At 45.3% G+C, this 144,179-nt stretch overlaps 2 protein-coding genes across 5 annotated transcripts; both read right to left on the bottom strand.

The window, feature by feature from the left end:
- Positions 1–5,325: 5,325 nt before the first annotated feature.
- LOC149308513 (AT-rich interactive domain-containing protein 3A-like) lies at positions 5,326–82,442 on the bottom strand. 4 transcript variants are annotated; one of them, XR_016282162.1, is made up of 10 exons: positions 82,213–82,442; positions 65,906–66,818; positions 61,490–61,790; positions 27,685–27,757; positions 22,343–22,526; positions 16,225–16,472; positions 14,718–15,029; positions 14,150–14,239; positions 9,785–12,599; positions 5,326–9,100 (listed from the first exon to the last, which is right to left on the bottom strand). XR_016282162.1 is itself a non-coding variant. In XM_089535878.1 (9 exons), exons 2-9 carry the CDS (start codon positions 66,349–66,351, stop codon positions 12,412–12,414), a joined length of 1,842 nt encoding a protein of 613 aa, XP_089392004.1. In that variant the 5' UTR covers positions 66,352–66,818; positions 82,213–82,442; the 3' UTR covers positions 5,326–12,411. The 4 variants fall into 4 exon arrangements, 2 of the variants coding, with proteins under 2 accessions (XP_089392004.1, XP_089392005.1); XR_016282161.1 differs by having other exon boundaries at positions 5,326–7,950; positions 8,990–12,599; XM_089535878.1 differs by having other exon boundaries at positions 5,326–12,599.
- Positions 82,443–86,980: 4,538 nt separating this feature from the next.
- On the bottom strand, positions 86,981–88,988 carry LOC149308514 (G protein-coupled receptor 54-like). Its single transcript, XM_089536892.1, has 2 exons — positions 88,665–88,988; positions 86,981–87,432 (listed from the first exon to the last, which is right to left on the bottom strand). Exons 1-2 carry the CDS (start codon positions 88,986–88,988, stop codon positions 87,073–87,075), a joined length of 684 nt encoding a protein of 227 aa, XP_089393018.1. The 3' UTR covers positions 86,981–87,072.
- Positions 88,989–144,179: the final 55,191 nt, after the last annotated feature.

Here is a 144,179-nt window from a genome sequence, read left to right on the forward strand (position 1 = left end):
ACAAATCAGCACACGTGATGTTGCCTGATAAGGGATTATGGGCTTTGTAGTCCAAATCTCCTCCAACTCCATTAAAAATTAAATTGAGACTCTTGGCGTGTTTTTTTTAAAGGGAAACAACCATTCTGGAGAAATAATCCACTTTGACACCGCTTTAGCTGCCCTGGCTCCATGTGCTATGGAATTCTGGGATTTGCAGTTTGTTCTGCCACCAGAGTTCACTGACAGAGAAAGGGAAAGGCCTCATTTACGTCTTATTTCGTCTCTGAAATTCAGGGGGAAAAATTGAAAAAGAAAGATTGGAGTATAATGATAATTTCCTTGGAAAAACAATAGAAAGTGCCCTAGAAGGAAGTCATATTTCTATATATATATATGTGTGTGTGTGTGTATGTATACATGTGTGTGTATATATATATATATGTATACATAGATGTGTGTGTATACACACACACACATATATATACACACATATACTAAATAAAGCATAATAATACATACACATACACACACACACACGTACATATACAAATATGACTTCCTTCCTAAGAGATTTGTGTGTGTGTGTGTATACATACATAGACATACATGTGTGTGTATAGTATGTGTTTTTGTATATTTGCGTTGTTGACTGATGTCGACACCTGAAATGTGTTTTTATAAAACAATGTCTTAAACGTTTTTTAAAAACCACTAAAGTGTTGAATGTTGTCCAAATGAGAAATGTGTTTTTATAAAACGACGTGTTAAATGCTTTTCTTTAAAAATCACTCAAATGTTGAATGAGGCCAATGCATGATATCTGATTTTTTAAAAAATGAAACAATGTGTTAAATATTTTTTAAAAGTCAGTTTTTAAAATGAAACTCAGACTTTTGGCTTTTTATCAGAATAAAGACCAGGCAGCAGGTGGCGTCCGCTTTCTACCAGAGTTTCTGCGCTGCATCAGAAAAATAGGTCCAACAAAGCCTTTGGAGAAAACACACTGGATTTGGAAGGGGTTTTTTTTGGGGGGGGGGGAGCTTTATATGCCATAAGCCCACCCTCAAATATTCTGGGGCTTCAGTCGTTTTTGCACACCTTGCTGTACCAAAACACAGAATCAGAAGCGTCAGTTGGAAGGGACCCCTCCATCTAATCCAACCTGCTTCTGTGCAGAAATACACACTCCTGAACGATGCCCACCCAGCCTCTGTTTGTTGTTGCTCTAGGCTGCATCAATAGATGTATAGTGTCTAGATCAAGGGAAGTAATAGTGCTACTATTCTGCTTTGGTCGGGCCCCACCTGGAATAATATTGTGTCCAGTTCTGGGCCCCACAATTGAAAAAGGATGTGGAGAAACTGGAGCCGTGTGTCCAAAGGAGGGAGAATAAAATGGTGAAAGGTCTGGAAACCATGAAGCCCTATGAGGAAAGACTCAGGGAGCTGGGGGTGTTTAGCCTGGAGAAGAGAAGGTTAAGGGGTGATGTGATAGCCCTGTTTAAACATTTGAAGGGATGTCATATTGAGGAGGGAGCAAGCTTGTTTTCTGCTGCTCCAGAGAACATGATCCTGAGCAATGAATGCAAACTGCAGGAAAAGAGATTCCACCTAAAAACCAGAACTTCTTGACTGTGAAAGCTGATCAACAGTAGAATAGACTACCTCAGAAGGTAATGGATTCTCCCTCTTTGTAGGCCGTCAAGTATCATTATGTATGAATGTGAGAGTTGGGCAGCAAACGAAGCAGACAGAAGGAAGATCCATTCATTTGAGATGCGCTGAAGAAGAGCGGTGAGGATACCCTGAACATCCAAAAAGACAAACAGATGGATCTTGGAACAGACTGAGCCAGAGACCTCCTCAGAAGCCAAGATGACTAAACTGATGCTGATGTACTTTGGCCATACAATGAGAAGGCATGGAAAAGACAATAAGGCTAGGAAAGGTAGAGGGGGAAAGGGGAAGGCCACATCTCCAATGGATGGACCCAGTTGGGAGGACACAGGCATGGGCTTGCAGGAACTGAGCGGCAAAGGGGAGGATGGGGAGTCTTGGAGGTGTCTCATCCACAGCATTGCCATGAATTGAAATCGACTCAAAGGCACATACCCAGCTTCCTGAGTCTCTCTGCAGAAGACATGGTTCCCAGACCTTTCACCATTTTAGTTGCCTTCCTTTGGACGCACTCCAGCATCTCAATATCCTTTTTGAATGCTGGTGGGTGCCCAGATATTCTGACCAATGTGAAACAGAGTGGTACTTTTACATTCCTATTCATGCAACCTAGAATTGCATTGGTTTTTAGCTGCTGGATCACAATTGGACTAGGACCCTGGGAGGCCAGGGTTCGACTCTCCACATGGCTGTGGAAACCCATTAAGTGATCTTGGGCAAGTAGTATGTTCTCAGCCTCAAGGGAAGGCAATAGCAAACCTCCTCTGAACAAATCTTGCCAAAAATCCTTAATGATAGATTTGCCTTAGGGTTGCCATTGAAGGCATCATGGCATGGAGGTGACCCTGGGTTCTTGAAGGCAACCCCAGCAGAGCAGAAACTCAAGCAGGGTCTACCAAGCAGGGATGGCGTTGAGTCCCAGGGGAAGACTGAGGTCTCAGGATCCATCTAGCTAGGGATGGAGAGGTTAGTGACCCTGGCTTGAAGGCTGGCCACCGGGTGACAAGTTTCCTATAGTAACATGGTGGGAAATACTTAGGATCGACACGGATGGGATGAACTGCATCAATGAAATCATGGCTCTTCAGGTAGTCAAGGTGGGGTTTGTAAGAATCTGGAAAGCAGCAGTAAGGGAAGACAACGTGAAACGAGTGAATGTGCCACCAAGAAAGGCAGGTTCCACCCAGGTATCTAGAACAACAGGCGCACAAAGAACACAGTGAAAAGGGGTACTACTTAGGTACTACTCTAGATACTAAACCCGTATTGATACAGCCTAGGTGAAACCACCCCTGGAATCCAGGTTACTGACAAACTGGAGCGTGTCAAAGGAGGGCGGCCAAAATGGTGAAAGGTCTGGAAACCAAGCCTTACGAGGAAAGGCTTTGCATGCAAGGTGACATGATAGTTATCTTTAAATCTCTGGAGGGATGTCACATGGAGCGATGTGGTTTTAATAGAATCGCAGAATCGGCCGGTGGTGGGTTCCATAGCAGACCTCCCTTGAAACCCTAGGCCCACTTCTGGATGCCGCTGTCGACGGAAGATACTGAGAAGCTGGAAGGTGTCCAGAGAAAGGCGACCAAGATAGTTAAAGAATTCAAAGATATAGCCGTGTCCGTCTGTAGAATCAGCACGAAGAGAGATCTTGTAGTCTCACCTTTGAGACTAATGTGAAAGAAAGAAGTTGGCATATGAACTTTCATAGACTAAAGTCTTACTTCCTTGGTGGTTGGTTTGGTTTTGGTTTTGTTAGTGGGGCAGATGTATTTGTTATGTAATGTCTGTGATATTTGTTGTAATGGAATGTTAAAACTTATTTAATTTTTAAGTTTACTTCCTTTAGATGCAAGATAGTTGCTTCTCGGCCTTTTGGCTAAGATCAAGCATAGATGCAAGATAGTCAAAGGTCTGGAAGAATGACTTAAGGATCTGGGTATGTTTTACCTGGAGAAGACGGAGAGGTGACAATGGTAGAGCCATCCGCACATATTTGAAGGGATCTCGTGGTGGAGATGAAAGGAACTTCTTTTTCTGCTGAAGGTGATCAAGTGGATTCGGATGACAAGAAAGGAGATTCTACCTAAATGTTAGGAAGAACTTGACTAAAAGGTATGTCCATCAGGGGAATGGACTGCCTCAGAGGATGGGCCTTCTCTGTCACTTCTGGACATCTTTGAACAGAGTTTGGATGGGCCTCTCTCAGGAGTGCTTTTGTAGAACTAAGTCACAGTTAAGTCGAAGACTTTCATGGCCGGCATCCATCGTTTTTTGTGGGTTTTTTGGGCTATATGTGGCCATGTTCTAGAAGAGTTTATTCCTGATGCTGGTGAAATCTCAGGAAGAAACTCTTCTAGGACATGGCCACATTGCCCCCCAAACCCACAAAAAACTAAGTCACAGTTAGTCTCGAAGGTGCTACAAGATCCCTTTGTACACTGAGAACTTAATGTGTACAAATAATCCGAATTTTCAAGCTCAGTGGTGGCTGATGATAGACATGTTAAGCCTTTCCTATTCAATCTTTGGTGCCCAACCAAGATGTTGTGACACCTCCTAACATACATTTTGTCTTGCCATGCATAACTTATTACAGTGCGCCCTTGCATTATGCAGGGTTCTGTTCCAGACCCCTCCGCGGAAGGTAAATTGCGTGCATGCTCGAGCCCCATTGAAAATAATGGGGCTTGCGCATGGTGCGCGGAGCACCATTAATCTCCTGCGTCAAAGGCGCCCGCGTACAACTTATAACACACATAAACAGGCAACCGTCTTTTTTCTTCCATTTTTCTTTAATATTTCTTCAACTTTACACGGTTACAATCATCTTAAATATTTCTGAAGTTTAAATACAATCTGCAATAATAATGTTATAAAATGTAAACTTTTCAGTGTTTTCTTTTTTTAAATTTCTCTCTTAAGTCACAAAGGTTTAATACCTGAATGTTTTGCGAAAAAAGTGATTTATTTTTCACTGAAAAAAAAACAACAACCCCAAAACAAAAGCTAAACACAAAAAAAACACAGAGGCCCGGAGAGACAAAAAAACACCTGGCTGCCCGGCGCCCACTGTTTTCAGAGGTAGAATGTGGTTTCTTTTACGATTTTATTGTTTCTTATTTACCTGAGTCAAAAGAACTACATACGCTGTACAGATTTTGCATATCCTTTCTATAGTCTTTCCATCCAAAAACCCCAAAGAAGGGGTGGGGGGGAAACCCTGAAATTACATCTCAACTTAAAAGTCACTATGCAAACAGAGAGAGAAGGGGAGAGCAAGTCCACCCCAAAAGCAACCCCCCTAACACAGTGTTTGTACAAACGCAACAACAGAAACAACCGGCAACTACTAACTAAAGCTGTCCCCCTCCCTCTTTGCAAGAATAAAATTAAACCAACGACAAACACCACTCTCTCCCCCCCCCCCCCCCGAAAATCTGATTGTGGGTCAAGCCAGTAGGAATTTTAAAAGCCTGAGAATTTAAAATGCAATATAGTGCCGGGCGCAAACCTTCTGAACGAACTTCTAGCCGCCTCTGCATTGTGCATCGAGTCTGTCGCCTTTTGCCCCAAGACTTCACCTTGGAAAGGCTCCATCTTCAACGACAACAACAACAACAAAAAAAAGGGGGGGTGTCTTCCCTAGTCTGCAATCTCCCCCCCCCCCCAAAAAAAAAAAACCCATCTTCTATGCCATGTCATCTTCCCCTTTCTAAAAACGGTGAGGATCTGGAATGTCCCTCTAGATCGGTGGTTCCCAAACTTTGTTCTTCCGAATGATTTGGACTTCAGTCCCCATCATTCTTGACTCTTGGCCAAGTTGGTTGGGGCTTCTGGGAGTCCATTTGTAGGAACCAAAGGTTGGGACCATCCTTGATCTAGATTGGTGTTTCCCAAACTTTGGTCCTCCAGCTGTTTTCATCTTCGACTCCCAGAAGCCCTAGACTGCTTGGCCAACAATCAGGAAATCTGGGAGCTGAAGTCCAAAAATCTGTAGGACCAAAGTTTAGGGACCACTGATCCAGATCATCACTGGTTGCAATCCACCATCTCGCTTCTCTGTGCCCCATTGCCAACTGCCCCCCAAATGTGACCAAGCTGAGGATGCAAATGGGACCCCTTCTTAGCATGGGATTCATAGTCCCACTAAACGGATGCATCAACGGAGATGCTGAAAATGCAACAAAACCTCAACACTCCTTCTATTCTCCCCGACTCACTGGCACAGCAACCAATTCTGAATTATAGCCTTGCACCCCCTTGTTGCACCCAGACCACCCCCATCCTATCCTGCACCCCAAATACAATCACATCAATTTTCCCCCTGAGTTACAATCCAACCCTTGTTCAAAAGCTTGGACGAAGAAATCTATTTTATATCCTGTCCCTTAAAAGAGAAAGACACACACGTATCACACACTCAAGGAAACCCTCCACAAGCATACACACTTAATATATTTATATATATAAATTTTTGATATAGAATCTTTCCATATCCACCTGCACATCTAAAAACCTATTTCACGGATGAGGAGAGAAATCCCAAGAGAATGAGGATAGCTGGATGCGCTAAACCAGTCGGAAAAGTCCCTTAATCGAAGATGGTCGGGGGAAAATTTGGTGATTAATCCAAATGGTTTCGGGGGGAAACGCGGCGAAAATGAGTGAGAAAATGGCAGAGCTGCGGCTTTAAAAAGGGAATCAATGTGCCTCACATCTGGCATTGAAAGTCAGGATATGTTATATTGCAACCTACGAAGCCAAGATTGTCAGCTCCTTTGCCATGTGTGCAAATCCAACCAGGATTGTTAGCTGGATTATTGTTTTAGTAAGAACAGATAAAACCACAGTCAACTCCTTTGCCATGCATGTAACTCAAACTAATTAACCAGCTTCTTCTTTTAGCATGAACTTGTAAAATCATACTTACCAGGGTCTAGAACAAGCCACGTTTTACAATTGTGGATTAAAGTTGCTCTTATATCGTGGCTTGTTCTGAAGCTGGTAACGCTAAATTTTTACCAGCTTGGAGGAAAACCAAAGTTTTTGTTGTTTGATCACAGAAAGGGGGGGAAATACACAGCGACAAGATTTGTGAATATTATCCAAACAAGTGCCTTCATCCCAAAAGGGACCTTGGAATGGGGAGGTATTTTGTGCCTCAAATTTGGACAAAATTTGGACCCCACTAACCGAGAGGGGTGTCCCAATGTCTTTTTGGCAGAGAATCCCACAAATAAAAATTTTGCAGCAACAAGGTGGGAATGGCCCATAGCATGGGAAAAAGAGAGGCATTACTTCCATGGAGCGAAAGGGAGGCTGGAGGGGTACGTGCCCCAATAAGGGATCCCAATTGTTTTATAGGTGCCCAACGCCTCCTCAAATGTTTGCTCAAAAAGGCATTGTGAAGAAGAGAGTGGCAAGGATGGCAATGGGGCAACATTCGCCACTGGCCACACCGATTACGCTGTTATGGTGCTATTTCTCCCACTCCACCATGACTGGGCAGCATTTAGCCCGCTTTATGGCCATGACATTCAGGCACACAAACATGCACATGTGCACAGACAAACCCTTTTCACAAGTGTTCAACCTACCCATATCATGATAAGGGTTTGGGAGGTGGCTACATACTTGAAACATGGGAAGATGGTGGCACACCAGAACCGTGCACCAAAATGCTTTTGATTTGGAGAAGGGTTGGGACTGAAGCCTTGGTTCAGATTAAACGAACCGAGTTTTTAAGTAACAATCACAGCAACAGGGGAAAAAAAGACTTCAATTTCAAAAAACACATGCTAAAATTCACCTTTCCTAGGAGGACTTGTGGTTTTCATCTCGATCCTTTCAGGGAGGAGACCAAACATTACTCAGCAGCTGAAGAAGACTGATATTGCTTGAAGTAATTGGTATCGATATCTCAAGTCAGTTCCTTTCCATCCTTTTCTAGGAGAGAGGGGACTGCGACTCAACCACCGTCCAATTTGGGAAAACTATTTCATTTATTTCCAGGTTTTCTATCCTGCCTTTTTCCCGCTTCCTCGGATATGGGACCCACAATGTGGCTTCAATTTTAGTACAGCTGAATCAAGGAATGAAAGTTTAAGGGTTTTGGTCCTCTCTGTCTTATAGCAGAACCACGAGTTGCAAGAAGGACAAGCTGCAAGAAACGCCTTCTGAGTTGTAGCTGGTAAATTAGAGGGGTCCCATCACCCCCAACAAGGCTCTATTTGTGTTGAAGAGCCACCCGTGCCAAGCAAATGCCAGTCTCCAGATTGCCACGTCAAGCATCCTGAAACGCAAGACATATATTATTATGGGTAGAATAAATTAGAGACCTGGGTGTCTCAGTAGGGCTTGGGAAGAACTTTTTGGCTATTTTTTAAAAAAAGTCAAAGATGGGACACGTTTCCAAAAGAAAGTCTGTGGCAAGGAAGGCCAAAGGCTGGATATTTAGTCAGAGGACACAGTGGGATGCTGGTAGATGGACAAATCGATGGGGAAATAAGTGGAGGACAGGGTGACTCTGAGCGTTGTACTAAAAACCGTCACCCAGAATGTTGGAAAGCTCTGAACATCAAAACCAAGGTATTGTCAGAATAAAAAAACTACAATGATTCAAGCTTGGCTGGGACTCAGGGTGTCAAAACCCCTCAAAATGTCACATAAGGCATGGCTGGCAATGTAGGGAGATTTTCTCCTAGCGGGATGCATTTAAGATCGAATGCCATCTAGGTGCCATGTTGCTTTGCCAACAACAGGTGAAACCTGGCAATGATTCCCTCTCAATGTGGCATGCCTTGGATGCCATCCTAACAGCAATGGCAGAATTGGCCTTCTCTTCAACCAAGAGCCAGAATCTAAATATATGAGACTTCCTCGCGCGCATGTCTCAAAACAAGCCATTATCACAGTGACTGCGGAAAAGGAGGTTCGAGAAGAAACGGAGACAAAGAAAAGGCTCTTTTTTTTTGTACCCAAAGATTAGATGCAGCAATTCCTTCCTAGACTTTTTCTGGAGTTTGGAGACAAGAGGGAAGACAAAGAGCCGGAGCTTTTGTTATGGAGCAGTAGCCAGAGGTTGTTTTCAGACATCACCCTACTTGCAAGGTTATAGTCACAGCGTTTTTGACACACAGTCACAGTCATTCTTTCAAAAGCAACTTCCTAAGCCATGCCCGTCCCTCTGCTAAACTGGAGACAAAACTTTACAGAAGCTACGGCATCCCTTCAAGCTCATCTCAAGCCTCCTTCTGTTCTTAATGGAGAATTGACTCCCTCAACCGGTCTGGTGTCCTCCGATTCAACATCCGACATGAGGGATCCCTTACCGGACAACGCTTGGTCAACTCTTCTCCAAAGGATCCAGCCCGCTAACCTGCAGTTTCTCGGAGGCATCCAGCCACTTCATCCTTTTGCATTTCACTTCATTCACGCCTTGACTGGCAAGAAAAGTTTTGAGTAAAAACAAAAACCAGATCCAGGTTGATCATGTATATTGATGCATTAACAAATTACAGGGTTAGTACAAAGATCTTGGCAAATAGACCCCAAAAGCAGCTCCAGAGGGCTGGAAACCCTTCCAGAGCCACTTTTTAAAAATAATATGGGATCTGATGAAAATGCTATTCCTGCCATCAGGTTTGTTCAGGATTTGGGTCTACAGTGCACAAGTCCACAGGTTTCATGTTTGATGGATGTAGCCCTTTTTCCTGATGAGACATCATAGTTAGCTTTTGTCCAGAATGCCCCTTCTGACAGCAGAATCTCTCACTGATGGAATATGAGAAGTAAATGAATGACAAAATACATGTAGAGAGCAAGGGTTAACATTGTGGGGGGAAATGCCATTTCCCTTTAATTTCAGATGGGGATTGCAATGCTGAAAAAGTGAGTCAGTTCCAGGAAGGAGAAAAAAAAATACCATTTTCATTTAATTTCAGGTGGAAATTGTAATGCTAAAAATGGGTCCATTATAGGAAGGAACACAATTGGTTGGTGGGAAGTTTGGGGTGACTCGAATTCAAGGCCCATTAAAAATTGATTAATGGCCAAGTTACGGTTGGATTTGCCCATTCTAGCCATACTATAAAAACTCAAATGTAGATCCACATATCAGCAATTACCTCTGGCTCACATGTCTGTATACGCTTTTGGAGACAGCATGGAAACTATCTCTCTCCAGCCTAGCATGGGTGGGATTCCTGCTCCCATCTTCCACAGACAGCAAGGTTAACAGGCGTTGTAGTCCACTGCAAAGAGAAAATGACTTACATTGACCCCTGAGGACAACTTTGGCTCTTTCACTTCTGTCTGGAGTGCTTTTTCTCAATGAGTCAGCAAGAGTTTTAATGCAAGATGTGAGGCTGTGAAAAAGAAAGTCAAATTTGCATCAACCCGTGAAAGCGTCCAAAGGGAAAAGGTATCAATGTATTTGATGGTGCTCACAACGATTTGGCAACATTTGTCTAGTCCAACAAAAGAGGTAGCTGGAGGAGAGACGTCCTCCAAGCCCATAAAAATGCTTAAGGAAACCCACAGATGAAATTTTAACAGAAAGGCTTTGCCTCCAAGGCAGGTTTGTTCATCCCAGCTCTTGAGGACCATTCTCATCTTTAGCTCCCAAGCTCCATCGATCCCATAACCAAATGAATCTTTTTGCTAAAAACATCTGCCTCGCCTACCCGTGTCCTTTCCCAGAAGAACATTGACCTTCGAGATGTTTTGGGCTGCAAGTCCCAGCATGGTCAATGATGGGGAGTCTGGGAGTTGTAGTCCAAAACATCTAGTAGCTTTTAAGACAGTAAGCAAGCCTGATTGTCTTTGTCAGGTATCTCTAAACCGTTGCCAAAACAAAAAAGGTGGAGGAACAACTTCACCTTCTCTGAGTTTGCCTGCTTAATGAATGCAACCAAACACCAGAAATGAAGCCAGTTTAAAAATTAATTGCAGAAGAATGCCTTCCATCCTTCCTCATGCCTTCAAAAAATGTAATTTTGCAGTGGTCTTGACATTTTGTCTTGGCATGCTCCGATACCACCCAAGGATAGCAATGATGGTTAAAACTAGTTCCACTGTAAGTACAGTTTGGAAAGAAGCAAAAGATCTTCTCTCTCATTGCAGTCCCAAGTCCCAACCTCAAGCTGTGGGGCTGCTTTGATGAATTTCAAGCCACAGCCACAAAAGCAGTTGGTGGCTTTTGCTATCTGAATAGCAAAAGCACAGAATAGCATAGCAGAGAACAGAAGAGAAGATGTGAGATTCTGATGAGAAAAATAAAATCTTCAAGAGCTGGAGAACTTGGAAAAGTCAGTTTAGGGGGATGAAAACTTTGGATTCTACAGTTCACCAAACTAGGTTACCCAAGCCCTGGTCAAAGATCAAATGGATCAAACTCACATACACATGCACACACATTATCCAAACAGGAGGGCAGCTCTGTACAAAAATACCATCCTATGAAACGCTAAAATTGTCGTTTGAAGGTTGCCCGCTCCATATATAAAACCACCTGAGCTCCTTATCCAGGGATACATCACACCCCACATGCACATTTACCTTTGCCAAAAAACCCAACCACAAATTGGTGGAGGAAAGGCTGCCCCAAACATCACCCGCCAGAAGACAAAAAAGCACATTTCAGAGTACTTTTCTCCCTCCAGAAATGCAAATATATAACATTTGCGTCAGAGGTCTGATACTATTATTATTTTTTTCCTTTTGGTTGCCCTTTGAGAATGAAAAAAGGACGTGCATTTACAACCCAGTTCCTAAATATTCTTTATATGACTTTTGAATAAAGCTTTTGTGTCACCATCCCTTCCCGCAAGCAGTAAATTCATTGTTTGGTTTTTAAAAACTCTTATAATTTGTCTCCTCTCACCCAACGCAAGCAAGATCCCAGTTCTCCCCTATCCTGCCCTCCCCCAAATAATAGTTAAAAACACAACATTTTTAAAGACACACAGTGCAAAGTGTGGATTCGCATGAGGTAAGGAGTTAACAGGCCTGCAATGAATTGCATCCAAAAATAAAAGCTAAACCGCACAGTGTTTTTATCTGGCTCAGACTTGGAATGGCATCTTTCCCGACCCATCACCCCAGTTTTAAGAAAAAGCTTTTCTTTCAACGTTTCCCTTTAAAGAGGGAAAGAAAGAGGCGGAAGGAGGAGACCGAAGGGAGAGGTCTTGGCTCCAGCCCACCTTTTCTCACCAAAAAAAGTGAGCATCAAGTTTTGGTTTCATATTTGGTGTTGCGCTACAGTACCGGGGGAAATAAAAGGGTTTGCATCTCCCCGGCTCTTTTTAAAATTATTACTCTGGGTTTCTCAGCTTGGACTGACCCTCCCAGCAGGAATTGGAGTGGAAAAGCAAAACAGGCTGTTTGCTCCACTTCCAACAAACCTCAAAGTCCTGGGGGGAAAGAGGAGCCAGGAACATACTTGCAGCGATGCCCAAAAAAACCCCCCGTAAGGTTGTGGCACCCCAAATCCGTAACATCCCAGATTGTCGCTTAGGCATAGGGGTCCGAGGTGTCAAAAAGTGAGCAAGGCATGATATCACAACCACACGCATACAGGCAAACACACAAATACTCGCGCGTCTCCGTGGGGGGCAGAGAAACCAGGGAGGGAAAGTGGCATCCAGATTGTGCCTTCTGATTAACGTGGGCATCCAATCTGGGCCTTTTTGATTGACTTGGGTGGCGGAGGAAGGAGAGGAGGAGGAATCGGCGGAGGAGAAGGTGGCGGGGTTTAAGGCGACGAGGCGTTGGTTGAGGTAGATGTCGCGGCCGTGGGCAAACCCACGGTGCCACTGGTGGGGCCGGCGCCGCTGTTGTTGCTGGTGGTACCGGTGGTGCCACTGCTGGAATTCTGGCCACTGTTGGCGTTTCCTTTGTTGAGGGAAGACAACGTTTCTGGAGTTTGGGCAAACAACACACCTGTCGAAGGGAAGAAAAGAATGAGGGCGTTAAAAGATGTGTGGTGGCCATGCCCTATCCCAAAGGCATCACTATGGCAGTATGGGGGATGTGGGCACACTGGGTGGCAACCTAACAGGGCTGACACCACTGTTCCCCAAATGTCTGCCCTTTACAGAAATGGACTGTGAGGTTTGCCTGCATCCCTTTAAAATGCTGGATAATAAAATTTATTATTATTATTATTATTATTATTATTATTATTATTATTTTCCCGCCACCCCTCAAGGTGGGATACAACATATAGGCCCTTGGTATCCGCTGGGTTTGGTTCCAGGATCCCCCATGGATCCCATAATCTGTGGATGTTCAAGTCCCATTACATACAATGGGGTATTATTATTATTACAGTGGCTCCCTTGGTATCCGCTGGGATTTGGTTTCAGGACACAGACACAGACACAGACACACACACGCCATACCAAAATCCATGATGCTCAAGTCCCAATAAATACTGTGAGATAGTAAAATGGTATCCCTAATAACAACAACAACGTTTATTGATTAGCCCATAGGCTTTCTCAAAATACAACAAATGCAACAAAATTTGTATAACCACTGTAGAAGCACTCCATATAAAAAAGGTTAAATAAAAAGGATATAAAAAAATGAAGAAGTAAAAATATAAATACAATAGATAATAATCCATGTGTCCCAAATAGAAAATGGCAAAATCAAGGTTTGCGTTTTGGAATGTATATTTTTATGGAATATTTTCAAGCCATTCAACTGGAGGAAGAGGAGTCCATACTCTTCAACTGTCCTGATTTGACAGGGAAAATCCTCTGTCATCCCACCTTTTCAGCTGCTTTTAAAATGAGAATTTATACACCAATTTAAACAAATTTAGCCCTGCTTTATTTACATATTTATCATAGGATATCCTACTTGGTAGGTATGCAATATCCTCCATATTTAAGGCCAGCTTTAAGGTTGCTATCATATATTCATCACCTATCTTGCATTAAAACCTCCTATTACAATAATTGGGAAGAAAGGAAATTGTTGGTTTATTTCTTCCCACTGATACTCTAAGATCTCCCAAATATTAGAATCATAATATTTTGAGCCTCTTGGGGGAATGTACACATTAATGCAGCTCAACACTGTCAGGTTTGCTGTGAAAGCAGCTAAACTTAGATTAGACTTGGAGGATAAAGGCCTGCAGGGGAATCTGCAGTAAACAGTTTACATTAATTTGAATGGAGTATGGAAAATTGTGATATGTTTTTGTATGAAATACTTTTATAATTTTAGTGTAAACATATTGCTCTATCTGCTATAGAGCTAACTGACTGCAGACGTTTTAAACGGTTTTAATTATTTTTGTAATTTGATGGCTATAACCTGTATTTGGTTGTCATGAATAAACTGTTCAGCTTTTAAAATGACCCAGTTTTCTCCACTCCGCCTGGCTTTGTCCTCAGCTTACTTCAATTGCTGTAAAACCAGGACCTTGCTGGCATCCTCTCCATCCATTCATTCCCTTCCGGACTGGGCTTCCCTGTTACCTGTATAAACTATCCCATTGATCTCGACCGACATGCTGATGCTGTTGGTGCCGTTGGTGGCTGGGTTCATAGCAGAGTCTTGGCGGTTTTCTGCAAGAAAGCAAATGGGGGTTGAGAGAAGTCAGTGCTCTGTAGCCACAGATTTCTTTTATCCATGGATTGAAGCATCCACACCCTGAAAATATTTTAAAAAATAAATACAGTGGGGGGCCTTGGTATCCGCTGGGGTTTGGTTCCAGGACCCCCACATGGGTACCAAAATCCATGGATGCTCATCCCATGAGATGATGATTATTATTGGTTATATTATTATTATTGTTACTACTACATTGGGCCCTTGGTATCCACTGGGGTTTGGTTCCAGGACCTCCCATGGACACCAAAATCCATGGATGCTCAAGTCCCATTCAATACAATGGCATCCCAAAATGGTGTCCCCGATATATAACGGTAAAATCAAGGCTAGCTTTTTGGGATGTGTGTATTTTTTGCACTATCTGTAAGCCATGGATGAAGGATCTGTGGGCAAGGAGGGATGACTGCAAATGAGTAAGGTGACCATGCTGACCTGGCGAGCGCCTCCCTTGGCTGTTGATCCGGATGCTCATGGGCAGCTGGGTGGTCATGGCTAGCAGGTTCTGCTGGATGGCTCGCTGCATCAGGCGCTGCTGTTCCTCCGTCACCAGTGCCATCTTCTTCTCAGGGGGCTCCCCGGATTCCAGTTTTTCCCGCAGTTGCTCCAGCGCCACTGCCTGCGCAGCCACGGCAGCCTGAGCCGCTGCAGCTTGCACGGCCGCGGCCTGGGCAGCAACAGATGAGTGGCCGGCCAGCGAGACGGGCAGGCAGGTGGGCACAGCGATAGGGATCGCTGCGTCCTCCTCTATGTTTGTTGCAAAGGTGGAATTGGGCATGGGGAAAGACAAAAGGTACAAATGTTGTTGTTATTTTAAAAGAAAGGGCTTATTTTACACAGGAACGAGTTGCAATCTTTAAACCAGGGATGGGGATTGTCAAGATCGCCCAGCAAGACTATTTTTGCAGCCCCCAACCCTGCATTTGCCAACCTGAGGAAGAAAGGAGAAACGTTGCTCCTGGCAAACCTTCTTTAAAAAAAAAAAAAGAGTCTGCCAAGGGATCTTGCAGCATCTTTGTGATGAATGAGAAGAGAGACATTGGTCGCATGAGCTTTCAAGTAGATCCTTCTGCAGACTGATTTTACAGTTTAAAATTGGAAAATTGGAACTATCAAAACCAAAAGCACTCTGCACAGGCTCTGTTTCCCCCTGACCCTCTAAGGCAGGGATGAGAAAAATGCAATTTTTCTGAGACTACCAGGGGGTCAAACATATATCCCTATCTATCTATCTATCTATCTATCTATCTATCTATCTATCTACAGATGTCCCTCCCTTTCCGTGGGCTAGGAATCTGCAGTCTTACTCTTCGCAGGAGGGACAAACGTCCATTAATAAAATGGTGGTGTGCTCCCACGCGTACCCTATTATTTTCTATGGGACTTGAATTTGTGCAAGTCGCCCTTTTTCTAATGGATCACCCGTGAATTGGGAGGGGCTACTATATATAGGTAGATAGATATAGATATAGCCCCAAAATGCCCTTTAAGGGTGTATGGTAGGCATTTCCACCACATTTGGTGCCATGTTCGAACATTCCCCCTCCCAGAATATTATTTCCATCGCATCACGCTTGGCAGGAAATCGAGCCATGTGCAGAAACGATTCAGCCAGAGCCATGCTGTTCAATACACTTGAGTGTCTCCCACTTAATTCTTTAGGGGTGCATAGGTGGCATTTCCACCACATCCGGAGCCCCCCCCCCCCCCCAAGTCCTGCCACGTTCAAACATTTCCGCCTCCCCAGATTATTATTTCCACTGCATTGGCAGGGAATGGTGCCATGGACAGAAATCATTTAGCCAGAGCCATGCTGTCCAGTGCACCTGAGTGTCATCTAATTAACTCTACAAAGTTCCTGAGACACAAGGAAACCTTGCCAGGTACCCTTGGCACATCTTCTCCCATCATCCTGCTTAAGAGAAAAGGAGGCAGCCCTTACCTTTCTTGATTTTTGGAACTGGGGTGACAGGGTTTCCATTGGTAGCCATGGCCAGTCCCAATGTTGGTACTTGGATTTTTGGGGAGGACAACATGGAGTGGGTCCCGCTGGGGGAGTATGTGAAGATGGAGCTGCCGAATCCTTGCCGTCGACCCTCCCGCCGGTTGCTGTCGATGGCGGCCTGCAGCTCATTGGGGTTGCTCAGTCCTTGCTTCTCGCACTCGTACGGGTACAAGTACTTCATGTACCTTTTCCAGGGAAAGCAAAAAAGGAGAAGCACATGCACAGATCAAGTCACACTCTCTCAGCCTCATTGCAAACCTCCTCTGAACAAAACTGGCTAAGAAAACCCTGTGATAAGATCACCTTAAGGTCGGGAATGACTCGAATGCACACAACAATACAAACATACAGTGGGACCTTGATATCCACTGGGGTTTGGTTCTAGGACCAACACCACCTCCCATGGATCCCGAAATCCATGGATGCTCAAGTCCCATTTAATATAATGGCATAATAAAATGGTGTCTATATAATGAGACTGAAGCATCCACTGATTTTGCTATCCACAGGGGATCCTGGAACCAAACCCAGTGGATACCAAGGGCCCACTGTATACATTTTTAAAATATTTTCAAGCCATGCATGCTTGAATCCATGGATTAAAAAAAAATCTATGGATTTATACTGACTGTATAAAGATCACAAACAGAAATCATTTCAAATCCACCAAACCAAATCAATTCGGGGCACCACAATTCAGCAGCAGACACAAGAGGACAAGGCTGATGCCACCAAAGTCACCCACCACGAGAAACAAGATGTGTCCTAAGAAAGGTGACCAAGATGGCCAAAGGCCTGGAAAACCAAGCCTTAGGAGGAACGAATGAAGGATCTGGGGTTGCTTAGCCTGGAGAAGAGAAGATGGAGAGGGGCCATGATATGGCCGTCTTTAAACACATGAAAAGATGACGCCAGCTTGCTTTCTGCTGCTCCAAAGCCTAGGACGCAAATCAATGGATTCGGATGCAAGAAAAGAGATTCCATCTGATCGAGTCTCCCACAAACTCTGGTCCTCCAAATGTCTTGGACATCAGCTCCCAGAATTCCTGACTGTTGTCCAATCTGTCTGGGGCTTCTGGGAGCTGAAGTCCAAAACACCTGGATGACCAAAGTTTGGGAACCGCTGATCTAAACATTAAGAAGAACTCCTGGCAGCAAGATCTGTTTGCCTGTGGAACGGACTGCCTTGGAGAGTGGTGGACTCTCTCCATCTTTGGAAGTCTTTGAACTGAGGTTGGATGGGCATCTTTCAAGCTGCATTGCAGGGGATTGGAATAGATGGTCTTTGGGGTCCCTTCCAACTCTAGTATTCCATCCTTGGATTCTGTGAGCTGTTCAACCGTGGGATGGGCTGCCTTGGAGGGTGCTGGACTCTCCGTCTTTGGAGGACTTCAAGCAGAGGTTGGTAGAGCATCTTTCAGGGATGTTCTCCTTGTGTATTCTTGCAGGTGAGGATTGGACTGGATGACCTTTGGGGTCCCCTTCCAGTTCTATGAATCTAAGACAGTATAGATCTCAGCATCTTCCTCCAGCCACTGGCTGCCTTTCTGGCCCGTGAGTCTAGAACAGGGGTTGGCAACCCCCGGCCCATGGGCCAGATCCGGCCCGCCGAGGCCAGGGGACCAGGCCTCTCGCACGAGAGACCTTTGGGGGGCCGCTGGCCTCCATGGAGGCCGGGAAGGAGCCCCAGGGGCCAACCTCCTCCCTCCTTCCTGGCCTCCATGGAGGCCGGGAAGGAGCCCAGGGCTGCAAGGGCCGTGGCAGAGCCCAGAAGGCAGCCTGCCCAAGCCCTTCCCTTCGGCCGAAAGGGCCCCTTGGAGCCCTTTTGGCCGAAGGGAAGGGCCTGGGACGGGTGCCCAAGCCCTTCCCTTCGGCCTCCCTCCCCTTCGGCCGAAAGGGCCCCTTGGAGCCCTTTTGGCCGAAGGGAAGGGCCTGGGACGGGTGCCCAAGCCCTTCCTTTCGGCCGAAAGGACCCCTTGGAGCCCTTTTGGCCGAAGGGAAGGGCCTGGGACAGGTGCCCAAGCCCTTCCCTTCGGCCTCCCTCCCCTTTGGCCGAAAGGGCCCCTTGAAGCCTGTTCAGCCGAAGGAAGGGACCGAGGAGGAGAGGGCAGGCACACGCTTCCTCCTCCCCTCGGGGCTTCGGCAGACCTGAGGTGTCCTTCGGAGGACAACTCAGGCCTGGTAAAGCCCTGAGGCTCCGCCCCTGGAGGGTGGAAGCTCCACCTCCGGCACACGGCCCCACCCCTGGAGGGTGGAAGCTCCCCCCGCCTTCGGCCCCCCAGTTGTCTGAGGGACAGCAACCCCGCCCCTGGCTCAAAAAGGTTGCCTTCCCCTGTCCTGGAGGGTTTCAACCTTTGCTGAAATTGCTCATCCCTGGCTTGGTGCCTTTTAACTCTTTATCTTTGCTATCAGAAAGTCTTAACACCTTTCTCCTGGCTTCTGCTTTAAGCCATTAGACAGATCTCAGGCCTCTTTCTGTTGCCAAAAGAGAGGGGAGAAACCTGTAAAGAGAAACCTGAAAGCCTGTTTTATCCCCCCCTGAGACTCCACCGATGCTGCATCCGCACTGCAGAAATAATCTACTTTGACGCCGCTTTAACTTCCATGGCTCAGTGCTGTGGGATTCTGGAAACTGCAGTTTGTGTGGCACGATCCAGTAAGTTGAATCTCTTCTGGCAGGTCATTCCACAATTTGTGGGCGGCTGATGAAAAAGTCCTCCGGCTGATGGTTGCCAACCTAGTTCTGGCTGACTGTGAAAAATGTTCATGAGAGGACCTGAGTGTTCGAGGTGGATTATATAAGACAAGGTGATCCCATAGGTAACCTGGATCCAAACCATGTAGGGCTTGAAAGCAGTGGTTCCCAACCTCTTCTATGTCCCAAGACCCCTAGGAAATGTTTGGTTAATGTTTGCACCCTCTGTTGTTGTTGTTGTTGTGTGCCTTCAAGTTGTTTCCAACTTATGGCGACCATAAGGCAAACCTTTCCTGGGGTTTTCTTGGCAAGATTTCTTCAGAGGGGGTTTGCCATAGCCTTCCCCTGAAGCTGAGAGTGTGTGACTTGCCCAATGTCACCCAGGGGTTTTTATGGCTGAGCTGGGACTTGAACCCTAGTCTCTACAGTCGCAAGCTCAATGCTCAAACCACGACACTGTGCTGGCTCTTTTTGCACCCCCTATGAAACCTATGGAGAGGAAGAAGTCTAATTTCTAATTTTGGAACCGCATACGATACTCGCAGGTGAGCAAACTGAGCTTAAAAAGTTAGCTTTTAACTCAGTGCATAAAATGCAAACCTAAATTGGGCAATTTAGATTCTAATCTATTCTGGGAAAAACAAAGTAAATGGTAAAATTCCAATGGTGAGCAGAAAATGCAAGGACGTCTTTGCTCCTGCTTCTCGTTCCTGATTTTGTCAAGATGGGTTCCTGGGAACGCTCTTGCACACCAAGGCAAGCAAAGCAGACCTTGGCACTCTTCCTTCCTCCTTTCCCTCCTAGCCCTGCAGCAATTCAGGGGTTAAAGGTCTGCCTCCCCCACTTTCTAAATTCCATCCCCTCCAAACACACGCCCTCCAAATCCCCTTCAGCCACCTGGCCCTCTGCATTCCAGACTAATTAACTTGAGCCTTGATTAGGGAGGATGCAAACGAGGGAGGGAGGGAAGAACGGAGAGGTGGAAGGAGAAAGGAAGGCGGAGGGAGGGTGCCCAGTCTCCCACAGGCGCCCGAAGGAAAAAATGGTGGAATCTGTCTGCTTAGAATCACAGAATCCTAGAGTTGGAAGAGACCCCAAGGGCCCTGAGCCAGTCCAACCCCTTTCTGCCATGCAGGAACTCTCAATCAAAGCATCCCCATTGACAGATGGCCATCCAGCCTCTATTTAAAGACCTCCAAGGAAGGAGACTCCACCATAATCTCCGAGGAAGAGTGTGTTCCTCTGTCGAACAGCCCTTACTCCCAGGACGTTCCTCCTAATGTTGAGCTGGAATCTCTTTTGCTGTAGCTTGCATCCATTGCTCTGGGCCCTAGTCTCTGGAGCAGCAGAAAACAAGCTTGCTCCCTCCTCAATATGACCTCCCTTCAAATATTTAAACAGGACTATCATCATATTACCTCTTAACATTCTCTTCTCCAGGCTAAACATCCCCAGCTTCCTAAGTCTTTCCTCATAGGGCTTCATGGTTTCCAGATCCTTCACCATTTTAGTCATCCTTTCCTTGCTTCCTTTGTCCTTCCCTCCCTTCCTTCCTTCTTTGCTCTCTCTCTCTTTTTCCTTCCTTTCTTCCTCTCCCTCTTTCTTTTCTCCCTCTCCCTCTCTCACTCTTTCCTTTCCTTCTCTCTCTTCTTCCTTCTTTCCTTCCCTACTCTCCCTTCCCTTCTTTCTTTCTTTCCTCCCCCTCCTCCCTCCCTCTCCTCTCTCTATAAAATGAGAACAACTTCCTTCCTTCCTCTCTCTCTCCTGCCTTTTTCCTTCCTTGCTCACTTACCTTCTTCCTTTCCTTTCCCTTCCTCTTTCTTTTCTTTATTCTTCCCTCTTTCCCTCTTCCCTCTACTCCCCACCTCCCTTCCTCTCTTTCTATAAATTGAAACAACTACATTCTTTCCTTCCTTCCTTGCTCTCTCCTTTCTTTCTTCTCCCCTCTGTCTCCTTCCTGTCTTCCTTCCTTCCTTCCTTTCTCTCACTCCCTCCTTCCTTCCTCCTTCCCTTTCTTTCTTTCTCTTTCTTTTCTCCTTCCTCTCTCCTCCCTCCCTCCCTCCCTCCCTCTCACCTTTCCTTCACTCCTCCCTCTCTCTCTCTCACACACAGCATACTCTCAAAGTTGTTTCAGACTTATGGGGACTTAAAGGTAAAGCTATCATTGGCAAGGTTTGTTGAATGGTGGTTTGCCTTTGCTTTCCTCTGACACAGTCTCAGAGGAAAGCAAAGGCAAACCACCATTCAACAAACCTTGCTGAGCTGGGATTCAAACCCTAGTCTTCAGAGGAACCCTATCCCAACACCCAGACCCTTATCCCACACAACCACTATCCCATTAACAGTGCAGGATCTCCAGCTAGACTGCAGCAGTTCCCAACCTTTGACCTTCCATGTGTTTGGGACTTCAGATCCCAGAAGCCCCAGCCAACTTAGTTAGGAATTATGGGAGCTGAAGTACAAATCATCTGGAGGACCCAAGATTGGGAACCCTGAGCAAGAGCATCCCCAGCAAGGAGTTGTCCAGCCTCTTTTGGAAGACCTCCAGGGAAGGAGACCCGTCCACCTCCATAAGTCATGGGTTCCATGGTCCAACCACTCTGGTGGTCAAGACGTTCCTTCTAATGTCCCATCAAAACCTAACTTCCTATAACTTCAGAACTTTAGAGCTGGTCCTTCCTTCTGGGGCAGCAGAGAGCAAGCCATCACCTTCCTTTCTGTGAAAGCCCTTGAAATATTTCAACATGGACCACCATGTCATCCTGTCTTCTCTTCCAGGATAGCTGATATTTCAACAACATGGACCACCATATCTTCTCTTCCATGATATCTGAAGGAAGATCCTAGAGAAGATGGAGCCAGCTTGTTGTCGGCTGCTCCAGAGACTAGAACCCAAGCCAGTGGATCCAAAGTTCAAGAAAAAGAGCCCAAAATATTAGGAAGAACCTTGTGACTGGAAGAACTGATCAACAGTGGAATAGACTGCCTTGGAGGGTGGCAGCCTCTCCATCTTTGGTGGCCTTCAAACCAAGGTTAGATGGTCATCTCTGAGGAATGCTTTAGCTGTGGACAGCTGGGGGTTGAACTAAGTGGCCCTTGTGGCCCCTTCCAACACTATGAATCCACCCATTCCCCATGAGATCTACATTTGGTGGGGAGGAAAAGGCGGTGCCCCCACCTACATGTGGGGCTCCTTGGAGAAATGGAGAACCTCCTGCCTGATAGACAACAAGAGCTGAACGTTGGGTTAAACTGGGGATTCTCTCCACATTTTGTCCACCACCCAAAATGAATATCTCCAAAATGGAAGCCAGGTTTCAGAGGGAACCTCACAAACAAGTCCAGGGAGATGGGCCTTACTGAGTGCGCAAGGTGAAGGCGGCGCTGGTGATGGAGGTGGGGAGGTTCAGGCCCTTGGTGATCTCCCGCCACAGTTTCTTGTTGATGACTTCTACCAGGCCGCCCTTCTCGGTCACCAAGACGTAGAGCATGTAGAGGTCGAGCACTTGTTTGGCCATGATTGGGATTCGGTTCACAGGCGTCCCTGTGAAGCGGAGAGGAAGAGAGAGAAAAACAAGGTTGGGTCCTTGTACAGACTCCTAGAGTTGGAAGAGACCCCAAGGTTCTCTTATCTGCTGTTTCTTGCAAAGGGGGTGGGGTATTATAGAAGCCTTGAGTTGCAAGGGGTCCCCCAGATGCCATGCAATCCAACCCTCTTGCGGGAACGTCAACTAGAGCATCCCATGGAGGTGGCTGTCCAGGTTTTTGGAGGCTATCCAGAGAAGGTGACCCCATCAACCCTATAAGCCACTGGGTCCATTGCCCAACCACTCTTCCCACCAAGAAGCTCCTTCTCACAGTCAATTGAAATCCACCTTCCTGTAACTCCCTCACACTTTCCCCCCATGTTTTGTTCTCTATACCTCTTGTTGTTTGGAAACTGGCTCCAATGTGTCTCTATCCTTCTTAAAATGAGGTGCCCAGAACTGAACCCAGGGCTCCGGATGACTAGTGCAGAATGTAAGGGAACTGTGCTCAACTTGGAAACTATGGCCCCATACAGAGAGGCCAAAATAAAGCTGTTTTGGGTCACTTTGGAGGTATGCTGTTTAAAAGATGCATGCATCCTAAGAGTCCAGAAGCTGCGCCAAAGCTGTGCTCCAGTTCTTAGGACTGGATTGTGGCTTTGGCATGGCTTTCAGACTCTTAGGACGCATGCATCATTTAAACAACATACCTCCAAAGTGACAGCTTTATTTTGGCCTCTCTGTGAGAGTGTGACTTGCCCAAGGTCAGTGGGTTTCTACAGCCAAGCGGAGAGTTGAACCTTGGTTTCCGGAGTCATAGTCCAACGCTCAAGACTAATCTTCTGCCTTTCATAGGGTTTGCTTGGGAAGATCCATGTGCCTGTGTCCCTAATTCCAGACCCGAATTCCACCACCTTCATGCCAGCATCTTCCATGCAAAGAAAGGGTGTGTTGCTACTGTTCCCACTTTATAGATGGGGCCACTGAGGCTGGAAGGAAGGTCCCTCGGCTCATAAAACTCCAAATCCTCCCAGGTCCAGATGCGTTTTGATCCTGGAGCATGTGCAAAAAGTCTTTCCGGCAATAAAAGGGCAGTATCACAGTAGGGCGGCTTCCCTCCCTTCCTTTTGGTTAATAAGGAAGCAGTAAATCAATAAAAAGAAATCAATACAAGGGGGAAATGGGGAGGAGGGGGAGGCAAAAGAGATGCGGATCTGCTTTTTGCACTCTTTTCCTCCTTTACCATCCCAGTCCATGTTAGAGATGTAAACCATTATTCAAATTAATTTAATTTATTTAGGGGATTTCTATCCTGCCTTTCTCCCAAAACGGGACGCAAGGCTTTCAATAATTCTTCACTAAGTCTCTTCTCAAAGGGGCAGTTTTAACCCTCACCCTCCCTGTGAGAAAATACTTTGAATACTACACATTTTAGTAGTATTCAATGTGTATTTGCAATCTGGAATCTATTTTGTGCAAAAATAAAATTGCATGCGTTTGATTTGCATATATGCTGGGCAGGAAATTGGGAAGAAATTAAGGAAAGGAAATTCAATAGAGGCAAGTGCAACATTTAGAATTAGGAATGAAAGGAAAGTCATTAGAGAGAATTGTAAAATAATTTACATTTAGGAATGAAATGAAATTCAACAGAGGCAAGTGCGAAATTTGCATTTAACAATGAAATGAAAGTCGATAGAGAGAAATACAAAATTAACATTTAGGGCACAAAAAACCAAATGCACCACTTATATAACAGTGACTCCCAAACTTTGGTCCTCCAAATGTTTTGGACTTCAGCTCCCAGCATTCCTGACAGCTGGCCAAGCTGGATGGGGCTTTTGGGAGTTGACGTCCAAAACAGCTGGAAGGCCAAAGTGTAGGATTCTCTGACTTACAAAAGGGAGGGATACATGGCTCAGCAGCACTACATTCAAAAAAGACCTTGGGGTTATGGTTGATCAAACATGAGTCAGCAGTGTGATGCTGCAGCAAGCAAGACAAATCATGTTTTAGCCTCCACTGTTAGAAATGGCAACGCTGATGTATTTGCCACCCATAGAAGCTCACAGTGTATCATCATCATCATCATCATCATCATCATCATCATCATCATCATCATCCTGCCTTTCTTCCAGTATGGGAATTTTAAGGACAGCTACCAATGAATTTATAACAGTACAAATCTAGAGTTAGCATGGGATAGTGGTTTGAGAGTTGGACTATATCGCTGGAGACCAGGTTTTGAATCTCTACTTCGCCACAGAAATCCACTGGGTGCCCTGGGCAAGTCATAGTCTCTCAGCCTCAGAAGAAGACAACGGTGGCAAACCCCTCTCTGAAGAAACTTACCAAGAAAACCCCACGATACTATTATTATTATCATTATTATCCCTTTCTTTTCCCAAAACTGGGACTCAGGGTGGCTTACAATATTAAAGGCACAAGTACAAATAAGTGGGGGAAAATGCAAAGTAGGCGTACATTTGATATGTGTACATCTTATTTGTCCTTTTAAATCGATATGTGTTTGTAACCAATGTCTTTTTGACTGATGTTTGTCTGTTAACTGTTATTGTTCCCTGCCTCTAAGAAATCATTAATTATTATTATTATTAGCACTGAAAAATTTAAATACGAAGTTTAAAAAAGGCTTCAAAAAGTTAAAAATGTTTTGCTTTTGTTTCAGGAGCTGGGGGAGAAGGAAGGATCAGGGGTATTTGCAGCAGGCAGGGCTTGTTCCTGTCCTGCGTAACTCAGGAGGGGCAGCTGGTGAGGATTCAAATCCCCCAAGCTTTTACCTCTCTCTCCCACTCATTCCTTGGGGTTTAACTGCATCATCGCAGCCATAGATCCTCCAGGAATTCCTACAGCTTTGATATGGGGAGGGGAAGGATTGCATTGCACCTCGCTTTCCTGCCTTAAAAACATGGTGACAATTCTTGCAAAACCCCTTCCTCTCCCTAGGAAAAAAGAAAAAGCTGCAGACACCATTGTTCGTTCAAGTGGCCCTGGGTGCGAAATAATCCCCTCCCAGAGGATATTAAACCCTTTCCCCCAAAAAACATTCTGCCATTTCTCTCCCCAGGTCCACGCTCTTCCTTCCAACACCTCTCTCCTGTGGTTTCGTTCAAAAAGGCACCCAAAGTAGGTAAATAAAACGAAATAGAATCCCAACCCATTTCTGTCTTCACAAGGCCATCTGCTTCCTCTCCCCCCCCCCCCCATTCTTCAACCTACAATCAGATTCCTTGACTTAAAGCAAATCTCCCCCCACAGTGCCTCTGCAAACAGATGGAAGGCCTAGGGGGACCTTGGTTTGGCTGCAAAAACCAGTGGCCGCGGCAGAAAATTCAGGCCTAAGAGGTCTGCAAAGGAAATAAAGTCCTGCCAATGTGCAAAGCCCATCATCCCCATGCCATGCTGATTGGGATTGATGGGTCTGGCATCTCTCCAGGATACCATTCCTCTTGCAGTGCAGACCTCTTGCATGTTGGCAGGGCTTCATTACCTTTGCAGACCTTTTAGCGGTGAGAACCTGACTGGGGATGATGGGCTTTGCATATTGGCAGGACGCCATTCCTCTTGCAGACCTCCTGCATATTGGCAGGATTCCATTCCCTTTGCAGACCTCTTAGCCATGAGATACCATGAGAAAATTCAGGTCCAAGAGGTCTGCAAGGGGAATGGTGTCCTGCCAGTATGCAAGGCCCATCATCCCCAGTCAGCATGGCGATGCCACTGCCTTCCCCTGAGGTGGAGAGCATGAGACTTGCCCAAGCTCAACCAGTGGGTTTCCATGGCCAAGCTGGGAATCAGACCCTGGTCTCCAGTCCATCGCTCAAACCAACTACACCAGTGATTCCTAAACTTTGGTCCTCCAGGTGTTTTAGACTTCAGCTCCCAGAAGCCCCAGACAGCTTGGCCAACAGTCAGGAATTCCAGGAGCTGAAGTCCAAAACATCTGGAGGACCAAAGTTTGGGACCACTGCACCGCATCAATCTATCCACAGGTCTGAATTGTTAGCCCATAAAGGCTTGGGGTATCTACTCTAATAATGGAAGTGACTTTCTATTAAATCCTCCATCACCTGGTTGCGTTTTCAACTGTGAAGTCATAGGAACCTACAGTGGGAAGGGACCGAATGCTACCTAGTTTCACCCTCTGGGATGCAGGGATCTCCAACTGCAGCACTCCTGGGAGATACCCATCCAACCCGTTTCAAGACCTGCAAAGAGGTTCATTCACCACCCTCCGAGGCCGTCTGTTCCAATATGAAAGGCCCATCATTCCCAGTCAGGCACCACTCAGGTGTGTATGTATGTGTGTGTACATACATACATACATATATATATATATATATATATATACTGTATATATTCAGTGCTAAGAGGTCTGCAAGGGGAATGGAGTCCTGCCAAGATGCAAGAGGTCTAATTTATTTGATGACAAATGATGATTATGTTGAGGAAAACAAGTTGTATGTTAATAAAACAATATTAATGAAACAATATTTTAATGAAACAATATCTGAAGATGCTGGCGAAACGTCAGGAAGAAACTCTTCTAGAACATGGCCACAGAGCCTGAAAACCCCACAAAAAACTACGGATGCCGGCCATGAAAGCCTTCGACTTCACAATAGTAATAAAAATATATATTTGAAAAAAGATGCAAGAGGTCTGCAAGGGGAATGGAGTCCTGCCAAGATGCAAGGCCCATCATCCCCAGTCAGGTATATATATATTCAGGGCTAAGAAGTCTGCAAGGGGAATGGAGTCCTGCCAAGACGCAAAGCCCATCATCTCTTACAGTAAGAAAATATATGTTCTTCCTAGCGTTAAAGTAGAATTTATGTGCGTAGGATGTGAACTGAGCTATGGCCAAGTAAAACTCTAGCCCTCATGGTTCCAAAGATGGTTCTGGCTCTCTAGGCTTCAGCAAAGATGGGTCATAACCCCCTATATTTTGTACTAGTCTGGAGTCCTGGGTTCCATTCTCGGCATCTTTGTTTCAAGAAGGTTCGGAGAAGGGCAACCGGGGTGATAAAGAGGGATGGAGAACAAAATATATAAAGAAAGTCCAGGGGGTTGGGCACGTTCAGCCTGGGGAAGAGAAGATGGAGAGGAGACAAAAATTGAAATAATAAAATAATAATATTGGGACTTGCTCACCTCGTTTCTGCATAAAACTAAAAAGGTCATCCAGGAATTCCTTCCGTTTGGGGTCTCCGTCCAGTTCATACAGCTGAAAGAGACAGAAAGAAAAGAACAGATGAAGATGGCAATGATATTTATCCCATAAGTCAGGATATAAATCCAATCAATCAATCAATCAATAAAATTTATTGGCATCCCACCTTTGCCCCCAGTTTGGATGGGAGACCACCAATGCAAACCAGGTGCTGGAGGCTCTGTTTCAGAGGAAGGAACTGAGAAAACCACCTCTGAGGATTCCTTGCCTAAGAAAACCCTATAAAATCCATGAGGTCACCATCAGTCGACAGGCAGCCTGAACACATATAAACACAAGGCATGAAATCCCACCTGATCTTGGAAACTAAGCAGGCTCAGCCCTGGTTAGTCCTTGGATGGGAGATCACCAATGAAAACCAGGTGCTAGAGGCCCTATTTCAGAGGAAGGAACTGGGAAATCCACTTCTGAGGATTCCTTGCCTAAGAAAACCGTATAAAACATATGAGGTCGCCCTAGGTTGCCTTGAAAGCATGCATGCACACATACAAAGGGGCTGTTTCCAGATCAAGGTGAAATGAGAATTGATTCCTTCTCAGCAATTTAGGAAGATGGGACAAGGAACAGATTTGCTTCTAGCCAGAAGGTGGATGCAAAAGCAGAGCGGAGGATGAGTCCTAGCGTCAGAACAACCGGAAGGAAAGAAAGAAGCTAACCAAGCCAATCTATAGCCATCCATTGATCTCTGCAAACTGTGCCAAGCTGTTGGTCTCTTTTGTCACAGTGTGCCAAATAAGTCAACTCTTAAGATCTAAATATATTGCTCAGCTTCTGGAAGATTTGCAACCTTAAATAATGATGACATTATTAAATGGGTCAGGCTATTATGTTGCTTTCAGCGCTGTAACATTTATTAGGTCTGCTACAAAAGTGAGGCAGGAGAATCCTTGGCAAATTGCTGATCTTACTGAAAATTAGCCAGATGTTGTCTGGTTCCAGATTTGCACATTTATAATCTGCATTAATTGTTAAGTGTTTTTAACCTCACGGAGGAGTTAAGCTTCAAAGGCATTGCCTAGTGTAGCGGAGGGAGGTTTTTACCATTTTAGTATTTAATTTAAAGTGAAGGTGCGTTGCCATCGGTAAGACATTATCAGGGTGGTGCAGGAATGCAGATAAACACCTGAATTGCAGTTGCAAATAGGTTTCTCTTGCAAAAAAAACCAAGGGAAAAAATCCCCACGATATTTCCAAACTTTATTGTGCAACGGAGAAAGAGAAAGCAAGAAATTCTGGGCTCATCTCAGAGGGGGCAGCATTTTGGGACCAACAAAACTTTTGAAAGAATAAATGCACCAAGCTCAGCCCTCCCAAAGGAGATCGCTGCAGCTTCCGCAGCCTCAAGTCAACCTGGGATGATGGAAATAGCAATCCAACATGTCCAGGGAGAGGGGGCAATGTAAACTCCTTAAAGGGGGAGGAAACTATTTGAAACAGGGGCCAGAAACAATCCCTGCGAATCGGGTGCTGGAGACGTCCAGAAATTCCATGTTGCATGGAGCAGGTGGCCGAAGCGGGAAACATTCCTGCTATTAATAGCTGGGAAAAGAGAACACAAGTATCTCACAAATGCAGGGGACACATAGCCAATATATATTTTTTTGCATTTCTGAAATCCAAAAAAGGCAGCATCTGTGCTGGGGATCTGCAAGAAGTTGGCACCTTGAACGGCAAGGGTGGGAAGTGGGTACCCCCTTTGCAGAATCATAGAATCTGAGAGTTGGAAGAGACCGCAAGGGCCATCCAGTAAAATCCCCTTCTTCTGCCATGCAGGAACTCTCAGTCAAAGCATCCCCATTGACAGATGGCCATCCAGCCTCTGTTTAAAGACCTCTAAGGAAGGAGACTCCACCAAAATCTCCGAGGAAGGAGTGTGTTCCTCTGTTGAACAGCCCTTACTCTCAGGGAGTTCCTGCTAATGTTGAGCTGGAATCTCTTTCCCTGGAGCTTGCATCCATTGCTCCATTGGGTCCCATTCTCTGGACCAGCAGAAAACAAGCTTGCTTCCTCCTCAAAATTACATCCCTTCAAGTATTTAAACAGGGCTCTCATATCACCTCTTAACCTTCTCTTCTCCAGGCTAAACATCCCCACCTCCTTAAGTCCTTCCTCATAGGGCTTCATGGTTTCCAGACCCTTAACCATTTTAGACTCCCTCCTTTGGACACATGGCTCCAGTTTCTCAATGTCCTTTTTGAATTGTTTTGCCCAAAACTGGACACAATGTTCCAGGTGGGGCCTGACCAGAGCAGAATAGAGTGGCACTATTACTTCCCTTGATCTAGACGCTATACTTTTATTGATGCAGCCTAAAATCGCATTGGGCTTTTTAGCTGCCTCATAAAACTGTTGACTCATGTTCATCTTGCGATCTACTTGGACTCCCAGATCCCTTTCACACAGATAAATCTCTCGTTCAGCCAGGTGTCCCCTATGAGCCCTATATCTGTGCATTTCATTTTTCTGCCCTAAGTGCATTACCTTACATTTCTCCGTGTTGAAATTCATTTTGTCAGTTTTGGCCCAGCTTTCTAATCTATTAAGGACAAAAAAAAAAAAAAAAAAAAAGTGGCACGAAGTACAATTGTTTTCCCCTCCGGATATACAGGGGAACAATTTGATTTCCACAAATGGAAGGCCTTAATCTGGGGAGGAAAAATAACACGCGCAAATATGGAGAGGGCATTGCCTGGTTTGAAAGCTGTCCATGCAAAAAGGATCCAGGCGTTTGTAGTCTGAAAGCTGGATGTGAGCCAGCCTTGTGATGCCGTAGCCAAACAAGCCAATACGATCCTAGGCTGCATCAATAGCAGTGTCTAGATGGAAGGAAGTAATAGAGCCGCTTTATTCTGCTTTGGTCAGGCCTCAAATATGGAATATTGTGCTGTTCTGGGCACCACAATTCAAAAAACGATGTGGACAAGTTGGAGGCCGTCTATAGGAGGGCAACATAGAGAAATTGAAGTTAGATATCATTCATCTTCAGGAGATGCATATAAGAATTAAAGATGAAAAATATCTAAACAACAACAAATTAGTAGAGGAGGGCAACCAAAATAGTGGAAGGCCTGTCTTAAGAGAAGATGGAGTGAGCTGGTTTTCTGCTGTGCCAGAGATTCGAACACAAAACTGATGGATTTGAATTCCTAAACATTAAGAAGTGTTTCTTTGCTGTTAAGAGTGAAACAACAGAATGGACTGGACTCTTCATCTTTGGAGGGCTTTAAGCTGTTTGGATGGGCATCTTTCAGGAGTTACTTTAGTTGTGCATTCCCTGCGTGGCACGGGTTCGAGTACATGACACTTCCAAGTCTAACATTCGATTATTTTGTAAGTCCTACTCCTTGATTGTGTCTCTTGCAGTTGAGCCTGTCTATAGGATTTGAACATTTTCTTGGCAGGATTTGTTCAGACTTGGCTTTGTCAAAGCAAAATCACTCCCTTCTCATTCTGTTCATGTCTCTTTATTGTAAGGATGTCTTTGATTCACGGCTTTTCCAAAAGCAATGGGAAATAAATTGCATTTTGTTTTTGTTAAAGGCGCTCTTTTAGAAGACAGCGTTTTAAATGCAATTTTTTAAGAAGCTGCCAGGGCCAGGGAGGGAGAAAAGGAAATGCGTTGAATGGAGGAGGTTTTGGAACAGGAAAGGAAGCTGACACGAGGCCGACACGTGGCTGGTCACCAGCTTAGGCGGCATCGGCTGGAAAAAACCCAACTCACAGAGAGGTCCTTTGATATCCCCAAAGAAGGGCAGAGAAGGTCACGGAGAAGAAGAATGGAAGGACAGGACTCTGCGCCTCCTCCAAGCAAAAAGCTTGCTGAATGGGGTTTTGTTTCATCCCCCTCTGCAGCCATGTTCCTGTACAGCAGGGGGTTGGAGTAGATGACCTCCGGGGTCCCTTCCAATGCCATGATTCTATGGTTCTCCTCCTATGTTACTAAGGGAGAGTGCACCCCATCACAGCATGCAGTCCAACCCCATTCAGCTATGCAGGAATACACAGAATCCTAGAGTTGGAAGAGAGCCCTAAAGACTACCCAGTCCAACCTCCCTTCTGCCATGCAGGAATACACTGAATCCTAGAGTTGGAAGGGACTGCCCAAAGGCTATTCAATCTCTTTCTGCCATGCACAAATATGCTAGAATCCTAGAGTTGGAAGAGATCTCAAAGGCTATCCAGTCCAACCTCCTTTCTGCCACGCAGGAATACACTGAATCCTAGAGTTGGAAGGGACTGCCCAAAGGCTATTCAATCTCTTTCTGCCATGCACAAATATGCTAGAGTCCTAGAGTTGGAAGAGATCTCAAAGGCTATCCAGTCCAACCTCCTTTCTGCCACGCAGGAATACACAGAATCCTAGAGTTGGAAGGGAACTCCCAAGGGCTATCCAACCCAACCCACTTCGGCCATGCAGGAATACATAGAACCCTACAGTTGGAAGGGACCCCCCCCCCCCAAAAAAAAGCCATCCAGTTCAACCCGCTCAATGTATGGGGTCTCTTTCCACTGAAATCTACCTCACAGGGTTGTTGTGAAGATAAAACTGACCTGGGATGGGATACTGCCAAGAGTTCAGGGCTGAGCAACCTTCCTTTCTTCCTTTCGGAACAGTGGTTTCCCAAATTTTTGGTCCTCCAGATGTTTTGGACTTCCATCTCCCAGGATCCCTGACTGTTGGCCAAGCTGCTTGGGGCTTCTGGGAGCTGAAGTCCAAAACACCTGGAGGACCAAAGTTTGGGACCATGCTCACAAAAAACCTCCTCGTTTCGCTTCTCACGCAGACACAGCCAAGATGGCACCACACTTCCAGATTGACCCAGAGTTTTAAAATGGTCTCAAAACTTCTCCTTCCTCTATTTCTGACCATTAAACACAAACTCTTTTCAACCGGAAAAAAAACCCATAATCTGTAGTGTCTTGAGTGTTAGATTATACGACTCTATAGAGACCTGGGTTCGATTCCCGCATCTGCCATAACCCCCTTGGGGTGAGTGAGTCACATTCTCTCAGCCTCAGGGGGAGGCCATGGCAAACCTCCTTTGAGCAAATCTTGCCAAGAAAACCCCACAATAGGTTTGCTTTCGGGTTGCCATAATTTGGGAATGACTTGAAGGCGCACAGCCACAAACTTGTAGCGCATTGCCTGCGCAAAACCTGTAATGCCAGTTTTCCTTTCTTTCTTTCTTTCTTTCTCGTTCATTCGTTCTCCAGAGGGGGCTGACGGAAGGGCAGCAATAGAAGCCTCACTGCTCAAAAAGCCCCAGTATCGGAAGGGAAGAAGGGCGGAGAACATTAAAAAACGGAGGAACCGAAAAGGCTATTTGCATCCATCCAGCTAGTGAAACCAAGAAGCGTGTTCAAGAGTTGCTTCCTTGTCCAGACTGAAGCGAACAGGTGTTCTTGGCTGGGTTTTTCGTTTTGCAAAAAACGAAAGAAAAGAAAAAGAAAAAGAAAAAAAAGCTTCTGTCTTTCTCCTTCCCATCCCTTGCAAGAGCATTTTGTGCTCCTCAATTATGTGCATTTTAAACAACAACAACCCCCCAACAATCCAGATTTAAAAAGGCAGGCTTTCTGCTTGAAGAGAAATCAAAAGTCAGCCAGGAATGCGCAAGGGGCTAATGTACAATCTGAACTGCTGTGCATTTGCATTTAAATATCTTCACTTTCCTGCAGTTTTGTATCTGTTTTCCCTCCCTCTGCCAAAAATGCAATCTGGATCCATGCAGAGCAAACAACATAAGTTTGATAATGTGCATCCTTGCAAAATAGACGGCCATAAGTTTGATAATACAGATCCTGGCAAATGGACAGCTACCAGTTTGATAATGCGCATCCTTCCAAACAGCCGGCCACAAGTCTGATAATGCACATTCTTGCGAAATGGATGGCTACCAGTTTGACAACATACATCCTTGCAAATGGATGGCCACAGGTTTGATAACGTGCACCATTGCAAACAAATGTCTGTACATTTGATAATGCGCATCCTTGCACAACGGACAGCCACACACTTGCAAATGGGCGGCCTAAAGTTTGATAATGCGCGTTTTTGCAAACGGGCGGCGACAGGGCAGATAATGCGTACCCTTGCAAAATGGACCACGGCAAGTTTGATCATGCAAGTTGGATAATGAGCATCCTTGCAAACAGAGAGCGAGAAGCTTGGTAATATGAATCCTCGCAAAATGGGCAACCACAGGTTTGATAATGTGCATCCTTAATGTACATCCCCTGGTGAAAGGCAAGAGTATTATCTGTCTTGGAAGCACCAACCCTAACCCTGTTCTCTTATGCACCCAGCGATAAGAGCGAGAACAAACATCGCAGCTGGAATTTTGTAGGTTCATTCACTGTTTGGTTTGCTTCATCCTTTTTGACCCTGTGCTATACACCCCTAAGTTTTACCCTCGACTTATCCACGGGTCACAGCAAAATCCATAACTTTGGCCCCCAAAACTTGCCTTTGACTTAGACATGAGGCCGGCTTATAGTCGTGCATAAATGGCAACCCAGCACAAATTCATCATTAAGCCTCTTCCTATCAATTTCATGCAGGGAAAACACTCCATCCGAAAACTGTTGCAACCTTTGCTCCTTGACGGCTTGTGTCCACACCACAGATTAGCAAAACAGAGGTTTTCTCCTAAACCCAGAGAGTGGAATTTGCCCTATTTTCAATTGCTGCCACAAAGGCCTTTGGACACTCCAGTTCCCTGGGAAAAGGTGACAAGGTTTTGAGAATCTGCGCACCGCCATGCCCAATAATCTCCTGATATGGCACCCAACTGGCTGGGTTTTGACCTGAAAAAAGGCACAAAATACCAAATCTGTGGCAGTCTCACCTTGAGCTGTTTGATAAGGTTCCAAGGCACTGTGTTTGCTAAACTGGGATTTCCTTTTAGCAATGCAACGGGCCATGTTTTCTATGTGCCATTTTATTGCTACACTTTCTCAAGAATTTAGATGAGGATAAGTTTTAGGACTCCGTCGTAACGTTCCTCTCTTCATACATGAACAAAAAGTACAGTCCGCCCTTCCCTTACGCAGGGGATCCGTTCTGGACCCCCCCGCCCCCGCATAAGAGAAAAAACGTGGATGCTCTTTTTGAATGGGGCTCATGCCCATGATGGCGCAGCGGCAGCGCACACCACGAGAGCGCGCCCCATTCATGCGAATGGGACATGCCGCCCCTTGCGCCCCATATGCTCAAAGCCGCATATAACACGGGCACACTGTAATAAAAAGTAACATGCAGTGCAACTTTCAAAACAAGAAAAAGATCCAATGGACCCAATTGTTACCTATTGTTTTATACGTATTTTTTAGATTGTATGCCATTGGCAGGTTTTTTTTAATTGATTTGCTCAATAGATTTGCTCAAAGCTTTAGAAATAAACTATAATAATAATAATAATAATAATAATAATAATGGATTGCTTTTTTAAAAAAATGGTATGTTACTCCCGCAAAGGAAATTGAAGTTTTAAAGATCTTTGGATAAATGTTCCTTTGTGCAAGGGGATAAAGGAGATTTGTGTTAAACGTTTCAATTTTAAAAATGTTAAAAATAAAACAAACGATTACAAGCAACTGCTCAGGATGAGACTGCCATGGATCCTATTATTGTTGTTGTTGTTGTTATTACTGTTTATACGAAACTCAGTTGCCCAATATTTGGGCCTAAAATTGTCCTTTTTGCAGTCTGAAGCCTAAGGGTTTTAAGGTTTTTGTATCCGTGTTTTATTTGTTTGTGTATGGGCACATAGGAAATTTGTGTTAAACGTTTAATAAAAATATGTTAAAATGAATGATAACAAGCAATGGGAACATCATCGTCTATTATTATTATTATTATTATATTAAGTTCAGCTGCCCAACCCTGCTACAGATGATGGCTGGAGGCCCTATAGGGACCAATATTTGGGTCTAGAACTGTGCCCTCTTGCAATCTGAAGTCTAAGGATTTGCCGGCTCAAGGGACACCTAGCAGGAAAATGTTACTTTTGAGGACTACAGATCCCACAATCCCCAGCCAGCATGTCTATTCCCATTGCGGTAGTACAGGGTGAATCTCTCTTATCCGGAATTCCAAAATACTCCAAAATCCAAAATTGTTGGCTGAGAGAGAGGCTCCTTTACTTTCAGATGGTTCACTGCACAAAATTATTAAAATGCATTATGCATAACCTTCAGGCCATGCGTGTAAGATGTATATGAAACATACAGGAATTTTGTGTTTAGTCTTGAGTCCCATGTCCAAGATGTCTCATGATGCATAAGCAAATATTCCAAAATCCAAAACAGTCCAAACGCCAAAATATTCCAAAATCTGACAAACTTCTGGTCTGGAGCATTTTGGATAAGGGAGACGTGACCTTTACTAATAACTCCCCAAAAAACAAAGTAGAGCCCACAAGTAGAGCCTTTCCCCCTTCTGACCTCTTTGGTCAGGCAGAGAAAAGGGAAAGGAGGAATTGCCTGGTCGCACCCAGCAAGCTTCACAGCTCTTGCTGAGAGAGTGTGACTTGCCCAGGGTCACCAAGGGGGTTTCCATGGCCGGGATGGATGGGGTTTTCAAACCCAGGGGCTCCAGCCATCTTTAAACATCCGAAGGGATGCCAGGCAGAAGATGGAACCAGCTTCTTCTCTGCTGCTCCAGAGACTAGTCACTAGGGCCTCATTCTCACTACCTTTTAAATCGGGTTGTGAATCAGTGTGAACTGATTCAAATGACCCTGGTTCCCTCTTAATCCAAATCGCCGAAGCGATTCCGAGGGGGGGGGGCATGCACTAGACCCATGTAACCTGTGTCTTTTTTTACACTGATTTTTTTCCACTTCTTTCTCGATAAATCAATTCTGCGCACGTGTGACCCACAAGCAGATCGGAATCGATTCAAATTCCCCTTCGGCTGGCTGGAACCAAATCATTTTGAATCGATTCATGGGTGAATGGAAACCAGAAGTGGATTATTTTGGAGGAAAAATATGTGATTGGGGCAAATGTAGTGGGAACCATGCTCCACTGTCGAATCGATTCATCGATTCAGATCACACACCGATTTATCGGTAAATGGAAATGAGGCCTAGAATTCAGTAGTTGTGTCTTCCTGCATGGCTAAGAGTTGCATTAGATGACCTTTGGAGATCCCTTCCAGCTCTTACGATTCCACCATTGTAGGACAGTCTTGATCTCTGCAAAAGCAGATTCTATTTCCTTCTGGCTTTCTTTGTGGCCCCACTGTCCCCTATATTGTCCCCTTTCAAAGGTTTTTTGGCCCAGGTGCTGTAGCCTTCCCTCCCAAATAGGTTTCGCATCCAGGACAGCCCCTCTGGAGTTCATAGGAACCCCAAAAGTGAATCTTTGGAAGCCTCCTCCTCCATCTGCCCCTCCAGCCATTTGATTAACCATCCAGGGTTAATTCTGGCAGAGAAGCCAGATTGGTAATCTGCTAAATGCCAGAAGCGAGGAGCATCTTCTCAGCTCTAATCCCCTCTTTTGCCTCGGCTAAATAAGGTTCCAGGTGCAAGGGGAGGCAGGGAGGCAGCAAACCAGCCTCCACGCCAGTTTGTATTTTTGCCAGTGTTGCGGGGCTCTTGCTACTTGCCCTGAGACCCATTTTGGACCAGTTTAGTGTGACCCTAAATACCCCAAAGGCAACTGAATTTGGATGCTAAGCAGGGTCAGGCTCAGTTAGCCCTTGGAAGGGAGACCGCCAGGTGTCGTGGGCTCTATTTCAGAGGAAGGAACTGGCAAAACCACCTCTGAGAAATCCTTGCCTAAGAAAACCCTACTTAAGGCAATCCAAAATACAAAAAGGGCACCAGATTCAGTCTGATCTTGGAAGCTAAGCAGGGTCAGGCCTGGTTAGTCCTTTGATGGGAGACTGCCAATGAATCCCAGGCACTGTAGGCTCTATTTCAGAGGAAGGAACTGGCAAAAGAACACTACCAAGTCTTCCTTGGCTAATGAAACCCAACAGAATTAATGGGGTTGCCATAATTTGACAGGTGACTCGAAGGCACACAGACAAAGGAACCGGATCCATCTGACCTTGGATGCTAAGCAGAATCAGCCCTGGTTAGTCCTTGAATGGGAGACCGTCAACCAATACCAAGTGCTGGAGGCTCTATTTCAGAGGAAAGATCTGGAAAAATCACCTCTGAGTCTTTCTCGGCTAATAAAACACAATAAAATTAACAGGGTTGCCGTAAGTCGACAGGCAACTTGAAAGCATACCCCCTCCCCAAGGTAGATCAGTCTAACCTTGTACACTAAGCGGGATGAACCCTGGTTAGTACTTGGATGGGAGACAGCCGACGAAGAACAAGTGTACTAGGCGATATTTCAGAGGGAGGAACTGGCAAAAACCACTTCTGAGTCTTCCTGGCCCAATAAAATCTTATCAAATTCATTGGGTCGGCCATAAGTCAACAAACAACTTGAAGGCACATGGACACAAGGCATGAAATCTCATTTGATCCTGGATGCTAAGCAGGGTCAACCCTGCTTAGTCCTTGGATGGGAGACCTCCAATGAATCCCAGGTGAGGAGCCTCTATTTCAGAGGAAGGAACTGGTAAAACCACCTCGGAGGATTCCTTGCCTAAGAAAACCCCATGAAATTCATAAGCCGACAGGCAACTTGAAGGCGCATATGCACACACACACACACACACACACACACTTGCATGGAGGCATCAAATTGGAGGATGCATGTTTCCAACTAACACAGAATGCTTCTTCAGACAGGCATGGAAGACTGAAGTTGGACTTGCTGGCCCTTGGAGTTCTCTTCCAACTCTAGGATTCTAGGATAAGATTTAAACAAGATGGAGCAACCTCCTCCGCCCTGGGTTTTGATCTTTCCAGCTGCCAACATTTTTGGACCCGAGAGCTTCCTTCACCTTTTGGAAACTCCTCATTCCCCCCCCCCCTCCAAATGGTATATTTATTCTAAGAGCCATTGTGGTGCGGTGGTTTGGGTGTTGGACTAGGACTCTGGGAGACCAGGGTTCGATTCCCAGCTTGGCCATGAAAGCAAGTCACACTCTCTCAGCCTCAGGGGAAGGCAATGGCAAACCCCTCCTGAAGAAATCTGGCCAAGAAAATCCTGGGATGTCAGGGTAAGCCAGAGGCAACGGCAAACATCTTGTGAAGACATCTTCAATAACCAATGTGATAGAATGGCTTTAGTGAGAGTTAGACTATGCGGGACCAGAGTTCGAATCCATGCTTGGCCATGGAAACCCATTGGGGATTAAACATGGAGAAATGTAAGGTACTGCACTTAGGGCAGAAAAATGAAATGCACAGATATAGGATCATGGGGGACACCTAGCTGAACGAGAGACTTATACGTGTGAAAGGGATCTAGGAGTCCAAGTAGACCACAAGTTGAACACGAGTCAACAGTGCGATGCAGCAGCTAACAAGGCCAACGCGATTCTAGGCTGCATCAATAGAAGTATAGTGTCTAGATCAAGGGAAGTAATAGTGCCACTCTATTCTGCTCTGGTCAGGATCCATCTGGAATGATATTGTGTCCAGTTCTGGACATTCAAAAAGAATGTTGAGAAACTGGAGCCATGTGTCCAAAGGAGGGAGACTAAAATGGTGAAGGGTCTGGAAACCATGAAGCCCTAGGACTCAGGGAGCTGGGGATGTTTAACCTGGAGAAGAAAAGGTTAAGGGGTGATATGATAGCCCTGTTTAAATACTTGAAGGGAGGCCATATTGAGGAGGGAGCAAGCTTGTTTTCTGCTGCTCCAGAGACTGGGACCCAATGGAGCAATGGATGCAAGCTGCAGGAAAAGAGATTCCAGCTCAAGATTAGGAGGAACTTCCTGAGAGTAAGGACTGTTCGACAGAGGAAGACACTCCTTCCTCGGAGAGCAATAGTCTCCTTCTTTGGAAGTCTTTAAACACAGGCTGGATGGCCATCTGTTGGGGATGCTTTGACTGAGATTTCCTGCATGGCAGAATGGGGTTGGACTAGATGGCCCTTGGTGTCTTTTCAACTCTGGGATTCTATGATTCTAAACCTCCTGTGACGAAACCTTGCCAAGAAAACCTCTAAGGTCACCATCAGTTGGAAATGACTTGAAGGCATGCAACGACAATGATAACCGTGGTTTAGGCCTTGTGCAAGGAGAAAAACCTTCCCCTGCTTATAGAAAGCGAGCAGGGAGTCAAAACTCTCCCTTTCCAAAGATAGGATCCCTCCCCAAAGGAAAGAAAAACATGCCGCCTCTAACAGCTGCGAAGAAGAAGAAGAGGAGGAGATTATCTGCTCTGCCGGCTAATGCAGCGAAAGCCCTAATCAATATTTTAAAAGAAAGTAAATTGACCTGCCTGCTAGTCATTAAGCGAGGCACGCAATCCATCTCCTGCTCTGCCCAGGACAAAAGCGGACAGCTTGCATCTGACAGTGATGGACGTCAGAGTCCAAAGGGGGATGGACGAGTCTTAAGGATGCTCCGAGGAGATGCTGCAAATGCTGGGCCGATCCCGGCCCCAGGAAAACCTCCAGCTTGGAGAGCATCCAGCAAGAGTGGTCCAGGGTGGCTCCTCTCAGACGCAGACGCCTTTCTCAAAAGACACATATATTAAATAAGTTAGAAGAAAGGATGGGGGGGGGGGGGGGGAAACATGGAAGAATATTGTTTTATATGATATCGGCAGCTAGAATGGTATACGCCAGAATGTGGAAGCGAGAAATCATCCTAAATGCAGATGACTGGCTTATTAAACTATTAGACGTATTGGAGATGGATAAATTAACTAGACCTTTGGATAAAGAAGACTCAAAAATGTTTAGAAGACTGGAATAAAATAATATATAAAATAATATATATTATATAATAAATCTTATATGATAATATAAGATTTATTATATAATATAAAATAATATATATAATTGGTAAGGGAAAGTGATGACAGTCTCTGAAATGTTTAAGGAACTGTTAAATTAAAGAAAAGAGGAAACATCTATCTATCTGTCTGTCTAAGAAATACATATGGGAATAAGCAAATAGTGTACAGTGCTACCTCGGGTTACGAATTTAATTCGTTCCGCGGCGCCGTTCGTAACCCGATACATTTCGCAACCCGAAAAGCCGCTGGAAAGCCGCTAGCCGCGCTTTGAATTTCGCGCCGAAACGCGCCGAAAAGATTTTCGTAACCCGAAAAATCTTTCGTTACCCGGAACAGTTTTTTTAAATCTAACTTTTTCGTACCCCGGAAATTTCGTAACGCGGTCAATTCGTATCCCGGGGTACCACTGTACTTGGAAAACGTCTTAAAGGTTGTAAATTTGATTCTCAATTATTTAAGGAAAATCAGGAGAATAGGTTCGAGATTTTTAAAAGAAACCTATAAATCCAAACAGGGAAAATATGTTAAAATTACAATTTACGTCCAGGAAAATATGGGGAAACGTACACAAAAATGTGGAAAGTACAAATGATTTAATGAAATATAAAGAAATAGACTAAAGGAGAGATTATGGAAAACAGAATTGCACCAGAAGGTTATAGATGAGGAAGCAACGATTGGAATATGAATGGCATTATAGGTTTTGGGATTGTTTGAATAGATAGAAATATAAATAGCAATCTATGTTGTGAATGGACTGATTGGAATAATGTAATGAATGTTATGTTTGGAATTTTGTCTTTTAAATTTTTTGTTGGAACTACTAAAAAGACACAACTAAATAAATTGCAAAATGGAAACCCCTAAATATTGCTCAGGCACCTGAGAATTTAAAACAGTTGTTTTTTTAAAGTGGTTTTTAATTACTATGTTTAATACCCCGAAGGTACCAGATTCTGTCTGATCTTGTCTGTAAAATGAGACACAGCTATACCAGAAGAGCCCTTTTAATAAAAAACAAACGTAAACTTTTTGGTTTTAAAAGCAACCTTTCATTCAGGATTTCCTGGATGGCAGCAAAAAGCAAACTTTTAGCACCGAGAAGCGCAACATGTTTATTGTTGCACAGGTTTTCATGGACTAGGTGGGCACCTTTGGGGCATCCAACAACTGTAGTCCATAAAATGTTCCTTTTTGATAACAAATGTGTTTGTTTTTATAGGGTCACAACTTGGATAAATGTAAGGTGCTACCCAGGGTGACCAGAAGTCCTAACTTCAAAACAGGACACTGCACTGCAACATTCAAGAAACATGTAGGACGTTATGAAGAAAAGCTAAATACACTTGTAGAATTCAAAGATATAGTTGTGTCAGTCTGCAGAATCGGCATGTAGAGAGATCTTGTAGCACCTTTGAGACTAAGTGAAAGAAAGAAGTTGGAAGCAGGAGCTTCCCTATGCATCAGAAGTCTACGAAAGCTCATGCTGCCAACGTCTTTATTTCGACACTCGCAGAGATATAAAGGCATGCTTCTTAGCCAAAATGGAAGACATTTTGGAATTCCTCCCGGACACAAAGCTGAAATACAGGACATGCCCTAGAAAAGAAGGATGCCTGCAAACCCTGGTGATCCATTTGGGAGGGAAAAAATGAAATGCACAAAATGAAAAAAAAAAAAAAATGAAATGCACAAATTGAAATTCACAAAATGCACATTTTCCCTGTCTAGTAGTACCTTACATTTATCTGCAGATTGAGATACTAGGTGGGTAACACCTGGATTGAAAGTATACACTTGTCCCTCCATATTCACGAGGGTTAGGGGCACAAGACTCCCGTGAATGTGGAATCTCTAGGTCCTCCAGGGCAACTCTGTGGCCAACGTCCGACAGACACTGAGCACAGAACTGCTCTGGAGGAGCTACAAAGGCCTAGTACAGTGTCCTCTCTAGGAATCTCTAGGTCCTCCAGGGCAACTCTGTGGTCAATGTCCAACAGACACTGGCCATAGAACTGCGCTGGAGGAGCTACAAAGGCCTAGTAGAGTGTTCTCTCTAGGAATCTCCAGGTCTTTCAGTGCAACTTTTAGTTAAAAGTTGACCATAGAGTTGCACTGGAGGACCTAAATATTCCTAGAGAGAACATATTCATCAAATCCGTGAATAATCAAATCCACAAATATCAAAGCTGCAAATATGGAGGGAAGAGTGTATATGAAAAGCATTTGGGGGTTGTCATAAACCAGAGGCTCAACCGGAGTCAATGCCATGATGTGCAGCCAAAAGGGCCAATGCGATTGAGGGCTGCATCAACAGAAGTAGCGTCCTTCTCCTCCCAATAGAAATTGTGGAGAATCCACTCCATTCAAGTTCCAAATCTTTACTCAATCTCCTGGAAACCAAACCAAGAATCACGGGATATTAGAGTCGGGAGAGACCCCCCCCCAAGGCCATCTAGTACAACTCCCTGCCATGCAGGAATTCACAATCAAAGAATCCCTGAAAGAAAGCCACCCAGAGAGTCCTCTGCCTTGCAATGCATTGCACTTTTGAATAGGTTGTCCTTTTTTTATATGCAACAACAAAATAACAGGATGAATGCTCCTTCTTGGAAATTATTGCCCAGCAGTCGCAGCCAGTCATTTGGTGGATTGCCCACCATTAAAAAGGACCAACATAAATGCAGGAAGGTAGACCATCCTGGCAACTCCAGGCATGACAGTTGTTGTTGCTTCAGGTGGCAATTGGCAGTTGGTGATAAAAGGGTGTCTAGACAGCTCCATAAAACTGGGATAAAGTAACACTGGAAGGACGAGAGAACTGGGCAGGGAAAGCATGCCAAAGCCAAATCAAGATAATGATGTTGTTTTTAAACAGAAAGAAATGGGTAACCTGGTAATTAACTAGTAAAACCAGTTGGAATAGGGCTTTCCCATCCCAACTTGACAACCGTCACCATGCAGCGGGCAAAATAAATGACACAAAATGGGAAACACTTGGACTTCCGGGAAAGATGGCGGAGTGAAAGCTGCAACTTGCGGTAGCAGGCAAGAAGCAGTAACCGCTTATAGTGTCTTTGGTGGGGAAAATCGTTCCCCCCGGTAAAGGGGACTCGGGCGGGCCCGCGGGGTCCTCTAGGAACCACTAGATTTTGCAGAAGGAGCCACTAAAAGGGCTTCTTGTGGGGGATCGGTGGGGGAAAGGAGGACGAGGGCAAACCGCGACTATAAGCAGGGCGCAAGCAAAGCCCCGCCAGCCTGGTTTTTAGGGGGTGAAAGAAGAAAGAAGGAAGAATAAGAGTGAGAGGAAAGAAGCTGTTGCTGGAGATTGAGATCCTCATCAAATATACTTTATCGGAGGTAGAGAGGAGGAGGGTTGGAATGAGAGAAAATCAATTTAAGACTATAAAATAACAATAAGAAGAACGTGTGCTAGCAGAAGGAGAATTACAAACCGAGGAGTGAAGCAACCCGACCGCTAGCTCGGAGGAAGGGAGAGGAGGGAAGACGGCGGGTACAGACGAGAAGATAGACTAAAGGAGAAGCAGACACGGAGGAGAAGAAGACGACAGCGGACCAGGAGGAGAAAAAGACGATTTGGGACTGGGAAGAGAGGCAGTGGATAACAGGACTAAAAACCTACTGTTCAGCGTTTTCAAGGTCAGGCGCCACGTGTGGGGAAGGGAAGTGAAGGGACAGGAACAGGAAATGCGAGAGAAAGGAGAGGAGGCAAGAAGGTCCCGGTAAAGAGCTAATAGAAGGGAAAAAGGAAACGACATCTAGTGGCGAGGAGGTATAACTGCATCGGGAAATAGAAATAAGGAAACAGAAGAGAATTTAAAAGGAATAAGAAATAGAGCGACGCGTAGTGGCGAAGAGGTATAATAGCATCGACAACTGGAATTAGAGGAATCTAAAATGATGACCAGAGGACAAGAAAAAGAAAAAGAGAAAAAGATGATGCAAGGTGTAGAAGCAAGACAGATGATACCGAGAAGAGCTTCAGTGGAACTTAAAACAACAGACCCTAACTGGAAATTACTAGAGGCGATACAAAAAATAGAGACAAATATAAGACAAGAAATCAAAGACTCTAGAGACGAACTAAGGGTAGATTTCAAGAAAGATATGGCGGAATTGAAAAACACAATGGCAGAACTATCAGAAGACATGAAAGGAATTAAGAAGAAAGTGAACAAGCTGGAAATGAAAACTGAGGAATTAGAGAGAGTGACACAAGAACTATCTCAAGTACAAACACAAGAAAAAGAACAAAATAAAATAAAAGATATGAAAGAAAGAAGAAAATGCATTAAAATAAGAGGTCTGAAAGAAAGATACAATGAGAATCTATATGATAAAGTAGTTCCAGTGTTAGCAAACCTGATAGAATGTCAACTAGAACTTCTAGATCTGGACGTGGATAAGATCTTCCGGATAAATTCAGTTGCAGCCAAAAATAGAAACTTGCCACGGGACATTGTGGTTTATTTTACACGAGAAAGAGTGAAAGATAGAATAATTCAGGAAAGCTATAAAAAGAAAATTACTGTAGATGGGAATGAGGTTCAAATCTTTAAGGACATACCTGGTGACATTTTGAGGAGGAGAAGAGAATACTCAAACTTAACAAGAGCGCTACAAATAAAAAACATAAGATATAAATGGGAGCCATTGGAGGGAATTTCCTTGATGTGGAGGCAGAGACACTATAAAATAGATACAGTGGAAAAGGCGAAAATATTCTACAATAGATGATTTAAGGAAGAAGAAAAACTGGACAAAGACTTAGAAGCTGAAAGGAGAAGAGAAGAACAGGAGCAGAATCAAATGCAAAAGGAAGAAGAAGAGAAAGAAAAGAAAAAGAAAGAAGAAAAGGAAGACGAAGAGAAAGATGGAGTAGATGATGAGGATCTCCCTGCAGGAGCAACAGGGGGAGCAGATCTGGAATGGGAAGAGGAATTAAGGAATCTAGGAGACAATACAGAAATTACAATTGAAGAAAGGAAGGAGTGGGAAGAAGGGAAGGAGTAAGAAGGAACAAAAAGTCTCAAAGAAGGAGTAAGAAGAGAACAACAATAATAAGAGGAAAGTCAAACAATAACAAAAATGAAGTTCCTTTCATGGAACATAAAAGGAATGAACTCGAGTTACAAAAGGAAAAAAATATTTCATGAATTAGAAAAACAGAAATGGGATATTTGCAGCATCCAAGAGACGAGAATAAAGAAAAAAGATGAAAAATATTTAAGAAATCCAAAATTGGGGGAGGTGGTTATATCAGCAGGCACAAGGAAAAGAAATGGAGTAGCTATATATATCAAAAATAAAATCCCGATAAAAAAAGTGCTAAACGATGAGGAGGGTAGGTATGTCGGAATAGAAGCAATGGTTAATGGGAAACAGACATTGATAGTGGGAATATATGGCCCAAAGGAAAAAAAAGCAAAATTTTATAAAAATCTATTAAAGAAAATAACAAATTTGGAATATGAATACTATATATTTATGGGAGATTGGAACGGGGTAGTAAATCCAAAATTAGATAGAATGTCAAATAAAAAGATAGCAGAGAACCAAGGGAAACTTCCAGAGAACTGGAAGGGATATACTATCCCTATTGGACCCTTGGAGAACCAAAAACAAGGAACTTAAAGACCATACCTTTTTTTCAATTCCACATAGCTCTGCGTCTAGGATAGATATGTTTTTTATATCAGCAGAAATGATGAGAGAAGTAACAGAGGTTAAAATAAAAATAAACAAGAATTCAGATCACAATCAAATATGGTTAGAATTAGAACAAAAAGGAAAAGAATATAATTGGAGATTGGATAATACACTATTAAAAAACAAAGAACTTATAAAAGAATTAAAAGAGCAAATGAAATACTTTTTTTTAGAAAACATCGAAAAAGATACCAGTATGAAAACTATATGGGATACACATAAGGCTGTAATTAGAGGACTTTTAATAAAGAAAAAAAGTGAGAGAGACAGGAGAAATAAAGAGGAGGTCAAAAAAATTTCAGATGAGATACAAGATATAGAAAAAAGAATAATAGAGAAGCCAGGAAATGCGAAATTAGGGAAAAAATTAAAAATATTAAAGAAACAATTAGAGGTAAATATGGCAGATGAGGTAAGTAAAAATGAAATTTATAAAACAAAGGCAATTTGAACAAGGGAACAAAGTAGGCAAATTTTTAGCTTATAAAGTTAAAAAAATGAAAGAGGCTAGGCAAATTGTTGAAATATTAGGAGATCAAGGAATCACAACAGAACAAACAAAAATAAGAGATATATTTTATGAATACTATAAAGAACTGTACGGGGAAAGGGAATACGGCCAAGGGAAACTCAGGAAATTAGAGAAATATATAGAGAAAATAGAGAGAATATAAATAGAGGAAGGAATAAAGGAAAGTATAAATCAAGAGATTACGAAAAAGGAGATCAGGGAAGCGATAAAAAAAGGGAAAAAAGGGAAGGCACCCGGGCCTGACGGGTTCACTTTAGAATACTACAAGATATTTGAAGAGGAATTGTTAGAACCAATGGAAAGAGTTTTTAATAAAATATTGGTAGAGGGAATACCAAACACTTGGAAAGAGGCAAATGTAACTTTGATCCCTAAAGAAGGGAAAGATTTGAGATATCCTCAAAATTATAGGCCTATTTCGTTACTCAATGTTGATTATAAAATATTTACAATTATAATGGCAGAAAGAATTTAAAAAGTATTAAAGGATTGGATAAAGGAAGATCAATGTGGCTTTTTACCAAACAGATAGGCAAAGCAAAATATAAGAATAATATTAAATTTGATAGAATATTATGGAAAAAAAACCAGGAAAGGAAGCAGCTATGCTATTTTTGGATGCAGAAAAGGCCTTCGATAATTTGAACTGGGTTTTCTTGATAAAATTGTTAAAAAAATTGGATTTTGGGATCAACGTTCAGTCATGGATAGAGGAGATATACAAAGAACAAAAAGCAAAAGTTATAATAAATAATGTTAAAACAAAAGAATTTATAATCAATAAAGGTACAAGACAAGGTTGTCCTTTGTCACCCCTTTTATTTATAATGTGTCTAGAAATATTATGTAGCAGAATAAGGCAGGAAGAAAGGATACAAGGAGCCAGGATTAAAGGAGAGGAAATAAGGATTCGGGCATTCGCAGATGATGTAATGGTAATAGTAGAAAACCCAGTTGAAAACATTATCAGAATTTTGGAAATAATAAATGAATTTGGAAATCTAGCGGGATTAAAAATTAATAAAGAAAAGTCAGCAATAATTGCATTTAATATCAAGGAAAGCAAACAAAAAGAATTACAGGGAAAATCAGGAATACAAATACAGAAAAAGGTTAAATATTTGGGAATTCAGATTACGAAAAAAAATAGTGAATTATTTGACAACAATTATAAAACAAACTGGCAAGATATAAAAAAGAATCTGGAAAAATGGTCGAAGCTACAATTATCTTTATTAGGGAGAATAGCGATTGTGAAAATGAGTGTATTACCAAAAATATTATTTCTATTCCAAAATATACCAATAATAGTTAACAATAAAGTGTTCAGTGAATGGGAGAAAGATTTAAGAAAGTTCATTTGGGCAGGAAGGAAAGCGAGAATTAAATGGGAAACCTTGACAGATGCTAAGGAAAGAGGAGGACTAGGAATGCCAGATTTTAAATTGTATTTTGATGCATGTTGTATGGAGTGGATAAGGACGTGGATAGAGTTGAAAGATGAAAAAACATTAAAACTAGAAGGATTCAATTTGAGATACGGCTGGCATGCTTATATATGGTTAGATAGGGTGGAATTAAATAAAGAGTTCAAAGATCATATTATAAGAAGATCATTATGGAGGGTATGGAAAATATATAAAGGAAAAATTTATAGCCAACTACCAGATTGGACCTCCCCACACGAGGCACTTTTTCAAAGAGGGAAAACAGAGGGTAAGGCATGGCTAAAGTACAAAGATTTATTGAAATGGGAGGAAGGGAAAACAATTATGAAAACAAGGGAAAATCTATATGCGGAGGGTTATAATATATCATGGTTTCTGTATTATCAACTAAGGGAAAGATACCGAACAGATGTGAATCAATATGGCATAATGGACAAAAAAACAGAATTAGATATAATATTAGAAGATGGGAAAGGAAAAAAGATAGCAAAATTCTATAAAAAAAATTTAAAGTTGGAACTAGAACAAAATCATATAAAACAAGGAATGATAAAATGGGCACAAAACATAGGCCATAATATCCAATTAGAAAGCTGGGAAAAAGCATGGGGGAAAGATCTCAAGTTTACATTATGCATGGATATTAAAGAAAATTATTATAAAATGATACATAGATGGTATCTTACCCCGAGCAGAATAGCAAAAATATATAAAAAAGATAAAGCATTATGTTGGAAGTGTGAAAAAGGTATAGGTAGTTTCTACCATATGTGGTGGATATGCCCCGTAATAAAAAATTTTTGGATTAAAGTGCATAGGATTCTAATGAAAATAACTCAAATAGAATTTCCATTACTCCCAGAAATGTGCCTGCTGAATATAATCGAAAATAAAGAATTAAGAAAAGAAAAGAAGACCATACTATATTTGATTACGGTAGCAAGGATAGTATTAGCAAAGCAATGGAAAAGCAAAGAGGCGCCGGATATAGAGATCTGGCTAGAAAAAAGTCTAGGGGTATGGGAAATGGACAAATTAACAATGGCATTAAATGAGAAAGAGGAAGAAGAAGGGAACGATACTTGGACAAGGCTGCTGCAAATATACCAATCTGATAAGAGATAGAAAAATAACTAAGCAAAAATAGATAAGTATATAGTGAATATGTAAAAAATGTATTAAGTAAAAGTGAAGGGATAATACTTGGTTTGTTAAAACAAGAAAAAAGAGGACGTATGAAAAATATAGTCTTAGTAATTAAGCATAAGAGTAAGGATAAACAAGAGATAAAGAGTTAATATCTGATTTTATGAGGAATTAAAAATTGTAGCTAAGAGTTCAGCAACACAAAGAACAATAAAGGGGGGAGGGGGGAGGGGGAGAGAAGAGTAAAGTAACAATGTATGACTATATTGACTAGAAATGTGCTTGACTTTCTCTTTTTTATACATTAAAATTCAATAAAGATTATATATAAAAAAATAAAAAAATAAAAACGGGAAACACTTGGAAGTAAAAACTGAAATTCAGGGTTCTGAAATACCTTTACTTGGATTACAGACGAAAACGCAGAATTGTAGAGTTGGAAGGTACTCCAAGGGTCACCTAGTCCAACCCTCCTGCCATGCAGGGATACACAGCCCAAGCATTCCCGAAAGATGCCCATCTGACATCCATTTAAAGGTCTCCTTCCTTAGAGGTCTTTAAACAGAGGCTGGATGGCCATCTGTCAATGGGAATGCTTTGATTGAGAGTTCCTGCACGGCAGAATGGGGTTGGACTGGATGGCCCTTGCAGTCTCTTCGGACTCTATGATTCTATGTCTGCAAAGAAGGAGAGCCCCCCACTTCCGAGGCAGAACATCCCACTCTTGAAAAGCCATTGCAGTCAAGAGGTTCCTGCTAATGTCCCAAAGGCCACTTGTGCCCTGGTTTTTCATCTATGAAATGTGGGACAAAGATCTGACCTTCTGATCTTGGCAGTTAAGCAGGGTAAATCTTGGTTAGTACTTGGAGGGGAGACCACCAATGAATTCCAGGCACTGTAGGCTCTATTTCTGAGGAAGGAACTGGCAAAACCATCTCCAAGGATTCTTTACCTAAGAAAACCCTGTTTAAGGCAGGCCTAAATACAGTTAAGGGCACCAGATCCCATCTGATCGTGGAAGCAAAGTGGAGTCAGCCCCAGTTAGGACTTGGATGGGAGACCAGTATTGAGTCCCATGTGCTCGAGGCTCTATTTCAGAGGAAGAAACAGACAAAACCACCTCTGAGGATTCCTTGTCTAAGAAAATCCTATGAAACTCAAAGGGACCATATTTGAAGGCACACACACAATGCAATCTGATCTTAGAAGCTAAACAGTGTCAGCCCTGGTTAGTGCTTGGACGGGAGACCAGAAATGAATCCCATGCACCTCTGAGGATTTCTTCCGTAAGATAACCCTATGAAATGTATGGGGTTGCCATAAGTCGACAGGGAACTTGAAGGCATAGTTGTCACCTCTCAGTTTTCTCTTATTCCACAGAATGATAGCATCTTCAGCGTTGGAAGGGGACCCCAAGAGTCATCCAATCCAACCCCCTGCCATGCAGGAATCCATAACTAAAGCACTCTCGAAAGAGGCCCATCCAAGCTCTCTTTGAAGGCCTCCAAAGATGGAGAGCCCACCAAAGAAATCAATTCCACTCTCCAACAGCAATGACAGCGGAGGAAAAATCTTCCTGATGTTTAGGTGGAATCTCTTTTCTTATCACCTGAATCCACTAGTCCAGCTCCTAACCTCGCCTGCAATTCAAATGGGCTGGTTTTGGTCTTTCCTGCTCCGGTTCCCAGGGGAGAGGATGGCAAACTGCTGCACCTGCATATCGCAATGTTACTACATTTTGCGCTTTAAAAGGCACAAGCTCATGCTTCCAAGGCAAGACACAAAATCCAGGTGTTCTCCAGGCTAAAGAAGAGCTGGAGTCTTTGGATGCTTTGCCTAGCTTTGCCTTACCTGTCCTCCTCCTTCCTCAAAAACATGGACCAAAGAACCAGCTTGATGTAGTGGTTTGAGTGTTGGAAGTGTTCAGATCTCCATCTGGAAACACACTGGGTGACTTTGGCCAAGTCACACTCTCTCAGCCTCAGAGGAAAGTAACAGCAAGTGTCCTTTGAACAAATCTGGCCCGGAATAGTGTATTTTTACAGCCAGCATGGTGCAGCACTCTGAATGCTGGACTAGGACTTGGGGATACTGCGGGTATGAGTCCCTGATCAGTCATGAAAACCCATTGGGTGAACATGGGCAAGTCACACTCTCTCAGCCTCAGAGGAAGGCAATAACAAACCCCTTCTGAACCAAGCTTGCCAAGAAAACTCTATTTTTACAGCCAGCATGTGTAGTGTTCTGAGTGCTAGACACTCAGAGACTGGAGATATGAGATCCTGGTTGGTCATGGAAACCCACTGGGTGAACATGGGCAAGCCACACTATCTCAGCCTCAGAGGAAGGTAACAGCAACTCCTCTCTGGCCAAGAAAACCCATAGACCTTAGGGTCATCGAAAGTTGGAAAGGTCTTGAAGGCACCCAACGTCAACTGATGACCTTGGGAATATCAGCCCTATTGAGTCAAAGGGAATCCTCCCTCCTTTCCATGCCAAGTAAACCAACTTTTGCACTTTGAAGCAATGGAGGCTGAGGGCAAAGGAGGAGGAGGGACATTTTAAAAGCAGCTGAAAAAGTGGGACAGCAGAGGATTAAACTGGAACTTTCTCTGCCAAATCAGGATGGTTGGAAAGTACACAACAACCCTTTCACCTTGTTGGATGATGCACAATGCGAGAACTGTGCAAGCTAAGTTCTTTTGCAACATCCTTCCTTGTTTCGTGGATGTTTTCGCACTCTCCTTGCCCCTCCTCCGCTCCCAGAAAGTGCCACCCTCACTGCCAATGCCTTCAAATCAACTTTTTTCCTGTGCATCCAACAGTCTTAATCAAATATGAAAATATAAAAATATAAAAATGCAACAGGAACTTCCAAGGCAACGTCATTTCTTTATTTTCAGTAAGGGAGGAGGCAAAGGCATTGTGGAAGAAGCAGCAAGCATGGCTGCTCTTTGGCAGATTTACCGGCATATTAACCTTTTTGTGCAGTGTCTTGCCCAATCTTGTACTGTCCGGAAAGGAGGAAGAGGAAATGAAATACCAGCCGATTCCAGTCCCAGTCTGCACTGAATTGCAGCCATCTCCAAGCTTTCACATTTCTCAGCTGAAGCAGATATATTTCAAAATTCTGCAAAGTTTGGAAATGTTGCCTTTAGGGGGAGTAGGGGCAGCCCTCATTTGCGTCATTTGTCCACAGGGTTGTATTTTTTTGGGGGGAGGTATAGTTCCAAAGGTGTAACATGCAGCATGCAGAAAAAGTGACCCAGACCTTGGGACAAGCCACACTCTCGCAGCCTCAGAGGATGGCCATAGCAAAGCTCATCTGAACAAATCTTGCCAAGGAAACCTCATGATAGGTTGGCCTTCGGGTCGTCGTAAGTTGGAAACGAAAAGTCGAAGGCACACACCAGCAACCGAACTGATTCCCAATCTCGGGGAAAAGGTGGGATGGAAATAAGATTTTGTCGTTGCTGGGTGCCTTCAAGTCGTTTCCGACTTTGGTGATCCTAAGGCAAACCCGCCATGGGGTTTTCTGGGGCTGAGAAGGTGTGACTTGACCAAGGTCACCCAGTAGGTTTCATGGCAGAGCCATGATTCGAACCCTGGTCTCCAGAAGCACAGTCCAACACTCAAACCACGACCCACGCTGACTCTCTAAAAGGCAATGGAGCTAGAGCAATTTATAACACAAAAGCTGGGGAAAAAAATAATAGGTCAACCACTCACTTTTAAGGAGTTTAAAAAGCATCTGAGGCATAGTAATGATGATAAAAGAAGAAAAAGAAGCGAGCATGGACTAGTGGTTTGGTCACTGGGCTAGGACCCAGGGTTCGAATCCCGGCTTGGCAATGGAAATCTCCTGGGTTACCTTGGGCAAGTCACACTCTCTCAGCCTCAGAGGATGGCAAGGGCAAACCTGGACAAAAAAAAAAAAAAAACCCAAAACCTATGATAGGTTCTCCTTAGGGTTGCCATAAGTTGGAAAAGACTTGAAGGCACACAACCACAATAAAGATTGTAAAGGCATAAATATTATATACAGTATAAGGAAGTGGAGAAATAGTGTGGGTGGGCAGGTGGGTGGTGAGAATCAGTAGTAGTAGTAGTAGTAGTAGTAGTGTGTGTGTGTATGGACTGGATGGTCCTTGCGGTCTCTTCCAACTCTATGATTCTATGACAGTGATGGCGAACCTATGGCACGCGTGCCAGAGGTGGCACTCAGAGCCCTCTCTGTGCGCACACATGCTGTCACCCTAGCACAGAGTTTGCCAGAGTTTCTTACTAGAAAGCCAGAGGGACGTGGCACTTTGCAATAAATAAGTGGGGTCTGGGTTGCAGTTTGGGCACTCGGTCTGTAAAAGGTTTACCATCACTGTTCTATGATATATATATATATATATATTTCAAACAGCAAAGCTCTTGCAACATGTATTTTGGTTACCAGTAAAGGTATCATTGTCTTGTGGATTTGGAATGATACAGTAACATCCCAAATCCACGGGACAGTGGTACCTTTTTGAGGCCAAGCAAAATGCACAAAAGATACGTTCTATTTACTTGATACAGAAACATCCCAATTCCACAAGACAGTGATACATTTATTGGAATAATCAAAATGCACAAAAGATAGGTCGCAAGAGCTTTGGTGTTACAAATATTTTATTTACTTGATACAATAACAGCCAAAATCCACAAGGCAGCAATGTCTTTATTGTATCAGACAAAATGCACCAAATACATGTTGCAAGAGTTTTGCTAGTTACAAAAACTTTATTTACTTGATACAGCAACAGCAAAGCTCTTGCAACGTGTATTTGGTGCATTTTGGTTGTCCCAGTAAAAGTTTCACTGTTTTGTGCATTTGGGGATGTTACTGTATCAAGTAAGCTTTCCCACTTTATTGGGAACGTGTACCGGTATTTTGGTTCCCAATAAATGTATCACTGTCTTGTAGATTCGGGACATTTCTGTATCAAGTAAATATATTTTTGGAAACAGCGAAGCTCTTGCAACTCATCTTTCGTGCATTTTGCTTGGTCTCAAAAAGGTATCACTGTCTTGTGGATTTGGGATGCTATTGCATCAAGTAAGTAAAGTTTTGAAAATGGCGAAGCTCTTGCAACATGCATTTGGTGCATTTTGTTTGTCCCAATAAAAAAGTTTCACTGTTTTGTGGATTTTGGATGCTGTTGTACTTTGCTACACAGCTACCCCTGGATAGGACATATTAGAGACAGGGTTGTCACATTTCCATTGACTCCAATTCCAGAGCCCTGCTTGCCACGCGGCAACTCCCACAACGACCCACCGCAATGGTCAAAGCAAAGTTGTGGGGTGACAGAAAGGAACCGCCAGCTTCTTGGGTGTCAGGAAAGTCCTTTCCGGCACATGTCAGAGGAAGGGATGCAGAGAGGGAGGCACTGCATGTTCACCTCTGGATCCCTGCCAGGGGTTTGCATCCGGCAGGGAGCTTCCCTGGCCCAGCTCCAGCAAGCCACGCTCTGGGAAGGCTCTCCATGCCCGCTGGCTGACTGGCTGCCAACCAGAGCCGCCCTGGCAAGCCGAGAGAGGCCCGTCGGAGAAGACAGAGGGGAGGGAGAGAGACGGAGGAATGTAAACAAGATGGGGCAGAGAGAAGATGCGCAAGACCAGACTTGCCAGATCTCCACTATCATGGGGCTCTCCTGGGCAAAGGGCGGGCCCTTGGCACAGCAAGATGCCAAGTGACTTCTTAACCCAGGTTTCCTAAGGAGAAAGCAAGCTGCTGGCTTAATACCAAGGAGGAGGATGCAAGGCAGGTGCAAAGAAGAGTGGAGGAGAGAATCAGACTAATCCTGCAGGAAACTAGAAACACTGCCTTGGAAAGAGCACCAACTCCATCCAAGCTGCCCAAGGTTCCTGGGCATTGTTGGAGGCATTAGTGGAGTCTCTTTCCTTGGAGGTCTTTAAGCAGAGGCTGGATAGCCATCTGTTGGGGATGCTTTGGTTGAGAGTTCCTGCAAGGCAAAATGGGGTTGGACTGGATGGCCCTTGTGGTATCTTCCAACTCTACGATTCTATGCTGTGTGCTGCCAATTCATTTTTGATGTTCGCTTTCTGCAAGCAGATGAAGGTTTTTCTCTTCGTGCAAGGCAAACCCAGCCAAAACACTTGTTGTGTGCTTTCAAGGCGTTTCAGACTTGTGTGGTGACCCTAAGGTGAGCCTGTCATGGGGTTTTCTTGGCAAGATTTGTTCAGGGGAGGTTGAGAGGGTGCAACTTGCACCAAGCTTAACCATCCTCTGAGGCTGAGAGGGTGCAACTTGCACGAAGGCAGCCAGTGGGTTTCCATGGCCGTACGCCAACGTTCAAACCACTACACCACATTGGCTCTCTTCCTAGGCTTGGTCCAGATCTGCTTTGGGGCTTGGGGCATGTGTAGTATAAAAAGTCATGGCCCTCCAGGTGTGGTCCTCCAGGTGTTTGGGACTTCAGCTCCCAGAAGCCACAGTCATATTGGTCAAGGGTCTGGGATTCTGGGAGCTGAAATCCAAACCACTTGAAGGCCAGAGTTTGGGAATCTTTGGTTTAATGCATCTGGTGGCATAATAGACAGGCTAATCTGTGGGCTCCTTGGATGGATGGACATCTCTTCCAAGCTCAAAAACAACTGGGCTCCAATTTTAAACCAGCGTTCTTGACCCAGTTCTCCAAAAGGGTTTGAATAAGGCAAATAGAATGTAAAATGCACGCATTTCCAAAATGCATACACTTCCAAATTTTGTGCATTTCCAAATCCCACGTATTTCCAAATTCCATGCACTTCCAAATTGCATGCTCAGAGGCTCCTGTTAATTTTTTTTTAATGTTAAATTTTTGGTGGTTAGTTTTTGCAGCCTTTTTCGCATTGGAAACACCCTCTTCTTTTCCCATCTGGGTCCCATCTGCTCCTGTTCCTCTTTCCATTTGGAGGCAAAGGAGAGGAAGGGGGACTCCTCCTCATCCTCAACCCCCCACCCCCCAGTGTATTTTACAGCTAAAACATCAAAGGCAGACCCTGGTGGGAAGGTCTGCGGAAAGCCATTTCCTCCAAATAGCTTTAAGGCCTTTCCTGATTCTGTCTCCCCTCCAGACTCATCAAACAGAGGCAAAAAGAAGAGGAGGAGGAAGGGACCCAGACACTCTTTTGCTTCCTGAAGATTTCAGGATGGGGGTGGTCTACGTGGTTTAAAATTAGCCTTTTCTGTCTCTCCGCTTGTCGTCCCCGCAGGTCCCTTCTAGCAATAGGTGAGAGACGATAATAAGATCTGAAGAGTTGGAAACGACTGATGTATATTCCTATACACAAATAAGGAGGTACCAAAGATTGCAGTAACTACCATCTACAAACCACAATAAGAGAAATGGCAAAAAAACCCACAAAACAATGCAGTCGCCAGGAACCGACGATGTTCCAATCGAACTGCTCCCATCCACATTGACAGAGTCAACTCTAGCGCTAACCAACATAGGTCAACAGATATGGAAGACAAAACGATAGCCAGCAGATTGGAAACTATCAATATACATTCCCATCCACAAAAAAAGGAGACACAAGAGACTGCAGCAACTATAGGACCATGATCTCCCACGCAAGCAAACTTATGCTCAAAATTCTGCAACATAGACGCCAATGATACTTGGAGAGAGAAATCCCAGAGATGCAAGCTGAGTTTGGGAAAGGAAGAGGCACTAGGGACCACATTGCAATCATACGATGTAAAATTTAGCACACCAAGGAATTCCAAAAGGAAATCTGGAGGTGCTTTATTGACTACAGCAAAGCCTTTGACTGCATAGATCATGAAAGGCTATGGAGTGCTCTTAAAGACATGGGAGGGTCAATACATTTGACAGCCCTGATGCTCAGGGTCAAGGGACTGCCATGAGAACTGAGTAGGGAGAAAGAGAATGGTTGCCTATTGGGAAAGGAGTCAGGCAAGGCTGCATCCTATAACCCTATTTATTCAACCTCTGTGAAGAAACAATCATAGAGACTTAGACTCAAAGGCAGGAGTGAAGATCGGAGGAAGGAACATTAGCAACCTAAGAGCAACAGAAAACAAGTATTTTGTATTCTCAGACAAAGCTCCTTAGTCATGCCTCATAAGACTTAGCTTCCAGACTTTTAACCATCTTGGTTGTCCTTCGCTGGGTGCCTTTCAATGTATAAATATCCTTTTTGCATTGTGGTGCCCAGAACTGGACACAGTATTGCAGCTGAGGTCTGACCAAAGCAGAACAGAGCAGTACTATTATTTCCCTCCTCTACACTCCTATTGATGCAGCCTAGAATTGCATTGGGCTTTATGGCTGCAGCATCACACTGTTGGCTCATGTTAACCTATAGGGCCCGAACAGACAGGCCACAATAAAGCTGCTTCAGTCACTTTGGAGGTATGCTATTTAAATGATGCATGCGTTCTAAGAGGCCAGAAGGACTGGAGCGCAGCTTTGGCACAGCTTCTGGCCTCTTAGGACGCATGCATCATTTAAACAGCACACCTCCAAAGTGACCTGAAGCAGCTTTATTTTGGCTGTCCGTTTGGGCCTATAGTCTACTAAGACCTCTATATCTGTTTTGCATGTATTGCTTTCAAGCCAGGTGTCACCCATCCTATATCTGTGCGTTTCATTTTTTCCTGGCTAGATGAAATACTTTACATTTCTTCCTGTTGAAATCCCTTTTGGTTAATTCCAGTGCTCAGAACAGCACAGGAACATGCTTCCAGTGCACAACAGCTCAAAGATGCACATGTCAGACAGAGATGTGCAAGTAGGAAGCTTTTACGCCCAACTGTGAAACCTGGGCAGGGAAGGACCGCCATTTCCCTAGAAACACAAAAGGCCACATTCAAATGTGCTAGTGCGCACATATCCACCCATTCTAGTTCAAGAGGGATGCAAATAAGAGTTTCGTCTTGTCTGTGGTGAGGACCTCTCAACCGTTGAAAATGTCTTGTTCAAAGCGGAAAATACTTGAGATTTAAAACATCGGAACGCAGTAGTCGGGGGAGCTAGTCGGATATATATGTCCATCCAGGCCCCAGGTGTTTGAGTTGAATTATGGCTGCCACATTTACTGTGCCTCATCCTCTTTCTTATTATGAGTATTTTATTATTATGATCATATCCTGCCTTCTAGAGTCATAGTCCAATGCCCCAACCACTCTGCCACCCTGCCACCCTTCTTCTACTACTCCTTTTAGCTGTCAACCCTTGTTTGACTGGAATATATATACATATACATATACATATTGGATTCCCTGCTCTGCAGCACTTAACATATCCAAAATGTAAGGAAATATAAACTTTCTTTTGCGTATCCCTCCCCCCACAACACACATCCAGGCTGGGCCATTCAACACAGGATAACACACAAACTAACTCCACCATTAACATGTAAACCACTTCCTCCCAAACAACAACACACACTTCCATGCCACCAACCTCTGAAGATGCCAGCCACAGATGCAGGTGAAACATCAGGAATACAGTAAATTCTTCCAGAATGAAAACCGCAGAGAAAACTAATAGTTAATTTAAATGGAATCCTGCTGGGTGAGACTTTCTTGAGCCCATCCAGATCTTCTCCTTCAGCTAAAGAAAACAGTCCTTTTGCAGAGCTAATATTTCTCATTCGGAGCTTGGAAAAGTTCTTTTTTTAGACTACAGCACCCAAAAAACCCGGCCAAAATGATTGCAACTCTGGGAGATATTTTCAAAAATAATAATAACAACAAAATGGTTTGGTTTGGTGAGGAGATTCTGGTATCTGTCATCCAAAACAAGTCTTCCATTCTCGCCTGCTCAAACTTAAAATGCCTGAAGGATTGTCTAAAAAGATCAGGAAAACCAAAGACCTTTGGAGGAATTTGTGGGAATTTCCCTGCAAAAACCAGCTTTAACGCTATTTAAATCTCGGCACAGAAGTGGCAAGTCTGTTCCAAAGAAAGCAGTTTTTATTGCAGGATCCGGGAAAAGCTAGAGGATGGTCAGGGGTTTTGCAAACAGGGAGGAATATTCCCAGACCAACAACCTCCTTTGCAGACTTTGACACCACTGAATTTCAACTGGAAAAAAAATGTGCATGTTCTTTTCAATCCCTCCTTTGCTCTCAGATCAGAAAGATAAGAGCTGAGCCTCCCTTACCTGAAATGCTTGGGACCAAAGGTGTTTTGGATTTTGGAATATTTGCGTGTACGTGAGATATCTTGAGACCCATGTGTAAACACAAAATTCACCTACGTTTCACACACACCTTACATGCATAGTCTGAAGGTAATTTGATACACAACATTTAAACAATTTTGAGCATGAAACAAAAGGTTGTGTACACTGAACCATCGGAAAGCAAAGGTGTCACTCTTAAAGTGGCGGCAAACCAGGTTATTTTGGCATTTCTGCAAAATAAACAAAAGTCATGGCAGTTAAAGTGGTGCCAATCTGGCGCCTCAACAAATGGCACTTCCCAGAATTCCACAGCACTGAGACATGGCAGTTAAAGTGGTGCCCAACCGGATTGTTTCTGCAGTGCAGACGCAGCCATAGAGATGCAAATTTGCACCTACTAGGCTTTCCGCGTCATGCAACTTTCTCACCGCCGCAACTGCTGACGGAACACAGAATGCATAAAATCCGTAATATATATTTTTAAATTACTCATTTTTAACAAGTAATAAAATAAAAGCAGTGGTCAAGATCAACATTATCCCATTTTTTCCAGGTTATTTGGCCATGTTCTAGAAGAGTTTGTTCCAGATGTTTCGCCAGCATCTGCAGCTGGCATCTTCAGAGAGCATGTCTGGATGTTGTTGGATCTGCTACCTGGCCAACATGGCTACCCCAAGACGTTGTTATGTCTGTAACTTTATGACTCCGTAGCAATGTTGCAGACAATGTATTGAAACTGCATTAGTAAACTGCATACTTTCTGATGCACGTTGTCTAAAAAACTCATAGAATTATAGAGATGGAAGGGACCCCAAGGGGCCATCTATTCCAACCCCACGACCATGCAGAAATGCACAGCGAAAGTGTTCTCAAAAGAGCAGTGGCAGCGAGGGTTGTGGCCTTCCATGTTCTTTGGAGCATGGCTAAAGTGCCCCCCTAGTCTTCCACAATTGCCCACATCTTGTAGGTACTGTGCAGATTTTCTTTTATAGAAACCATTTTGTTGTGAGTGCTGGCGTTGCCTCAATGGGTTTAGGAGGAAACAGAAAATGGCCCCGGATCGTGCAAGTTCTCCGATTTCCCCACCCTGACTTATAATTTAAAAAGCCTCCATTAAAGAACCGATTCCTTTTTTTAGACTCCCTGGCTGAGATGTGTTGCATTTTCAAACTGCACCACTTGCAAATAGTTGTTTTTGCACAGCCGTTTCCTCTGAGGAGAGCAAAGACTCCTCCAAAAACTGTGCCGCAGAGACCCATCATTATCTCCTGGAGCTGCCAGCCAAGCTTCAGAACACACCAATTACATTTTATAATTAAAAGCAATGAAAAGGCAAGTGCCTATTATTCTGTACTTTCAAGTTTCATTAGTGGGTTTTGCTCAATCCCAGGTCACCTTCTGGGAATTTCCACCCAGTGGGGCAGAAAGCAGGTTTTCCTGGGCCCTAAGAGGAACCCAGATACACCTTCACAACATGGTTCCTACATAACAACATGCCGGGTTGCAGCTGACAGAAATCTGCCTTGCCATTACATCTGAACAAACTAGCCACGGTTTGTTGGGAGTCACAAACCAGAATAACAGAAACAATACATCAGGATGCAATGGACTGAGCTCTGACTTGTCATTACATCTGAACAAACTAGCTTGCTGCACTTTGCTCGCAACATTCCTCCAAGTTGCAACACGATTCATTCTTGAATGAGATCCCTGGCGGGCACAACACTCCCCAAAATGCCAACCTCGAATACAACAAAAGCACAAGATCTACAAAAGAAAATGCCAATTGGGGTCCGTACCTGTTTGAACTGTTCCTCGTAGGTCCAGTCTCCATGGTCGAGGACCGGGGTTTGCAGCTGGGACAGGACTTGGTGGGACACCCCGGATGACAGGCGCTCCGGGCCCCCTGAAATCCTGGAAGACTCCCCTCGGTATTGTTGGGGGGCCGGCTGCTTTCGGAAGAGCGGGGTTCCAGGGCTCGAGTGGGCTGCCCCTCCTGGGCCCAAGGCTTCTTCGCCCATCTCGTCCTCCTCATCGTAATCGTCCTCGTCTTCGTCGCCCAAATCATCTTCAAAATCCTCCCCGACCCATTTGCCTTTCCTGCCGGGTTGGGGGGCAGCAGGGTGGGGAAGGGGTCCAAGAAGGAAAGGTGACATAAAAAAGACGACAACATGAGGGTCTGGAAACTCACCTAGTGGGAGAACGGTTCCAAATTGGGGGTCCTGAGCCTGTATTTGAATTACAGTGAAACCAACCATCAGCAAAGTGTGGCCTGTGGGATGCGTGCAGCACCACGGAACCATTTTTGGGGTCGACCGGATTGAAAATATATACGGCCCCAAAAGTGATACAACCTTTCAAAATTTATTTTTTGCCCCCAAAGGACTTCTAGGATTATGGGGGGCATTTCCACCACGTTTCAGCACACAAAAACATTGTGTGCAAATTTTTCAACATGTATTTTTTGCCCTCAAAGATTCTCGAGTTTAGGCCTAGGAGAGGCCTTTTTTGAAAGAGGAACTAACTTCCGCTCACTTCCTTTGGTTAAAAAATGGCCTCCCGGGGCCTAAAACAGAACCAAACCACCCCCCAAAAACAGTGGTGAATGCTGGGAGTTGCACCCCAACAATCTCTGGGTGGCATGAATCTCACCCTAGCCCCATCCTGGCTACTTTTGCCACCATTTTAGGCACAAATTCACCCCCCAAAACGTCCCCATCTTTCTAAAAAAAGTTACTATGGTGTGGAAAATTTCGCTTAAAGGGAAATGCGATCTTTAGTAGAACTGGAGAAGGTTTAAAAAAGAGAGAGGAAGTGATATGAAATTATCGAAAGGCCTGGAGAAACTTCCCCCAAAGTTTCAACATTTGGGACTTGTTTCCCTCCAAACAAAAAGGGAGGAAAGGAAAGTTCGGGGAGATGTAACTGAAATATACAACATTTTGAAGATATGGATGAAGTGAGGAAGAAAGAGGTGCTTGTCTCCCTTTCTTTGAATATAACAACCACAAAACTCATCATCCAGTGAAATTAAAGGATAGAAAAGACCTATCATCCAGTGAAATTAAAGGATGGAGGTGTAAGGCGTTTGGCGGCGTCCGCAGTGCAGAATTAAACCGGTTTGGCACCACTTTAACTGCACTGACTTGATGCTATGGAAATCTAGGATTTGTAGTATTGAGCGCTATTGTATCTCCTCCGTCTGAGAGCTCTGGGACCACCGCAAACTACAAATCCCAGGGCTCCATAGCCATGGCAGTTAAAGCGGTGTCTAACTGGTTTATTTCTGCAGTGCGGAAGCAGCCTTCCTGGCACAAGGCACAAGGTACCCAGACCGTTGGGGGCAAAATTAGCTTACTTGCTAATTAGCTTACTTGCTGTTCACCGCTATGATCTTTGGAATAGTGGTATATAAATAAAACAAATTATTATTATTATTAATCTGTGGAACTCACTGCCACAATATGAAGTGATGGCTGTCAATCTGGATGGCTTTAAACCAGAAATGAGGGAAAGGAATAGTTTTCAGGGCCCATCAGAGGTCAATTTAAGAAAAACGACCCGTATGAACTCTAGGAGGTATGGGGACATTTTTGCCACACTTTAAATGACGTTTTAGGCCAGTCAGGAGGAATGTAAACTGTCACTAAATTTCTTCTCCGTCTATAATTTAAGCCATTTTCTACTGGCGACAAAAAAGGTCTTTGAAAACCATACAGTTTTAAGGCTATTAGTAACTTGGGTGCTTATTCTGCTCACAATTCCCAAAAGGTATCATTTCTAACACTGTAAGCCACTTTGATCATTTTAACAAAAAGCAGGGTACAAATAATGGTTTTATTTATTTTATTAGGTTGAGCACTTTCCGCTGCAGGAGGAGAGCATTTTCTGCAAATGAAAAAACAGTATCCGTACGTAGATATATTATTTTCTGTGCGGGGGGAAAAATCCCAGTTTCCTGCACAGAAAGACACCATTTTTGGCACATGTCATGAAATTTTGCATGGAACACCCCAACTGCAGCATTATTCTGTGCTTGAAATGGCCTTTTGGGCATAGAAATGCCTTTTCCTGTACAGAAAAAATTGCTATATTCTGTGCAAAACAAACATGTGTGAAATTTTCGGTATTTAATGTTACATTTTAATCCAAAACTGTTTTAATTTTGAAAATTGTTGGAATTGTTCTTTAAAATGTATTATATTAATGGATATTGATGTTTTTGTCCTATCTTTAAATTGCATTGCTTTAAATTTGCTGTTGAAGGCCTTGACTCCCTACAATGGGAGAAAAGCAGGATCTAAGTAAATAATAATAATAATAATAATAATAACAACTTAAATCCTGCTTTTCTCCCAATATAGAGGGTCAAGGAAGTAGACAGCAATACTATTATTATTATTATTATTATTTACTTAGATCCCACCTTTCCCCCAATATAGTGACTCAAGGTGGAGAACAGCAAATTTAAAATAATAATAATAATAATAATAATAATAATAATAATAATAATATGTTCAGGGTGTTTCATTTTACTATCAGACAGCTGGACTAGTAAGTAAGTAAGTATTTTACTGCGGTCATAGACCAGTATATGAAAGTCATATACTTAACTTTCTTACTTAGTTACTTAGGTCTAAAACGCACTGCAGAATAATCCAGTTTGAGACCGCTTTAACTGCCCTTGCTCAATGCTAGAGAATTTTGGGAACTGTGGTTTTGTGAGACTACAATTCCCAGGATTTCCTAGCAGAGCCAGGGCAGTTAAAGCGGTCTCAAACTGGATTATTTCTGCAGTGTGTTTTGGACCTTACTTAGTTACCTGGTTTAAAGTGGTTCTTTTTTCATCTGACCTTTCCTGGAGGGATCCAGGATTCCCTGGCCTAAACTCAGTTGTTGGTTACAAGGACAGCAGATCCACTGGATCAACATTTGATGTAAATCCCTCTGATTTAATGGGACTACTCTGTTTGGGGTTAACCATTGGATTCAGGCTTTGGAAATGCATTTTCAACTGCAAGCCAAGGGGGTATGCAATGGGGGCAAATCTCCAAAACTCAGCAAATACTTCACACATACACACACACACACCCCAAGACTCTTTGCAGCTGGGAGCAAGACTGTGCGTTGTGAAACCTTGCGTCCTCCCCAACTTTTAAAATTGCATGGAAAATTTCAGAGTGGAACGAAGCCCCGAGCATTTCTTTTTCAAACCTGCAAGACTGGTTTTGCCGCGGCGTTTTATGGCCACTCAAAAAACAACCCAAGGGGGTTGGAGAGGTTGTTCGAGAACAAGACCCAGCCAAGAGGAGAGCAAAAGAAAACAGAAACACAGGAATCACAAGATCTTGGCGCTGAAAGGGACCCCCGAGGGCCATCTAAACCAACCCGTCTTCCATGCAGGAAGTCACAGTCAAAGCATGCTTGAAAGACACTCATAAAAAAAGGAACTTTATACAGGCGGCCCTCCATATCCATGGATTTTCTCCAGCCCCAGATTCAACCATCAACGGTATGAAAATACTGCAAAATATGTATATATAAACCCCAAAAAGCAAATCTTGATTTTGCCATTTTATAGCAGGGACATCATTTTGTTATGCCATTGTATCTAATGGGACTTGAGAATCCGACGATTTCATTTCCCACTATAGCCTTCTTTTAATAAGCCAGGGACGGGCAAATTTTGTAGAAAAGTTACTTTTGGGGACTACAAATCCATGCTGGTGGGAGAATTCTGGAAGCTGTAACCCCCAACAGCCTGGTGGATGGAGTAGCAGATGGATGGTTTTCAGGCCAACAGATTCAAATGACCAGAAAACAGATGCCAAAGGCATGTGTCCCACCAAGAGTGCACGAAATGCGCACCTTGGTGACATGTTGTCTTATTAAGTGGGCACTACGTGGGTGCCTGGACCCGTTACGAGAACTACTGTGCCATATGGGTAGGGAAGCTGGGCGAGCACCTGGCAGGCCCCTCTCTTCTGAGGTGTTGGCCAGAAGCAAACTGACCGCTCAATGGAGAGGAAAGGGAATCTCACCCAGCCTCTTCTGCCCCCCTGTTGGACCGAAACCCCCAAAAGAGACCCCTCAGTTCACCCTCCCCTTAAAAAGTCAGGCTGAAACCCAAGACTATCATCCCCAATTTGGAACCCGTGACCCAAGTGGAACTATGCAAAATATATGCAAAGCAGGAAACAAGAGATGCCACTCACATTGCTTCGTCCTCTTCCTCCGAGTCAATCTCTGGTGGGTACTCTTCCTCGTCCTCCTCTTCCTCCCCTTCTACCCTTCCTCCGGGGTCCTCTTCGGAGGAACGGCTCTCTTCTTCTTCTTCCTCCTCCTCCTCCTCCTCCTCCAGGCTGGATGAGTGACTGAGTCCGGCTGCGGCTGCCCGCATGGCTGCCAATGCTGCCATCTGTGCCCTCTGTATCCGGGCACTCTCGGGTTCTCCAGGCTCCTCACAAGCAGAGGGGTCGCGGCTGGCACGGGGCAACGGGGCAGCCCCGGAGGTTGGCTGGGGTGCTGGAGGCGCCTGGCATGATGCCCGGGACTGGTCCTCGGACAGCGGTGCCAGCTGCTGTTGGCGTGCCTCCATCTCCTGCTGCAGCCGGGCCTGTTGTTGGCGCTGCAAGTTCTCCATCACCGCCTGCAGCTTCATGGCCCTGCCTGCAGGGGGTGGCACCCCCCGGGCAGCAGATGGGGTTGAGGGGCCCACGTCTTGCACCACAAGGGAGGCAGGCGCCAGGCAGCGGTCGGCCGGGGTCAGCGCCGTTGGGGAGGCCAGCTGTGGGCCTTGCTGGCCCGACTCTGCCGGGATCCCAGAGCCTGGAGGCTGTTGCCTCTCGAACTCAGACCTCAATGCTTGATGCTTGGGAGAGTGCCCCGTTAAGGCAAAAAATTACAATTCCATCCACATGCACACATGGAGTATTGCTTTAAAAATTACTTGCGATTCTTTTGGGTTCAGACCCACTAAAAAGCAAATGGGTCACTTTGCTCCAACCAAGTTGCCCCTGGGAGCTGTAGTTCCGCCCCAAGTTCCTACCCATCCAAGAGGGCCATTAAGATTAATCCGGGTGCTGCAAATTTTCCTTTTTCTTCTTCATCTAGGCTTTAGAGGAAACCCTGTCCAAAACAGGAGAAGAGAACAAGAAACCCGTTAGCACTAATGAGGACTATAATCTTAACTTTTTAAAGTGTCCCTTCTCCAACCCTCTGACTATCCAATCCTGGGATTTGTAGTTTGCTGGGGCACCAAAGCTCTCTGACAGGGAATCGCTCACCAAATCATTGCTGACTTTTTGGCAACCCTAAAGCAAACCTATAATGGGGTTTTCTTGGCAAGATTTGTTCAAAGGAGGCTCGCTGTTGCCATCTTCTGAGGCTGAGAGAGTGTGACTCACTGAAAGTGACCCAGTAGGTTTCATGGCTGAGCAAGAAATTGAACCCTGGTCTCTGGAGTCATTGTCCAATGCTGCAACCACGCTGGCTATTGCTGTCAAATGTGGCAACCAAGGTATGAACCCAACATGGCATGAGGGTGTATCCATACAGTCAACATAATGCAGTTTGGCACCACTAAAAGTGCTAACACTCCATCCTGTGGGATCTTGGGATTTGTAGTTTTGCAAAGCCTTTAGCCTTCTGTGGCATAGAATGCTGGTGCCTTGCCAAACTACACATCCCAGGATACCATAGGACGGAGCCACAGCCTTTAAATTGTCCTGGAGGAACCTGTAATGCAGGAACCCACAAACCAAAGCATCCCTAAAATCTTAAGACTCCATCCTTCAAAAATAAGCACAATATTGTATTCTTGGAAGGTTTTTGTTTTTGCAACCTCCTCATATTCAGCTAAATATTAATTTTTTAAATATGCATTGCACACACATAAAATCATTATTTAGGTTTTCTTTTGGGTGGCGTGCAAGATTCGGTAACAACAAGCACATCCAGTCGCATGACAGAAAACTCTCCTGCCCTGGCACTCCCTCCCGCTGAAGTCAATGGATGAATGAAAGAAAGCCTTTATTTCCATCATCCAAAAGCCACTGCAACCATTCTATTAAAGTTAAAAGTTAACATTTTCACCGTCTTCATAATCCAGAATAGTTAAATGACTATACAATGCAATGCAATGCAAAATAATATGCAATGCAAAGAAAAAATGCTGAAAGCTATCCATCATCAGGACTCCGGGAAACCATACTCAGCTATGTTTTCACTGCACTCACTATGAATTTTGCAAGCAGTTGTTGTCGTTGTGTGTCTTCAAGTTGTTTCCAACTTCCAGCAACCCTAAGGCGGCTCTGTAACAGGATTTTCCTAGCAAGGTTTGTGCAGAAGGGGCTTCACACCATTGCCTTTCTTTGACACTACAATACCTCTGAATGGTAGAAATGATGCAGTGCGACACCACTTCAAGTGTCACTTCATCCTACGGCTCCCTGGGATTTGCAGTGTTGCACTGTCTGGAGCCATCTCTGCCAAAGAGGGGCAGTGCCTCCCCAAACTACACATCTCAGGATTCTGTCAGAGGAAGCCGTGGCAGTTAAAGTGGTGTCATACTGCATTATTTCTACAATACAGATGCATCCTACAATCATAGGGTTGGAAGTGACCTTCAGGGGTCATCCAGTCCAAACCCCTGCCATGCAGGAAAACACAACCAAAGCAGCCCCAACAGATGGCCTGAGAGAGTGTGACTTTCCTAAGGTCACTCCAAGGTTTCGATGGCCAAGTGGAGATTCAAACCCTGGTCTCTCAAAGTCCGACACCGAAACTGCCAGTACATGCTGGCTTTCAAGATTTGTTCAGACAAGGTTTGCCACTGCCTTCCTCTAAAGCTGAGAGAGTGTGACCTGCCAAACCTTGCCAAGAAAATCCCATGATAGGTTCCCCTTAGGGTCGCCATAAGTCAGAAATAACCTGAAGGCATACAACAATTACTAACAACATCATCAGCAGCATTAAAATAATCTAACCTCCCTCCATTAATAATAATTATTATTATTGACATCATTCAAAACATCTCCCTCCAATTAATTAACAGAAAGCCTCACCATTTGAGGCTTTGATTTTTGGAGATTATTATTATTTTTGCATTTTCGGCAGAGGGAAAGTAAACAGATGCAAATAGATGTGAATTTGTGCAGGCAAGTGAAGACAATGATCCTCAGTGTGAATGTGCAAATCTCCGCAGCAATGCGCAGAATACACTTGCGTTTCAACTAGCCCCTGATCAATGCACACTGGCAAGTACAGTGCGCAAACACAGTGACACCGCTAGATGCCAAGTCCAATTTTCCTGCAAAAAAAAGAGGAGCAACGTCGACACAAATACTCCTTGCGCACGGACAAAAATTATGCGCAAGACCAAACATGCCCCTAGGAACATCTCACTCCAACATTTCCATCTCCATAATAAAGCCATAACACGCTCGGGTTGGTTTTTTAACAAGCAATATGACTTTTATTTATTTATGCACTCTTTGCTAACCTTGAAGCCATGGGCAACAGCAGAGAGAGAGAGAGCACAAATGCATTCCTTCCTAGAGATTAAAACCTCATTTGAAAAATCCAGCTGGGAAACCAGTTTTGCAAAAACCAAACGCTGCCCTCAGGAAATTGCACAAAAATGGAGCCAACCAGTGCAACCTGGGAGGCCTTGATTTTGCTGATGATTTAAATGAGGCCAAATATTAGACTGCCAGCTCCAAAAAAAGGTTTTGCGCGCATGGATTTTGGAGCAAAAAAGGGGAGAGGTATTCTAAAACTTTTGCAAGTTAACATAGGTCTATGGGTTGAGTCCAAAACTTTGTTGTGTGATTCTGTGCCTTCAAGATGGCCAGCGTGGTGGAGTGGTTTGAGTGTTAAAAGACCAAGGTTCGAATCCCACCTCGGCCACAAAACCCACTGGGTGACCGTAGGCAAGTCAGCCTCAGAGGAAAGCAATGGCAAACCTCCTCTGAAGAAATCTTGCCAAGAAAACCCCAGGATAGGTTGACACCCTAAGTGGGAAATAACCTGAAGGCAGATGACAACAACAAGATGGCTTGCCTATCACAGAGTTGACTTAACAAGATTTCTTCAGAGGAGGTTTGCTGACAGTGCCTTCTTCTGGGGCTGAGAGAGTATGGCAAAGACTTCTCCAAGAATCACAAATGCTGCTGGCTCAGGGTTGAGTGTTTCAATCTCAAAAACAAGTAACACAACAAGAACGTTCCCATGTTCTGGCTTGGGCTGGCCAGTTCTCCGGAGGTCATAGGATCCTAGAGTTGGAGGAAACCCCCAAAGATCATCCAATCCAACCCCCTTTGCCCATGCAGGAAGACACAACCATAGGATCCTAGAGTTGGAAGAGACCCCCAAGGGCCATCCAGTTCAACCTTATTCAGCCATGCTGGAATACAGAGAATCCTAGAGTTGGAAGAGACCCCCAAAGGCCATCCAGTTGACCCCCTTTGGCCATGCAGGAAGACACAACCATAGAATCCTAGACTTGGATGCCATGCAAGTAAACACTATCAAAGCCTTCCCTGGACAGAGGACCATCCAATCCATTTGAAAACCTCCAAAGAAGGAGACTCCATCGTTCTCCGAAGCAGCGTACTATTCTGACTGTCAGGAGGTTCTTCCTAACATTATAGTGGAATCTCTTTTCCCATAGTTTAGATCCACTGCAACGTGTTCGAGTTTCTGGAGCAGCCGAAACAAGCTTGCTCCATCCTCAATAGGACACCTCTTCACATATTTACTGTATACACTCATGCAGAAGTCTAGCAATTTAGGGCAAAAAAATGCCCCCAGAAAACCTGAGTTGACTTATCCATGGCCAGTCAACATACGCAGTGTATCTTAACTCTTATTTAAAAGAAGGAACCATCCCCTGGTGAAAAGAAGTATAATCTGTCCTGGAAGCACCGACTCCCTCTACTTTGTCATCCACCCAGCCTTTAAAGTAAGCACCAAAAGTTATGTCTGCTGGAATTTTTTAGGTTCTTTGACGTTCTTTTGCTTTGCTTCATGCTTCAGATCCTTTGCTATAAGGCACTGAGTTTTACCCTCAACTTATCCACGGGTCATAGCAAAATCCATAACTTTGGCCCCAAACCTTGCCCTTGACTTATACATGAGGTCGATTTATAGTTGCGTACGTATGCTAAACAGGTTCAACCAAGGAGGGCGAAACGGGGCTTTTGCCCTCCCAACAAACTCAGCCCCAAAATGGAAAGCTACCAATGTGCCCACTTAAATGGGATTTACAATGTCCACAACAAATTAGACCCATTTTACAGACCGTCTGCAAAGCAATGGAGGCCGTACCTTGGTTCCCCAACTGCCGCAGAATCCTTGCCAACTGAGCACACCTTGACGGAACGTGATAACATCAGACGAGACCGTAGCCAATCAGGAGGCTCTATTCCCTGAACTTGCGCATCTGCTCTCACCCCATTGGCTACAGCACTAGAAATAAATGGAAGGGTAAACACATTTCTAGAGCTCTCGTTGGTGGGATCTTGGATGATGTTGTTTCGTGGGGTGGCGCAAAGCCTAGTGCGCTTGGAAAATCCCAACTCTGGCTGTATCCCAAGGATGCAAATTGAACCACTGGGTCCTAAAGAGTGAATAGGGACCCCAAGGGTCATGCAGTGCAACCCCCATCAGTTATGCAGGAATCTATAGCTAAAGCATCCATGAAAGACAGCCACCCAACCGAGGCAGTCCATCCACTGCCAAACAGCTCCAGCAGGAAAGATGTACTTCTGAATAGTCACCAACTTGAACCCATTGGTTTGTATTTTAGTTTCCAGACTTGGAAAGAAGGAGACTTAACCAAGAGACTACATTTCATTGTTGAACTGCTTTTAGGGTCAAGATTCCTCCACTAATTTGAGTTTTCTAGTCTTTGGAGCAGCAGAAAACAAGACATCTCCATCTTCTACACCTTCATAAATGTGTGTGTGTGTGAGAGAGAGAGAGAGAGATTAGATATGATAGATCCCTTCATAAACTGAGAGATGGCTGTCATGACTCTGAAAAGTAGAGAACTGCAGCCCAGCAGACAGGATCAAGATGCCTTTCCATGTTAAAACAGAGAAGAGAGAGGGAGGTAATAAAAGGGAATGTGGCAGTAGCTTGAAGACTTAAGTAATTTTTATTTTTGCTTGAATCATAGAATCATAGAATCATAGAGTTGGAAGAGACCACTAGGGCCATCCAGTCCAACCCCCTGCCATGCAGGAAATCCAATTCAAAGCATCCCCGACAGATGGCCATCCAGCCTCTGTTTAAAGACCTCCAAGGAAGGAGACTCTATCACCCTCCGAGGGAGTGCATTCCACTGTCGAACAGCCCTTACTGTCAGGAAGTTCCGCCTAATGTTCAGGTGGAATCTCTTTTCCTGTAGCTTGCATCCATTGTTCCGGGTCCTGTTCTCTGGAGCAGCAGAGAACAAGCTTGCTCCCTCTTCAATATGACATCCTTTCAAATATTTAAACAGGGCTATCAATATTTAAACAGGGCTATCATAAGATGCAGTACAGGTAGGGTTGCCATAAGTCAGGACCTCCAAACCGGGACAAATGTAGGACAAATGCAGGACAACATTTTCAAATGTAGGACACATTTTTTTTAAATGGAGGACACGCGAAAAAATTGAGGCTTTTTTAGAAATGTTAATATAAATACATGTTTCTTAGGCATGATCAAAATGGAGGACATTTTGACATTATTCATAGACAGATCGCAGAAATGTACTTCCCTTTCTGGCCACCCCCCTCTCCCCATTCCAAACAGCACATTTGGGCATTGAACATGGCTTTATTTTAACATTGCCTCTTGCATATTTCAGAGGCTTATTCCACAACCAAACCCTTTGGGTTTAACACTGAACATGGGTTAACATGGCTATGCATATAGAACATGCTCAAGGGACTTTGGTTTTTCTTCATTTTGACTTGTTTTGTCTGTATTCCTCCCCACTAAATAAAGATGAAATGGAGTTAATGGGTACAAGTTGTTAAACAAAAAAGTCTTGTGAGACTCTGTAGGCAAGAGGTGCACCATGTTAAGAACTGCATTAAGCACACTTAGGCTGCTGCCACACTGCTTTCACTCTCATCACTCCATCCTATGGAATCCTGGGATTTGTAGTTTGTTGTGGTGCCAGGGCTGGGCTTTGAAATCTCAGGCATAAGAGAGGCAAAAGGCTTGGGCTCCATCTACACTGGAGAAATGATCTGGTTTGAGACCACTTTAACTGCCTCGGCTGAATACTATGGAATTCTGGGAATGGTGGTCTGTTCCAGCACCACAGCAGAATGGCAGTTAAACCCCTGGAAAGCTCTCTGACCAAGGTGACCAATGCCCTCACCCCAAAATGTAGGGCACCAAGCAAAAAAATATAGGATATGGCCAAAAATAAAAGCTAAAAACACCCATGTAATTATAAATCCATGCTTCTTAGCCATGATCCAAATGGAGGACATTTTGAAATTTGACAGAAGAGGACATGTCCTGGAAAAGGAGGAGGATGCCTGGTCACCTTGTCTCTGGTCCAAAACACACTGCAGAAATAAAACAATGCTGGACTGAAATGCCCAGAGTTCCTCACCAAAGCTGCATCCACACTGAGGAAATAATCTTAACTGTCCTGGGTTAGTGCTGGGGAATGCTGGGAATTGTAGTACACTGTGGCCCCAGAGCTATCTCTGACAGGGAGTCCCATAACCCTCCAAACGTAGTTGAACTGCAGTGCCCAGAATTCCTCCCCAGGTGCATCCACACTGAGGAAATGGTCCAGTTTGAGACTGCTCAGTGCTGCGGAATCCTGGGAATTGTAGTCTATTGTGGCCTCAGAGCCATCACTGACAGAGAAGTCTCAATGTCTCCCAAACACTCGCATTCCCAGGATTCCCTAGCATTGAGTTAAAGCAGTCTCAAAGTGGGTTATTATTCCTGCAGTGTGTGAGAGAGATATAAAAGCTAGGGACTGGATTCATTTGGAGGATCTCTGTGTCCAAAACACACTGCTTGGACTGCCAGGGCTCAGTGCTATGGAATCCTGGGAATTGTAGTTTATTGTGGCACCAGAGCTCTCTGACAGAGAAGGCCAAATGCCTCACAGAGACCAGAATTCCAGGGCATTGAGCTTTGGCAGTTAAAGGGGTCTCAAAGTGCGGGGGGGGGGGGGGAAGCCAGAGAGTGTGAATGAGCAGCTCACCTCGGCTGGAGGAGGAGGAGGGAGAGAGCCAAGGGAAGTGGCCAGGACCACCGGAGGAGCCCCTGCTTTTCCTCATCATCTCAGCCTCCTCATTGCTGGCAAGAAGCTCTGGTGCCACAAGAAACTACAATTCCCAGAATCCCATAGCACTGAGCCATGGATGTTTAAGGGGGGGTCAAACTATTTCTGCAGCCTTCTGCTACCCCAAAGCCCTTCCTATTTACAAGCAAGGCAAAATCTCTTCCTTCTCCAAGCCATTGAAAACTAACCAAAGTGGAGGGCTGATTGCTTCTTTCTCATTGGTCAGCTTCGGGAGAAATTTGCATATTACAAGTAAAGGTGTTTAGGGCCTCAAAAAATGATCCTGTGATAAAGAATTACAAGAATACTGACGTGGCAGACATTTAAAAGATGAGGCATTTAGACTCCCAGTGAAACATGAACCATTTATGGCCTTTTTTTTCTTTTCTCACTGTAACCTGGAAAGTAAGGCCTCTTGCAAGACATATATACCAACGTGGGTGGGCAAAAGTTCCGAGTGGCAGATGTCTTGAAGACCTGCTCTCTAGGCTACGCCAGTGCGCCAGGCGGGGAGAGTGGCGCACAGCCGCGCAGGACGGCGGGGAGGAGGCACGGGAAGGCTGAACCGGGGGCTAGGGGCCAAACCGGACCGGGACTGGGAGGGGCCCCCCAAAGGCGGGTTTGTCACGGGGGCCGCCGGGTTATGGCATCCCTAAGTACAGGGTGAGATGAAAGCCTCAGCTGTAAAGCATGTATGTATGTGTATATATGTATATGTATATGTATTTTGTATTTCTCTGAAGATGCCAGCCACAGATGCTGGCGAAACATCAGGAATAAACTCTTCTAGAACATGGCCACACAGCCCCAAAAACCCACAAAAAAATACATATTTATATAGTTGTGGGAAGGAAACAGAATTCAATAGGAAGCAGAAAGGTGCAAAGCCTGCCCCTTGCCATTTTATGACACCATTGTATTTAATAGGATCTTGCTATCCATGTGTGTGTCTGTGTCTCTCTCTCCTGGAACCAAGCCCCAGATGATACCAAAGGCTCATTATATTAATATATGTAATATATGTAATATAATATTAAAATATGTAGTGCGCAATGAAGCCCTGTCTCGATTCATATCTGCTAATTCAATTCTGCTGTTTCTCTTCTTACTCTTCCATTGCAATTCCCTTGTTCGAGGACTGCGACCTGTACATCCCTGACTGTGAATCCCAGAAGGCCAAAACATTCTGCAATAGACCCTCTTGCAAAAGGCCATTCGTTCTGAGTACAAATTACAGCCAGCCATATTTTCCACCCCATCAGCTTTTATTTTATCACAATGGGAAGGAAAATCAAACTGAGAAGGAAGGATGACGACTGAGCATTGGATGACAACCATGGAGGCCAGAGTTCGATTCCTGGCTTGGCCATGGCACCCTGCAGGTTAGCTTGGGCAAGTCATACTCTCTCAGCCTCAAACAAAGGCAATGCAAACCTCCCCTGAACAAACCTTGCCAAGAACCCCTCATGATAGGTTTGCCTTAGGGTCACCATAAAGACTTGAAGACATGCAGCAACAACAGCCTTAGAAGTCCCACTCTTTCAGCCTCAGGGAAGGGCAATGCAAACCCCCTCGGAACAAATCTCGGCAAGAAAACCCCATGATAGGGTTGCTGCACGTTGCAAAAGACTTAAATGCACGCAAGATCAAGGGAAAGTCGGCATTTGTAGAGGGCAAGACTTTGTTGGAACAGTCAATTTTCATCCCCAGTGGAAACTTTTTAGGCTGTTTTCGTCCCCACCTGCAAACGCCCGCCATCCCAAAAAATAAGGGTATTATAGTAATAATCCCCAGAATGCCCCTGCTATCATGGCCCCCCTAAAGGAGACAGTCTTTTTACCAAAGACTTAGAAAATGGACCAGAACCATGCTTCCCAAACTCTGGTCCTCCAGTCTGCAAAGGGAGCTTCCAGACCCTTTGGGATGAACTGAAAGACAGACGCTGGGAGCGTGAGCTTCCTTATTATTATTATTATTAAAATATTATTTTGCAAAGGTCCTTTGACAAACTTAAAGACCCAGAAGTTGGTAGCATGTGCTTTGATATGACCACTATTATTGTTGTTGTTGTTATTATTATTATTATTATTATTATTATTATTAATTATGCAAAGGTCTCTTGCAGCCCCTTTGAGATGAACTGAAAAACAGCAGTTGGCCGCATTAGCCTTGATACAAAGATTATGATTATGGTTATGAAAAGGGATCTTGCAGCATCTGTGAGACAAACTGAAAGACAAGTTGGTCGCATTAGCTTTGATATGATGATGATGATGGTGATGATGATGCAAAGTGATCTTGCAGCACCTATCAGACGAACTGAAAGAAAGATGTTGGTCACTTCTGTAGACTTGAGCCTCCTTCCGCAGATGCAGGTTTTTGAAATGTATTTTTAAAATAGCTTTTTAGAAGTTACTTTTTTAAAATAATATGCACTGAAACGTGGTTTTAAACTAAAGCATGCATCTGAAGACGGAGGCTCAAGTCTACGAAGGTTTATGCTACCAACTTCTTTCTTTCAGTTACTCTCAAAGGTGCAGCATGATCCCTTTGCAGACTAACATGGCTATTATATCTTTGAATCTGAGACTTCAATTCCCAGAAGCCCTAGCCCATCTGGCCAACAATCAGGAATTCTGGGAGCTGAAGTCCAAAACATCTGGAGGGCCAAAGGTTTGGAACCACTGGATTAAAGCAGCGTTTCCAAAACTTTGGTCCTTCCAAGTGTTTTGGACTTCAGCTCCCAGAAGCCCTAGCCAGTTGGGCCAACAATCAGGGATTCTGGGAGTTGAAGTCCAAAACATCTGGACAATCGAAGCTTGGGAAACACTGGACTAGAGGAAAACCTTACCAAGTTTGCAGATGATGCAGAACTGGGAAGCTAACACATGTGAAAATATATAATGGTGAGCTATGTTGGCCATGTAGCATAGTACAACATCCACAAGCAATACCTTTATTGGAGCAACCAAAAGGCACAAAATATATATTGCAAGCTTTGAAAGCTCCACTGGCTTCTTCACCAAGGAAAGGTGTTTAAAAGCATACAAGAAAAAAAATTACAATGCTGTTTGTCCCAAGCCTGCATTTTGTCAAGATGTGAACAGAATCGAAAGGGACCTTGACGACCTCGAAAACTGGACTGAAACTCAAGAATATTTAGCACAAGGAATGAGTAACGCTCTGGGTGTGGCATGGAAATTTACTACCCAGAGAGAAAACTACTACTGGTCTTGGCAGCGGTGTGCCTTCGAGTCACTTCTGACCTTTGGAGACCATAAAGTTTGCCACTGCCATTATGCAAGGCTGAGAGAGTGTGACTTGGCCAAGGTCTGAGCAGAGATTCGAATCCTCGCCTCAGACCCAAAGCACTGCACCACGCTGGGCTTTGTGATACTCCTCCTCCTATTACTATTACTACTTCTTGAAAGCTGCCCAACTACTTTATCTTCATATCCTTGAAATCTAGATAGTACCTTTCCATGGCTGGGTGAAATCACTCTCAACAACATCATCCTCGACAACAGCGATAAAGACACTTGTTTGAAGGCTGGTCGCTGGCGTCAGACTAGAGAAGCTTGTTTCCGATCAGCTAGCAAACTTTTTGGCTCCAATTTCTGATCCCTTTTAGTTCCAGCAAAGCCAGCATCATGATTCCCAAATTCTGGTCCTCCAGATGTTTTGGACTTCAACTCCCAGAATTCCTGAATGTTAGGCAGGCTGGCTAGGGCTTCTGGGAATTGAAGTCCAAAACACCTGGAGGACCCAAGTCTGGGAATCACTGACTATGACTCTGGAGACCCGGGTTCAAATCCTTTCAAATCCTGGCTCAGCCACATAAACCTACCAAGTTGCACTCTCTCAACCTCAAAGGGAAGCAAAGGCAAACCCTCTGCGAAGAAATCTGGCCACGAAAACACCATCGCCGGGTTGTCATAAGTCAGAAAAGACTTGAAGGAACACGACGACAACAATAGTGGCACCTTGGAAGAGTCTATGGTTCCATGAATTGGCCACACAAACTCCAAAATTGTCCACTTGTGTGGCTTTCTGATGCTTCAGTGTACACCGGCTTTGCATCATGCGCAATGTTAATTCTATTTAAATGGTCACTTTTGTAAGTTTTTAACTAGACTGTGCTTTTAAGCTGCTTTGAGTCTCAATTTTTGGGGGGAAAGTGGGATATAAATAACGACAGCACACATGCATTATTATTATTATTATTATTATTATATGCAATAATAATAATAATAATAATAATAATGTTCAAAATATTATGTGCAAAATCACCTTCAGCCTATGTATAAGAAACTCTGGCATAAACTCTAACAACTGACCCACCAAAGGGACCCAGTTTTAAAAAATGCCATTTGTACAAGCAAAGGCACATAAAGGCGCACAAGTCGCATCACAGTGCAGCATGACGACAGCAACCAATGATAAAACATATCCAGTCGAGTCACCTTTCTATTTTAATTCCTTCAGAGTTGAGTCCCTCCAGAGGGTGTTATAGACTCTAGTTCCCATCAGCCTTGGCGAGAAATTCTGCAGGGCTTGGGCAACGACTCTGGAGACCCGGGTTCGAATCCCAGCTCAGTTATAGAAACCCACTGGGTGAGCTTGGGCAAGTCACACTCTCTCAGCCTCAGATGATGGCAACGGCAAATGAAGAAATCTTGCCAAGAAAATCCCATGATAGGTTTGCCTTTGGGTCGCCACTACTTGCAAGTGACTTGAAGGCACACAACAACAACAACTTGTTATCCCATTCCTATCAGATAACCATCTTTAAATATCTGAAGGGATGCTGTGTGGTAGATAGGGTGAACTTCTTTTCTGCTGCTCCAGCATCTGCACTGCAGATTTAATGCAGTTTGACACCGCTTTAACTGCCATGACTCTATGCTATGGAATCTTGGGATGTGTAGTTTTGTGAGATTCTTAACCTTCTGGGGCCACCAACAAAGGACAAATCCCAGACAGTTAAAGCAGTGCGGATGCCGCCCAGGACTTTATAAGTCAAGCAGCACAAATGGGACTTTGTGAGCAATTTAAGAGGGGAAAACCCCTAACAGTTCCTCCTTTGAGAAAGGCCACGATGTGCCCAATTTGCCCTTGGTATTTTGGGCAGAGCAACCTGGGACAGTCCAAGGAGACAACCAGAGAGCATTTGCACCCATAAGTCAAAGAGGAGCCTGAAATGCAAGAAATGGAAAAGGGAAATGACAGGCCACATGTTCCCCGGTTTGGCTTCCAGCACTGATTTTATCAGTGCAACGCAGATGTTTGCTCCCTACATCTCCATGTCGGTTTATGGCGACCCCATTTCATAGGGTTTTCTTAAGGAAGGCATGCCCAGAGAGGGTTGTGCCAGTTCCTTCCTCCAAAACAGAGCCTACATGGTCTCCCCTCCAGGGACTAACCAGGGCTGGCCCTGCTTAGCATCAAGATCAGAGGGGATCTGGTGCCTTGCGTAAGTGTGTCTATGTGCCTTCATGTCGTTGCCTGTCAACTTATGGCGACCCCATGAATTTCATAGGGTTTTCTTAAGGAAGGAATACCCAGAGATGCTTTTGCCAGTTCCTTCTTCTGAAATAGAGCCTCCACTACCTGGCATCCCTTGGTGGTCTCCCCTCCAAGGACTAACCAGGGCTGACCCGGCTTAGCTTTCAAGATCAGAGGGGATCTGGTGCTGTGTGTTTGCCTTCAAGCTGCCTGTTGACTTATGACAACCCATGAACGTCATAGGATTTTCTTAGGAAAGGGATACCCAGAAGTGGTTTTGTCTTTCCTCTGAAATAGAGCCTCCAGCACCTGGTATTCATTAACAGTCTCCTCTCCAAGGACTAACCAAGGCTGACCCTGCTTAGCATCCAAAATCAGAGGAGATCTGAGTGTGTCTATGTATGTGCCTTCACATCACCTGTCGACTTATGGCGACCCCATGAATTTCATAGGGTTTTTATAAGGAAGGAGCATCCAGAGATGCTTTTGCCAATTCCTTCCTCTGAAATAGAGCCTCCATCACCTTGTATCCCTTGGTGGTCTCCAATCCAAGGACTAACCAGGGCTGACCCTGCTTAGCATCTCAGATCAGACAGAATCTGGTGCATTTAGGGTCTTTAGGCATTCACAACGCAAATGTTAAGGAGTGGGAACTGCTTTCTCTCATACTTGACATTTCCACCAAGGGAGCCACAGATCCCCCTCCATTTTGGAAAGAACACACACTCCTGCCATTCTCCTTGCACCAATAACACGGGTCTATGGGTTGAGTCCAAAACTTTGTGGGGCGATTCTGCGCCTTCAAGACAGCCAGCGTGGCGGAGTGGTTTGAGCGTTAAAAGGCCAAGGTTCGAATCCTACTTCAGCCATGGAAACCCAACTGGGCAAGACCTGGGCAAGTCACACTCTCTCAGCCTCAGAGGAAAGCAAATCTGAGCAAATCTTGCCAAGATTGCTTTAGGGTCGCCATAAGCGGGGAAACAACTTGAAGGCACACAACGACAAGACGGCTTTCCTATCTCAGGGTCGGCCGAGCAAGATTTCTTTCCTGCACCAATAAAAATTAATATTAACATTAAAATTGCAAACTTTGGGGCAGGGAAAGGCTGGAGTGCTTTTTTTTTTTCCTATCCAAGGCACACAAAAACAGTGGTTGAAAATGCCACTCCAGACACAGGAGGAAAAAAGAAAAGAAACCAAATTCATATCCAATTTTGTTTCATATATATATATATATATATATATATTATTTTATTTTGCAAAGTAAGGCTTCTAGAGCAAAGAAAGGCCCATGAATTTGGGAGGAAAGAAAAACTGGCCTGGAAGAAGAAGGGAAGGAGAAAGTCCTGTTGGCTTCTATCTCACTAGAAATGCAAATAATGTCTCTGTTGTGAATACACATTCTTTGTAGCTGAGTTTTTCAAAAGAAAGCAACCAAATTGCATATATATATATTAAAGGGAATGATCCAAAAGAGCCTTTGGGGGCCACCAGAGAGATCTTTGTGTGCATTAACTTGCATTGCCCAGAACAATCTGGTATTTGTTCCACCAAACCCAAGAGTTAAAATAGACTATAAAATAGCAGCTGCTAAACAATCCATGCAAAATGGTTAACACAAGGAAGAACCTTCTGCAGCCATGGTTTTTTTTTCTGGGGTGGGGGCAAAAAAGTGAAGGAAACAATCCCTCCCAAAAATAAAACTAAACCACAACACATTTCAATTTCCTCCATAGAAGCCCTGCAATTCCTCCTAGGCAGACATCTGCAAAGTGAACCATATCTATCTATCTATCTATCTATCTATCTATCTATCTATCTATCTATCTTTCTGGGGGGGGGGGGGAGGAAAGCTTGTGACCAGAAAGCTTCTGATAAAAAATGCACCGAGAAAGTCCTTTTAAAAAGAAAATGCACCCCCTCCTCTTTGTTTTTGCCCCCCCCCCAGCCTCTCCCCATATTTTCTACAAAAGTCTTGGCCTTGCAAAAGAAGTTGCAAAGCCAGAGATTCTTCCAAGGGAGGGGCAAAGTTTGGGGGTTTTAACAGCAAACTCCCCCTGATCCAAGAGGGTTTGGACTCTTTAAAAAGGTTTAGGCTTTTAGCAAGGGAGGGGACAACCCTCCCCCCACATTTATTGCCCCCCCATTGCAACTGCCTTCCCCATTCCCTCCCCATTGCAATTCCCAAATGCAATTCCTGCATTGCAATTGTTTCCCCACTGCCCTCCATTGCCTTGCATTGCAATTATTTCCCCATTACCCCCACTTACAATTGTTTCCCCAGTGCCTCCCATTGCAACTGCCTTCACCATTCCCTCCCCCATTGCAACTGCCTTCCCAGTTCTCTCCCCATTGCAATTGCCTTCACCATTCCCTCCCCCATTGCCATTCCCTGGCATTACAAAGCACCCACCCACCCCAGCAAAAAACACACCTTTACAAGGGGAGGGGGGACTATTTAGTTGCAAATTAAAGAAAAGCATATACAAACACACACACACTTTTATTTGCAAGTAACTCCATTTCCTTGCTTCCCTTTAATTTGCAAATGGATCCATGTCTTTGCTTTTCCTTTCAATTGCAAACAAATAACTCCCCTTGCAAAGGTATTTTTTGGGGGGTGCTTTTCAGTGCCTGGGAACTGCATGTGTATTTGTGTCTGTTTGTGTGTATTTGTGGGTCTTTCCCCCCTCCCCACTGCTCTTTTACCTTGCAAGGAGGGCTTTGGGGGGTATTCCATGCTGGGCTGGATCTCTCTCTCTCTGATCCCAGAGGATCCCTCCTTTGGGAAAGGTGGCCTTTCTTCTTGCTTGCTTTCCTTCCTCCTTTCTGTCTTTCTTCTTCCCTTCTTCCTAGCCAGGCTGTCAACTGCTCCACTTTGCCAAGGGAACTTTCCTCCTCTGCCTGGCCTTTGGAGGCGAGCGCTGGGGCCCTGCAGCAGCAGCAGCAGCAGCAGCAGCAGCCCAAGCCCAGGATGGAGTTGCAATGCAATCAGATGCAAATTCCGATCCTGTGAATCAGGGCCTGAGGAAGAGGAGGAGGAGGAAGGCCCCAGGCCAAGGGACCGTCGCCCAATGCTCGACCTTTGCAGAAAGCGTGCAAGGAGAGGGAGCAAGGCACCCAAGCAAAAGAGCAAAGGCACCCTCATCGCATCTAGACTAGAAAGCTGGGCCAAAGCTAACAAAACGAAATTCAACAAGAAGAAATGCAAGGTACTCCACTTGGAGCGGAAAAATGAAATGCACAGATATAGGATTATGGAGGACACCTGGCTGAATGAAACTACATGTGAAAGGGATCTGGGAGTCCAAGTAGACCACAAGTTGAACATGAGTCAACAGTGTGATGCGGCAGCTAACAAGGCCAATGCGATTCTAGGCTGCATCAATAGAAGTATAGTGTCTAGATCAAGGGAAGTAATAGTGCCACTCTATTCTGCTCTGGTTAGGATCCACCTGGAATATTGTGTCCAGTTTTGGGCAAAACAATTCTAAAAGGATGTTGAGAAACTGGAGCCATGTGTCCAAAGGAGGGAGACTAAAATGGTGAAGGGTCTTGAAATCATGAAGCCCTACGAGGAAAGGGACTCAGGGAGTTGGGGGTGTTTAGCCTGGAGAAGAGAAGGTTAAGAGGTGATATAGCCCTGTTTAAATACTTGAAGGGAAGCCATATTGAGGAGGGAGCAGGACCCAGAGCAATGGATGCAAGCTCCAGGAAAAGAGATTCCAGCTCAACATTTGGGCAGTTCGACAGTGGAACATGCTCCTTCTTCCGAGATTATGGTGGGGTCTCCTTCCTTGGAGGTCTTTAAACAGAGGATGGATGGCCATCTGTCAATGAGGATGCTTTGACGGAGAGTTCCTGCATGGCAGAATGGGGTTGGACTGGATGGCTATGATTGTCCTGGTGAGGAATCTGAACTCAGGACAAGAGGCCACTGTCAGCCAGGACCTGGAGAAACAGAATGGCTCCCAGTTGGCAAAAGTGTCACACAAGGCTGCATCCTTTCATCCTATCTGTTCAACTTGTATGCAGAGCCTCTTGTAAGAAAAGCAGGCCTGGACCCAGAAGGAAGAGGAGGGAAAACAGGAGGAAGGCGTATCAATCATCTGAGATATATAGATGACATCGTACTATTAGAAGACAACCTTCCAGACCTGGAACAACTACGAAGGAAGATCAAGGAGGAAAGTGCAAAGGCAGGCTTAATGCTGAACAGAAAGAAACAACAACAATGATCGCAAAATGTACACAATTTCAACCCAGACAAGGAGGAAATAGAAATGGGAAATGGATGTTCCTACCTGGGAATCAGATATTGATCACTGCAGTCAAGAAATCATAAGAAGACTAAGGATGGGGAGGCTATGCAAGAACTAGAAAATGTATTAAAATGCAAAGATATAGTACAAACAAATGGGTGCTTGGACACGTAGAGCCAGAAACCTCCCTGGAAGAAGCCAAGGTGTCTTTTGCCACTCCACCAAGTTATGGCAACTCTAAGGAGATATTGGGTCCTCTGAGGCTGAGAGAATGTGACTTGCCCAAGGGCACCCAGTGAAATCTCATGGCTGCTGCATATATAGCTTTCCTTTTTCTTCCTCCTTTTGAAGCTGCAAGAGGCCAAGCCCCAGGGCTCCTGCTTTGGAAACTTTTACGCTTGTGACATTTCCCGCTCTTTGCAGACGCTCCCTTAGAGCCAAACCCAGGCTAAGTTCCGCTTTTTCTTTGCCTCTGCAGTTTGCGGTCCCTTTATTTAAAGGGGCCGCTTCCCTTTTTTTCTCCCCCTCCCCCTTCCTGCTAAGATGCTGGACTGCAGCCCAGCTGCACTGATGTGGGGATGATGGGCTTTGCAACTCAGGCAGGCTATTGCACCAACCATGTTGTTGCAGTGTACTCCTGTGGCAACCCAGATTGATGTGGGGATGATGGGCTTTGTAGCTCTGGCAGACTCTTGCACCAACCATGTTGTCTCAGTGTGCGCCTGCAAAGTCATTTTCGACATGTGGCAACCCACACTGATGTGGGGGTGATGGCCAGGCAGACTGTCACACAATGTCACTGCTGTGGGCCTTCAAGTCATGATCCTGGGGTTTTCTTTGCAAAATGTGCTCAGAGGAGGGCTTTGCCATGGCCATCCTCTGAGGCTGAGAGAGTGTGACTTGCCAATGGGGTTTGCGTGGCCAAGCTGGGATTTGAACCCTGACCTCCCAAAGTCCTACTCCAGCACTCAAACCACAATACCAGACCTTACACATCCAACGTGTGTGAAACAGCCACACAAACCCTGTGGGTCACCTTGGACAGGTCACACTCTCTCAGACCCAGAGGAAGGCCATGGCCAACCTCCTCTGAACAAACCTTGCCAATAGATGGATACATACATACATAGACAGGGTCGCTGAATGTAGGAAACGGCTTGAAGGCGCACAACAACAACAAAACTCAACAGGAACAAACAGCACTGTGTGCAAAGGTGACACACAACCCGACGCAGGTGGAGCAAGCGGAATACTAGGTAGGGCCCTGTTTCAAAACCTCTTCTGCAGTATTTGTGAGGAAATGCTTGCAAATGGCCTTAAAACACACAAAAAGGTCCCCCCCCCCCAAAAAAAAATGGTGTTGGTTGACTCACAAAAGGCTTGCAAACTCAGTTGCCCAGTTTGAACCCACTCTTTTCCCATGTGTGTACGCTGTCGTCGTTGTGTGCCTTCAAGCCCTTTCCAACTTATGGCAACCCAACCACAACGTTTTCTGGGGCTGAGAATGTGTGACTACCAAAGATCACTCAATGGCTCCATGTGCCTTCCAACTTATGGCAAACCTAAGACAAACCTATCACAGAGTTTTCCAAGGCTGAGAGTATGTGACTCGCTGAAGATCCTGAATTTAATGCAACCATTAATTTTATATTACATTGCATATATTGCCAAATTTGTCCAGTTGATTGTTAGCAAAAATAATATGGTTGTTTGGTTTGAAAACAGTGACATCTAGTGGCAGCATGGCAGCATTGTTTCACATGTTTGAAATGCCAAGATGCCCAATCTTAGCTGGTCATTCCACAGGCAACACCACACAACGCCAACCCCGGCTATTCACAGGTTGCACAACGCAGCTGGAAAAGTAACACTGACACCCACACAGCAATGCACACCATGACAATGTCTGTTAACGTATGCGCTTTGCAATGCACAAGGGCGTTTGCGAAAACATTGTTAGCATTCGTTTTTTGTGGGGTTTGACTTCACATTTCTGGCACTGCTTTTTGCAGACTGGATGCCACTGGATGATCTCTGTGTCTGAGGGTGCATCAACACTGTGTAAATAATGCAGCTTGCTGTTGTTGTTGTTGTGTGCCTCCAAGTTGTGCTTTGGAAATAATGTAGGTGTTGGTGGTGGTTGTGTGCCTTCATGGCAACCCTAAAACGAGCCTATCCTAGGGTGTTCTTGGCAAGATATGTTCATAGAAGGCTCATCAATGTTTTTCCCTGAGGCTGAGAGAGTGTGACTTACCCAAGGACATCCCTTGTTGGGCTGGGAATCGAACCCTGGTCTTCAGAATCCCTGATTTTGTACTTTGTATTACAAAGTCTTTAACCTTCCCTGCCCAAAAGGGCTGGGGCCTTGCCAAGCTACAGCTCCCAGGATTTTGTAGGATGGAGCCACAGCAGTTAAAGCGGTGTCAAACTGCATTATTTCTACAGTGTAGGTGCACCCAGAGGAAGCTAAATCTTTCCCAGAACTACAAGTCCCAGGATTCTGTAATATGAAGCCATGGCAATTAAAGTGGTGTCAAACTGCATTATTTCCAGAGTGTAGGAGCAAAGGGGGATGTGTGAGGTCCCAGGACATTATCTTCCATCATATTGGTCCCAGTCCAGTTTTCAAGGGTCAACTCCATGCAGGAAACAAGGGTGCAGTTTTTCCAGTTTTAGAAGGGCTCAGTTCCTGGGAATAGGAAATGGCTGGGTGCAAATTTCCAGTACAGCAGAGGCTTGCTTCATTTTCCTGGGACTGATTTTTGTTGCAATTTGCAAAGACTTTCTACAGGGAGGCATATATTAACACCATTAGTATCCTCCTTCCATTCAGGGCTCATCCCTAAAAGCAAGTGGGTTAAATTAAAGGTTCCTTAGTTCTGTGGCCAGGGCTCACCCTCCATTCTGCCCTATCTCTACCTTTGGGCTAAATTAAAAATTCCTTAGATGTGGTGCCAGGGCTCACCCTCCATTCTGCCCTATGCTCACCTTTTGCCTAGAAGCAAGTGGGCTAAATTAAAAGTTAACTTTCCATCTCCATACGTAAGAATGTGTTAATACTTTCCTCATTTCACCATCATCTGGGAATAGCCCAGACTTTAGCAAAGGCTTTCGTCTTAATTTCCAAAACAGGGACTAACCTTCTCCTTGTACTTATAAGCCATAAATTTAATGGTACTCAATGCCCAGCACTTAAGGACATCACAAGGGGTCATCTCAGCTTTTGGCTTCTAAACCTCCAGGACTGGCATGTCTAGAAGTTGGAGAAAAAGAACATGATGCCTCCAGCTCCATTCCTTTTTTCTGGCTACATCCCCGAGGAGACAAAATGCATTTCTGTGTTGATGTTGGCCCGGCCAGTGGCATTCAAGTTGCCCACCCTCCTTTTGGAGACACAAGGAAAGGCTTTCTTGAAGGCCTTCCGGAAGTTGGCGCCCATAAAGGCGTAGACAATGGGGTTGATGAAGGAGTTGGCGTAGGACATGCAATGAGCCCAGATTTTCACTTTATAGGTGGTGTAGTTCCGCTGGAAACTGGAGCCAAAGGCCTGGAGGAGGATGAGGAGTTGCATCGGACCCCAGCAGAGGGTGAAGAGGGCTACGATGATGGCCACCATGCGGGAGATCTTGGCTCGTGTGGCTTGAGAGCGTTCTGTCAACTGCTGCACCTGGATGGGACCAGAGACAAGGAAGAGTGGAGGGTGAGCCCTGGCCCTACAACGAAGGAACCCTTAACCTAGCCCACTTTCTTGTTTAGAAAAAACTCAATTGCATACCCTCCAACTGTTCCAATTTTGGTGGGGACGGTCTGCCAAAACCCTCTGTTGTCCCACAAAACCATCCTACAAAGTATATCCTCCGCCTTCCCATTTCCCCAGCTGCTTCTGAAATGTCCCAGTTTCCCTCTCCTCCTCCTGCCTTCCCCCCTTCATCCTCTCCTCTTTTTTTCAATTGCTGCAAACTGAGTTGAAAGTGCAAAAGTAGTTGAATTTGAACTTTATGTATTGCTAAAAGCTACAAGCCATTGCATTGCCATACACTTTAAATAAAAGGAAATCTAGTTAATGCAGTGGAGGGCAAGGACAGAAAATGGGAGGATCTGGCTTTCCCCCAGTCACTTCAGTCAAAAGCAAACTGCTGTAGCCTCTCCCAGTTCATCTGTGTTCATCGTCCATATCTTTTGCCAGCACCTCTGATGGTTACTGGTATCTCAGTATGCTTGGCCACCGGTGTCCCAGTAAAATTGTAGAGTATGCAATTGCTCATATTTACACAGAGTATGGAATTCAGGTGCAGCAAAAGAGAACCCCTCCAGAAACCAAGCGAAACCAGGTCATTTTAAAAACATCCAGAAAAGTGGGAAGGCAGAGGAGTAATTGGAATTGTCTCTGCCAAATCAAGACAGTTGGAGGGTGTGCACCTCACTTTTTCTACTCCTTTTTGCACTTTGAACTCAGTTTGCAGGAATTGCTGTAAGCTGAGGACAAAATGGGGAAAGCTGGAGGAAGAGAGAGAAACCGGGACATTTTAAAAGCAGCTCAGAAAGTGGGAAGGCAAAGGATTAATCTGGACGTTCCCTGCCAAATCAGAACAGCTGGACATATGCATCTGGAAAGCCACTAGTGATCTATCCTGCTAGTGATCTATTTCATCAGTGTCCATGAAGGAATTTCCAGGAAAGAAACCACATGCAATAATAATGTGGCACAATGTGACACCAATTCCCAAGGCAATTGGAAATAAGTTACTGGTCAGCCATATTAAATTTGAGAAACACCATTGTGCTTTTTCATGCACAGGAGACAGTGTAATGCAGGAAGACGGCCACAAAATTGCCTTAAAAGGGGGGTACTGGGGCTTGTTGCAAAATCTCTGTGTCCTGGGTGCGAGTGCATGGTACCTGGTAGTGGTTGTCAGATGGCTCCACTGTAGGGCGTCCCATGCGGTACAGCATGGCCATATAGCAGAGGAGGATGGTGAACAATGGAAGGAGGTACACAGCTAGGAAGTTGTAGACAATGAAGGCTCTCTCGTGGGAAACGGAGGGGAAAGACTCGCTGCAGTAGGTCTGCGGCCCAAACCAGTAGCCTTCCGTCAGCCGGTTGTAAGACAGCACCGGGGTGGAGATGACAAAAGAACCTGCAAAGGAAGAGTTCGAGGTTATAGAATCACAGTACTGGAATGGACCCCCAGGGACCAGCCAATCCAACCCCCCTTTGGCCATGCAGGAATACATAAACTCCTAGTGCAGGGATACGTAGAATCCTAGTTGGAAGCCATGCAGTAATACATAGAATCCGAGTTGGAAGCCATGCAGGGACACACAGAATACTAGTTGGAAGCCATGCAGGGATACGTAGAATCCTAGTTGGAAGCCATGCAGGGATACACAGAATCATAGCTGGAAGCCATGCAGGGATACACAGAATCCTAGTGGGAAGCCATGCAGGGATACACAGAATCTTAGTTGGAAGCCATGCAGGGATACACAGAATCCTAGTGGGAAGCCATGCAGGGATACACAAAATGTTAGTTGGAAGGCATGCAGGGATACACAGAATCCTAGTTGGAAGCCATGCAGGGATACACAGAATCTTAGTTGGAAGCCATGCAGGGATACACAGAATCGAACTTGCAAGCCATGCAGGGATACACAGAATCTTAGCTGGAAGCCATGCAGGGATACATAGAATCCTAGTGGGAAGCCATGCAGGGATACACAGAATCCTAGTTGGAAGCAATGCAGGGAAACACAGAATCCTAGCTGGAAGCCATGCAGGGATACACAGAATCCTAGTGGGAAGCCATGCAGGGATACACAGAATCCTAGTTGGAAACCATTCAGGGATACATAGAAACCTAGTTGGAAGCCATGCAGGGAAACACAGAATCCTAGTTGGAAGGCATGCAGGGATACACAGAATCCTAGTTGGAAGCCATGCAGGGATACACAGAATCCTAGTTGGAAGCCATGCAGGGATACACAGCATCTTAGTTGGAAGCCATGCAGGGATACACAGAATCTTAGTTGGAAGCAATGCAGAGATACGTAGAATCCCAGTTGGAAGCCATGGAGGGATACACAGAATCCTAGTTGGAAACTATGCAGGGAAACACAGAATCCTATTTGGAAGCCATGCAGGGATACATAGAATCCTAGTGGGAAGCCATGCAGGGATACACAAAATCTTAGTTGGAAGGCATGCAGGGATACACAGAATCCTAGTTGGAAGCCATGCAGGGATACACAGAATATTAGTTGGAAGCCATGCAGGGATACATAGAATCCTAGTTGAAAGCCATGCAGGGATACAGAGAATCCTAGTCGGAAGTAATGCAGGGATACACAGAATCCTAGTGGGAAGCCATGCAGGGATATACAGAATCCTAGTTGGAAGCCATGCAGGGATACACAGAATCCTAGTTGGAAGCCATGCAGGGATACACAGAATCTTAGTTGGAAGCCATGCAGGGATACACAGAATCTTAGTTGGAAGCCATGCAGGGATACACAGAATCGAACTTGCAAGCCATGCAGAGATACACAGAATCTTAGTTGGAAGCCATGCAGGGATACATAGAATCCTAGTGGGAAGCCATGCAGGGATACACAGAATCCTAGTTGGAAGCAATGCAGGGAAACACAGAATCCTAGCTGGAAGCCATGCAGGGATACATAGAATCCTAGTGGGAAGCCATGCAGGGATACACAGAATCCTAGTTGGAAACCATTCAGGGATACATAGAAACCTAGTTGGAAGCCATGCAGGAAAACACAGAATCCTAGTTGGAAGGCATGCAGGGATACACAGAATCTTAGTTGGAAGCCATGCAGGGATACACAGAATCCTAGTTGGAAGCCATGCAGGGATACACAGAATCTTAGTTGGAAGCAATGCAGAGATACGTAGAATCCCAGTTGGAAGCCATGCAGGGATACACAGAATCCTAGTTGGAAGCCATGGAGGGATACACAGAATCCTAGTTGGAAACTATGCAGGGAAACACAGAATCCTATTTGGAAGCCATGCAGGGATACATAGAATCCTAGTGGGAAGCCATGCAGGGATACACAAAATCTTAGTTGGAAGGCATGCAGGGATACACAGAATCCTAGTTGGAAGCCATGCAGGGATACACAGAATATTAGTTGGAAGCCATGCAGGGATACATAGAATCCTAGTTGAAAGCCATGCAGGGATACAGAGAATCCTAGTCGGAAGTAATGCAGGGATACACAGAATCCTAGTGGGAAGCCATGCAGGGATATACAGAATCCTAGTTGGAAGCCATTCAGGGATACACAGAATCCTAGTTGGAAGCCATGCAGGGATACACAGAATCTTAGTTGGAAGCCATGCAGGGATACACAGAATCTTAGTTGGAAGCCATGCAGGGATACACAGAATCGAACTTGCAAGCCATGCAGGGATACACAGAATCTTAGTTGGAAGCCATGCAGGGATACATAGAATCCTAGGGGGAAGCCATGGAGGGATACACAGAATCCTAGTTGGAAGCAATGCAGGGAAACACAGAATCCTAGCTGGAAGCCATGCAGGGATACATAGAATCCTAGTGGGAAGCCATGCAGGGATACACAGAATCCTAGTTGGAAACCATTCAGGGATACATAGAAACCTAGTTGGAAGCCATGCAGGGAAACACTGAATCCTAGTTGGAAGGCATGCAGGGATACACAGAATCCTAGTTGGAAGCCATGCAGGGATACACAGCATCTTAGTTGGAAGCCATGCAGGGATACACAGAATCCTAGTTGGAAGCCATGCAGGGATACACAGAATCTTAGTTGGAAGCCATGCAGGGATACGTAGAATCCTAGTTGGAAGCCATGCAGGGATACACAGAATCCTAGTTGGAAGCCATGGAGGGATACACAGAATCCTAGTTGGAAACTATGCAGGGAAACACAGAATCCTATTTGGAAGCCATGCAGGGATACATAGAATCCTAGTGGGAAACCATGCAGGGATATACAGAATCCGAGTTGGAAGCCATGCAGGGATACACAGAATCCTAGTTGGAAGCCATGCAGGGATACACAGAATCCTAGTTGAAAGCCATGCAGGGATACGCAGAATCCTAGTTGAAAGCCATGCAGGGATACACAGAATCCTAGTCGGAAGTAATCCAGGGATACACAGAATCCTAGTGGGAAGCCATGCAGGGATACACAGAATCTTAGTTGGAAGCCATGCAGGGATACACAGAATCTTAGTTGGAAGCCATGCAGGGATACACAGAATCGAACTTGCAAGCCATGCAGGGATACACAGAATCTTAGTTGGAAGCCATGCAGGGATACATAGAATCCTAGTGGGAAGCCATGCAGGGATACACAGAATCCTAGTTGGAAGCAATGCAGGGAAACACAGAATCCTAGCTGGAAGCCATGCAGGGATACATAGAATCCTAGTGGGAAGCCATGGAGGGATACACAGAATCCTAGTTGGAAACCATTCAGGGATACATAGAAACCTAGTTGGAAGCCATGCAGGGAAAAACAGAATCCTAGTTGGAAGGCATGCAGGGATACACAGAATATTAGTTGGAAGCCATGCAGGGATACACAGAATCCTAGTTGGAAGCCATGGAGGGATACACAGAATCCTAGTTGGAAACTATGCAGGGAAACACAGAATCCTATTTGGAAGCCATGCAGTGATACATAGAATCCTAGTGGGAAGCCATGCAGGGATACACAAAATCTTAGTTGGAAGGCATGCAGGGATACACAGAATCCTAGTTGGAAGCCATGCAGGGATACACAGAATATTAGTTGGAAGCCATGCAGGGATACATAGAATCCTAGTTGAAAGCCATGCAGGGATACAGAGAATCCTAGTCGGAAGTAATGCAGGGATACACAGAATCCTAGTGGGAAGCCATGCAGGGATATACAGAATCCTAGTTGGAAGCCATGCAGGGATACACAGAATCTTAGTTGGAAGCCATGCAGGGATACACAGAATCGAACTTGCAAGCCATGCAGGGATACACAGAATCTTAGTTGGAAGCCATGTAGGGATACATAGAATCCTAGTGGGAAGCCATGCAGGGATACACAGAATCCTAGTTGGAAGCAATGCAGGGAAACACAGAATCCTAGCTGGAAGCCATGCAGGGATACATAGAATCCTAGTGGGAAGCCATGCAGGGATACACAGAATCCTATTTGGAAACCATTCAGGGATACATAGAAACCTAGTTGGAAGCCATGCAGGGAAACACAGAATCCTAGTTGGAAGGCATGCAGGGATACACAGAATCCTAGTTGGAAGCCATGCAGGGATACACAGAATCCTAGTTGGAAGCCATGCAGGGATACACAGCATCTTAGTTGGAAGCCATGCAGGGATACACAGAATCTTAGTTGGAAGCAATGCAGAGATACGTAGAATCCCAGTTGGAAGCCATGGAGGGATACACAGAATCCTAGTTGGAAACTATGCAGGGAAACACAGAATCCTATTTGGAAGCCATGCAGGGATACATAGAATCCTAGTGGGAAGCCATGCAGGGATACACAAAATCTTAGTTGGAAGGCATGCAGGGATACACAGAATCCTAGTTGGAAGCCATGCAGGGATACACAGAATATTAGTTGGAAGCCATGCAGGGATACATAGAATCCTAGTTGAAAGCCATGCAGGGATACAGAGAATCCTAGTCGGAAGTAATGCAGGGATACACAGAATCCTAGTGGGAAGCCATGCAGGGATATACAGAATCCTAGTTGGAAGCCATGCAGGGATACACAGAATCCTAGTTGGAAGCCATGCAGGGATACACAGAATCTTAGTTGGAAGCCATGCAGGGATACACAGAATCTTAGTTGGAAGCCATGCAGGGATACACAGAATCGAACTTGCAAGCCATGCAGAGATACACAGAATCTTAGTTGGAAGCCATGCAGGGATACATAGAATCCTAGTGGGAAGCCATGCAGGGATACACAGAATCCTAGTTGGAAGCAATGCAGGGAAACACAGAATCCTAGCTGGAAGCCATGCAGGGATACATAGAATCCTAGTGGGAAGCCATGCAGGGATACACAGAATCCTAGTTGGAAACCATTCAGGGATACATAGAAACCTAGTTGGAAGCCATGCAGGAAAACACAGAATCCTAGTTGGAAGGCATGCAGGGATACACAGAATCTTAGTTGGAAGCCATGCAGGGATACACAGAATCCTAGTTGGAAGCCATGCAGGGATACACAGAATCTTAGTTGGAAGCAATGCAGAGATACGTAGAATCCCAGTTGGAAGCCATGCAGGGATACACAGAATCCTAGTTGGAAGCCATGGAGGGATACACAGAATCCTAGTTGGAAACTATGCAGGGAAACACAGAATCCTATTTGGAAGCCATGCAGGGATACATAGAATCCTAGTGGGAAGCCATGCAGGGATACACAAAATCTTAGTTGGAAGGCATGCAGGGATACACAGAATCCTAGTTGGAAGCCATGCAGGGATACACAGAATATTAGTTGGAAGCCATGCAGGGATACATAGAATCCTAGTTGAAAACCATGCAGGGATACAGAGAATCCTAGTCGGAAGTAATGCAGGGATACACAGAATCCTAGTGGGAAGCCATGCAGGGATATACAGAATCCTAGTTGGAAGCCATTCAGGGATACACAGAATCCTAGTTGGAAGCCATGCAGGGATACACAGAATCTTAGTTGGAAGCCATGCAGGGATACACAGAATCTTAGTTGGAAGCCATGCAGGGATACACAGAATCGAACTTGCAAGCCATGCAGGGATACACAGAATCTTAGTTGGAAGCCATGCAGGGATACATAGAATCCTAGGGGGAAGCCATGGAGGGATACACAGAATCCTAGTTGGAAGCAATGCAGGGAAACACAGAATCCTAGCTGGAAGCCATGCAGGGATACATAGAATCCTAGTGGGAAGCCATGCAGGGATACACAGAATCCTAGTTGGAAACCATTCAGGGATACATAGAAACCTAGTTGGAAGCCATGCAGGGAAACACTGAATCCTAGTTGGAAGGCATGCAGGGATACACAGAATCCTAGTTGGAAGCCATGCAGGGATACACAGCATCTTAGTTGGAAGCCATGCAGGGATACACAGAATCCTAGTTGGAAGCCATGCAGGGATACACAGAATCTTAGTTGGAAGCCATGCAGGGATACGTAGAATCCTAGTTGGAAGCCATGCAGGGATACACAGAATCCTAGTTGGAAGCCATGGAGGGATACACAGAATCCTAGTTGGAAACTATGCAGGGAAACACAGAATCCTATTTGGAAGCCATGCAGGGATACATAGAATCCTAGTGGGAAACCATGCAGGGATATACAGAATCCGAGTTGGAAGCCATGCAGGGATACACAGAATCCTAGTTGGAAGCCATGCAGGGATACACAGAATCCTAGTTGAAAGCCATGCAGGGATACGCAGAATCCTAGTTGAAAGCCATGCAGGGATACACAGAATCCTAGTCGGAAGTAATCCAGGGATACACAGAATCCTAGTGGGAAGCCATGCAGGGATACACAGAATCTTAGTTGGAAGCCATGCAGGGATACACAGAATCTTAGTTGGAAGCCATGCAGGGATACACAGAATCGAACTTGCAAGCCATGCAGGGATACACAGAATCTTAGTTGGAAGCCATGCAGGGATACATAGAATCCTAGTGGGAAGCCATGCAGGGATACACAGAATCCTAGTTGGAAGCAATGCAGGGAAACACAGAATCCTAGCTGGAAGCCATGCAGGGATACATAGAATCCTAGTGGGAAGCCATGGAGGGATACACAGAATCCTAGTTGGAAACCATTCAGGGATACATAGAAACCTAGTTGGAAGCCATGCAGGGAAAAACAGAATCCTAGTTGGAAGGCATGCAGGGATACACAGAATATTAGTTGGAAGCCATGCAGGGATACACAGAATCCTAGTTGGAAGCCATGGAGGGATACACAGAATCCTAGTTGGAAACTATGCAGGGAAACACAGAATCCTATTTGGAAGCCATGCAGGGATACATAGAATCCTAGTGGGAAGCCATGCAGGGATACACAAAATCTTAGTTGGAAGGCATGCAGGGATACACAGAATCCTAGTTGGAAGCCATGCAGGGATACACAGAATATTAGTTGGAAGCCATGCAGGGATACATAGAATCCTAGTTGAAAGCCATGCAGGGATACAGAGAATCCTAGTCGGAAGTAATGCAGGGATACACAGAATCCTAGTGGGAAGCCATGCAGGGATATACAGAATCCTAGTTGGAAGCTATGCAGGGATACACAGAATCCTAGTTGGAAGCCATGCAGGGATACACAGAATCTTAGTTGGAAGCCATGCAGGGATACACAGAATCTTAGTTGGAAGCCATGCAGGGATACACAGAATCGAACTTGCAAGCCATGCAGGGATACACAGAATCTTAGTTGGAAGCCATGTAGGGATACATAGAATCCTAGTGGGAAGCCATGCAGGGATACACAGAATCCTAGTTGGAAGCAATGCAGGGAAACACAGAATCCTAGCTGGAAGCCATGCAGGGATACATAGAATCCTAGTGGGAAGCCATGCAGGGATACACAGAATCCTATTTGGAAACCATTCAGGGATACATAGAAACCTAGTTGGAAGCCATGCAGGGAAACACAGAATCCTAGTTGGAAGGCATGCAGGGATACACAGAATCCTAGTTGGAAGCCATGCAGGGATACACAGCATCTTAGTTGGAAGCCATGCAGGGATACACAGAATCCTAGTTGGAAGCCATGCAGGGATACACAGAATCTTAGTTGGAAGCCATGCAGGGATACGTAGAATCCTAGTTGGAAGCCATGCAGGGATACACAGAATCCTAGGTGGAAGCCATGGAGGGATACACAGAATCCTAGTTGGAAACTATGCAGGGAAACACAGAATCCTATTTGGAAGCCATGCAGGGATACATAGAATCCTAGTTGGAAACCATGCAGGGATATACAGAATCCGAGTTGGAAGCCATGCAGGGATACACAGAATCCTAGTTGGAAGCCATGCAGGGATACACAGAATCCTAGTTGAAAGCCATGCAGGGATACGCAGAATACTAGTTGAAAGCCATGCAGGGATACACAGAATCCTAGTCGGAAGTAATGCAGGGATACACAGAATCCTAGTGGGAAGCCATGCAGGGATATACAGAATCCTAGTTGGAAGCCATGCAGGGAAACAAGGATTCCTAGTTGTAAGCCATGCAGGGATACACAGAATCCTATTTGGAAGGTATGCAGGGCTACATAGAATCCTAGTGGGAAGCCATGCAGGGATACACAGAATCCTATTTGGAAGGTATGCAGGGATACAAAGAATCCTAGTGGGAAGCCATGCAGTGATACACAGAATCCTGGTTGGAAGCCATGCAGGGATACACTGAATCCTAGTTGGAAGCCATGCAGGGATACACAGAATCTTAGTTGGAAGCCATGCAGGGATAGACAGAATCTTAGTTGGAAGCCATGCAGAGATACACAGAATCCAACTTGCAAGCCATGCAGGGATACACAGAATCTTAGTTGGAAGCCATGCAGGGATACACAGAATCCAACTTGCAAGCCATGCAGGGATACACAGAATCTTAGTTGGAAGCCATGCAGGGATACATAGAATCCTAGTGGGAAGCCATGCAGGGATACACAGAATCCTAGTTGGAAACCATTCAGGGATACATAGAAACCTAGTTGGAAGCCATGCAGGGAAACACAGAATCCTAGTTGGAAGGCATGCAGGGATACACAGAATCCTAGTTGGAAGCCATGCAGGGATACACAGAATCTTAGTTGGAAGCCATGCAGGGATACGTAGAATCCTAGTTGGAAGCCATGCAGGGATACACAGAATCCTAGTTGGAAGCCATGGAGGGATACACAGAATCCTAGTTGGAAACTATGCAGGGAAACACAGAATCCTATTTGGAAGCCATGCAGGGATACATAGAATCCTAGTTGGAAACCATGCAGGGATATACAGAATCCGAGTTGGAAGCCATGCAGGGATACACAGAATCCTAGTTGGAAGCCATGCAGGGATACACAGAATCCTAGTTGAAAGCCATGCAGGGATACGCAGAATCCTAGTTGAAAGCCATGCAGGGATACACAGAATCCTAGTCGGAAGTAATGCAGGGATACACAGAATCCTAGTGGGAAGCCATGCAGGGATATACAGAATCCTAGTTGGAAGCCATGCAGGGAAACAAGGATTCCTAGTTGTAAGCCATGCAGGGATACACAGAATCCTATTTGGAAGGTATGCAGGGCTACATAGAATCCTAGTGGGAAGCCATGCAGGGATACACAGAATCCTATTTGGAAGGTATGCAGGGATACAAAGAATCCTAGTGGGAAGCCATGCAGTGATACACAGAATCCTGGTTGGAAGCCATGCAGGGATACACTGAATCCTAGTTGGAAGCCATGCAGGGATACACAGAATCTTAGTTGGAAGCCATGCAGGGATAGACAGAATCTTAGTTAGAAGCCATGCAGGGATACACAGAATCCAACTTGCAAGCCATGCAGGGATACACAGAATCTTAGTTGGAAGCCATGCAGGGATACACAGAATCCAACTTGCAAGCCATGCAGGGATACACAGAATCTTAGTTGGAAGCCATGCAGGGATACATAGAATCTTAGTGGGAAGCCATGCAGGGATACACAGAATCCTAGTTGGAAACCATTCAGGGATACATAGAAACCTAGTTGGAAGCCATGCATGGATACAAAGAATCCTAGTGGGAAGCCATGCAGTGATACACAGAATCCTGGTTGGAAGCCATGCAGGGATACACAGAATCCTAGTTGGAAGGCATGCAGGGATACACAGAATCCTAGTTGGAAGCCATGCAGGGATACACAGAATCTTAGTTGGAAGCCATGCAGGGATAGACAGAATCTTAGTTGGAAGCCATGCAGGGATACATAGAATCCAACTTGCAAGCCATGCAGGGATACACAGAATCTTACTTGGAAGCCAGGCAGGGATACACAGAATCTTAGTTGGAAGCCATGCAGGGATACATAGAATCCTAGTGGGAAGCCATGCAGGGATACACAGAATCCTAGTTCGAAGCAATGCAGGGAAACACAGAATCCTAGTTCGAAGCCACGCAGGGATACATAGAATCCTAGTGGGAAGCCATGCAGGGATACACAGAATCCTAGTTGGAAACCATTCAGGGATACATAGAAACCTAGTTGGAAGCCATGCAGGGAAACACAGAATCCTAGTTGGAAGGCATGCAGGGATACACAGAATCTTAGTTGGAAGCCATGCAGGGATACACAAAATCGAACTTGCAAGCCATGCAGGGATACACAGAATCTTAGTTGGAAGCCATGCAGGGATACATAGAATCCTAGCGGGAAGCCATGCAGGGATACACAGAATCCTAGTTGGAAGGCATGCAGGGATACACAGAATCCTAGTTGGAAGCCATGCAGGGATACACAGCATCTTAGTTGGAAGCCATGCAGGGATACGCAGAATCCTAGTTGAAAGCCATGCAGGGATACACAGAATCCTAGTCGGAAGTAATGCAGGGATACACAGAATCCTAGTGGGAAGCCATGCAGGGATATACAGAATCCTAGTTGGAAGCCATGCAGGGAAACAAGGATTCCTAGTTGTAAGCCATGCAGGGATACACAGAATCCTATTTGGAAGGTATGCAGGGCTACATAGAATCCTAGTGGGAAGCCATGCAGGGATACACAGAATCCTATTTGGAAGGTATGCATGGATACAAAGAATCCTAGTGGGAAGCCATGCAGTGATACACAGAATCCTGGTTGGAAGCCATGCAGGGATACACTGAATCCTAGTTGGAAGCCATGCAGGGATACACAGAATCTTAGTTGGAAGCCATGCAGGGATAGACAGAATCTTAGTTGGAAGCCATGCAGGGATACACAGAATCCAACTTGCAAGCCATGCAGGGATACACAGAATCTTAGTTGGAAGCCATGCAGGGATACACAGAATCCAACTTGCAAGCCATGCAGGGATACACAGAATCTTAGTTGGAAGCCATGCAGGGATACATAGAATCCTAGTGGGAAGCCATGCAGGGATACACAGAATCCTAGTTGGAAACCATTCAGGGATACATAGAAACCTAGTTGGAAGCCATGCAGGGAAACACAGAATCCTAGTTGGAAGGCATGCAGGGATACACAGAATCCTAGTTGGAAGCCATGCAGGGATACACAGAATCTTAGTTGGAAGCCATGCAGGGATACGTAGAATCCTAGTTGGAAGCCATGCAGGGATACACAGAATCCTAGTTGGAAGCCATGGAGGGATACACAGAATCCTAGTTGGAAACTATGCAGGGAAACACAGAATCCTATTTGGAAGCCATGCAGGGATACATAGAATCCTAGTTGGAAACCATGCAGGGATATACAGAATCCGAGTTGGAAGCCATGCAGGGATACACAGAATCCTAGTTGGAAGCCATGCAGGGATACACAGAATCCTAGTTGAAAGCCATGCAGGGATACGCAGAATCCTAGTTGAAAGCCATGCAGGGATACACAGAATCCTAGTCGGAAGTAATGCAGGGATACACAGAATCCTAGTGGGAAGCCATGCAGGGATATACAGAATCCTAGTTGGAAGCCATGCAGGGAAACAAGGATTCCTAGTTGTAAGCCATGCAGGGATACACAGAATCCTATTTGGAAGGTATGCAGGGCTACATAGAATCCTAGTGGGAAGCCATGCAGGGATACACAGAATCCTATTTGGAAGGTATGCAGGGATACAAAGAATCCTAGTGGGAAGCCATGCAGTGATACACAGAATCCTGGTTGGAAGCCATGCAGGGATACACTGAATCCTAGTTGGAAGCCATGCAGGGATACACAGAATCTTAGTTGGAAGCCATGCAGGGATAGACAGAATCTTAGTTAGAAGCCATGCAGGGATACACAGAATCCAACTTGCAAGCCATGCAGGGATACACAGAATCTTAGTTGGAAGCCATGCAGGGATACACAGAATCCAACTTGCAAGCCATGCAGGGATACACAGAATCTTAGTTGGAAGCCATGCAGGGATACATAGAATCCTAGTGGGAAGCCATGCAGGGATACACAGAATCCTAGTTGGAAACCATTCAGGGATACATAGAAACCTAGTTGGAAGCCATGCATGGATACAAAGAATCCTAGTGGGAAGCCATGCAGTGATACACAGAATCCTGGTTGGAAGCCATGCAGGGATACACAGAATCCTAGTTGGAAGGCATGCAGGGATACACAGAATCCTAGTTGGAAGCCATGCAGGGATACACAGAATCTTAGTTGGAAGCCATGCAGGGATAGACAGAATCTTAGTTGGAAGCCATGCAGGGATACATAGAATCCAACTTGCAAGCCATGCAGGGATACACAGAATCTTACTTGGAAGCCATGCAGGGATACACAGAATCTTAGTTGGAAGCCATGCAGGGATACATAGAATCCTAGTGGGAAGCCATGCAGGGATACACAGAATCCTAGTTGAAAGCAATGCAGGGAAACACAGAATCCTAGTTCGAAGCCACGCAGGGATACATAGAATCCTAGTGGGAAGCCATGCAGGGATACACAGAATCCTAGTTGGAAACCATTCAGGGATACATAGAAACCTAGTTGGAAGCCATGCAGGGAAACACAGAATCCTAGTTGGAAGGCATGCAGGGATACACAGAATCTTAGTTGGAAGCCATGCAGGGATACACAAAATCGAACTTGCAAGCCATGCAGGGATACACAGAATCTTAGTTGGAAGCCATGCAGGGATACATAGAATCCTAGCGGGAAGCCATGCAGGGATACACAGAATCCTAGTTGGAAGCAATGCAGGGAAACACAGAATCCTAGCTGGAAGCCATGCAGGGATACATAGAATCCTAGTGGGAAGCCATGCAGGGATACACAGAATCCTAGTTGGAAACCATTCAGGGATACATAGTAACCTAGTTGGAAGCCATGCAGGGAAACACAGAATCCTAGTTGGAAGGCATGCAGGGATACACAGAATCCTAGTTGGAAGCGATGCAGGGATACACAGCATCTTAGTTGGAAGCCATGCAGGGATACACAGAATCCTAGTTGGAAGCCATGCAGGGATACACAGAATCTTAGATGGAAGCAATGCAGAGATACGTAGAATCCTAGTTGGAAGCCATGCAGGGATACACAGAAACCTAGTTGGAAGCCATGGAGGCATACACAGAATCCTAGTTGGAAACTATGCAGGGAAACACAGAATCCTATTTGGAAGCCAAGCAGGGATACATAGAATCCTAGTGGGAAACCGTGCAGGGATATACAGAATCCGAGTTGGAAGCCATGCAGGGATACACAGAATCCTAGTTGGAAGCCATGCAGGGATACACAGAATCCTAGTTGAAAGCCATGCAGGGATACGCAGAATCCTAGTTGAAAGCCATGCAGGGATACACAGAATCCTAGTCGGAAGTAATGCAGGGATACACAGAATCCTAGTGGGAATCCATGCAGGGATATACAGAATCCTAGTTGGAAGCCATGCAGGGAAACAAGGATTCCTAGTTGGAAGCCATGCAGGGATACACAGAATCCTAGTTGGAAGCTATGCAGGGCTACATAGAATCCTAGTGGGAAGCCATGCATGGATACAAAGAATCCTAGTGGGAAGCCATGCAGTGATACACAGAATCCTGGTTGGAAGCCATGCAGGGATACACAGAATCCTAGTTGGAAGGCATGCAGGGATACACAGAATCCTAGTTGGAAGCCATGCAGGGATACACAGAATCTTAGTTGGAAGCCATGCAGGGATAGACAGAATCTTAGTTGGAAGCCATGCAGGGATACACAGAATCCAACTTGCAAGCCATGCAGGGATACACAGAATCTTAGTTGGAAGCCATGCAGGGATAGATAGAATCCTAGTGGGAAGCCATGCAGGGATACACAGAATCCTAGTTGGAAGCAATGCAGGGAAACACAGAATCCTAGTTGGAAGCCATGCAGGGATACGTAGAATCCTAGTGGGAAGCCATGCAGGGATACACAGAATCCTAGTTGGAAACCATTCAGGGATACATAGAAACCTAGTTGGAAGCCATGCAGGGAAACACAGAATCCTAGTTGGAAGGCATGCAGGGATACACAGAATCCTAGTTGGAAGCCATGCAGGGATACACTGAATCCTAGTTGGAAGCCATGCAGGGATACACAGAATCTTAGTTGGAAGCCATGCAGGGATAGACAGAATCTTAGTTGGAAGCCATGCAGGGATACACAGAATCCAACTTGCAAGCCATGCAGGGATACACAGAATCTTAGTTGGAAGCCATGCAGGGATACACAGAATCCAACTTGCAAGCCATGCAGGGATACACAGAATCTTAGTTGGAAGCCATGCAGGGATACATAGAATCCTAGTGGGAAGCCATGCAGGGATACACAGAATCCTAGTTGGAAACCATTCAGGGATACATAGAAACCTAGTTGGAAGCCATGCAGGGAAACACAGAATCCTAGTTGGAAGGCATGCAGGGATACACAGAATCCTAGTTGGAAGCCATGCAGGGATACACAGAATCTTAGTTGGAAGCCATGCAGGGATACGTAGAATCCTAGTTGGAAGCCATGCAGGGATACACAGAATCCTAGTTGGAAGCCATGGAGGGATACACAGAATCCTAGTTGGAAACTATGCAGGGAAACACAGAATCCTATTTGGAAGCCATGCAGGGATACATAGAATCCTAGTTGGAAACCATGCAGGGATATACAGAATCCGAGTTGGAAGCCATGCAGGGATACACAGAATCCTAGTTGGAAGCCATGCAGGGATACACAGAATCCTAGTTGAAAGCCATGCAGGGATACGCAGAATCCTAGTTGAAAGCCATGCAGGGATACACAGAATCCTAGTCGGAAGTAATGCAGGGATACACAGAATCCTAGTGGGAAGCCATGCAGGGATATACAGAATCCTAGTTGGAAGCCATGCAGGGAAACAAGGATTCCTAGTTGTAAGCCATGCAGGGATACACAGAATCCTATTTGGAAGGTATGCAGGGCTACATAGAATCCTAGTGGGAAGCCATGCAGGGATACACAGAATCCTATTTGGAAGGTATGCAGGGATACAAAGAATCCTAGTGGGAAGCCATGCAGTGATACACAGAATCCTGGTTGGAAGCCATGCAGGGATACACTGAATCCTAGTTGGAAGCCATGCAGGGATACACAGAATCTTAGTTGGAAGCCATGCAGGGATAGACAGAATCTTAGTTAGAAGCCATGCAGGGATACACAGAATCCAACTTGCAAGCCATGCAGGGATACACAGAATCTTAGTTGGAAGCCATGCAGGGATACACAGAATCCAACTTGCAAGCCATGCAGGGATACACAGAATCTTAGTTGGAAGCCATGCAGGGATACATAGAATCCTAGTGGGAAGCCATGCAGGGATACACAGAATCCTAGTTGGAAACCATTCAGGGATACATAGAAACCTAGTTGGAAGCCATGCATGGATACAAAGAATCCTAGTGGGAAGCCATGCAGTGATACACAGAATCCTGGTTGGAAGCCATGCAGGGATACACAGAATCCTAGTTGGAAGGCATGCAGGGATACACAGAATCCTAGTTGGAAGCCATGCAGGGATACACAGAATCTTAGTTGGAAGCCATGCAGGGATAGACAGAATCTTAGTTGGAAGCCATGCAGGGATACATAGAATCCAACTTGCAAGCCATGCAGGGATACACAGAATCTTACTTGGAAGCCATGCAGGGATACACAGAATCTTAGTTGGAAGCCATGCAGGGATACATAGAATCCTAGTGGGAAGCCATGCAGGGATACACAGAATCCTAGTTCAAAGCAATGCAGGGAAACACAGAATCCTAGTTCGAAGCCACGCAGGGATACATAGAATCCTAGTGGGAAGCCATGCAGGGATACACAGAATCCTAGTTGGAAACCATTCAGGGATACATAGAAACCTAGTTGGAAGCCATGCAGGGAAACACAGAATCCTAGTTGGAAGGCATGCAGGGATACACAGAATCTTAGTTGGAAGCCATGCAGGGATACACAAAATCGAACTTGCAAGCCATGCAGGGATACACAGAATCTTAGTTGGAAGCCATGCAGGGATACATAGAATCCTAGCGGGAAGCCATGCAGGGATACACAGAATCCTAGTTGGAAGCAATGCAGGGAAACACAGAATCCTAGCTGGAAGCCATGCAGGGATACATAGAATCCTAGTGGGAAGCCATGCAGGGATACACAGAATCCTAGTTGGAAACCATTCAGGGATACATAGTAACCTAGTTGGAAGCCATGCAGGGAAACACAGAATCCTAGTTGGAAGGCATGCAGGGATACACAGAATCCTAGTTGGAAGCGATGCAGGGATACACAGCATCTTAGTTGGAAGCCATGCAGGGATACACAGAATCCTAGTTGGAAGCCATGCAGGGATACACAGAATCTTAGATGGAAGCAATGCAGAGATACGTAGAATCCTAGTTGGAAGCCATGCAGGGATACACAGAAACCTAGTTGGAAGCCATGGAGGGATACACAGAATCCTAGTTGGAAACTATGCAGGGAAACACAGAATCCTATTTGGAAGCCAAGCAGGGATACATAGAATCCTAGTGGTAAACCGTGCAGGGATATACAGAATCCGAGTTGGAAGCCATGCAGGGATACACAGAATCCTAGTTGGAAGCCATGCAGGGATACACAGAATCCTAGTTGAAAGCCATGCAGGGATACGCAGAATCCTAGTTGAAAGCCATGCAGGGATACACAGAATCCTAGTCGGAAGTAATGCAGGGATACACAGAATCCTAGTGGGAATCCATGCAGGGATATACAGAATCCTAGTTGGAAGCCATGCAGGGAAACAAGGATTCCTAGTTGGAAGCCATGCAGGGATACACAGAATCCTAGTTGGAAGCTATGCAGGGCTACATAGAATCCTAGTGGGAAGCCATGCATGGATACAAAGAATCCTAGTGGGAAGCCATGCAGTGATACACAGAATCCTGGTTGGAAGCCATGCAGGGATACACAGAATCCTAGTTGGAAGGCATGCAGGGATACACAGAATCCTAGTTGGAAGCCATGCAGGGATACACAGAATCTTAGTTGGAAGCCATGCAGGGATAGACAGAATCTTAGTTGGAAGCCATGCAGGGATACACAGAATCCAACTTGCAAGCCATGCAGGGATACACAGAATCTTAGTTGGAAGCCATGCAGGGATAGATAGAATCCTAGTGGGAAGCCATGCAGGGATACACAGAATCCTAGTTGGAAGCAATGCAGGGAAACACAGAATCCTAGTTGGAAGCCATGCAGGGATACGTAGAATCCTAGTGGGAAGCCATGCAGGGATACACAGAATCCTAGTTGGAAACCATTCAGGGATACATAGAAACCTAGTTGGAAGCCATGCAGGGAAACACAGAATCCTAGTTGGAAGGCATGCAGGGATACACAGAATCCTAGTTGGAAGCCATGCAGGGATACACAGCATCTTAGTTGGAAGCCATGCAGGGATACACAGAATCCTAGTTGAAAGCCATGCAGGGATACGCAGAATCCTAGTTGAAAGCCATGCAGGGATACACAGAATCCTAGTGGGAAGCCATGCAGGGATATACAGAATCCTAGTTGGAAGCCATGCAGGGAAACAAGGATTCCTAGTTGGAAGCCGTGCAGGGATACACAGAATCCTAGTTGGAAGCTATGCAGGGCTACATAGAATCCTAGTGGGAAGCCATGAAGGGATACAAAGAATCCTAGTGGGAAGGCATGCAGTGATACACAGAATCCTGGTTGGAAGCCATGCAGGGATACACAGAGTCCTAGTTGGAAGCCATGCAGGGATACACAGAATCCTAGTTGGAAGCCATGCAGGGATACACAGAATCTTAGTTGGAAGCCATGCAGGGATAGACAGAATCTTAGTTGGAAGCCATGCAGGGATACACAGAATCCAACTTGCAAGCCATGCAGGGATACACAGAATCTTAGTTGGAAGCCATGCAGGGATACATAGAATCCTAGTGGGAAGCCATGCAGGGATACACAGAATCCTAGTTGGAAGCAATGCAGGGAAACACAGAATCCTAGTTGGAAGCCATGCAGGGATACATAGAATCCTAGTGGGAAGCCATGCAGGGATACACAGAATCCTAGTTGGAAACCATGCAGGGATACATAGAAACCTAGTTGGAAGCCATGCAGGGAAAAACAGAAGCCTAGTTGGAAGGCATGCAGGGATACACAGAATCCTAGTTGGAAGCCATGCAGGGATACACAGCATCTTTGTTGGAAGCCATGCAGGGATACCACAGAATCCTAGTTGGAAGCCATGCAGGGATACACAGAATCTTAGTTGGAAGCAATGCAGAGATACGTAGAATCCTAGTTGGAAGCCATGCAGGGATACACAGAATCCTAGTTGGAAGCCATGGAAGGATACACAGAATCCTAGTTGGAAACTATGCAGGGAAACACAGAATCCTATTTGGAAGCCGTGCAGGGATACAAAGAATCCTCGTGGGAAGCCATGCAGTGATACACAGAATCCTGGTTGGAAGCCATGCAGGGATACACAGAATCCTAGTTGGAAGCCATGCAGGGATACACAGAATCCTAGTTGGAAGCCATGCAGGGATACACAGAATCTTAGTTGGAAGCCATGCAGGGATAGACAGAATCTTAGTTGGAAGCCATGCAGGGATACATAGAATCCAACTTGCAAGCCATGCAGGGATACACAGAATCTTAGTTGGAAGCCATGCAGGGATACACAGAATCCAACTTGCAAGCCATGCAGGGATACAAAGAATCTTAGTTGGAAGCCATGCAGGGATACATAGAATCCTAGTGGGAAGCCATGCAGGGATACACAGAATCCTAGTTCGAAGCAATGCAGGGAAACACAGAATCCTAGTTCGAAGCCATGCAGGGATACATAGAATCCTAGTGGGAAGCCATGCAGGGATACACAGAATCCTAGTTGGAAACCATTCAGGGATACATAGAAACCTAGTTGGAAGCCATGCAGGGAAACACAGAATCCTAGTTGGAAGGCATGCAGGGATACACAGAATCTTAGTTGAAAGCCATGCAGGGATACGCAGAATCCTAGTTGAAAGCCATGCAGGGATACACAGAATCCTAGTCGGAAGTAATGCAGGGATACACAGAATCCTAGTGGGAATCCATGCAGGGATATACAGAATCCTAGTTGGAAGCCATGCAGGGAAACAAGGATTCCTAGTTGGAAGCCATGCAGGGATACACAGAATCCTAGTTGGAAGCTATGCAGGGCTACATAGAATCCTAGTGGGAAGCCATGCATGGATACAAAGAATCCTAGTGGGAAGCCATGCAGTGATACACAGAATCCTGGTTGGAAGCCATGCAGGGATACACAGAATCCTAGTTGGAAGGCATGCAGGGATACACAGAATCCTAGTTGGAAGCCATGCAGGGATACACAGAATCTTAGTTGGAAGCCATGCAGGGATAGACAGAATCTTAGTTGGAAGCCATGCAGGGATACACAGAATCCAACTTGCAAGCCATGCAGGGATACACAGAATCTTAGTTGGAAGCCATGCAGGGATAGATAGAATCCTAGTGGGAAGCCATGCAGGGATACACAGAATCCTAGTTGGAAGCAATGCAGGGAAACACAGAATCCTAGTTGGAAGCCATGCAGGGATACGTAGAATCCTAGTGGGAAGCCATGCAGGGATACACAGAATCCTAGTTGGAAACCATTCAGGGATACATAGAAACCTAGTTGGAAGCCATGCAGGGAAACACAGAATCCTAGTTGGAAGGCATGCAGGGATACACAGAATCCTAGTTGGAAGCCATGCAGGGATACACTGAATCCTAGTTGGAAGCCATGCAGGGATACACAGAATCTTAGTTGGAAGCCATGCAGGGATAGACAGAATCTTAGTTGGAAGCCATGCAGGGATACACAGAATCCAACTTGCAAGCCATGCAGGGATACACAGAATCTTAGTTGGAAGCCATGCAGGGATACACAGAATCCAACTTGCAAGCCATGCAGGGATACACAGAATCTTAGTTGGAAGCCATGCAGGGATACATAGAATCCTAGTGGGAAGCCATGCAGGGATACACAGAATCCTAGTTGGAAACCATTCAGGGATACATAGAAACCTAGTTGGAAGCCATGCAGGGAAACACAGAATCCTAGTTGGAAGGCATGCAGGGATACACAGAATCCTAGTTGGAAGCCATGCAGGGATACACAGAATCTTAGTTGGAAGCCATGCAGGGATACGTAGAATCCTAGTTGGAAGCCATGCAGGGATACACAGAATCCTAGTTGGAAGCCATGGAGGGATACACAGAATCCTAGTTGGAAACTATGCAGGGAAACACAGAATCCTATTTGGAAGCCATGCAGGGATACATAGAATCCTAGTTGGAAACCATGCAGGGATATACAGAATCCGAGTTGGAAGCCATGCAGGGATACACAGAATCCTAGTTGGAAGCCATGCAGGGATACACAGAATCCTAGTTGAAAGCCATGCAGGGATACGCAGAATCCTAGTTGAAAGCCATGCAGGGATACACAGAATCCTAGTCGGAAGTAATGCAGGGATACACAGAATCCTAGTGGGAAGCCATGCAGGGATATACAGAATCCTAGTTGGAAGCCATGCAGGGAAACAAGGATTCCTAGTTGTAAGCCATGCAGGGATACACAGAATCCTATTTGGAAGGTATGCAGGGCTACATAGAATCCTAGTGGGAAGCCATGCAGGGATACACAGAATCCTATTTGGAAGGTATGCAGGGATACAAAGAATCCTAGTGGGAAGCCATGCAGTGATACACAGAATCCTGGTTGGAAGCCATGCAGGGATACACTGAATCCTAGTTGGAAGCCATGCAGGGATACACAGAATCTTAGTTGGAAGCCATGCAGGGATAGACAGAATCTTAGTTAGAAGCCATGCAGGGATACACAGAATCCAACTTGCAAGCCATGCAGGGATACACAGAATCTTAGTTGGAAGCCATGCAGGGATACACAGAATCCAACTTGCAAGCCATGCAGGGATACACAGAATCTTAGTTGGAAGCCATGCAGGGATACATAGAATCCTAGTGGGAAGCCATGCAGGGATACACAGAATCCTAGTTGGAAACCATTCAGGGATACATAGAAACCTAGTTGGAAGCCATGCATGGATACAAAGAATCCTAGTGGGAAGCCATGCAGTGATACACAGAATCCTGGTTGGAAGCCATGCAGGGATACACAGAATCCTAGTTGGAAGGCATGCAGGGATACACAGAATCCTAGTTGGAAGCCATGCAGGGATACACAGAATCTTAGTTGGAAGCCATGCAGGGATAGACAGAATCTTAGTTGGAAGCCATGCAGGGATACATAGAATCCAACTTGCAAGCCATGCAGGGATACACAGAATCTTACTTGGAAGCCATGCAGGGATACACAGAATCTTAGTTGGAAGCCATGCAGGGATACATAGAATCCTAGTGGGAAGCCATGCAGGGATACACAGAATCCTAGTTCAAAGCAATGCAGGGAAACACAGAATCCTAGTTCGAAGCCACGCAGGGATACATAGAATCCTAGTGGGAAGCCATGCAGGGATACACAGAATCCTAGTTGGAAACCATTCAGGGATACATAGAAACCTAGTTGGAAGCCATGCAGGGAAACACAGAATCCTAGTTGGAAGGCATGCAGGGATACACAGAATCTTAGTTGGAAGCCATGCAGGGATACACAGAATCCTAGTTGGAAGCCATGGAGGGATACACAGAATCCTAGTTGGAAACTATGCAGGGAAACACAGAATCCTATTTGGAAGCCATGCAGGGATACATAGAATCCTAGTTGGAAACCATGCAGGGATATACAGAATCCGAGTTGGAAGCCATGCAGGGATACACAGAATCCTAGTTGGAAGCCATGCAGGGATACACAGAATCCTAGTTGAAAGCCATGCAGGGATACGCAGAATCCTAGTTGAAAGCCATGCAGGGATACACAGAATCCTAGTCGGAAGTAATGCAGGGATACACAGAATCCTAGTGGGAAGCCATGCAGGGATATACAGAATCCTAGTTGGAAGCCATGCAGGGAAACAAGGATTCCTAGTTGTAAGCCATGCAGGGATACACAGAATCCTATTTGGAAGGTATGCAGGGCTACATAGAATCCTAGTGGGAAGCCATGCAGGGATACACAGAATCCTATTTGGAAGGTATGCAGGGATACAAAGAATCCTAGTGGGAAGCCATGCAGTGATACACAGAATCCTGGTTGGAAGCCATGCAGGGATACACTGAATCCTAGTTGGAAGCCATGCAGGGATACACAGAATCTTAGTTGGAAGCCATGCAGGGATAGACAGAATCTTAGTTAGAAGCCATGCAGGGATACACAGAATCCAACTTGCAAGCCATGCAGGGATACACAGAATCTTAGTTGGAAGCCATGCAGGGATACACAGAATCCAACTTGCAAGCCATGCAGGGATACACAGAATCTTAGTTGGAAGCCATGCAGGGATACATAGAATCCTAGTGGGAAGCCATGCAGGGATACACAGAATCCTAGTTGGAAACCATTCAGGGATACATAGAAACCTAGTTGGAAGCCATGCATGGATACAAAGAATCCTAGTGGGAAGCCATGCAGTGATACACAGAATCCTGGTTGGAAGCCATGCAGGGATACACAGAATCCTAGTTGGAAGGCATGCAGGGATACACAGAATCCTAGTTGGAAGCCATGCAGGGATACACAGAATCTTAGTTGGAAGCCATGCAGGGATAGACAGAATCTTAGTTGGAAGCCATGCAGGGATACATAGAATCCAACTTGCAAGCCATGCAGGGATACACAGAATCTTACTTGGAAGCCATGCAGGGATACACAGAATCTTAGTTGGAAGCCATGCAGGGATACATAGAATCCTAGTGGGAAGCCATGCAGGGATACACAGAATCCTAGTTCAAAGCAATGCAGGGAAACACAGAATCCTAGTTCGAAGCCACGCAGGGATACATAGAATCCTAGTGGGAAGCCATGCAGGGATACACAGAATCCTAGTTGGAAACCATTCAGGGATACATAGAAACCTAGTTGGAAGCCATGCAGGGAAACACAGAATCCTAGTTGGAAGGCATGCAGGGATACACAGAATCTTAGTTGGAAGCCATGCAGGGATACACAAAATCGAACTTGCAAGCCATGCAGGGATACACAGAATCTTAGTTGGAAGCCATGCAGGGATACATAGAATCCTAGCGGGAAGCCATGCAGGGATACACAGAATCCTAGTTGGAAGCAATGCAGGGAAACACAGAATCCTAGCTGGAAGCCATGCAGGGATACATAGAATCCTAGTGGGAAGCCATGCAGGGATACACAGAATCCTAGTTGGAAACCATTCAGGGATACATAGTAACCTAGTTGGAAGCCATGCAGGGAAACACAGAATCCTAGTTGGAAGGCATGCAGGGATACACAGAATCCTAGTTGGAAGCGATGCAGGGATACACAGCATCTTAGTTGGAAGCCATGCAGGGATACACAGAATCCTAGTTGGAAGCCATGCAGGGATACACAGAATCTTAGATGGAAGCAATGCAGAGATACGTAGAATCCTAGTTGGAAGCCATGCAGGGATACACAGAAACCTAGTTGGAAGCCATGGAGGGATACACAGAATCCTAGTTGGAAACTATGCAGGGAAACACAGAATCCTATTTGGAAGCCAAGCAGGGATACATAGAATCCTAGTGGTAAACCGTGCAGGGATATACAGAATCCGAGTTGGAAGCCATGCAGGGATACACAGAATCCTAGTTGGAAGCCATGCAGGGATACACAGAATCCTAGTTGAAAGCCATGCAGGGATACGCAGAATCCTAGTTGAAAGCCATGCAGGGATACACAGAATCCTAGTCGGAAGTAATGCAGGGATACACAGAATCCTAGTGGGAATCCATGCAGGGAAACAAGGATTCCTAGTTGGAAGCCATGCAGGGATACACAGAATCCTAGTTGGAAGCTATGCAGGGCTACATAGAATCCTAGTGGGAAGCCATGCATGGATACAAAGAATCCTAGTGGGAAGCCATGCAGTGATACACAGAATCCTGGTTGGAAGCCATGCAGGGATACACAGAATCCTAGTTGGAAGGCATGCAGGGATACACAGAATCCTAGTTGGAAGCCATGCAGGGATACACAGAATCTTAGTTGGAAGCCATGCAGGGATAGACAGAATCTTAGTTGGAAGCCATGCAGGGATACACAGAATCCAACTTGCAAGCCATGCAGGGATACACAGAATCTTAGTTGGAAGCCATGCAGGGATAGATAGAATCCTAGTGGGAAGCCATGCAGGGATACACAGAATCCTAGTTGGAAGCAATGCAGGGAAACACAGAATCCTAGTTGGAAGCCATGCAGGGATACGTAGAATCCTAGTGGGAAGCCATGCAGGGATACACAGAATCCTAGTTGGAAACCATTCAGGGATACATAGAAACCTAGTTGGAAGCCATGCAGGGAAACACAGAATCCTAGTTGGAAGGCATGCAGGGATACACAGAATCCTAGTTGGAAGCCATGCAGGGATACACAGCATCTTAGTTGGAAGCCATGCAGGGATACACAGAATCCTAGTTGAAAGCCATGCAGGGATACGCAGAATCCTAGTTGAAAGCCATGCAGGGATACACAGAATCCTAGTGGGAAGCCATGCAGGGATATACAGAATCCTAGTTGGAAGCCATGCAGGGAAACAAGGATTCCTAGTTGGAAGCCGTGCAGGGATACACAGAATCCTAGTTGGAAGCTATGCAGGGCTACATAGAATCCTAGTGGGAAGCCATGAAGGGATACAAAGAATCCTAGTGGGAAGGCATGCAGTGATACACAGAATCCTGGTTGGAAGCCATGCAGGGATACACAGAATCCTAGTTGGAAGCCATGCAGGGATACACAGAATCCTAGTTGGAAGCCATGCAGGGATACACAGAATCTTAGTTGGAAGCCATGCAGGGATAGACAGAATCTTAGTTGGAAGCCATGCAGGGATACACAGAATCCAACTTGCAAGCCATGCAGGGATACACAGAATCTTAGTTGGAAGCCATGCAGGGATACATAGAATCCTAGTGGGAAGCCATGCAGGGATACACAGAATCCTAGTTGGAAGCAATGCAGGGAAACACAGAATCCTAGTTGGAAGCCATGCAGGGATACATAGAATCCTAGTGGGAAGCCATGCAGGGATACACAGAATCCTAGTTGGAAACCATGCAGGGATACATAGAAACCTAGTTGGAAGCCATGCAGGGAAAAACAGAAGCCTAGTTGGAAGGCATGCAGGGATACACAGAATCCTAGTTGGAAGCCATGCAGGGATACACAGCATCTTTGTTGGAAGCCATGCAGGGATACCACAGAATCCTAGTTGGAAGCCATGCAGGGATACACAGAATCTTAGTTGGAAGCAATGCAGAGATACGTAGAATCCTAGTTGGAAGCCATGCAGGGATACACAGAATCCTAGTTGGAAGCCATGGAAGGATACACAGAATCCTAGTTGGAAACTATGCAGGGAAACACAGAATCCTATTTGGAAGCCGTGCAGGGATACAAAGAATCCTCGTGGGAAGCCATGCAGTGATACACAGAATCCTGGTTGGAAGCCATGCAGGGATACACAGAATCCTAGTTGGAAGCCATGCAGGGATACACAGAATCCTAGTTGGAAGCCATGCAGGGATACACAGAATCTTAGTTGGAAGCCATGCAGGGATAGACAGAATCTTAGTTGGAAGCCATGCAGGGATACATAGAATCCAACTTGCAAGCCATGCAGGGATACACAGAATCTTAGTTGGAAGCCATGCAGGGATACACAGAATCCAACTTGCAAGCCATGCAGGGATACAAAGAATCTTAGTTGGAAGCCATGCAGGGATACATAGAATCCTAGTGGGAAGCCATGCAGGGATACACAGAATCCTAGTTCGAAGCAATGCAGGGAAACACAGAATCCTAGTTCGAAGCCATGCAGGGATACATAGAATCCTAGTGGGAAGCCATGCAGGGATACACAGAATCCTAGTTGGAAACCATTCAGGGATACATAGAAACCTAGTTGGAAGCCATGCAGGGAAACACAGAATCCTAGTTGGAAGGCATGCAGGGATACACAGAATCTTAGTTGGAAGCCATGCAGGGATACACAAAATCGAACTTGCAAGCCATGCAGGGATACACAGAATCTTAGTTGGAAGCCATGCAGGGATACATAGAATCCTAGTGGGAAGCCATGCAGGGATACACAGAATCCTAGTTGGAAGCCATGCAGGGATACATAGAATCCTAGTGGGAAGCCATGCAGGGATACACAGAATCCTAGCTGGAAGCCATGCAGGGATACATAGAATCCTAGTGGGAAGCCATGCAGGGATACACAGAATCCTAGTTGGAAACCATTGAGGGATACATAGTAACCTAGTTGGAAGCCATGCAGGGAAACACAGAATCCTAGTTGGAAGGCATGCAGGCATACACAGAATCCTAGTTGGAAGCGATGCAGGGATACACAGCATCTTAGTTGGAAGCCATGCAGGGATACACAGAATCCTAGTTGGAAGCCATGCAGGGATACACAGAATCTTAGTTGAAAGCAAAGCAGAGATACGTAGAATCCTAGTTGGAAGCCATGCAGGGATACACAGAAACCTAGTTGGAAGCCATGGAGGGATACACAGAATCCTAGTTGGAAACTATGCAGGGAAACACAGAATCCTATTTGGAAGCCAAGCAGGGATACATAGAATCCTAGTGGGAAACCATGCAGGGATATACAGAATCCGAGTTGGAAGCCATGCAGGGATACACAGAATCCTAGTTGGAAGCCATGCAGGGATACACAGAATCCTAGTTGAAAACCATGCAGGGATATGCAGAATCCTAGTTGAAAGCCATGCAGGGATACACAGAATCCTAGTCGGAAGTAATGCAGGGATACACAGAATCCTAGTGGGAAGCCATGCAGGGATATACAGAATCCTAGTTGGAAGCCATGCAGGGAAGCAAGGATTCCTAGTTGGAAGCCATGCAGGGATACACAGAATCCTAGTTGGAAGCTATGCAGGGCTACATAGAATCCTAGTGGGAATCCATGCATGGATACAAAGAATCCTAGTGGGAAGCCATGCAGTGATACACAGAATCCTGGTTGGAAGCCATCCAGGGATACACAGAATCCTAGTTGGAAGGCATGCAGGGATACACAGAATCCTAGTTGGAAGCCATGCAGGGATACACAGAATCTTAGTTGGAAGCCATGCAGGGATAGACAGAATCCAACTTGCAAGCCATGCAGGGATACACAGAATCCAACTTGCAAGCCATGCAGGGATACACAGAATCTTAGTTGGAAACCATGCATGGATAGATAGAATCCTAGTGGGACGCCATGCAGGGATACACAGAAACCTAGTTGGAAGCAATGCAGGGAAACACAGAATCCTAGTTGGAAGCCATGCAGGGATACATAGAATCCTAGTGGGAAGCCATGCAGGGATACACAGAATCCTAGTTGGAAACCATTCAGGGATACATAGAAACCTAGTTGGAAGCCATGCAGGGAAACACAGAATCCTAGTTGGAAGGCATGCAGGGATACACAGAATCCTAGTTGGAAGCCAAGCAGGGATACACAGCATCTTAGTTGGAAGCCATGCAGGGATACACAGAATCCTAGTTGGAAGCCATGCAGGGATACACAGAATCTTAGTTGGAAGCAATGCAGAGATACGTAGAATCCTAGTTGGAAGCCATGCAGGGATACACAGAATCCTAGTTGGAAGCCATGGAGGGATACACAGAATCCTAGTTGGAAACTATGCAGGGAAACACAGAATCCTATTTGGAAGCCATGCAGGGATACAAAGAATGCTAGTGGGAAGCCATGCAGTGATACACAGAATGCTGGTTGGAAGCCATGCAGGGATACACAGAATCCTAGTGGGAAGCCATGCAGGGATACACAGAATCCTAGTGGGAAGCCATGCAGGGATATACAGAATCCTAGTTGGAAGCCATGCAGGGAAACAAGGATTCCTAGTTGGAAGCCATGCAGGGATACACAGAATCCTAGTTGGAAGCTATGCAGGGCTACATAGAATCCTAGTGGGAAGCCATGCATGGATACAAAGAATCCTAGTGGGAAGCCATGCAGTGATACACAGAATCCTGGTTGGAAGCCATGCAGGGATACACAGAATCCTAGTTGGAAGCCATGCAGGGATACACAGAATCTTAGTTGGAAGCCATGCAGGGATAGACAGAATCTTAGTTGGAAGCCATGCAGGGATACACAGAATCCAACTTGCAAGCCATGCAGGGATACACAGAATCTTAGTTGGAAACCATGCAGGGATAGGTAGAATCCTAGTGGGACGCCATGCAGGGATACACAGAATCCTAGTTGGAAGCAATGCAGGGAAACACAGAATCCTAGTTGGAAGCCATGCAGGGATACATAGAATCCTAGTGGGAAGCCATGCAGGGATACACAGAATCCTAGTTGGAAACCATTCAGGGATACATAGAAACCTAGTAGGAAGCCATGCAGGGAAACACAGAATCCTAGTTGGAAGGCATGCAGGGATACATAGAATCCTAGTTGGAAGCCAAGCAGGGATACACAGCATCTTAGTTGGAAGCCATGCAGGGATACACAGAATCCTAGTTGGAAGCCATGCAGGGATACACAGAATCTTAGTTGGAAGCAATGCAGAGATACGTAGAATCCTAGTTGGAAGCCATGCAGGGATACACAGAATCCTAGTTGGAAGCCATGGAGGGATACACAGAATCCTAGTTGGAAACTATGCAGGGAAACACAGAATCCTATTTGGAAGCCATGCAGGGATACAAAGAATGCTAGTGGGAAGCCATGCAGTGATACACAGAATGCTGGTTGGAAGCCATGCAGGGATACACAGAATCCTAGTTGGAAGCCATGCAGGGATACACAGAATCCTATTTGGAAGCCATGCAGGGATACACAGAATCTTAGTTGGAAGCCATGCAGGGATAGACAGAATCTTAGTTGGAAGCCATGCTGGGATACACAGAATCCAACTTGCAAGCCATGCAGGGATACACAGAATCTTAGTTGGAAGCCATGCAGGGATACACACAATCCAACTTGCAAGCCATGCAGGGATACACAGAATCTTAGTTGGAAGCCATGCAGGGATACATAGAATCCTAGTGGGAAGCCATGCAGGGATACACAGAATCCTAGTTCGAAGCAATGCAGGGAAACACAGAATCCTAGTTGGATGCCATGCAGGGATACATAGAATCCTAGTGGGAAGCCATGCAGGGATACACAGAATCCTAGTTGGAAACCATTCAGGGATACATAGAAACCTAGTTGGAAGCCATGCAGGGAAACACAGAATCCTAGTTGGAAGGCATGCAGGGATACACAGAATCCTAGTTGGAAGCCATGCAGGGATACACAGCATCTTAGTTGGAAGCCATGCAGGGATACACAGAATCCTAGTTGGAAGCCATGCAGGGATACGTAGAATCCTAGTTGGAAGCCATGCAGGGATACACAGAATCCTAGTTGGAAGCCATGGAGGGATACACAGAATCCTAGTTGGAAACTATGCAGGGAAACACAGAATCCTATTTGGAAGCCATGCAGGGATACATAGAATCCTAGTGGGAAACCATGCAGGGATATACAGAATCCGAGTTGGAAGACATGCAGGGATACACAGAATCCTAGTTGGAAGCCATGCAGGGATACACAGAATCCTAGTTGAAAGCCATGCAGGGATACACAGAATCCTAGTCGGAAGTAATGCAGGGATACACAGAATCCTAGTGGGAAGCCATGCAGGGATATACAGAATCCTCGTTGGAAGCCATGCAGGGAAACAAGGATTCCTAGTTGGAAGCCATGCAGGGATACACAGAATCCTAGTTGGAAGCTATGCAGGGCTACATAGAATCCTAGTGGGAAGCCATGCAGGGATACAAAGAATCCTAGTGGGAAGCCATGCAGTGATACACAGAATCCTGGTTGGAGGCCATGCAGGGATACACAGAATCCTAGTTGGAAGCCATGCAGGGATACACAGAATCCTAGTTGGAAGCCATGCAGGGATACACAGAATCTTAGTTGGAAGCCATGCAGGGATAGACAGAATCTTAGTCGGAAGCCATGCAGGGATACACAGAATCCAACTTGCAAGCCATGCAGGGATACACAGAATCTTAGTTGGAAGCCATGCAGGGATAGATAGAATCCTAGTGGGAAGCCATGCAGGGATACACAGAATCCTAGTTGGAAGCAATGCAGGGAAACACAGAATCCTAGTTGGAAGCCATGCAGGGATACACAGAATCCTAGTTGGAAACCATTCAGGGATACATAGAAACCTAGTTGGAAGCCATGCAGGGAAACACAGAATCCTAGTTGGAAGGCATGCAGGGATACACAGAAACCTAGTTGGAAGCCATGCAGCGATACACAGCATCTTAGTTGGAAGCCATGCAGGGATACACAGAATCCTAGTTGGAAGCCATGCAGGGATACACAGAATCTTAGTTGGAAGCAATGCAGAGATACGTAGAATCCTAGTTGGAAGCCATGCAGGGATACACAGAATCCTAGTTGGAAGCCATGGAGGGATACACAGAATCCTAGTTGGAAACTATGCAGGGAAACACAGAATCCTATTTGGAAGTCATGCAGGGATACAAAGAATCCTAGTGGGAAGGCATGCAGTGATACACAGAATCCTGGTTGGAAGCCATGCAGGGATACACAGAATCCTAGTTGGAAGCCATGCAGGGATACACAGAATCCTAGTTGGAAGCCATGCAGGGATACACAGAATCTTAGTTGGAAGCCATGCAGGGATAGACAGAATCTTAGTTGGAAGCCATGCAGGGATACACAGAAGCCAACTTGCAAGCCATGCAGGGATACACAGAATCTTAGTTGGAAGCCATGCAGGGATACACAGAATCCAACTTGCAAGCCATGCAGGGATACACAGAATCTTAGTTGGAAGCCATGCAGGGATACATAGAATCCTAGTGGGAAGCCATGCAGGGATACACAGAATCCTAGTTCAAAGCAATGCAGGGAAACACAGAATCCTAGTTAGAAGCCATGCAGGGATACATAGAATCCTAGTGGGAAGCCATGCAGGGATACACAGAATCCTAGTCGGAAACCATTCAGGGATACATAGAAACCTAGTTGGAAGCCATGCAGGGAAACACAGAATCCTAGTTGGAAGGCATGCAGGGATACACAGATTCCTAGTTGGAAGCCATGCAGGGATACACAGCATCTTAGTTGGAAGCCATGCAGGGATACACAGAATCCTAGTTGGAAGCCATGCAGTGATACGTAGAATCCTAGTTGGAAGCCATGCAGGGATACACAGAATCCTACTTGGAAGCCATGGAGGGATACACAGAATCTTAGTTGGAAACTATGCAGGGAAACACAGAATCCTATTTGGAAGCCATGCAGGGATACATAGAATCCTAGTGGGAAACCATGCAGGGATATACAGAATCCGAGTTGGAAGCCATGCAGGATTACACAGAATCCTAGTTGGAAGCCATGCAGGGATACACAGAATCCTAGTTGAAAGCCATGCAGGGATACACAGAATCCTAGTCGGAAGTAATGCAGGGATACACAGAATCCTCGTTGGAAGCCATGCAGGGAAACAAGGATTCCTAGTTGTAAGCCATGCAGGGATACACAGAATCCTAGTTGGAAGCTATGCAGGGCTACATAGAATCCTAGTGGGAAGCCATGCAGGGATACAAAGAATCCTAGTGGGAAGCCATGCAGTGATACACAGAATCCTGGTTGGAAGCCATGCAGGCATACACAGAATCCTAGTTGGAAGCCATGCAGGGATACACAGAATCCTAGTTGGAAGCCATGCAGGGATACACAGAATCTTAGTTGGAAGCCATGCAGGGATAGACAGAATCTTAGTTGGAAGCCATGCAGGGATACAAAGAATCCAACTTGCAAGCCATGCAGGGATACACAGAATCTTAGTTGGAAGCTATGCAGGGATAGATAGAATCCTAGTGGGAAGCCATGCAGGGATACACAGAATCCTAGTTGGAAGCCATGCAGGGATACATAGAATCCTAGTGGGAAGCCATGCAGGGATACACAGAATCCTAGTTGGAAACCATTCAGGGATACATAGAAACCTAGTTGGAAGCCATGCAGGGAAACACAGAATCCTAGTTGGAAGGCATGCAGGGATACACAGCATCTTAGTTGGAAGCCATGCAGGGATACACAGAATCCTAGTTGGAAGCCATGCAGGGATACACAGAATCTTAGTTGGAAGCAATGCAGAGATACGTGTAATCCTAGTTGGAAGCCATGCAGGGATACACAGAATCCTAGTTGGAAGCCATGGAGGGATACACAGAATCCTAGTTGGAAACTATGCAGGGAAACACAGAATCCTATTTGGAAGTCATGCAGGGATAAAAAGAATCCTAGTGGGAAGCCATGCAGTGATACACAGAATGCTGGTTGGAAGCCATGCAGGGATACACAGAATCCTAGTTGGAAGCCATGGAGGGATACACAGAATCCTAGTTGGAAGCCATGCAGGGATACACAGAATCTTAGTTGGAAGCCATGCAGGGATAGACAGAATCTTAGTTGGAAGCTATGCAGGGATACACAGAATCCAACTTGCAAGCCATGCAGGGATACACAGAATCTTAGTTGGAAGCCATGCAGGGATACACAGAATCCAACTTGCAAGCCATGCAGGGATACACAGAATCTTAGTTGGAAGCCATGCAGGGATACATAGAATCCTAGTGGGAAGCCATGCAGGGATAGACAGAATCCCAGTTCGAAGCAATGCACGGAAACACAGAATCCTAGTTGGAAACCATGCAGGGAAACACAGAATCCTATTTGGAAGCCATGCAGGGATACACAGAATCCTAGTCGGAAACCATTCAGGGATACATAGAAACCTAGTTGGAAGCCATGCAGGGAAACACAGAATCCTAGTTGGAAGGCATGCAGGGATACACAGAATCCTAGTTGGAAGCCATGCAGGGATACACAGCATCTTAGTTGGAAGCCATGCAGGGATACACAGAATCCTAGTTGGAAGCCATGCAGGGATACACAGAATCTTAGTTGGAAGCAATGCAGAGATACGTAGAATCCTAGTTGGAAGCCATGCAGGGATACACAGAATCCTAGTTGGAAGCCATGGAGGGATACACAGAATCCTAGTTGGAAACTATGCAGGGAAACACAGAATCCTATTTGGAAGCCATGCAGGGATACATAGAATCCTAGTGGGAAACCATGCAGGGATATACAGAATCCGAGTTGGAAGCCATGCAGGGATACACAGAATCCTAGTTGGAAGCCATGCAGGGATACACAGAAACTTAGTTGAAAGCCATGCAGGGATACACAGAATCCTAGTTGAAAGCCATGCAAGGATATACAGAATCCTAGTTGGAAGCCATGCAGGGAAACACAGAATCCTAGTTGGAAGCTATGCAGGGCTACATAGAATCCCAGTGGGAAGCCATGCAGGGATACAAAGAATCCTAGTGGGAAGCCATGCAGTGATACACAGAATCCTGGTTGGAAGCCATGCAGGGATACACAGAATCCTAGTTGGAAGCCATGCAGGGATATACAGAATCCTAGTTGGAAGCCATGCAGGGATACACAGAATCTTAGTTGGAAGCCATGCAGGGATAGACAGAATCTTAGTTGGAAGCCATGCAGGGATACAAAGAATCCAACTTGCAAGCCATGCAGGGATACACAGAATCTTAGTTGGAAGCTATGCAGGGATAGATAGAATCCTAGTGGGAAGCCATGCAGGGATACACAGAATCCTAGTTGGAAGCCATGCAGGGATACATAGAATCCTAGTGGGAAACCATGCAGGGATACACAGAATCCTAGTTGGAAACCATTCAGGGATACATAGAAACCTAGTTGGAAGCCATGCAGGGAAACACAGAATCCTAGTTGGAAGGCATGCAGGGATACACAGAAACCTAGTTGGAAGCCATGCAGGGATACACAGCATCTTAGTTGGAAGCCATGCAGGGATACACAGAATCCTAGTTGGAAGCCATGCAGGGATACACAGAATCTTAGTTGGAAGCAATGCAGAGATACGTGTAATCCTAGTTGGAAGCCATGCAGGGATACACAGAATCCTAGTTGGAAGCCATGGAGGGATACACAGAATCCTAGTTGGAAACTATGCAGGGAAACACAGAATCCTATTTGGAAGTCATGCAGGGATAAAAAGAATCCTAGTGGGAAGCCATGCAGTGATACACAGAATGCTGGTTGGAAGCCATGCAGGGATACACAGAATCCTAGTTGGAAGCCATGGAGGGATACACAGAATCCTAGTTGGAAGCCATGCAGGGATACACAGAATCTTAGTTGGAAGCCATGCAGGGATAGACAGAATCTTAGTTGGAAGCCATGCAGGGATACACAGAATCCAACTTGCAAGCCATGCAGGGATACACAGAATCTTAGTTGGAAGCCATGCAGGGATACACAGAATCCAACTTGCAAGCCATGCAGGGATACACAGAATCTTAGTTGGAAGCCATGCAGGGATACATAGAATCCTAGTGGGAAGCCATGCAGGGATAGACAGAATCCCAGTTCGAAGCAATGCACGGAAACACAGAATCCTAGTTGGAAACCATGCAGGGAAACACAGAATCCTATTTGGAAGCCATGCAGGGATACACAGAATCCTAGTCGGAAACCATTCAGGGATACATAGAAACCTAGTTGGAAGCCATGCAGGGAAACACAGAATCCTAGTTGGAAGGCATGCAGGGATACACAGAATCCTAGTTGGAAGCCATGCAGGGATACACAGCATCTTAGTTGGAAGCCATGCAGGGATACACAGAATCCTAGTTGGAAGCCATGCAGGGATACACAGAATCTTAGTTGGAAGCAATGCAGAGATACGTAGAATCCTAGTTGGAAGCCATGCAGGGATACACAGAATCCTAGTTGGAAGCCATGGAGGGATACACAGAATCCTAGTTGGAAACTATGCAGGGAAACACAGAATCCTATTTGGAAGCCATGCAGGGATACATAGAATCCTAGTGGGAAACCATGCAGGGATATACAGAATCCGAGTTGGAAGCCATGCAGGGATACACAGAATCCTAGTTGGAAGCCATGCAGGGATACACAGAAACTTAGTTGAAAGCCATGCAGGGATACACAGAATCCTAGTTGAAAGCCATGCAAGGATATACAGAATCCTAGTTGGAAGCCATGCAGGGAAACACAGAATCCTAGTTGGAAGCTATGCAGGGCTACATAGAATCCCAGTGGGAAGCCATGCAGGGATACAAAGAATCCTAGTGGGAAGCCATGCAGTGATACACAGAATCCTGGTTGGAAGCCATGCAGGGATACACAGAATCCTAGTTGGAAGCCATGCAGGGATATACAGAATCCTAGTTGGAAGCCATGCAGGGATACACAGAATCTTAGTTGGAAGCCATGCAGGGATAGACAGAATCTTAGTTGGAAGCCATGCAGGGATACACAGAATCCAACTTGCAAGCCATGCAGGGATACACAGAATCTTAGTTGGAAGCCATGCAGGGTTACACAGAATCCAACTTGCAAGCCATGCAGGGATACACAGAATCTTAGTTGGAAGCCATGCAGGGATACACAGAATCCAACTTGCAAGCCATGCAGGGATACACAGAATCTTAGTTGGAAGCCATGCAGGGATACATAGAATCCTAGTGGGAAGCCATGCAGGGATACACAGAATCTTAGTGGGAAGCCATGGAGGGATACACAGAATCCTAGTTGGAAGCCATGCAGGGATACACAGAATCTTAGTTGGAAGCAATGCAGAGATACGTAGAATCCTAGTTGGAAGCCATGCAGGGATACACAGAATCCTAGTTGGAAGCCATGCAGGGATACACAGAATCTTAGTTGGAAGCCATGCAGGGATAGACAGAATCTTAGTTGGAAGCCATGCAGGGATACACAGAATCCAACTTGCAAGCCATGCAGGGATACACAGAATCTTAGTTGGAAGCCATGCAGGGATACACAGAATCCAACTTGCAAGCCATGCAGGGATACACAGAATCTTAGTTGGAAGCCATGCAGGGATACATAGAATCCTAGTGGGAAGCCATGCAGGGATACACAGAATACTAGTTCGAAGCAATGCAGGGAAACACAGAATCCTAGTTGGAAGCCATGCAGGGATACATAGAATCCTAGTGGGAAGCCATGCAGGGATACACAGAATCCTAGTCGGAAACCATTCAGGGATACATAGAAACCTAGTTGGAAGCCATGCAGGGAAACACAGAATCCTAGTTGGAAGGCATGCAGGGATACACAGAATCCTAGTTGGAAGCCATGCAGGGATACACAGCATCTTAGTTGGAAGCCATGCAGGGATACACAGAATCCTAGTTGGAAGCCATGCAGGGATACGTAGAATCCTAGTTGGAAGCCATGCAGGGATACACAGAATCCTAGTTGGAAGCCATGGAGGGATACACAGAATCCTAGTTGGAAACTATGCAGGGAAACACAGAATCCTATTTGGAAGCCATGCAGGGATACATAAAATCCTAGTGGGAAACCATGCAGGGATATACAGAATCCGAGTTGGAAGCCATGCAGGGATACACAGAATCCTAGTTGGAAGCCATGCAGGGATACACAGAATCTTAGTTGAAAGCCATGCAGGGATACACAGAATACTAGTCCGAAGTAATGCAGGGATACAGAGAATCCTCGTTGGAAGCCATGCAGGGAAACAAGGATTCCTAGTTGGAAGCCATGCAGGGATACACAGAATCCTAGTTGGAAGCTATGCAGGGCTACATAGAATCCTAGTGGGAAGCCATGCAGGGATACAAAGAATCCTAGTGGGAAGCCATGCAGTGATACACAGAATCCTGGTTGGAAGCCATGCAGGCATACACAGAATCCTAGTTGGAAGCCATGCAGGGATACACAGAATCCTAGTTGGAAGCCATGCAGGGATACACAGAATCTTAGTTGGAAGCCATGCAGGGATAGACAGAATCTTAGTTGGACGCCATGCAGGGATACACAGAATCCAACTTGCAAGCCATGCAGGGATACACAGAATCTGAGTTGGAAGCCATGCAGGGATAGATAGAATCCTAGTGGGAAGCCATGCAGGGATACACAGAATCCTAGTTGGAAGCAATGCAGGGAAACACAGAATCCTAGTTGGAAGCCATGCAGGGATACATAGAATCCTAGTGGGAAGCCATGCAGGGATACACAGAATCCTAGTTGGAAACCATTCAGGGATACATAGAAACCTCGTTGGAAGCCATGCAGGGAAACACAGAATCCTAGTTGGATGCATGCAGGGATACACAGAAACCTAGTTGGAAGCCATGCAGGGATACACAGCATCTTAGTTGGAAGCCATGCAGGGATACACAGAATCCTAGTTGGAAGCCATGCAGGGATACACAGAATCTTAGTTGGAAGCAATGCAGAGATACGTAGAATCCTAGTTGGAAGCCATGCAGGGATACACAGAATCCTAGTTGGAAGCCATGGAGGGATACACAGAATCCTAGTTGGAAACTATGCAGGGAAACACAGAATCCTATTTGGAAGTCATGCAGGGATAAAAAGAATCCTAGTGGGAAGCCATGCAGTGATACACAGAATGCTGGTTGGAAGCCACGCAGGGATACACAGACTCCTAGTTGGAAGCCATGCAGGGATACACAGAATCCTAGTTGGAAGCCATGCAGGGATACACAGAATCTTAGTTGGAAGCCATGCAGGGATAGACAGAATCTTAGTTGGAAGCCATGCAGGGATACACAGAAGCCAACTTGCAAGCCATGCAGGGATACACAGAATCTTAGTTGGAAGCCATGCAGGGATACACAGAATCCAACTTGCAAGCCATGCAGGGATACACAGAATCTTAGTTGGAAGCCATGCAGGGATACATAGAATCCTAGTGGGAAGCCATGCAGGGATACACATAATCCTAGTTCGAAGTAATGCAGGGAAACACAGAATCCTAGTTGGAAGCCATGCAGGGATACATAGAATCCTAGTGGGAAGCCATGCAGGGATACACAGAATCCTAGTCGGAAACCATTCAGGGATACATAGAAACCTAGTTGGAAGCCATGCAGGGAAACACAGAATCCTAGTTGGAAGGCATGCAGGGATACACAGAATCCTAGTTGGAAGCCATGCAGGGATACACAGCATCTTAGTTGGAAGCCATGCAGGGATACACAGAATCCTAGTTGGAAGCCATGCAGGGATACACAGAATCTTAGTTGGAAGCAATGCAGAGATACGTAGAATCCTAGTTGGAAGCCATGCAGGGATACACAGAATCCTAGTTGGAAGCCATGGAGGGATACACAGAATCCTAGTTGGAAACTATGCAGGGAAACACAGAATCCTATTTGGAAGCCATGCAGGGATACCTAAAATCCTAGTGGGAAACCATGCAGGGATATACAGAATCCGAGTTGGAAGCCATGCAGGGATACACAGAATCCTAGTTGGAAGCCATGCAGGGATACACAGAATCCTAGTTGAAAGCCATGCAGGGATACACAGAATCCTAGTCGGAAGTAATGCAGGGATACACAGAATCCTCGTTGGAAGCCATGCAGGGAAACAAGGATTCCTAGTTGGAAGCCATGCAGGGATACACAGAATCCTAGTTGGAAGCTATGCAGGGCTACATAGAATCCTAGTGGGAAGCCATGCAGGGATACAAAGAATCCTAGTGGGAAGCCATGCAGTGATACACAGAATCGTGGTTGGAAGCCATGCAGGCATACACAGAATCCTAGTTGGAAGCCTTGCAGGGATACACAGAATCCTAGTTGGAAGCCATGCAGGGATACACAGAATCTTAGTTGGAAGCCATGCAGGGATAGACAGAATCTTAGTTGGAAGCCATGCAGGGATACACAGAATCCAACTTGCAAGCCATGCAGGGATACACAGAATCTTAGTTGGAAGCCATGCAGGGATAGATAGAATCCTAGTGGGAAGCCATGCAGGGATACACAGAATCCTAGTTGGAAGCAATGCAGGGAAACACAGAATCCTAGTTGGAAGCCATGCAGGGATACATAGAATCCTAGTGGGAAGCCATGCAGGGATACACAGAATCCTAGTTGGAAACCATTCTGGGATACATAGAAACCTAGTTGGAAGCCATGCAGGGAAACACAGAATCCTAGTTGGAAGGCATGCAGGGATACACAGAAACCTAGTTGGAAGCCATGCAGGGATACACAGCATCTTAGTTGGAAGCCATGCAGGGATACACAGAATCCTAGTTGGAAGCCATGCAGGGATACACAGAATCTTAGTTGGAAGCAATGCAGAGATACGTAGAATCCTAGTTGGAAGCCATGCAGGGATACACAGAATCCTAGTTGGAAGCCATGGAGGGATACACAGAATCCTAGTTGGAAACTATGCAGGGAAACACAGAATCCTATTTGGAAGTCATGCAGGGATAAAAAGAATCCTAGTGGGAAGCCATGCAGTGATACACAGAATGCTGGTTGGAAGCCATGCAGGGATACACAGAATCCTAGTTGGAAGCCATGCAGGGATACACAGAATCCTAGTTGGAAGCCATGCAGGGATACACAGAATCTTAGTTGGAAGCCATGCAGGGATAGACAGAATCTTAGTTGGAAGCCATGCAGGGATACACAGAAGCCAACTTGCAAGCCATGCAGGGATACACAGAATCTTAGTTGGAAGCCATGCAGGGATACACAGAATCCAACTTGCAAGCCATGCAGGGATACACAGAATCTTAGTTGGAAGCCATGCAGGGATACATAGAATCCTAGTGGGAAGCCATGCAGGGATACACACAATCCTAGTTCGAAGTAATGCAGGGAAACACAGAATCCTAGTTGGAAGCCATGCAGGGATACATAGAATCCTAGTGGGAAGCCATGCAGGGATACACAGAATCCTAGTCGGAAACCATTCAGGGATACATAGAAACCTAGTTGGAATCCATGCAGGGAAACACAGAATCCTAGTTGGAAGGCATGCAGGGATACACAGAATCCTAGTTGGAAGCCATGCAGGGATAGACAGCATCTTAGTTGGAAGCCATGCAGGGATACACAGAATCCTAGTTGGAAGCCATGCAGGGATACACAGAATCTTAGTTGGAAGCAATGCAGAGATACGTAGAATCCTAGTTGGAAGCCATGCAGGGATACACAGAGTCCTAGTTGGAAGCCATGGAGGGATACACAGAATCCTAGTTGGAAACTATGCAGGGAAACACAGAATCCTATTTGGAAGCCATGCAGGGATACATAGAATACTAGTGGGAAACCATGCAGGGATATACAGAATCCGAGTTGGAAGCCATGCAGGGATACACAGAATCCTAGTTGGAAGCCATGCAGGGATACACAGAATCCTAGTTGAAAGCCATGCAAGGATATACAGAATCCTAGTTGGAAGCCATGCAGGGAAACACAGAATCCTAGTTGGAAGCTATGCAGGGCTACATAGAATCCCAGTGGGAAGCCATGCAGGGATACACAGAATCCTAGTTGGAAGCCATGGAGGGATACACAGAATCCTAGTTGGAAACTATGCAGGGAAACACAGAATCCTATTTGGAAGCCATGCAGGGATACATAAAATCCTAGTGGGAAACCATGCAGGGATATACAGAATCCGAGTTGGAAGCCATGCAGGGATACACAGAATCCTAGTTGGAAGCCATGCAGGGATACACAGAATCCTAGTTGAAAGCCATGCAGGGATACACAGAATCCTAGTCGGAAGTAATGCAGGGATACACAGAATCCTCGTTGGAAGCCATGCAGGGAAACAAGGATTCCTAGTTGGAAGCCATGCAGGGATACACAGAATCCTAGTTGGAAGCTATGCAGGGCTACATAGAATCCTAGTGGGAAGCCATGCAGGGATACAAAGAATCCTAGTGGGAAGCCATGCAGTGATACACAGAATCCTGGTTGGAAGCCATGCAGGCATACACAGAATCCTAGTTGGAAGCCATGCAGGGATACACAGAATCCTAGTTGGAAGCCATGCAGGGATACACAGAATCTTAGTTGGAAGCCATGCAGGGATAGACAGAATCTTAGTTGGAAGCCATGCAGGGATACAAAGAATCCAACTTGCAAGCCATGCAGGGATACACAGAATCTTAGTTGGAAGCTATGCAGGGATAGATAGAATCCTAGTGGGAAGCCATGCAGGGATACACAGAATCCTAGTTGGAAGCCATGCAGGGATACATAGAATCCTAGTGGGAAGCCATGCAGGGATACACAGAATCCTAGTTGGAAACCATTCAGGGATACATAGAAACCTAGTTGGAAGCCATGCAGGGAAACACAGAATCCTAGTTGGAAGGCATGCAGGGATACACAGAAACCTAGTTGGAAGCCATGCAGGGATACACAGCATCTTAGTTGGAAGCCATGCAGGGATACACAGAATCCTAGTTGGAAGCCATGCAGGGATACACAGAATCTTAGTTGGAAGCAATGCAGAGATACGTGTAATCCTAGTTGGAAGCCATGCAGGGATACACAGAATCCTAGTTGGAAGCCATGGAGGGATACACAGAATCCTAGTTGGAAACTATGCAGGGAAACACAGAATCCTATTTGGAAGTCATGCAGGGATAAAAAGAATCCTAGTGGGAAGCCATGCAGTGATACACAGAATGCTGGTTGGAAGCCATGCAGGGATACACAGAATCCTAGTTGGAAGCCATGGAGGGATACACAGAATCCTAGTTGGAAGCCATGCAGGGATACACAGAATCTTAGTTGGAAGCCATGCAGGGATAGACAGAATCTTAGTTGGAAGCCATGCAGGGATACACAGAATCCAACTTGCAAGCCATGCAGGGATACACAGAATCTTAGTTGGAAGCCATGCAGGGATACACAGAATCCAACTTGCAAGCCATGCAGGGATACACAGAATCTTAGTTGGAAGCCATGCAGGGATACATAGAATCCTAGTGGGAAGCCATGCAGGGATAGACAGAATCCCAGTTCGAAGCAATGCACGGAAACACAGAATCCTAGTTGGAAACCATGCAGGGAAACACAGAATCCTATTTGGAAGCCATGCAGGGATACACAGAATCCTAGTCGGAAACCATTCAGGGATACATAGAAACCTAGTTGGAAGCCATGCAGGGAAACACAGAATCCTAGTTGGAAGGCATGCAGGGATACACAGAATCCTAGTTGGAAGCCATGCAGGGATACACAGCATCTTAGTTGGAAGCCATGCAGGGATACACAGAATCCTAGTTGGAAGCCATGCAGGGATACACAGAATCTTAGTTGGAAGCAATGCAGAGATACGTAGAATCCTAGTTGGAAGCCATGCAGGGATACACAGAATCCTAGTTGGAAGCCATGGAGGGATACACAGAATCCTAGTTGGAAACTATGCAGGGAAACACAGAATCCTATTTGGAAGCCATGCAGGGATACATAGAATCCTAGTGGGAAACCATGCAGGGATATACAGAATCCGAGTTGGAAGCCATGCAGGGATACACAGAATCCTAGTTGGAAGCCATGCAGGGATACACAGAAACTTAGTTGAAAGCCATGCAGGGATACACAGAATCCTAGTTGAAAGCCATGCAAGGATATACAGAATCCTAGTTGGAAGCCATGCAGGGAAACACAGAATCCTAGTTGGAAGCTATGCAGGGCTACATAGAATCCCAGTGGGAAGCCATGCAGGGATACAAAGAATCCTAGTGGGAAGCCATGCAGTGATACACAGAATCCTGGTTGGAAGCCATGCAGGGATACACAGAATCCTAGTTGGAAGCCATGCAGGGATATACAGAATCCTAGTTGGAAGCCATGCAGGGATACACAGAATCTTAGTTGGAAGCCATGGAGGGATACACAGAATCCTAGTTGGAAGCCATGCAGGGATACACAGAATCTTAGTTGGAAGCAATGCAGAGATACGTAGAATCCTAGTTGGAAGCCATGCAGGGATACACAGAATCCTAGTTGGAAGCCATGCAGGGATACACAGAATCTTAGTTGGAAGCCATGCAGGGATAGACAGAATCTTAGTTGGAAGCCATGCAGGGATACACAGAATCCAACTTGCAAGCCATGCAGGGATACACAGAATCTTAGTTGGAAGCCATGCAGGGATACACAGAATCCAACTTGCAAGCCATGCAGGGATACACAGAATCTTAGTTGGAAGCCATGCAGGGATACATAGAATCCTAGTGGGAAGCCATGCAGGGATACACAGAATACTAGTTCGAAGCAATGCAGGGAAACACAGAATCCTAGTTGGAAGCCATGCAGGGATACATAGAATCCTAGTGGGAAGCCATGCAGGGATACACAGAATCCTAGTCGGAAACCATTCAGGGATACATAGAAACCTAGTTGGAAGCCATGCAGGGAAACACAGAATCCTAGTTGGAAGGCATGCAGGGATAAACAGAATCCTAGTTGGAAGCCATGCAGGGATACACAGCATCTTAGTTGGAAGCCATGCAGGGATACACAGAATCCTAGTTGGAAGCCATGCAGGGATACGTAGAATCCTAGTTGGAAGCCATGCAGGGATACACAGAATCCTAGTTGGAAGCCATGGAGGGATACACAGAATCCTAGTTGGAAACTATGCAGGGAAACACAGAATCCTATTTGGAAGCCATGCAGGGATACATAAAATCCTAGTGGGAAACCATGCAGGGATATACAGAATCCGAGTTGGAAGCCATGCAGGGATACACAGAATCCTAGTTGGAAGCCATGCAGGGATACACAGAATCTTAGTTGAAAGCCATGCAGGGATACACAGAATACTAGTCCGAAGTAATGCAGGGATACAGAGAATCCTCGTTGGAAGCCATGCAGGGAAACAAGGATTCCTAGTTGGAAGCCATGCAGGGATACACAGAATCCTAGTTGGAAGCTATGCAGGGCTACATAGAATCCTAGTGGGAAGCCATGCAGGGATACAAAGAATCCTAGTGGGAAGCCATGCAGTGATACACAGAATCCTGGTTGGAAGCCATGCAGGCATACACAGAATCCTAGTTGGAAGCCATGCAGGGATACACAGAATCCTAGTTGGAAGCCATGCAGGGATACACAGAATCTTAGTTGGAAGCCATGCAGGGATAGACAGAATCTTAGTTGGACGCCATGCAGGGATACACAGAATCCAACTTGCAAGCCATGCAGGGATACACAGAATCTGAGTTGGAAGCCATGCAGGGATAGATAGAATCCTAGTGGGAAGCCATGCAGGGATACACAGAATCCTAGTTGGAAGCAATGCAGGGAAACACAGAATCCTAGTTGGAAGCCATGCAGGGATACATAGAATCCTAGTGGGAAGCCATGCAGGGATACACAGAATCCTAGTTGGAAACCATTCAGGGATACATAGAAACCTCGTTGGAAGCCATGCAGGGAAACACAGAATCCTAGTTGGATGCATGCAGGGATACACAGAAACCTAGTTGGAAGCCATGCAGGGATACACAGCATCTTAGTTGGAAGCCATGCAGGGATACACAGAATCCTAGTTGGAAGCCATGCAGGGATACACAGAATCTTAGTTGGAAGCAATGCAGAGATACGTAGAATCCTAGTTGGAAGCCATGCAGGGATACACAGAATCCTAGTTGGAAGCCATGGAGGGATACACAGAATCCTAGTTGGAAACTATGCAGGGAAACACAGAATCCTATTTGGAAGTCATGCAGGGATAAAAAGAATCCTAGTGGGAAGCCATGCAGTGATACACAGAATGCTGGTTGGAAGCCATGCAGGGATACACAGACTCCTAGTTGGAAGCCATGCAGGGATACACAGAATCCTAGTTGGAAGCCATGCAGGGATACACAGAATCTTAGTTGGAAGCCATGCAGGGATAGACAGAATCTTAGTTGGAAGCCATGCAGGGATACACAGAAGCCAACTTGCAAGCCATGCAGGGATACACAGAATCTTAGTTGGAAGCCATGCAGGGATACACAGAATCCAACTTGCAAGCCATGCAGGGATACACAGAATCTTAGTTGGAAGCCATGCAGGGATACATAGAATCCTAGTGGGAAGCCATGCAGGGATACACATAATCCTAGTTCGAAGTAATGCAGGGAAACACAGAATCCTAGTTGGAAGCCATGCAGGGATACATAGAATCCTAGTGGGAAGCCATGCAGGGATACACAGAATCCTAGTCGGAAACCATTCAGGGATACATAGAAACCTAGTTGGAAGCCATGCAGGGAAACACAGAATCCTAGTTGGAAGGCATGCAGGGATACACAGAATCCTAGTTGGAAGCCATGCAGGGATACACAGCATCTTAGTTGGAAGCCATGCAGGGATACACAGAATCCTAGTTGGAAGCCATGCAGGGATACACAGAATCTTAGTTGGAAGCAATGCAGAGATACGTAGAATCCTAGTTGGAAGCCATGCAGGGATACACAGAATCCTAGTTGGAAGCCATGGAGGGATACACAGAATCCTAGTTGGAAACTATGCAGGGAAACACAGAATCCTATTTGGAAGCCATGCAGGGATACCTAAAATCCTAGTGGGAAACCATGCAGGGATATACAGAATCCGAGTTGGAAGCCATGCAGGGATACACAGAATCCTAGTTGGAAGCCATGCAGGGATACACAGAATCCTAGTTGAAAGCCATGCAGGGATACACAGAATCCTAGTCGGAAGTAATGCAGGGATACACAGAATCCTCGTTGGAAGCCATGCAGGGAAACAAGGATTCCTAGTTGGAAGCCATGCAGGGATACACAGAATCCTAGTTGGAAGCTATGCAGGGCTACATAGAATCCTAGTGGGAAGCCATGCAGGGATACAAAGAATCCTAGTGGGAAGCCATGCAGTGATACACAGAATCGTGGTTGGAAGCCATGCAGGCATACACAGAATCCTAGTTGGAAGCCTTGCAGGGATACACAGAATCCTAGTTGGAAGCCATGCAGGGATACACAGAATCTTAGTTGGAAGCCATGCAGGGATAGACAGAATCTTAGTTGGAAGCCATGCAGGGATACACAGAATCCAACTTGCAAGCCATGCAGGGATACACAGAATCTTAGTTGGAAGCCATGCAGGGATAGATAGAATCCTAGTGGGAAGCCATGCAGGGATACACAGAATCCTAGTTGGAAGCAATGCAGGGAAACACAGAATCCTAGTTGGAAGCCATGCAGGGATACATAGAATCCTAGTGGGAAGCCATGCAGGGATACACAGAATCCTAGTTGGAAACCATTCAGGGATACATAGAAACCTAGTTGGAAGCCATGCAGGGAAACACAGAATCCTAGTTGGAAGGCATGCAGGGATACACAGAAACCTAGTTGGAAGCCATGCAGGGATACACAGCATCTTAGTTGGAAGCCATGCAGGGATACACAGAATCCTAGTTGGAAGCCATGCAGGGATACACAGAATCTTAGTTGGAAGCAATGCAGAGATACGTAGAATCCTAGTTGGAAGCCATGCAGGGATACACAGAATCCTAGTTGGAAGCCATGGAGGGATACACAGAATCCTAGTTGGAAACTATGCAGGGAAACACAGAATCCTATTTGGAAGTCATGCAGGGATAAAAAGAATCCTAGTGGGAAGCCATGCAGTGATACACAGAATCCTAGTTGGAAGCCATGCAGGGATACACAGAATCCTAGTTGGAAGCCATGCAGGGATACACAGAATCCTAGTTGGAAGCCATGCAGGGATACACAGAATCTTAGTTGGAAGCCATGCAGGGATAGACAGAATCTTAGTTGGAAGCCATGCAGGGATACACAGAAGCCAACTTGCAAGCCATGCAGGGATACACAGAATCTTAGTTGGAAGCCATGCAGGGATACACAGAATCCAACTTGCAAGCCATGCAGGGATACACAGAATCTTAGTTGGAAGCCATGCAGGGATACATAGAATCCTAGTGGGAATCCATGCAGGGATACACACAATCCTAGTTCGAAGTAATGCAGGGAAACACAGAATCCTAGTTGGAAGCCATGCAGGGATACATAGAATCCTAGTGGGAAGCCATGCAGGGATACACAGAATCCTAGTCGGAAACCATTCAGGGATACATAGAAACCTAGTTGGAATCCATGCAGGGAAACACAGAATCCTAGTTGGAAGGCATGCAGGGATACACAGAATCCTAGTTGGAAGCCATGCAGGGATAGACAGCATCTTAGTTGGAAGCCATGCAGGGATACACAGAATCCTAGTTGGAAGCCATGCAGGGATACACAGAATCTTAGTTGGAAGCAATGCAGAGATACGTAGAATCCTAGTTGGAAGCCATGCAGGGATACACAGAGTCCTAGTTGGAAGCCATGGAGGGATACACAGAATCCTAGTTGGAAACTATGCAGGGAAACACAGAATCCTATTTGGAAGCCATGCAGGGATACATAGAATACTAGTGGGAAACCATGCAGGGATATACAGAATCCGAGTTGGAAGCCATGCAGGGATACACAGAATCCTAGTTGGAAGCCATGCAGGGATACACAGAATCCTAGTTGAAAGCCATGCAAGGATATACAGAATCCTAGTTGGAAGCCATGCAGGGAAACACAGAATCCTAGTTGGAAGCTATGCAGGGCTACATAGAATCCCAGTGGGAAGCCATGCAGGGATACACAGAATCCTAGTTGGAAGCCATGGAGGGATACACAGAATCCTAGTTGGAAACTATGCAGGGAAACACAGAATCCTATTTGGAAGCCATGCAGGGATACATAAAATCCTAGTGGGAAACCATGCAGGGATATACAGAATCCGAGTTGGAAGCCATGCAGGGATACACAGAATCCTAGTTGGAAGCCATGCAGGGATACACATAATCCTAGTTGAAAGCCATGCAGGGATACACAGAATCCTAGTCGGAAGTAATGCAGGGATACACAGAATCCTCGTTGGAAGCCATGCAGGGAAACAAGGATTCCTAGTTGGAAGCCATGCAGGGATACACAGAATCCTAGTTGGAAGCTATGCAGGGCTACATAGAATCCTAGTGGGAAGCCATGCAGGGATACAAAGAATCCTAGTGGGAAGCCATGCAGTGATACACAGAATCCTGGTTGGAAGCCATGCAGGCATACACAGAATCCTAGTTGGAAGCCATGCAGGGATACACAGAATCCTAGTTGGAAGCCATGCAGGGATACACAGAATCTTAGTTGGAAGCCATGCAGGGATAGACAGAATCTTAGTTGGAAGCCATGCAGGGATACACAGAATCCAACTTGCAAGCCATGCAGGGATACACAGAATCTTAGTTGGAAGCCATGCAGGGATAGATAGAATCCTAGTGGGAAGCCATGCAGGGATAGACAGAATCCTAGTTGGAAGCAATGCAGGGAAACACAGAATCCTAGTTGGAAGCCATGCAGGGATACATAGAATCCTAGTGGGAAGCCATGCAGGGATACACAGAATCCTAGTTGGAAACCATTCAGGGATACATAGAAACCTAGTTGGAAGCCATGCAGGGAAACACAGAATCCTAGTTGGAAGGCATGCAGGGATACACAGAAACCTAGTTGGAAGCCATGCAGGGATACACAGCATCTTAGTTGGAAGCCATGCAGGGATACACAGAATCCTAGTTGGAAGCCATGCAGGGATACACAGAATCTTAGTTGGAAGCAATGCAGAGATACGTAGAATCCTAGTTGGAAGCCATGCAGGGATACACAGAATCCTAGTTGGAAGCCATGGAGGGATACACAGAATCCTAGTTGGAAACTATGCAGGGAAACACAGAATCCTATTTGGAAGTCATGCAGGGATAAAAAGAATCCTAGTGGGAAGCCATGCAGTGATACACAGAATGCTGGTTGGAAGCCATGCAGGGATAAACAGAATCCTAGTTGGAAGCCATGCAGGGATACACAGAATCCTAGTTGAGAGCCATGCAGGGATACACAGAATCTTAGTTGGAAGCCATGCAGGGATAGACAGAATCTTAGTTGGAAGCCATGCAGGGATACCCAGAAGCCAACTTGCAAGCCATGCAGGGATACACAGAATCTTAGTTGGAAGCCATGCAGGGATACACAGAATCCAACTTGCAAGCCATGCAGGGATACACAGAATCTTAGTTGGAAGCCATGCAGGGATACATAGAATCCTAGTGGGAAGCCATGCAGGGATACTCAGAATCCTAGTTCGAAGTAATGCAGGGAAACACAGAATCCTAGTTGGAAGCCATGCAGGGATACATAGAATCCTAGTGGGAAGCCATGCAGGGATACACAGAATCCTAGTCGGAAACCATTCAGGGATACACAGCATCTTAGTTGGAAGCCATACAGGGATACACAGAATCCTAGTTGGAAGCCATGCAGGGATACACAGAATCTTAGTTGGAAGCAATGCAGAGATACGTAGAATCCTAGTTGGAAGCCATGCAGGGATACACAGAGTCCTAGTTGGAAGCCATGGAGGGATACACAGAATCCTAGTTGGAAACTATGCAGGGAAACACAGAATCCTATTTGGAAGCCATGCAGGGATACATAGAATCCTAGTGGGAAACCATGCAGGGATATACAGAATCCGAGTTGGAAGCCATACAGGGATACACAGAATCCTAGTTGGAAGCCATGCAGGGATACACAGAATCTTAGTTGAAAGCCATGCAGGGATACAAAGAATCCTAGTGGGAAGCCATGCAGTGATACAAAGAATCCTAGTGGGAAGCCATGCAGTGATACACAGAATCCTGGTTGGAAGCCATGCAGGGATACACAGAATCCTAGTTGGAAGCCATGCAGGGATATACAGAATCCTAGTTGGAAGCCATGCAGGGATACACAGAATCTTAGTTGGAAGCCATGCAGGGATACACAGAATCTTAGTTGGAAGCCATGCAGGGATACACAGAATCCAACTTGCAAGCCATGCAGGGATACACAGAATCTTAGTTGGAAGCCATGCAGGGTTACACAGAATCCAACTTGCAAGCCATGCAGGGATACACAGAATCTTAGTTGGAAGCCATGCAGGGATACACAGAATCCAACTTGCAAGCCATGCAGGGATACACAGAATCTTAGTTGGAAGCCATGCAGGGATAAAGAGAATCCTAGTGGGAAGCCATGCAGGGATACACAGAATCTTAGTGGGAAGCCATGGAGGGATACACAGAATCCTAGTTGGAAGCCATGCAGGGATACATAGAATCTTAGTTGGAAGCAATGCAGAGATACGTAGAATCCTAGTTGGAAGCCATGCAGGGAAACACAGAATCCTAGTTGGAAGGCATGCAGGGATACACAGAATCCTAGTTGGAAGCCATGCAGGGATACACAGCATCTTAGTTGGAAGCCATGCAGGGATACACAGAATCCTAGTTGGAAGCCATGCAGGGATACGTAGAATCCTAGTTGGAAGCCATGCAGGGATACACAGAATCCTAGTTGGAAGCCATGGAGGGATACACAGAATCCTAGTTGGAAACTATGCAGGGAAACACAGAATCCTATTTGGAAGCCATGCAGGGATACATAAAATCCTAGTGGGAAACCATGCAGGGATATACAGAATCCGAGTTGGAAGCCATGCAGGGATACACAGAATCCTAGTTGGAAGCCATGCAGGGATACACAGAATCCTAGTTGAAAGCCATGCAGGGATACTCAGAATCCTACTCGGAAGTAATGCAGGGATACACAGAATCCTCGTTGGAAGCCATGCAGGGAAACAAGGATTCCTAGTTGGAAGCCATGCAGGGATACACAGAATCCTAGTTGGAAGCTATGCAGGGCTACATAGAATCCTAGTGGGAAGCCATGCAGGGATACAAAGAATCCTAGTGGGAAGCCATGCAGTGATACACAGAATCCTGGTTGGAAGCCATGCAGGCATACACAGAATCCTAGTTGGAAGCCATGCAGGGATACACAGAATCCTAGTTGGAAGCCATGCAGGGATACACAGAATCTTAGTTGGAAGCCATGCAGGGATAGACAGAATCTTAGTTGGAAGCCATGCAGGGATACACAGAATCCAACTTGGAAGCCATGCAGGGATACACAGAATCTTAGTTGGAAGCCATGCAGGGATAGATAGAATCCTAGTGGGAAGCCATGCAGGGATAGAAAGAATCCTAGTTGGAAGCAATGCAGGGAAACACAGAATCCTAGTTGGAAGCCATGCAGGGATACATAGAATCCTAGTGGGAAGCCATGCAGGGATACACAGAATCCTAGTTGGAAACCATTCAGGGATACATAGAAACCTAGTTGGAAGCCATGCAGTGAAACACAGAATCCTAGTTGGAAGGCATGCAGGGATACACAGAAACCTAGTTGGAAGCCATGCAGTGATACACAGCATCTTAGTTGGAAGCCATGCAGGGATACACAGAATCCTAGTTGGAAGCCATGCAGGGATACACAGAATCTTAGTTGGAAGCAATGCAGAGATACGTAGAATCCTAGTTGGAAGCCATGCAGGGATACACAGAATCCTAGTTGGAAGCCATGGAGGGATACACAGAATCCTAGTTGGAAACTATGCAGGCAAACACAGAATCCTATTTGGAAGTCATACAGGGATAAAAAGAATCCTAGTGGGAAGCCATGCAGTGATACACAGAATGCTGGTTGGAAGCCATGCAGGGATACACAGAATCCTAGTTGGAAGCCATGCAGGGATACACAGAATCCTAGTTGGAAGCCATGCAGGGATACACAGAATCTTAGTTGGAAGCCATGCAGGGATAGACAGAATCTTAGTTGGAAGCCATGCAGGGATACACAGAAGCCAACTTGCAAGCCATGCAGGGATACACAGAATCTTAGTTGGAAGCCATGCAGGGATACATAGAATCCTAGTGGGAAGCCATGCAGGGATACACAGAATCCTAGTTCGAAGTAATGCAGGGAAACACAGAATCCTAGTTGGAAGCCATGCAGGGATACATAGAATCCTAGTGGGAAGCCATGCAGGGATACACAGAATCCTAGTCGGAAACCATTCAGGGATACATAGAAACCTAGTTGGAAGCCATGCAGGGAAACACAGAATCCTAGTTGGAAGGCATGCAGGGATACACAGAATCCTAGTTGGAAGCCATGCAGGGATACACAGCATCTTAGTTGGAAGCCATGCAGGGATACACAGAATCCTAGTTGGAAGCCATGCAGGGATACACAGAATCTTAGTTGGAAGCAATGCAGAGATACGTAGAATCCTAGTTGGAAGCCATGGAGGGATACACAGAATCCTAGTTGGAAGCCATGGAGGGATACACAGAATCCTAGTTGGAAACTATGCAGGGAAACACAGAATCCTATTTGGAAGCCATGCAGGGATACATAAAATCCTAGTGGGAAACCATGCAGGGATATACAGAATCCGAGTTGGAAGCCATGCAGGGATACACAGAATCCTAGTAGGAAGCCATGCAGGGATACACAGAATCCTAGTTGAAAGCCATGCAGGGATACACAGAATCCTAGTCGGAAGTAATGCAGGGATACACAGAATCCTCGTTGGAAGCCATGCAGGGAAACAAGGATTCCTAGTTGGAAGCCATGCAGGGATACACAGAATCCTAGTTGGAAGCTATGCAGGGCTACATAGAATCCTAGTGGGAAGCTATGCAGGGATACAAAGAATCCTAGTGGGAAGCCATGCAGTGATACACAGAATCCTGGTTGGAAGCCATGCAGGCATACACAGAATCCTAGTTGGAAGCCATGAAGGGATACACAGAATCCTAGTTGGAAGCCATGCAGGGATACACAGAATCTGAGTTGGAAGCCATGCAGGGATAGACAGAATCTTAGTTGGAAGCCATGCAGGGATACACAGAATCCAACTTGCAAGCCATGCAGGGATACACAGAATCTTAGTTGGAAGCCATGCAGGGATAGATAGAATCCTAGTGGGAAGCCATGCAGGGATACACAGAATCCTAGTTGGAAGCAATGCAGGGAAACACAGAATCCTAGTTGGAAGCCATGCAGGGATACATAGAATCCTAGTGGGAAGCCATGCAGGGATATACAGAATCCTAGTTGGAAACCATTCAGGGATACATAGAAACCTAGTTGGAAGCCATGCAGGGAAACACAGAATCCTAGTTGGAAGGCATGCAGGGATACACAGAAACCTAGTTGGAAGCCATGCAGGGATACACAGCATCTTAGTTGGAAGCCATGCAGGGATACACAGAATCCTAGTTGGAAGCCATGCAGGGATACACAGAATCCTAGTTGGAAGCCATGCAGGGATACACAGAATCTTAGTTGGAAGCCATGCAGGGATGCACAGAATCTTAGTTGGAAGCCATGCAGGGATACACAGAATCTTAGTTGGAAGCAATGCAGAGATACGTAGAATCCTAGTTGGAAGCCATGCAGGGATACACAGAATCCTAGTTGGAAGCCATGGAGGGATACACAGAATCCTAGTTGGAAACTATGCAGGGAAACACAGAATCCTATTTGGAAGTCATGCAGGGATAAAAAGAATCCTAGTGGGAAGCCATGCAGTGATACACAGAATGCTGGTTGGAAGCCATGCAGGGATACACAGAATCCTAGTTGGAAGCCATGCAGGGATACACAGAATCTTAGTTGGAAGCCATGCAGGGATAGACAGAATCTTAGTTGGAAGCCATGCAGGGATACACAGAAGCCAACTTGCAAGCCATGCAGGGATACACAGAATCTTAGTTGGAAGCCATGCAGGGATACACAGAATCCAACTTGCAAGCCATGCAGGGATACACAGAATCTTAGTTGGAAGCCATGCAGGGATACGTAGAATCCTAGTGGGAAGCCATGCAGGGATACACAGAATCCTAGTTCGAAGTAATGCAGGGAAACACAGAATCCTAGTTGGAAGCCATGCAGGGATACATAGAATCCTAGTGGGAAGCCATGCAGGGATACACAGAATCCTAGTCGGAAACCATTCAGGGATACATAGAAACCTAGTTGGAAGCCATGCAGGGAAACAGAGAATCCTAGTTGGAAGGCATGCAGGGATACACAGAATCCTAGTTGGAAGCCATGCAGGGATACACTGCATCTTAGTTGGAAGCCATGCAGGGATACACAGAATCCTAGTTGGAAGCCATGCAGGGATACACACAATCTTAGTTGGAAGCAATGCAGAGATACGTAGAATCCTAGTTGGAAGCCATGCAGGGATACACAGAGTCCTAGTTGGAAGCCATGGAGGGATACACAGAATCCTAGTTGGAAACTATGCAGGGAAACACAGAATCCTATTTGGAAGCCATGCAGGGATACATAGAATCCTAGTGGGAAACCATGCAGGGATATACAGAATCCGAGTTGGAAGCCATGCAGGGATACACAGAATCCTAGTTGGAAGCCATGCAGGGATACACAGAATCTTAGTTGAAAGCCATGCAGGGATACACAGAATCCTAGTTGAAAGCCATGCAAGGATATACAGAATCCTAGTTGGAAGCCATGCAGGGAAACACAGAATCCTAGTTGGAAGCTATGCAGGGCTACATAGAATCCCAGTGGGAAGCCATGCAGGGATACAAAGAATCCTAGTGGGAAGCCATGCAGTGATACACAGAATCCTGGTTGGAAGCCATGCAGGGATACACAGAATCCTAGTTGGAAGCCATGCAGGGATATACAGAATCCTAGTTGGAAGCCATGCAGGGATACACAGAATCTTAGTTGGAAGCCATGCAGGGATACACAGAATCTTAGTTGGAAGCCATGCAGGGATACTCAGAATCCAACTTGCAAGCCATGCAGGGATACACAGAATCTTAGTTGGAAGCCATGCAGGGTTACACAGAATCCAACTTGCAAGCCATGCAGGGATACACAGAATCTTAGTTGGAAGCCATGCAGGGATACACAGAATCCAACTTGCAAGCGATGCAGGGATACACAGAATCTTAGTTGGAAGCCATGCAGGGATAAAGAGAATCCTAGTGGGAAGCCATGCAGGGATACACAGAATCTTAGTGGGAAGCCATGGAGGGATACACAGAATCCTAGTTG

Source organism: Sceloporus occidentalis, unplaced genomic scaffold, assembly GCF_023333645.1.
Source record: "Sceloporus occidentalis isolate IW3139 unplaced genomic scaffold, rSceOcc1.0.p SCAF_8, whole genome shotgun sequence".
NCBI lineage: Eukaryota > Metazoa > Chordata > Lepidosauria > Squamata > Phrynosomatidae > Sceloporus > Sceloporus occidentalis.

Bases quoted from the DNA above. Each gene is read 5' to 3' on its own strand.
- LOC149308513 (XM_089535878.1), bottom strand. From the start codon at position 66,351: ATGAAGCTGCAGGCGGTGATGGAGAACTTGCAGCGCCAACAACAGGCC. The intron at 22,527-27,684 runs GTGAGCAAGTCC...TCCGCTTCACAG, and splicing joins TAGTTTTATGCAGAAACGAG to GGACGCCTGTGAACCGAATC. The intron at 12,600-14,149 runs GTAACAGGGAAG...TCCCTTCGACAG, and splicing joins CAATGGGATAGTTTATACAG to GTGTGTTGTTTGCCCAAACT.
- LOC149308514 (XM_089536892.1), bottom strand. From the start codon at position 88,988: ATGGCCAAAGGGGGGTTGGATTGGCTGGTCCCTGGGGGTCCATTCCAG. The intron at 87,433-88,664 runs GTACCATGCACT...GGTCCCATCCAG, and splicing joins CATCTGACAACCACTACCAG to GTGCAGCAGTTGACAGAACG.